The following is a 135,191-nucleotide window of genomic DNA, read 5'->3' as shown; positions in this document are numbered from 1 at the left end:
TTATAGTTTTCAGACGCTCCAGGATCAGTTGTTCAGAAGGTTTTCTCTGCTGACTGAGCCTCTCACCAGAAAACCTACAAGGCAATTGATCTTGAAGCTTTGTAGAGACCAGTGAGAGTAAAGGCCATACTGACCACTCATACAGCCGCTGGGTCACTACCAGGTCAATAATGCACCTATAAACCAACTGAATGTGAAGCTACTCATTTAGAGCAGTGTGATGTTTACTGCTGAGACAGTAAGTGATGCAGTTTGTAAAGAGAGTTAGTCGTTTAGGAAGAGTTCCTCTGGGATTTGAAAACAGAAATGGATAAACCACTGTCTGTTCTTTGTTTTAAATTCCATTGTGACAGAGTATGTGACCGCAGCTTTGATTTATCTCACAATCTGTCCGAGGCTTGGTCTGGGAACGGTGGTTTTGTGGGACTGTTTGGAAAAGGTCCCGGCTTGGAATGACCCGAGGTAAACTCGACGGAAAAATGAGAGTTAAAAAAGGTTGAGAGCTTTGGCACTACGCACACGTTTGTCTAAGAATAGCCACGTCTGTACCGGAAGTTGATGGGATCAGGTGAGGATGAGCCGGCTTGTGGTTGGTTCATCTGGGCGAGCGAAAATGAGAGGGAAAACCAACAGGAACTCCATTTCAAGCTGGAAGTGTCTGGAGCATTGAGCTGCAGAACGGTAAGAATGGAAAGCTTTTTTCCCTCCATACTCTTACGGAGAGTTAAGGCATGGCTAAGATTTGTAGGATTCCAGCTGCATTCTGTAATGATGACCTAATCTAATGCAGAATGCAGGCCGGAGCAGAAACTCAGACAACTGAAACCATATGTCTGACCGGTGATCCAAGAGACTGTTGCGATGTTCGGCTTAACAGAAAAGAAAAAACCTCTAAATGAGGTATAACAAAGCAGGGGAGCCCGGGGTCGGTTGTAACAGCACTAGTTCAACTACTTAAGGCTCGGTTCCACCTACCCTACTCTACTCTACCCTGCTTTACTTGCATTTGAAATGTTTCCACCAGCCCACTTTACAGTTAACTGGTACTTTTTTTAGTACCTGCTTGGCCCTGGTACTAACCAGGCCAAGCAGGTACTGTTTCCAATGGACACAGTCAAAAGCAAAGCCATATCCATGGATACACCCTGGTAACCATGGATACAGTATCAGATTCTACAGAATAGTGGAAACACAACCAGGCCAAGTAGAGTAGGACCAAACCAAGTAGAGTAGAGAAGGGTAGGGCTGGTGGAAACGAGCCATAGAGACCAGATATGTTTCACAGGATCAGTCTGTGGCCCCTCTCTTTCTGATCACACACAGCAAATTTCAAGTCTGAAAGTTTTTGCGAGCCGATTATCTGCAAAAAAAAACGTTTTTGAGGTAAAAAAAAACTTTTTTCCTCACACTTGGCTTTGTGTTTGAGGCTTTTAAACAAGCTCATAAGGTCACCAGACTGATACAATATTAAAACACAGCTTCTCAGACAAAGTGTGGTGCATTTTCCTGTTTCTATTTTCATGCTAGCGCTAATACAGTTCATTTAACAAAATAAACAGGGGTGGGGTCGGTTGTAACACATCAGGTTACATAAAGAACTATGGTTTTTTTTTAAACACATGCTTAATACTTCATTTGAATCATTTATAGCATGTCTAGAGTGCGGAAAAGAATGAAAAAGAAAATAATGTTGTTTTCTTTAATATTCCTTTGTATTTTTCTTTTTTTTTTCTCGTTTTGTTAAAGTTCTTGTTCTAATGTTTTTTCAATGGTAAATTATAACAACTTATGTTGTGCTTTTCCCCCAAAGCATTTTACATCAAATAGCCACTCACCCATTCACTCTTTCCTTTATTCACCAATGTCTGCAGCACTTTTCAAATCTTAAATTTGCCCATTGTTCACATCGAGACACACACAACACATAATGCTATGAATGTACCTGTTTTTTGTTTCTTTGTTGTTCTTCTTTCATAATACAACTGTATTGAGACCATTCTAATGGGTGTCTCTGTTTTTTCTGCCTTTAAAACATGCTGTTTACAACTGACCCCACTACTGGGTCAGTTGTAACAGACATTTTTTGATTTGACTCCATCTCATGGTGTCTGTGTTAATACTTCGGGAATGATATTTTGTTCAGTTCTCATTGGATGAACGCGGAGGAGATGGAAGGTGTGACTGTGGCGTAAAGGTCACAGGAGATGGACCAAGTGTGTCCTGTTTACCACATGATGCAGCTGAATATTGTCCCGTTTGTCAAAATTGAGGAAATGCAAAAAAAAATAAAAATGCACTTTTTCTTTCATGTTCCATGATTTTATTCAGAAAACCTTTTTAGTTTATTTGAATCTATTTAGATGATATTCTCGTTTTCCCTCACTAAAATCAGATATGTTTAATCTATTGATACATACAATTAGCTGAAAAATGATCTGTTACAAAATCACTGTACGAAATTCACATAGTATTCTGAGGCAGAACCTACAGGGGTGCAGATGCAGATGAGCCCCAGGGCCCAGGGGGCAGTAATGGAGGCAGAATGGATGTTTGGCACTGAGTATTGTGGGAAATGATGAAGTGGAGTCTCACCTGCACCCTGCCCCCTAGTGGTCAAGCATTGATTTGAGTAAATCTTGATTCTGCCTGTTCTGTTTGTGCAGGTTTCTATGATTACATGGTGTTTGCCAACCCTCTGACCTGGATACTGCTGATCACACTCATCGGCTCCATAGTGCTCCAGGTGAGATCTCCTCTGGTCCTCAGATGCTCAGGTGGAAGAGCGGGCGTCCAGACCCTCCAGCCGTTTGTTTCCCTTGTGACTCTGTGTGTGTTTGTGGCTCCAGGTGAACTACCTGAACAAGTCTCTGGACATGTTCAACACTCAGATGGTTTACCCCATTTACTACGTGCTGTTCACCTCCGTGGTCCTGTGCACCTCCATCATCCTGTTCCAGAAGTGGAGCTCCATGTCCCCCGTGGACGTGGTCACCACTGTGGGCTCCTTCATGGTCATTGTGGTGGGAGTGGCCATGCTCCACCTGTTCCGAGACCACACGGTACGGCACACACGGCTCCAACACCACTGCACCAACAAACGGCTGAATTCACAATGTTCAGGATAGTGTTGACTTTAGGGATGGAGTTCAGTGATGAGGAAGGAGCCATAACAATATTATTAATATTCCGTAGCGTGGTAGATGGATAACAGAGGGCTGGGGTATTCATGCTTCTTTAGCAGCTTTGGTTACATCTTTTTTCATTTAAACACAGTGAGTGCACTTTTCTCAAAGTCTGCTATATTCAAATCATATAATAATAATAATAATAATAATAATAATAATAATAATAATAATAATAATAATAATAATAATAATAATAACAATAATAAACTCTTGGCTGTGTAGCTTGTAGCCACAGCTGCTGCAGGTGCAGCAATCGTCGATGTTAGCACGGTGTGAATCAGCCATTTTAGTAATTTATCACATAAATGTGATACTACTGTATACTTCACTGACATCCAAGGTCCTGTCATAATATTAGTCCTGTGCAAGTGACGGGTCGTTCTGAAATGATCTGCTGATCTTGCTTAACTGTTTCTTTTGCAGGAGGTCCATATCCACAAGTTTCTTTTAAAAATCCACCAAACTGAAGAAAAGATTCTAATCTACTGTGATCATCCTCAAACTGTGCTCGAGGTCATCACTTCCAAGCCGGAACTTCAGGAGAAAATAAAGAGTGGTGAAGGTAAAGTCACACTTCTGAAGGGTGAAGCTGACCAGGACACCGCCATTGCCACCCACTTCCCCTGCACACTCCTTAGAGATGGAGAGCTGGTCACTTTGATCGAGGAAAAAGAACGGATGGAAGTGGGAGATAAAGGAAGGTTTGACTATTCAGTGTCTAAGGATATGCACTATTATGTTGTGCACATTAAGACAGAAGGAGGGAGGAATACAAAGCTCTGCGTTTACGGGACAGGAGACATGACTCTGAAAGACGCCATTGAACGGGACGGACGCTTTGCAGAGTTCGGTGATTTCAAACTCGAATACGATGACAAGGAAAGAGTCACTGTATTGAGGAGTGATAAAATAAAACATCATGATGGACAAACGTTCAGGATTAGAATTGATAGAAACACTCCAACAAGAGCAAACGAAAGTCCTGCAAAGGAAAATCGTGAGATATTTCCAAAGGAAGCATGTGAAGCAGCTTTTAAAAGCACCGGTGAAAAAGAGGACGGCGGAGCTGAGACACCCCTCAGTATAGAAGAGTTGGCTGCACCCAGGGTGATTCCTGGTGAACCAGCAGGTGGCAGCCAAGAACTCAATAAGGTTGTTAGACATCTATGTGACCAATTTCCAGAATTTGAGGAAGCATCTCTGGGGGACAATTTAAATGAAATACTTGAAAAAGTTGACATGTCAAAGGCGCAACAGACATTCAGTGAAATGTATAGATTGGAAAAGCTGTTTAAGTTGGGCAGGTCTGTTTGCAAAATCAGAGTAGGTAGCACTTACTGTGGAACAGGTTTTGTGCTGTTGAAGCGCTATGTCCTCACAAATGCACATCTGTTTGATCCAGTTCTTTACAACGACAATGTGCTGCCACACATAACCATGACTGCAGTGTTTGAAAGACCAGACCAAGAAAACATAGAATTTAAAGTCTGTAATGTATTCATTGACTACGATAGAGACATGGATTATGCCGTTCTGGAGCTTGTAGTGAGTGAAGAGGATGAAAGCGACGTTCCTCAAGGGCTCATGAAATACAGCTGTGCGATGCCAGAGAGCGGAGAGGCGTGCCTTATTGGACATCCACACGGAGAAGTAATACAGGTTGACCCCACCTGTATGATCGAGAAGAGGAAAAGGGAACATGAGGTCAATGAGCATTTACACCAGTATAAAGATGACACCATGATCGCCTTCAAGTCAATCCGTGATGATATCAAACGCCAAGGCATCGATCGTGTTATTTCCCCATTTGGCTCTGAATATCACAAATGGGGCTCCTACCACACCTACATGGACCGCGGCTCCTCAGGCTCCCCGGTGTTCGATGGAGAGTGCAAAGTGTTTGGTATGCACACTGCAGGGTTCACCTTCACGCTTGGCCAAAAAAAAGGCAGTGTTATAGAAATTGCCCGTCCAATTCTATTGATTTTGAACCGGTTTGTTGCAAATCTTAGAAATAGGGATAATACGGACCTTCTGAGGGCAGTGGAGGAGGAGTTGATGGGGAATAAGTATCGGAAGGAAATTCTGGGCAGTGAAGAGCCCATGGAGGAAAGTTAATGTAACATGTCGTCCGTGGAGCTACACGAGCCGCATTTACGTGTTCAGTGGAAACACGTAATGTCTGTAGTTGAATTAGATCAGATGTTTTACTCAATAACAATCAAAGAAGAGTTGGTCTTCCCATCACTAATTATTAGAACTCAAAAATGGTTTGGTAACCTCAGTGACCTTTGACCTCCATACACAGACGAATCCAGTCCTGAGACAGGGGAATTTAAGGAGGCCAATTGTAAGTGTTTCTCCTCTTTGCATCTTCTCTGAAGAGTGGCAACATGGGAGCCTCAAAACAACTGACCTGAAAACAATGATTGTTCAACATCAGGAAACAGAAAGCTGTGTCAGAGATTTAAGCTCTCAGTTTACACTGTGAGGAACATTGTGAGGAACTGGAAGACCAGAGGCACAGTTCTGGTTCAGGCCTGAAGTGGCAGACCAAGAAAACTCTCAGATAAGCAGAGGAGCAGGATGGACCAGCTCCGAAGACCTACAACATCATCCTGCTGCAGATGATGTCACTGTGCATCGTTCAACTATTCAGCTTTTCACTTTACGCGAGGAGATGCTGCATGGACCAGCCTTTTCTCTGCACACGCCACAAACGGCTATGCTGAAGCACATTTGGACAAGCCTTCATTTTGGAATAAGGTGCTGTGGACTGATGAAACCAAAATAGAGTTATTTGGGCAAAACAAGGGGCATTCCAAGAAAAACACTTGGTTCCATCATGCTGTGGGGCTGAGTGGCCAGTGCAGGGACTGGGAATCTTGTTAAAGTTGAGGGTCACATGGATTCCACTCAATATCAGCAGATTCTGGAGAACAATGTCCAGGAATCAGTTGTTCCGGGGCTGGATCTTTCAACAAGACCGCGACCCTAAACACTGCTCAGAATCTACTAAAGCTCAGGCAGAGGAACAAGGACAACGTTCTGGAACGGCCATCTCAGTCCCCAGACCTGATGATTATTGAACATTTGTGGTGTGATTTAAAGCGGGCCGTCCATGCTCGGAAACAAACCTGACTGAACTGGAGATGTTTTGTAAAGACGAATGGTCCAAAATACCTTCTGTCAGAATCCAGACTGTGATTGGAAGCTACAGAAAGTGTTTAGAGCAGGGGTCACCAACCTTATTTCAGCTCAGGGCTACTTTAAGAGCATTAAGTTGTTGGAGGGCGACCAGTTAAAAACAAATCCTAAAGACTTAAACGTACACTGTTCACTTATAGGATATTGACCCCATATTATATTAAAATAGCTTTATTTTAAACTCATACCGAGTCACAAGAACCGAAATAACTGTAATTTTAAGAATTAGATTCAAGAAAATGAAGTGTTTTACACTTTAGAAAAAGTCCCAAGGGCTACTGGACATGCCCCAAAGGGCCCCTGGGTGCCCGCGGGCACCACGTTGGTGACCCCTGGTTTAGAGGCTGTTCTTTCTGCAAAAGGAGGATGCACAAAATAATGACATCATTTTTTTTCTTTTGTGGTGCTTACATTTATGCACACTTTTTATATAGACTACTGTTACTTAGAGACTACTGTTACTTAGAGACTACTGTTAACCCAATTATCTGGATCATTTTTTGCAACGATCTAAACAAAAAATCTTTGTTGGAGCAAGTGAAAGGGATTCTTTAGGGTCCTCTATGACAGTCCCAAAATCTGAATCCTACTTACAATCTACTGGAAATATATGTTTATATTTATTTATTTCATTTCCTGATTTGATTGATTAGATATCAACTTGAAACTTTTGCTGTAGATTACTGATAAACATGGGAAAAGCGTAATGCAAGGTGTCTCTCATTTGATGTTTTTTATTTGTCTGAATTATGGATTGAGCTAAGTTTAAATGTACAGGTTTATTTTGTGACATATTAAATGACTACTTCAGAGAGAATCTTGTTTATCTGCCATTATGCTGTTGTCTAAAATGAAAGCTTGTACTGTATTGTGCGTAAACTGAAAATTCCAATGCTGAGGTTCGCGGTTGGTTTGTTTTTCTTGTTCCGTTTTATTACTTGTTTTGAATGTCATAGCTATGAAAGTTCAAATGCTGTAAACTGATGTCGGCTGCACTGTCTACTGTTTGGGATTTTGTGAAAGCATAACTTTGATGAAGGCCAGAGAGACCGAAACGTTACTGCAATAAAAGCCACGTAAAAGAGAGAGAGACAGTGTGCGGGAGCTTTTTTTCAAGTGAAGTGAAAGCATAACCAAACATTGAGCGCAAACATACCTGTTCCTCTTCCAATAAATGTCTTTAACTATAGCAAGTTAGCGACCAATGTGTGACGCTTCAATATATCTGCCTTACACTGAGAGTTTGTCACATTATATTACCATTGGTTCATTTCAAATTTAGATCATCCTATTTCATAATTTTAGCCTATGTTAGCCTAGGTTACTAGTAAATATATTTTCTATAAGGTCTTTCTTTTTTTTATCATTACACAATCTCTTACAAAAGAATTATATTTAAAAAAAAGAAACATTTATCGTGTACTTCTAGCTTATTGGCTCATAGTGAAGAAAGTTATTATTTTAGATCCCAAATCCACATTTTCATCCTATCTTTTGAAATAATGGACAGGTCCTCCAGGCCTTATGTTGCATAGGCCTGTCATAGAAGGGCCTAATCTTCTGAATCATTTTTTGCAACTATTTTTTCTTCTTCAGATTGGTAAGGGTCCTCTATATGACAGTCCCAAAATCTGAAACATACTGCCATCTACTGGAAATATGTTGTCAAATTAGAAATTATCCAACCGGTTCCGCTTTTCACTACAAAGACATGCTTTTTGGTTACAATTAGTGAAGAGGTTATGGTATAATTGTCTTCTGTTCTGAACTCCATCATCATGAATCTTTTAAAGTCTCATATTCATTTAAAACGAAAGTGAAAGCCTAAAGGCCATTTTGGATTCGATCTGATACCAAGTAATATCTGGGGCAAAAAAGTCGATATCGATCCCATACCGGAAGTATTTATTTTTTTGTTCATGTTGCATCAACAGCTGAACAAAACAGTCTTCTATATTCTGGCTTACATGAACACCAAAAAGAGCCATTTAACACGACAGGTGCTTTATAGCAAGTCAAAAATAAAAATATAAAATATACGGGTATAACGTATAGAGGTCATGTAAATGCGGGAGTGCGGTGGATCGATCCTGTCCCCACCTCCATTTCTTTTCTTTTTTTTTTTTGACTGGGAACCCACTGGGAAAAACATTAATGCTGATCCGTAAATTCAGTTTATTTGGACATTTTAAAAACTGCACAGTTATCAATGGTGCTAAGAATCATTATCATTAACCGTGAAATGCTTCTGTGTTTTGAAACCAAAAATAACACTTGAAGTCTTTCTCGAACCACGAACCCTTGACATCGCAGTCATGCACGTAACCCGTTAGGCCACGTAATATCTACAATAATTTACAAAATTTCAGTTCATGTCGTCTATAATCGTAATGAGTACAATTAAAAAAAAGATCATTAATGTCGAAAATTTGCGTATTTCAGTTGGTTGGAATGAATATAGAGCAATGTTTGAAACAGATGATGTCGAAAACCATCCGGAAAAAGAATATGATTTTCAAATAAAAAAATCTTCCCAAAACAAATCGTTGGTTTTCCTCAAAATGAATGAGAAATATTGATATAGACCTATTAGGACTCCACTCCTGCCACACATAATACACAGGACCATTAATTCAGCCCAAAGACCTAGAGGGACCTAGAGACCATTTCAGGGACCATCAGGGACCACTCGGACCAGTGCACAGCGCCCCTAGAGGTCATGGTCCGTAATGGTCCGGACCGGTCTTTTAATATTCACGGACCAGACCACACTTTCGGCTACAACCGCTGCTGCCCCATGATCATGATTGTCCACTCCCCATACCTGCCTTCACCAGATGAATGGTCTATTTTCACTTGTTGCAAATGACATGTTTAATCCAGCGAAGTTCCCTACTTACTGCTACAGTAGATGTCTGAATCTGAAAACTTCTGCAAAAAGCAGACTCCCTACTCCTCCGTCAACAACACTTTACATGCACAACACATTTGCCTGTGTCCTTACCCGCTCTGCATCGTGTCTCCTCGCTGTTACGCTAAAATAGCTCCAGTATTTGTTGTCTTTTTTGCCGCGCCGGGCCGGGCCGGGCCGTGCTTGTTCTGTTTACTGTGGACGCGGAGAGCGCGTGGAGCGAGAGCAGATTCAGCACGTGCAGGGGAAAAGGGGGCGGGGCTGACGCCGGTGCTGCTGAAGGAGGAAAATAATAATAATATAGTATTATATTAAAAAATACATAAATATTAATTGAAATGAAAGTATCGATATTTGAGCTTGAGGATCAATGCTTAAAAAAAGAGCCGCCTGGATCGAAATATTGATATTTTGGTATCGATCCGCCCATTCCTACTTTGAACTAATCTTCCCGCTCTCTCTCGCGCGCGCTCAGTTGTGTCGGCCCTAAACGGAGTCAGCTGAACTCACTGTCCTCAGCACAGGCTGCATTATCGTGAGTATAGCCTACATAATCTCTGTTTGTGTGTGTGTGTAAAATCTCTGTTTTTAGAGTCCTGTCTTTTTGGGGGTAATAAATGCAGTTTTTAGTTTACAGAACAAGGCCAGTTCCAAGTCCGAACATGGGGAAGAAACGAGGGAATTCGAACAAGGACATAAGACATTTTTTCAGTCCATCAAAACGCAAAGTAAGTGATTGACCTACTTTGATATAATGTAGCATATTATTGTCATGACTTTGATTTTAATTCATTCATTATTAATTAATGTAGGCTTGTTTGGGTTTTGATTTTTTTTTGTGTGCAACTGTTTAGAACTTGCTAAAAAGCGTTTTATATTAATAGGAAATGGATCCTGAAAAGGGAAGTGGAGACGCCCATGGAGAGGAGTTGAACAACCAGGTAAGATCTACTGGTACTAATAGTTTTAGCAGTTTGTTAGCCAGTTATTGCTACTTTATAAGAGACAAAGAGAAAGAGGAAAAATGATAATATGAGCTTAGTGAGGTTTAGGGATTCTATGGCTACAATTCAACCTTCCCAGGAGAGGGAGACAATGCAGAATAAGTTGATGGACACTGTTTTGGCGGCAGGAAACGGTGAGTCATGATAGTCTGCGCGGGCACCGGAGGAGTGTGTGCTAGCCAGCTAGCCAGCGAGCCAGGGCATGACAGGAGGATGACTGTGTCCCAGGACAGGCGGCAGCGGGGACGACAGAAGTGTTGTATGAAGAGTAGCCCAGGTGTCTTTCTGAGAACGTTTCACTTCTCGCCAGGGGCGTAGCACCTAATTCTGGGCCCTGGGTACAAACGATCTTGGTGGACCCCGCTCATATTTTATGTTCTTTAACCACATAACAGTGACAATTTTACAGTGCAGTTCATTTAATTTCTATTAGAACATAAATGTATATAGCCTAACTAGGTGAAAAAATTGGTCGACCATTTATTTATTTTTTTTATTTTTTTGGGTCACTTTTTGGTTGAGTTTTTGTCACTTTTCGTTGAATTTTTGTTGAATTTTTGTTGAATTTTTGTCACATTTTGGTTGAATTTTTGTTGAATTTTTGTCACATTTTGGTATAGTTTTTTGTCACTTTTTGTTGAATTCTTGTTGAATTTTTGTCATTTTTTCGTTGAGTTTTTGTTGAATTTTTGTCACATTTTTGTTGATTTTTTGTCACTCTTTGTTTGAATTTTTGTCACATTTTTCTTGCGTTTTACATCCTTGTTTTCTTCTCATTTTTTGGGCTGTTTTGGTGCTTTTTCCCCAAGCATCTTTTTGATTAGGGTAAAGCCAAAATGGAGAAAATGGGATCCGTTCAGGTGGGAGTTAAGAGGTTAAAGGGGTGTCAGGGCCTGAAAATTCATCCATCATTATTGTTTGTTTAAAATTCTGTGTAGCAACCGTTGTATTTCAGCCCGGCTGTGTTTGATTCTTATAGCATCCATTATGAGGAAACTTAGAAAGTACAATACAGAACGCTTTTTGCAGCACTTTTAAGGGCCCCCCACCCTGCACTGGGCCCTGGGTACTCAGCACCCTTTACCCCCCCCGTCCGACGAGATTCACTGAAAGCAATTTGCCCTACTGGGTTTACAAAGTAATTCATATTCACATTTATCACATATATTTTAGCCTCTTCACAGTGAGGCCTTTTCCACAAACAATAAAATCATCTCATCGCTGCTATTTTGTTGTCCTTAGTGATGGTGAGTTGAGGCCCCATGAGGCCTTGAAGCGTTTAGCAAAGTGTACTTCAAGATGATTCATTTGCTCTACTGCCCCATCATGTGGACAAACAAGTGTAATACATATAATGTGCATCAGGAACCAAAATGGCAAATGGACTCTTATATAGCGCTTTTCTACCTTTATCCGGCCCAAAGCGCTTCACAGTAAGGAACCAGTCACCCATTAACATACCAATGTACAGACACTGGAGGCAAGGAGGGTGAAGTGTCTTGCGCCAGGACACAATGACAGTGTGCATTTGCGGGAGCCCCGTAGTAATAAACTGGAACACATTAGAAAATAGAAAATAAAACTGGCAATTAATTTGACTCTTTCATTTGCTTGTTTTTTTGTCCAAACAAAGTGAAATTAGTTGTTAGCCTCTTATACCCGCTGTAACCGAGCGCATAGTCTCCAGTTCGGCTTTACCCAAATCTAGAAGCTTCAGGACTGGTGCTTACATCCTATGGGCCAGTGTAACACCTCATTTGAAAACTAAGTCCTACAAAACTGATCTAAACTGATCTTTTTTGTCCCTGTTATCGTCACTTTTTTACTGTACCTTCATGATTTGTTTGTTACTTTTTTGTTGCTCCTTTCTGCCTTTTTTTGACACAGTGATAGAGCCAAGCTGTATCGCTACAAATTTGACGTAATCTTATACACATAGAAGGCAGAAATAGTCAATTGTTTTGTTATGCAGATTCTATTTCTATTTAGATACACATTGATAAAAGGAACCTCAAATGAATGGACAAATCAAATAATAACAAAAGACAGAATGTTAAATTGAGTGCACAGCTAACATCCTAAACATCCTTATCCAAGTAACAAGAGTGTGTTTTTAGGACAGAAACATGACGCCAAGACGATCAATCCTTAAGGTAACACATGCTCAGTTTGCTTTGACAATAATTTCCTCTAAATTTCTTGATAAATACCTTGTAAATTCTGTTTCAGGATTTGAATCCCAAACCAAAGATAAAGACTGAGGAAGCTGCTGGGTCAGAGGTGAGCATAAATGATACTCCCTGAATACACTGAGGGACCAATGGACCAACTTTCTATTTTCGGATACTGAAATGCTCTGTCTGGAGCGTGAATTTAACTAAATTCGAGCACTGGAGTTGCACACCTTGCCATACACAAAGTCACTGGAGATTGACACCTTCCACGGTGACTACAGAGCTAGTAGCAGTCAGGCCACGCATTCACACCAGCTGCCTCTGGGCTGCACCAGACGGCAAAGGTGAAACGACCACTCGTAGAGCCTGGTGTCCCGGAGCCTCATTCTAAAGTGACATTGTACATCCCAGTACGGCGTACCACTGGCAAATCTTTTAACAGAACGCAGTACTGAACAGTACCAGCATACTTTCATCCTGGACCTTAGGCTACCCAAAAGCTTATCTTCATGTTTTCATTTGACTAACCGCTCGTGTGATGTTTCTTTTGCAGGTAGTTCATTCTCACGAATTTCTTTTAAAATTCGACAACTCTGACCCTAAATACACAATCCAGTGTGATCACCCTCAGACCGTGCTACAGGCCATCACTTCCAAGCCGGAAATTCAGGAAAAAATTAAGTGTGAAGAAGACAAAATTGTACTTCAGAAGGGAGAAGCACATATGGGCACTGCCATTGCCACCCACTTCCCCTGCACACTCCTTAAAGCCGGAGAGCTGGTCACTTTGACAGAGAAAAAGGAAGTGGTGGAAACGAGAGATAAAGAGGGAGACTATAGCGTTTATCAGGATAAACACTATTACATTGTGAATATTGACATAGAAGGAGGGACCAAGAGAAAATCTAAACTGTTTAAGAGCAGATGCATGAAGAGCTTCTCACAGGTCTGCGTCTATGGAACAGAAAACATGACTCTGAAAGGGGCCATTGAACGGGATGGACGGTTCATGGATTTTGGTGATTTAAAACTTCAAGATTTTATGAAAGGCAAAGTGTACGTATTCAGTTATGATAAAATATCACAACATGATGGGAAAGCTTTCAGGATTGATCCTAAACACACAAAAAAAGCAAGTGAGGCATCTTCTAAAGACACAGATGAGGCAGTTCCCCAAAAAACAGGCGAGGCAGCTTCTGAGAAAGCAGGTGAAACAAGTGACACAGCGGAGCCAGGCCCCAGTTCAGCAGGTACAGTAGCTATACCCACAACCAAGTGGGTTCTTGTCAGTGATGTTTTGAAAGAAAACCAAGCTTCAGATTGCAGTAAAAAGGTTGAAGATATCTATAAACTTCTGCGAGCTCAGTTTCCTGAACTTAGGAAACAATTATTGAGTCGAAGTTCAGCTAAGACTTTGAAAAAGACACTTCAGAAAGTGGACTTTGGAAAGGCCCAGCAGACTTTCAGTGAAGTTGGCCGAGCTAAAGAGCTGTTTAAAATGGGAGATTCTGTTTGTAAGATCACAGTAGGAAATGTTTGTGAGGGAACAGGCTTTGTGCTGTTTAAACGTTATGTCCTCACAAATTCACATCTGTTTAACAAAGTCATGTACAACAACAGTGTGCGTCCAGACATAGACATAACTGCTATGTTTAATTATGAAAAACAAAATCAGACAAATACCTTCAACTCTAAAGTCAGGAACACATTCATTGACTATAATGGAGAGTTGGATTATGCCGTTCTGGAGCTTGTAGTGAGTGAAGAGGCTGAAAGTCTAGTTCCTCCAGGGCTCATGAAACACTGCTGTCCGATGCCAGAGAGTGGAGAGGCGTGCATTATTGGACATCCAAACGGAGAAGTAAAACAGTTCGACCCCACCTGTATTATTGAGAAAGAGAATAGGATAAACGAGGTCAATAAGCATTTACAGCAATTTGATCAAATCACCCTCATGTCAGTCGAACAGGCGATCAAAGGCCAAGGCATACAGAGAATCCTGTCCCCACCAGATCCCATTTACAAACAAACGGCCTCCTACCACACCTTCATGTTCCACGGCTCCTCTGGCTCCCCAGTGTTTGATGCTCACTGCAAGGTGTTCGGTTTGCACACAGCAGGGTTTGCTTATGGGTTTGGTCCAAAAAAAGAAAGCGTCATAGAATTTGCCCGACCACTTCTATTGATTTTCCAAAAGTTTGTAGCCAGTCTTAAAATGATGAATAATACAGACCTTCTGAGGGCAGTGGAGGAGGAGTTGAAAGACAATGAGTATAAGATGGAGATTCTGACCAGTGAAGAGCCCATGGATGAAAGCTAACTTTGACATAGCAAAACTTAAAATTGTGAATTGTTTCATGTATGAGGAGCAATAAATATACTTTACATACAGTATATGTAAATATACTGTATCCTTTTTATTCAAACTGTATGGACTTTTTTTTTTGCAAGCATTTTAATGTAATTTGTTATGTTATTTTTGGATTGAGTTTTGTTTATTAAAATGATTTGTATAATTTGTTACTGTATCATTGTTGTTTTGTTGTTTTGTTTGTGTGTGTGTGTGTGTGGGGGGGGGGGGTGTCTTCAAGGACAACGGCAGAGGAACAACATGCAATATATAGTCTTAAAGTTTTTGGTTACAGTAGTACTCAGTGAAATTGTATTTAGTTACTGAATACTGAATACTTGCCTTAAAAAGTATTTTGTAATGCATTCCGTTGCTTTGTCTAATCAGACTAATGTATTGTGTATACGTTGAAAACTTATTTGAATATTTTCACATTGATTGTCATATTTACATAAAAATATGGCATATAAATACAAAAATGAAGACTACAATTGCTGGAACTGGAACACCTATATACATTTATATATGTTATAAACTCACTCACCATTAATGAGGAACTCTTTAACTCTTGGCCAGTGGAGCAGCAGATACAGCATCATATGAGCTGACACATGTGTAGTATTTGTGAACTCTGGCATAAGGCGTTTAACATTAAAAGTTCTTATAATGTTGTGCAATATGGAGCTAAAGTGTAATGATTGAATACTGGGATGTATTTCCTTGATATCTGGAAAGTAACTATTCTAAATACTCTCCAATAAAAGTGTCACTTTACCAGAATACAGTTACTCACATTGAGTATTCTAAATACGTGTATTTGTAGGTACTCCCCAACACTTCGTTATTTGGCTTCTCGTTTCTGAATTCTAATCATAAATCAAAGTTTCATATTCATTCAAAACGAAAGTGAAAGACACAACAACAAACTGTTCGCCATCTCTTTCTATTCTCCCTTTAGAGTTTTTTTTTTTTTTGGTGACAGATTTTGTGATTCCTTCTCATGCTAAGCTAACCATCGAGGGAGTATTTGTTGTTTATATTTATTGTACTTAACAGTTGTACCGTAGTGCGCATGTGTCGACCCACGTAGACCCGCGTGACCACCACAGCGCCGGTCACGTTCCCGCTTTGAACATATCTTCCCGCTCTATGTCTCGCGCGCGCTCGGTTCTGTCGGTCCTAAACGCAGACATTACTCACTGTCCGACGGCCTCAGCACACTGTACGCTGCATTATCGTGAGTATACAATAATAACTCTGTTTTTAGCGTCATTTCCCGCTACCTCTATTTAGTTTAGTTTATTGTTATTTATTTGACAGCATTAATCAGCAGATGAAAAGATGCTTTGTAGCTAATTTCCATCTGCCGTCCCCGAGACAGACAATTACAAAACACTACAAAAAGCATAAAAAATACAGTTCATAATATTTACAGACAGTATTTACATTTATATACAATCTTAAAAAAAGTACATTTATTAAAAGGAAAGCCTGTTCCTCTATAGTCTATACCCCGACCCTTCTCAGATGTCACATCTAGTTGTTGCTGTTGTTGTTTTCTTTAATGCTGACATGTTTGATTTCCCAGAAAATGTTGTTTCACAGTCAGGCAAAATCGTTTTAAGTCTTTGCATAATTTTAGTGCAGTTGGAAGTTTGTTCCATTCAGAGATAGTTTTAAAAGAAAATGCAGATTGTCCTAATGCAGTTTTTCGTTTTGGTCCATTGGCCTCTGACTGTTGTTGTTCTGACTCTGATCAGATGTTAATTGGACAAACTTTTTTAGTGGTGGAGGTGCCACATTATTAACAATCTTGAATAGTAATTTTAGATTGGCTGATTTAACTATATATTCAAAATTGAGCATTTTATATTTGGTCAATATTTGACAGTGATGATACTGTGGTGATTTCCTCTAGAATCCTAAGTGCTTGTTTATAAAGAGATTCTAAAGGTTTAATTGTGGATTTGTTGCTTGTGACCAGCCTGATCCACCATAGAGTCAGTGAGGTCATATCATTGCATTGAAGTACGTTTTAGCTCCTTGTATTGTCAATGACATTCTTATAGATTTAAATGTAAACAGATTATATTTTATTGTATGGCAGACCTTTGTGATGTGTTTCTTAAAGCTTAGTTTCGAGTCTAAAATGATGCCAAGGAATCTGAACTCACTTTAGGCCAAGAAATAAGGGCAAGTTGTAACACTTCATATTCACAGTAGGTCTGTCCTAAGTCCAAACATGGCGAAGCGTCGAGGGACTCCGAACAACAGGGACATAAGAAAGTTTATGTGTCCACAAAAATGCAGAGTAAGTGACACAGTATTATTATGTAACTTATAAATGTACAAACGTATAAATAACTTGTAAATTATGTTGGATTCCCTTCCTCTGTGACTCCTTTCGTGTGCCATTATGCTGCCTATTTTTATGTGATGTTTTAATTGTCAATGTTAGCAGAGGTGCGTGGAGTAGCTAAAATATTTACTCAAGTAAGAGTAACTTTACTTAATTATTTGACTGAAGAAGTGAAAAATAGTAAACAAAATAGAGTAAAAACATAAGGCTACTTCAGTACAACGAGTAACCTTTCGAGCGTAAAAGTCTGATTCATAAAACAAAACAAAACGTGAACTGATGTAAAAACACTTATATTTTTTAAAGGAAATGGCAGTAAAATGTATGAAGTATATGAAATGCAAATTACATCTATTTTTGGTGACACATGAATGAGTAACTACAATTTTTTTTTCTCCAGTAAGAGTACAGATACCTAATAATAGCCTATTATTCAAGTTGAAGTAAAACAAACCATATAGTAAAGTCGCTCTAAGAAGTACAATTACTTCAGATGGTAAGTACATGTATATAACTAGGTACTAGGATACTCGTCTCTGAATGTTAGCTCGTTCTGCCTTTCATTGTTATGTGTATTTGGATTTAGAAGTAGTTAAACAAGTGTTTTGTTAGGTAATGGATCCTGAGAAGGGACGTGGAGACGCCCAGTCACAGGGAGAAGAGTTGAACAATCAGGTAAGATTAGGAGATTTTCTACCAAAGGTTTGTTAGCCTATTGTTACTACTTTATAGGTCACAAAGCCAAAGAGGAAACTGGAAATAAGTTGCCAAATGCCTGATATTTCTGGCTACAATTTAACCTGCCCTTGGAGATGGAGACAATGCTTGCAGAAAAAGCTTATGGGAACTTTTTTGGCGGCAGGAAACGATGAGTCAGGATGGCCTGAACAGGCACAGGAGGAGTGTGTGCCAGCCAGCGAGCCGGGGCTGGGCAGGAGGTGGTGCTAGGCTGGGCAGGAGGTGGTGCTAGGCTGGGCAGGGGATGAGGAGTGTGGGGCAGGTGCCGATGCTCTGCCTTGATGAGATAAATCACTGGAATCAATATTTTACATTCACTTGTTTGAAATGAAATACAATTTTACAAAAGATTTATTGCATGATCGAACTGAAATAAATAAATATCAAGTTGTGAACCTGTTCATAACAATGGCCAATAAAACAATTCTGATTCTGATTCTGAAGTGTGAAGAGCAGCCTCTGTGTAAGTATTTTAGTCTTCCCAAACACGATAGCTTCATGAACTTTGCAAGTGCCAATGTGGAGCTTCTTGCAAATTTGCTAAAGATCTTCATGAAGTCTCTTCCTTCACTTTTAATTACTATATATATAATATAATTTGAACCAAATTACAATAGAAGATTAAAAAAATAATCTAACTATAGGCCAAGTGCACTAGCACCATCTACTGGGTGAAAAGTATAATAACCTGTAACACAAAGTCTACAGTGTGCAATAAACCCCGCTGATTTAACTCCTTAAACCCCACCTAAACTGAACAGTTTGGCTTTACCCAAGTCAAAAAGCTTCTTCTTCAAGTGTCAAAATAGTGATGAAAACTAGACGTAAAGGAGAATGAAAACACCACAAAAAAAGAAACAAAATGAAAACAAAAAAGCTACAAAAACGTGATAAGAGTGTCAAAAACGCAACAAACCGTGATAAAATGACAAAAATGTAACAAAAGATACAAATAATCAACAAAACGCAACATAGGAGCTACAAAATCCAGCAGCCGGCAGTAGACCACAGCCATCTGAAAGTGGTTAAACAGGTGTTTAAAGATAAAACAGGCTTGTTACTGCTCAAACATGGTCTGTTTCTCTCATCATTAGAAACCTGTTCTCTGCTGTTTAGGTCCGTTTAGCCAGAGTAAAACTTTCTAACATTGTTGTTTTTCTAAGTGGTCACCAGAATATATTTTTGTGTGATCATCTTTCTATCATCTCTTGCTTTTACAACATCTGTCCATGAAACATTTGACCCGATATTGATCACTGTTTGTAGGAAGGAAAAACGGCTGATGGAGGCTCCGTACTTAAGGTAAAATATATATATTTTCAAAGACGTATATAAATCCCTTACAAAAGACTTCTGTTTCAGGATTTGAATCACAAACCAAAGATAAAGTCTGAGGAAGCCACTGGGTCAGAGGTGAGCATGAATGATGCTTTTGCAGAGATCAACTGACTCCCTGAAATCACTGAAGGAATGGAGCAGATGTTTTCAGGCCCCAAAACGCTCTCTCTGTTGTGTGCATGAAACCAAACTTAGGTTCTTCATGTTTGCATTTGACATAAACGGCTTAATCTTGTGACGCGTTTGTGTTGCAGGAAGTTCATTCACATCAGTTCATTTTAAAATTCAAGAACTCTGAGGACAGATACACAATCCAGTGCGATCACCCTCAGACCGTGCTACAGGCCATCACATCCAGGCGGCAAATTCAGGAGAAAATAAAGTGTGAAGAGGACAAGATCATACTCCAGAAGGGCGAGGCACGTTTGCGCACCGCCATTGCCACACACTTCCCCTGCACACTCCTGAAGGTCAGAGAGCTGGTCACTCTAGACATGAAAAATGAAACGATTGAAGTGAGAGATAAAGAGGGAGACTGTACCAGTGATGCAAACGAACGCTATTATGTTGTGAACATTGAGACTACAGGAGGAATCAATACTAGATCTAAAACACTGTTTAGGAGTAGCCTCATGTTAAAGTTCTCACGGCTCTGTGTTTATGGAACAGAAGACATGACTCTCAAAGAGGCCATCAAACAGGATGGACACTTTGTGGATCTGGGGGATTCTTTTAAACTTGAATATTTAACAAAAGGGAAAATGTATGCATTCAATGAGGATAAAATAAAACAACATGACGGTGAAACTTTCAAGATTAGTCTTGGAAAACACACTTCTAAAAAGGCAGACAGCGCCTCCTCTAAAGATACCGATGAGGCAGGTCCCCCCAAAACAGACGAGGCCGCTTCAGAGAAAGGTGAAACAGGTGACCCCAGCACGGCATGGGATAAAGCTAAAGCTACTCTGAACGACACGGCCCCTCTCAGGTGGATTCCTGTTAGTGATGTTCTGAAAAAAGAACGTGAATACAGTAAAGAGATTTATGAACTTCTGCGATCTCAGTTTCCTGAACTCAAGACACTACTTGAGAGCCGATATCAGGGCACACTGAAGAAGGTGAACTTTGGCAAAGCACAGCAGGCTTTCAGTGATGTTTTCCGACTAGAAAAGTTGCTCGATTTGGGCAGATCGGTTTGCAAAATCACAATCAGTAACACATGTGAAGGAACAGGCTTTGTGCTGTTTCAGCGCTACGTCCTCACAAATGCACATCTGTTCGATGGAGTTATTTACAACAAGAGTCTGCAACCAGATTTACAAACAACTGCCATGTTTAATTATAAAGAACCACATCAGCAAAACACACTGGACTTTAAAGTCAAAAACACATTCATTGACTATGATAGAGAGTTGGATTATGCCGTTCTGGAGCTTGTAGTGAGTGAAGAGGATGAAAGTCTAGTTCCTCCAGGGCTCATGAGACACTGCTGTCCGATGCCAGAGCGCGGAGAGGCGTGTCTTATTGGACATCCAAACGGAGGCATACAAAAATTTGATCCCACATGTATCATCGAGAAAGAGAAAAGGCAGGAGGAGGTCAACAAGCATTTACAGCAGTTTAGGAGTGACATATCGGTGTTCAGTTCAGTCAGGGATTATATCCAAAAGCAAGGCATTGAGAGAATTCTGGGTCCTCCAGACCCCCACTTCCATAAAGCGGCCTCCTACCACACCTTCATGTTCCACGGCTCCTCAGGCTCCCCAGTGTTGGATGCTCACTGCAGGGTGTTCGGTTTGCACACTGGAGGTTTTACCTATGATCTTCCAACAAAAGGCAGTGTCATAGAATATGCCCGTCCACTTCTGTTGATCTTTCATCAGTTTGTGACAAATCTAAAGAGGAATAATCCAGATCTTCTCAGTGCAGTGGAGGAGGAGTCCAAAGACAACCCATACCTGAAGGAAATTGTGAGGTGTGATGAGCCCATGGATGAAAGCTAATGTAACACTTTAATGGTATTTCATATTACTCTTGTTTATTCAGCCCATACCATCCATGTTTTGGCTCAGTTTAGGCTGTAAACACACCTGTAAAACCCGCTGACCTGTCACCTGATATTAGTGTGACAAACATGAGACATTAACCTCCAGTAAATGTCTGCTGTTCATAATTCTATTACATTCATTTACTGTGCGTCTACTTACTGGAATTTTTGTATTCAATTAATGCAACTTTTGAAATTATTTTTGTCATTAATACTGCACATGTATCCGTGTATCCGTCCTTGGATTCCCTGCATTTCATTGTTAATAGACTGAACCTGGGACTGTCCTACATATGTTCAAACTCCATCAATCATCCCTGGACCTGTTTTGAGTCATATTTACAGCACCTTGGATTTGCTAGCACACCATTAGCTAAAGCCTGGTTCACACGGCAAGATAATTAGGACGATTTTAGCCCCGATTATCACCTCCCGACCGGAATGGGAGCATGTATTTTCTATTTACCAATCCCACAACAGCCTGGCCAGCACAGTCATCCTCCCCAAACATCAATGCAAACTGAGAGGTGTGCACAAAAAGTGTTCAGAAGCCAAAGTATGTATGATATGTCCTTTGAAGGTGAAGGTTATTGTGCTTTCCTAACATGAATCATCTGAGGTCAAACGTGTGGCTATCTCTGACCTGCTGTGTTTATTTGTTCTGAATACTCTGTGGGAAAGCTTTATAGGGACGGACATTTTGTGTTGGCTTTGACTAAAATGTCGTTACTGGGTCATAAGTTCATGAAATATACGTATACGCCCTTGTCAAATGGAAATGAATGAATGTCTAATTCGATTTTTGCTGCATCATGTTACAATGTACAATGTTTTCAATTTGGGGCTTTTTTTTAAATTATGAATTTATTCTGTAATTCTGCTTTTCAATAAAGAATCTCAGCACAGAATGTATTACTGATTTTTTGTTTTTAGAACTTTTTTTTAATGTGGATCTTTGTGGGAAATCAAAGCTGGTTCAAACACTTTGAGTGAAGAAACATATGGATTATATTAGTGACAGATATTTTTGAAAATAGGATTCATCTATTTTAATTAGGACAATGCACATTGTTACAAAAGCATCACTGTAAATATGCCACAGATTGTAGCTAAAGCATTAGTAACCGAGCGTCATAGAGGGCAGGAGAATTTGATTTACATGACCTGTTTACTGGCACTGGATTATGATCTATTACCTTTGACATTAAGGTTACAGGTTTGTTTCACTTAGTGAACAAGAGACCACATAGAAAAATAGATAACATTTTATTTTACACTACCCTTGATACATTGTACCTTCTGCCAAATTAAGTACAGTATAATGTGGCATGTAACAATGTGTAATAACTTGTACCTAAAGTCTGTATTAGTATTTTATATAATGTAATAAGACATAAGGTCCTAACTCTAACCATAAACCCTAACCCTAAAGGTCATATGTCATACTACATTATGTACCACCAAAATACTAATACACATTATTCCATTGTGTATGTAACCATGTAAGTTTTACAGCTTGTTACAAAGCACATTACATTGTACTAAAGTTAGTTGGGTACAATGTATTAAGGTAGTGTACAATAAAGTGTAACCGAAAAATATACTGTTTTTATAGTTTGTTTAAATAATTGAGTTAGTCTTTCACACACACATTCTCACATGAATAAAGTTTGCAGTATATCTGGGTCCAAACCAGGAAGTGAATGCATACAAATATTCCAACAACACCCCAGACATCCCAATGTCAGTAGTAGCCAACCACAGGCCAGCGTCCACCATGCAAGGCAGTGACAAGAGGAGGCGTGGCGGACCATCGCAGAGGTACCTATGGGGTTAGTAGAGGAACAAATCATGAAATGAAATGGAGTCAGTATTCATTGAGCAGGACCACGCCTCAACCTATCACACTCCGCCCACCAACCACTCTTGCTTTCACCTAACCCCGCCTCTAATTACTCACGAGCCATTATACACCAAGCCAAGCCTCGTCATCTCAGCTTGTTAGAAACTGTCGACCCCGCCCTCCCTCCCTTCATGTCTGTTCCATTTCAGCAATGATTCTAGGGTGACCTACGCAGATAATTGGTTATGGTGACCAGGATAAAACCACCTCTTATAATCGACCTTTAAATTTCACAAAAATAGCAGCACGGTGGCTTGTCTCAGAGCAAGAAGTCGCTCTGAGTTAAGCGTTCCAGCGCCATTGTCAAATGCAGAGGACAAATTTCCCTACGGGGACAATTAGGTGCACCTTTAAATATCACCAAAGTAAAATCAAACAATTCATGGAAACCTGATGAACCGTCGTCACCTCGAGCCAATGAGGAGAGAGGCAGGCTGTTTGCTACTGGCTGCCTCGTCTTGCTGGGCGGGAGATACACCTGTGAAGAGATGAGTCACACAGAAAGAACAATGGCTCCTTCCGAAACCATCAGATTGCTAAGAGCTCTTACGCCAAACCGGATGTGCGTCAGCGTCCGCCATGGCAAGATGCTTCCGAATTGGTAAGTCAGTTAGGAAGTAGTTAGGAAAAGGAGCCTTGATGCTAACTATCATAGCCACTTTAGCATAGGGACCTCTGATGCTAACTATCATAGCCACTTTAGCATAGGGACCTCTGATGCTAACTATCATAGCCACTTTAGCATAGGGACCTCTGATGCTAACTATCATAGCCACTTTAGCATAGGGACCTCTGATGCTAACTATCATAGCCACTTTAGCATAGGGACCTCTGATGCTAACTAACCGGTGATTAGGAGCTATGTGCCATCCCACAAGCGCCCCCTCTCTCCGCACATACTTTACCGTAATATAAATAAACAGCAATAAGTGAAGTCACTTCACGATGCAGTTATACGGAGTTGACATCTGCAACACAGCTTCATAAATGGCTAACACACATGCTAATATGCTAACACACAAGCTAACCCGCGTTTGGATTGACTCACCCTCTGCTCCATCGCTGTTTACATTATGGGACTCGCGTTGGTTATAAAAGTTAATCCACTTTGATTCTGGCGAAGGTTCACCAAACATCCATCAGAGACAGTCACAGAAAAACACTATTTTGGTGAAAGTCGCTGAATCCCGGAGAAAAAAACAGCTTCTGAGAGAGTGGCCTCTTCTTGAAAAAGGTTGAATAAACTCCTCGTCCTCGTAGCCAAACGCGCTTCTTTTTCTCCGTGACATGATCGTCAGGTAAGAATAAAAAACAGGTGTGTCCAGAATAGATTATAACGAGCTCCATCTTCAGCTGCAGCGCAAACATGACTGATCTGTTCAGACGCTCAGGGATGTGTTTGTTTTGGCCACAGCTGACCTGGAAGCACTTCGGGCACATCCTTTTTTTTTTTTTCTCTTTGTTTCTCTCTTACAACAGAAATAATGAAAACGCTGTTTTACAAATTAAAATCAGGCCGTAAGCATAGAATTAAGACATTACATTACAGACGTCGAGCACGCCCGTTCCGTTGTTACGACACAACTGAACAGGTCAGTCGTTCACCAGGAGAGGGCGGAGCAGCTGCTCAGAGAGCAGGATTCAGGAGGATTACTGAGAGCTGCGTGAATGAAGCCACAAACCACTCTGGGGGTGTTTTTGATTAGGAAATAGCATAACAACATGGCTAAAAGCTCCAAAAAGTCGATTTTGCATGATATAGGACCTTTAAATGAGTGATATGTGATTAATTATGTTTGACTTAACAACAAATATAATTGACTAAAAATGTTTATCAGTTTAAATACATTTTCTGCTGAATACTTTTTACCTCACTATATTTTAGAGCCTGTGTTTGTACACTTTCTACAAAATATTTTTTATACAGTTTCTGACGTGTATCAGCAACAAAATTCTTCCTCAAAATAACTTTTAATCCTTTAAAATTTGTGTTTGGTCAGTTTCCCATAGACTTCCTATTGGATTTCGCCTACATTTGCCCCACTGTATTAACCTTTTATCACTCAGTACTGACTGATAATAACTGGACTGGGTGGTTACTTTTCCACCTAGTCCAAGCCGGTTCTTGTAAAGACATCATTTCCCAGTCAAATTACAGGTACGCCCAAAGGAGCCTCACCCTAACCCAACAGCCTCTCCAAAAAACCAAATCAACAACTCAAACTTCCCTGTCTCTTGTTGTATGTTGTATAAGAGTACAGATACTTGATTATAATATTACTCAAGCAGAAGTAAAAAGTACTGAATGAAAAAAACTACTCGCAAAAGTACAGTTACTTCAAGTACATACATATACGACAGAGGTGCCCAAACTTTTTGTCTCCGAGGGCCAAAATGAAAATGTGTCTGTGGTTCGTAGGCCAAACACGGCGAAGCAGTTGATAATAGTTACTTTATTTTCTTTCTTGGTAAACATTTGCATTTGATTCTGTATGCAAATCACATGCTACATAAAAAAAACACACATGTTAACTCTGGCAAAAGCCAAGTTTTAGTAGAACAAACTCAATTACTGTAGCAATATAGTGCAAAATGTAAACAACAACACCTGTATCTGCAGCACCTACAGTATGGCCTACACAATGGCAATAAAAGTTGGAAAAATGGGAAAGTTGATGTGCTACAATGCTCTGATAATTACCAAGACACTACAACAGTGTTTCCATAACTTTGCGAAAGGGGGGAAACAGCGCCCCCAATTTGACGCTGGTGGCCAAAAAGTGTACTGCATCCATATTTACCATTGAGAATGAATGATAAAGAGTTAGTATTAACCAGATGCGGCGCAAAAGTAGGTCACCCTCTGACGGCCCAACATAGTTGTTCCGGTGGGCCAAATTTGGCCCGCGGGTCCCACTTTGGGCACCCTTGATATACGACATATGAGGTCCCAAAGAAAACCTAATCAATTCGATGTGTGCAAAACAACGTGGTGTTCATGTGAGGAGACCTGGATGCACACACAGGCTTTGTTTTTGCATTTACGTAGATTAACCTTGATCAGACCAACATGACACAGGTCAGTAGTGATTGAAACATAACAAAGCACTTGGCCCACAGTGACGTGATATAAACATGGGAGCCAGCTGTTATGTTTGATGTTTGTGTTAAATCGCAGCATCTTGGGAGCCTGTGGTCTGGGACTGAGATGTTGGGTGGATAGGATTATTGTGGCTGAAGTTAATTCTGGAAATGTATTTAACCCTCGTGCTGTCCTAGGGTCAAACACTATATATATATATATATACTGTATATACTACTTCGTCGCTGCGTACCTCTGTTATCAAATGGTCTGAATTTTCGGATATACGTTAACATCCTTTTTTTTAATGAGTGATAGAAGGACTTCCTTTACATGCACATTTGAATTCACATATTTTTTAATAGTTATCGGGCAGCAGCTCATTCATTTCAATGGCAGTGTCCTCCATATCAGTGAATCCAGCTATATTTTTGTCTTTTTTTGTCATCTACATTTATAACAAGTGGATTCCAGTTCAGCTGTAGAAACATCTCAAGGACGAAAGGCAAGGAGCTGACCTCAGTTTTGAGTGTCATAGGAATACTTATGTACATGAGATAATCTTTTTTTGAATATACTGTATATACATATTAAAAAAAAAAACTCTTCCTCACCCTCCGCGGGCGGTCTCTTTCTCCTCCTGCTCGGGTCCTCTACCAGAGGCCTGGGAGCTTGAGGGTTCTGCGCAGTATCTTTGCTGTTCCTAGAACTGCACTTTTCTGGACCGAGATGTCTGATGTATTTCCTGGGATCTGCTGGAGCCACTCCTCCAGTTTGGGGGTCACTGCCCCGAGTGCCCCAACGACCACAGGCACCACTGATGCCTTCACCCTCCAGGTTTTCTCCAGCTCTTCTCTGAGCCCCTGGTATTTCTCTAGTTTCTCGTGTTCCTTTTTCCTGATGTTGAAGTCGCTTGGTATTGCTATGTCGACCACAATGGCTTTCCTCTGCTCTTTGTCACCACCACAATGTCCGGTTGGTTCATTACCATTTTGTCCGTCTGTATCTGGAAATCCCACAGGATCTTGGCTCGGTCATTCTCGACCACCTTTGGAGGTGTTTCCCACTTTGACCTTGGGGTTTCCAGCTCATACTCTGCACAGATGTTCCTGTACACTATACCAGCCACTTGGTTATGGCGCTCCATGTAAGCTTTCCCTGCCAGCATCTTACACCCTGCAGTTATGTAAAGCTGGATTGTCTCATTGGCCTCTTTGCACAGTCTACACCTGGGGTCTTGTCTGGTGTGGTAGATCTGGGCCTCTATTGCTCTGGTGCTCAAGGCCTGCTCCTGTGCAGCCATGATGAGCCTCTGTGCTGTGCTTTAGTCCGGCTCTGTCTAGCCATTGGTAGGATTTCTGAATATCCGCCACTTCAGTTATGTTTGGGTGGTACATGCCGTGTAGGGGCTTGTCCTCCCATGACGGGACCTCCAGCACCTCATCTTCTGTTCCCCATTGTCTGAGACATTCACTGAGCACGTCATCTGTCGGAGCCTTGTCCTTGATGTACTTATGGATCTTGGATGTTTCGTCCTGGATAGTGGCTCTCACACTCACTAGTCCTCGGCCTCCTTCCTTACGGCTATACAGTCTCAGAGTGCTGGATTTGGGGTGGAACCCTCCGTGCATGGTTAGGAGCTTTCGCATCTTAACATCTGTGGTCTGTATCTCATCCTTTGGCAGCTTATTATTCCTGCAGGGTATCTGATTACTGGTAGGACAAAGAGCAGAGGGAAGCCGTTGTGGTCGACATAGCAATACCAAGACTTCAACATCAGGAAAAAGGAACACGAGAAACTAGAGAAATACCAGGGGCTCAGAGAAGAGCTGGAGAAAACCTGGAGGGTGAAGGCATCAGTGGTGCTCGTGGTCGTTGGAGCACTCGGGGCAGTGACCCCCAAACTGGAGGAGTGGCTCCAGCAGATCCCAGGAAATACATCAGACATCTCGGTCCAGAAAAGTGCAGTTCTAGGAACAGCAAAGATACTGCGCAGAACCCTCAAGCTCCCAGGCCGACGGTAGAGGACCCGAGCAGGAGGAAAAAGAGAGACCGCCCGCGGAGGGCGAGGACTGAGGAGGAGTTTTTTTTATACAGAATTCATTATGATCATGATTAATTACAAATGATCATTCATAAGTTCATAACATTACTTTCTTCCATCCATCCATCCGTCCATTTTCTTCCACTTGTCCGTTTCCGGGTCGTAGGGGCAGCTGTTGGAGTTGCACAAATCACATTGCACCAGCCCCTTGTGGCTCCTCCTGCAGGTGGTGGGTCCACGGAAGGACGGCCTCATGTTTCTAACCTGTTGGTCTCTCATAAGTAGGGCTGGGTACTGTTTTTTTTTCAATACCACTACTTTAACAATACCTGCTTTTCGGTACCGGTGCCTTTGGTACTTTTTTCGATACCTGTGATGGCCCCCCCTGCTGGGCCTGTAACGCTAATGTTTGTTTGTGTCTATGAAGGTAGGCAGCAGGTGGCGACCGGGGTTCCCAGGGGGCCCGGTGTGACTTCCGGGTTGCCCAGGTAAAAGGGCCGGGTTTCCGCCGCTGTCTCTCTCTCTCTCGTCTGCGGCTCCGGGTGGAGGTCGACATCCCCCGGAGAGCTTGGACCGCTCCTCCTCGCCAGGCCACTCACTCTTTCTTTTTTTTTTGGACTCTTTAAATAAATGCCTTAACCACGGCTTAAAAACGTCATGGTGTCGTGTCTCCCCCATTCTTTGTTGCGGCTTCCGAGCCGGGTCGTAACAATACCTGTGTTATTTTAATTGAGTTAAAATAATGTGTATAAAAAGTATTGTTCAGGAGAAAGTCCAAACACGGCACATCAGAAAACAGGAGCAGCAGCGTCACCTGGAACTTCATGTTTTGAGCAGAATTCCCACTAAAGCCGTGATAAAACAGAGAAAGGACATTATTACCTCCTGAGCTGCAGGAACAGACCAGATCCACATCAGGACCGTTTACTGAAGATAAACTTTTCTAAACTCACTGAGCTGTTCCACAGTGAAAGCTCCTCACACGTCACAGATCTGTTACATAGTGAGAGCGCTCACTCTGTCACTGACAACGCACCATAACTGTTCCAAACATGGCTAATGCAGAGTGAGCCTCACCTTTTCCAGAGACAATCTTTGATCCCAAACGCTCTGGTGCAGCTGGAGTTTAAACAACAGCAGGAACTTCAGGAACTTCAGGCTCTGCGGCTAAAGCTAAAGCTAAAGGTAAAGGTAAAGCTAAAGCTAAAGCCCATGTGTTTGTTGTTGTCACTGCTTTTCTCTTTGTCTAAGAGTCTAGTTTCTTATTCAGTCCAGGCCAAAGTACAGTTCATTATAATTTAAGTAAGAATTCATGTTAAAAGGTTAAATAAGATAATTTAGAATTTCATTAAGTTCATATAATAGTTAAAATATTAAAAACATGCTAGAATTCATGTGCTTACAAGATTTAGTACGTATTGATAAAAAGGTGTACTGCCCCTTTAAGATCAGGTGACCTTACGTTGATTCTCTTTTTATTGATTATTCAGAACTTGAGAGCTGTGGAAGCGAACGGTTTTCTTACCTGCAACTATAGCCTGTAGAATCTTTATTTTTGAGCCAATGTTTCTTTTTGTAACACTGTAATAAACAGTGATGTTTTATCTTTTAAACAACGTTTCCGTGGAACTGTTTTTCTGGGATAACAATCTACACTGAACAAACTTTGGCTCACCTGGAGTGCTGTAGTACTATTGTAAGCCATCGCATATCTAAAGATTTCAAACCTCTACACTTACTTCCACCCATCCATCCATTTTCTTCCGCTTTATCCGGGGCCAGGTCGTGGGGCAGAAGTCTGAGCAGAGATGCCCAGACTTTCCGATCCACACACACCTCCTCCAGCTGTTCTGGTGGGTGTCACCCCGAGGCGACACCAGGCCAGCTCGGAGACATAGTCCCAGTGTGTCCTGGGTCTTCCACGAGGCCTTGTCCCACTAGGACATGCCTGGAACACCTCCCGCGGGAGGCGACCAGGAGGCATCCGGAACAGATGCCCGAGCCACCTCAGCTGGCTCCTTTCGACGAGAAGGAGCAGCGACTCTACTCCGAGCTCCTCCCGGGTAATGGCTCGGTTCCACCTACCCTACTCTACTCTACCCTGCTCTACTTTGCCTGCATTTGAAATGTTTCCACCAGCCCACTTTACAGTTAACTGGTACTTTTTTTAGTACCTGCTTGGCCCTGGTACTAACCAGGCCAAGCAGGTACTGTTTCCAATGGATACAGTCAAAAGCAAAGCCATATCCATGGATACACCCTGGTATGGATACAGTATCAGATTCTACAGAATAGTGGAAACACAACCAGGCCAAGTAGAGTAGGACCAAACAAAGTAGAGTAGAGAAGGGTAGGGCTGGTGGAAACGAGCCATAACTGAGCTCCTCATCTCGAAGGGTGCGCCCAGCCCCCCTGCAAAGGAAACTCATTTCGGCCGCTTGTATTCGCGATCTTGTCCTTTCAGTTAAAGGAGACACTTCAGAAAGTGGACTTTGGAAAGGCCCAGCAGACTTTCAGTGAAGTTGGCCGAGCTAAAGAGCTGTTTAAAATGGGAGATTCTGTTTGTAAAATCACAGTAGGAAATGTTTGTGAGGGAACAGGCTTTGTGCTGTTTCAGCGCTACATCCTCACAAAATCTTTTTGAGGATATTATTTACAAGGGGAATCTGCGTCCAGACTTAGACACAACTACCATGTTTAATTATGAAACACCTCATCAGGAAAACATCCTCAACTTTAAAGTCAGGAACACATTCATTGACTATGATGGAGAGTTGGATTATGCCGTTCTGGAGCTTGTAGTGAGTGAAGAGGCTGAAAGTCTAGTTCCTCCAGGGCTCATGAAACACTGCTGTCCGATGCCGGAGAGTGGAGAGGCGTGCATTATTGGAGAAGTAGAAAAATTTGACCCCGCCTGTATTATTGAGAAGGAGAATAGGGAATTCAAGGCCGAGGAGTATTTAGAGCGGTTTAAGGACAATGAGTGGGCCTTTACTTCTGTCCTTGATTGTAAGTGTCGTTGAAAGGACTTGCACTTAGTATTTTTGTTTTATGGGTTAATATTTTTTGTTGAAATTTATTGTGACTCACGTTGTGAATTTATGTTACATTTTATAAATAAGATACGTTAATTTGCCAAAGGAGTATTTTTATTTTTTGTACCGCAACTATCGCGAGATTTGGTTTAGTATAAGAGGCTGCGAGATTTGCATTCGCCCAGACATGCAAAAGACTTTGACCGAGCGATCTGCAGCAGCAAGGCCAATTAGCTAGCTGCACAAGGTATTTTGTTTTATATTTTGTCTAATTATTTGTATATTTGTGAAGTACATTGGGCTAATTATTGTATACTTGTTTAGTATGCACAAGACTGAAATATTTGCTGCCCAAGAACCTCCGAAGTGGCAGGCGGCCACGAGGTAGCCATTTTGTTTAATATATTTTTTTTCCTGTGACTGGACTATGTCTAAAGCATTGTATTTCATGTCCTGTCCAACAGTTTTCACGGCATAAAAGTAAAGCGCCCGTCTTTAAGAAGCCGTGCCTGTGTTGTCATTTCGGAGCCACAGTGAAAACTCGCCCAGCCCAGCGCCGGTGAGAAGCACGTAAAGACGACGGCAGATGCAGTGGGTGACGGTACCGTGGTGCGACACCAGAGGGCGCCATTACCAAAGCTCATCGCCCACAAGCAACGCATCAATAAAGTTATAAGGAATGAGTAAAGTGGAAATTAAGAAAGGACAGTGCTAAAAGAAAAACGAGTGGTTTAAGTCAAGTTCAAAGGTCCACTAAAAGTTTCTAAAGCATATTTGTCAAAGTTACTTGATTTCTTCTGTACCTCAAAGTGATGCATTTTTGTTGAATTAAGTTAGTTTTGTGCATTTTGCTTAAGGTCAAAACTACATTTAAGTTCCTAAAAAGATATTCACAAGTTAAAGTGCAAATAAGCTAATTTGAAGAAGCATTTTGGGAATTCAATTGGTGTGTTAACTAAACGTTAAAGATGAGTGACATAGAAGAGTTACCACTTAACGAAGTTGTAGAACATGAAGAAGTGCAAGCTACAGAACAACAAACTGTTCGTAAAAGCGAAAGAGTCAGAACATTAACCGAAAAGGGTAAAGAGCTTCAAGAGGAAAAACTAAAGAGCCTCCAACACAAGTATGCACTCGTATTTGAAAAATGGAGATATGAAGCAAGACTGAGCAGAGTAATGCTGAGGAAGAATGCTTCAGAAAGTGAATTAAAGGAGTTGATCGATAATGTAAACATCACTTGTAAAGATGTGCAAATCGTTTATGACCAGATACGTCAAATACAATCTCCCGAAGCAGACATAAGGCGTAAAGTTGATGCATGCACGTCACTCTCCGTATTTATTGTCAACAGAGCTGAGAAATGGCTCGAAGGAGACATTGAGGACGATGAAGAACCATGGCCGGATGTCGGATCATGCTTAGGATCTGAAGGTTCTAAATCAAGGTCAAAATCCCGAAGGTCCAAAGGTAGTTCAGGACAATCATGCTCACAAACAATAAAAAGATTGGAAGCTGAGGCTGAAGCAGCTGCATCTCAAGAAATACTAGCAGTAATGGACGTGCAGGAAAAGGAAACAGCTGAACTACAAAAATTGGAACTTGAGAACTTTGCAAGGCAACAAGCAATGGAGGAGCAGCGTAGAAAGATTGACCGCTTGGAAGAAGTTAAGAAATTGAATGCTGCCAAAGCTCGTGTAAAGGTTTATGATGAAGTTGAAAGTACTGCTGGAAGCCGAAGTTTGCTACAAAGTATTAAAGCAGCGAGTGAAACCCAAGCAATCCCTATCATACCAAGCAATCCCTTTCAAGCTACAAACACAACCCAAGTCTTTCATGCTACAAGCCATGCATTTGTTCCACACGTTCAACAGACTCCTATCATACAAGCAAAGACCACAAGTCAAACACTCAAAGCATCAAGTCCACCATTCATCCCTCAAGCCACACAAGTTCATACAGTCGTAACGCAACCACAGCCAAATTCTGATCTAGTTGGCATACTAGCAGAAGCAATAAGTGCAAATCGACTTCCAACTCCAGAACCTGCATTGTTCACTGGAGACCCACTAAAGTTCAAAGACTGGCAGTTGTCATTTGAAACCTTGATCGAAAGAAAGAACATTCCCAAGAATGAGAGACTTTACTATCTCAGGAAGTATCTCGGTGGACCTGCAAAAAGAGCAGTAGAAGGATTTCTCTTAGTAGGCACAGATGAAGCGTACGACTCAGCTTGGAATGTGCTGGAAAAGCGTTTTGGAGATCTGTTCACCATAGGAAAATGCTTCAGAGACAAGCTTCATGGTTGGCCGAAAATAAGCTACAAAGATGGAAGTGAGTTAAGGGAATTTGCTGACTTTCTTGGAAGTTGTGAAGCTGCGATACCACACATAAAGGCATTAGAAGTTCTCAATGATTGTATGGAAATTCAGAGACTCTTGTTGAAACTTCCAGATTGGTTGACTACAAGATGGAACCGCACAGCCATGAAAATAAGACGAACAAATAATGGAGAGTATCCATCCTTCCGCACGTTTGTGGAGTTCGTGTCCATGGAAGCTGACTTGGCGTGCGATCCCATAGCCTCAATGCAAGCCCTTAAAGGTTTGGACACAAGTAAGCCCAAACATCCACGCAGTCAAGTCATTCAAGCAAAAACGCTAACTACAAACTCAAGTCACTCAACAAGCTCAGGTCACACAAATACTGTAACCTGTCTCTTCTGCAAAAAGAATGGCCACACACTTGATAAATGTTTCAAGTTCACGGATAAAACAGTTCAAGATCGTATCAAGTTTGCACAGACAGAAAAGCTGTGTTTCGGATGCTTAAAGACTGGACATCATTCAAAGAAGTGCGATAAAAGAAGCACGTGTGAAAAATGTCAAAGAAGACACCCTACATGTCTACACGACGACAAGTTCATGGAACGTAAAAGGGCAACACCTGTAAAGAGTGAGGATAACTCTCAAGACAAAGTAGACACTAAAGACACAAAGGAAGAAGACAAATCGTCAACTGCAATCTCTAACAGGGTAACTCAAGAAACCTCAAGCACATTGACGTCTTCTATACTACCTGTCTGGGTCTCATCCACAAACCACCCAGAGAAAGAAGTTTTGGTGTATGCACTTCTCGACTCACAGAGTGATACATCCTTCATCTTGGATGAAGTAGCCCAAGATCTTAACACAGATAAAAGCAAAGCCAATCTGCGGCTATCAACTATGTCCGCAAAGTCAACAGTTATACCATGTGAGAAGCTGGTAAACCTTCAAGTCAGAGGATATAAGTGTGAAAAGAAAATCATATTACCACCAGTCTTTACAAGAGAGTTCATACCAGTTAACAGGTCACATATCCCAACTTCTGACACCGCTTTGAAGTGGCCTCATCTGGAAAGGCTAGCAGATAAGTTACCACCAATGCTCGAATGTGAAGTTGGTCTGCTTATCGGCTATAACTGTCAACAAGCTCTTCTACCAAGAGAAGTTCTCGCAGGCAAAGAAAACCAACCCTACGCACAGCTAACCGATCTCGGCTGGAGCATAGTTGGTTGCTCGTCTCAAGTCCACGATCACAATGATGCCATCGGCACAAGTCACAGAATCATTGTGCGTGAAGTAACTCCTGTGTCACAACCAGCAGTTGAACTCAAACAAGAAGTGCGTTTTGTATGCAGAACTCAAGTAAAGGAAGTCAGTCCAATTGATGTGATAAAGGCGTTGGAATCTGATTTCTCAGAGCATGCAACAGACGACAATCCAATCTCTCAGGAAGACATTTTGTTCATGACAAAGGTAACAAAGGGCATAAGACAAAGGGAAGACGGTCACTACGAACTTCCACTACCATTCAAAACAGACAATCCAAATCTTCCAAACAACAAACAATACGCTGAACACAGATTGTCTTCATTGGAACGTAGACTCAAAAAGGATGAGAAATACTACAAGGATTATGTCAAGTTCATGGACGACATCATAACCCGTGGAGACGCAGAAAGAGTCCCAGTACAAGAGCTGGAAAACAAGACGGCGTGGTACATCCCTCATCACGGGGTGTACCACCCCCATAAGCCCGAAAAGATCCGTGTGGTTTTTGATTGTTCTGCCCGTTTCCATGAAACATCTCTTAACGATCACCTTCTGACTGGACCAGACCTCACCAACGCACTGGTCGGAGTGTTATGCCGATTCAGAAAGGGTCCAATCGCCTTCATGTGTGACGTGGAGAGAATGTTCCATCAATTCCATGTTGTCAAGGAACATCAAGACTACCTGAGATTTCTCTGGTGGGACAAAGGCGATTTGAACTCCGAGCCTTCAGTGTACAGGATGAAAGTGCACCTTTTCGGGGCAGCTTCCTCTCCCGGATGCTGTAACTTCGGACTCAAACATCTCGCATCTCAAGGCAAAGACAAGTTCAGCAAGGAGACTGTCAAGTTCATCCAAAGAGGTTTCTACGTTGATGATGGACTTGCCAGCGTAACGTCAACAGCCGAAGCCATAAAGCTGGTCGAAGAGTCAAGAGCACTTTGCAAGACAGGCAAACTCCATTTGCATAAGTTTGTGTCAAACAATAAAGAAGTGCTCGAAGCAATTCCCAAAGAAGAACAAGCTCAAGCCAAAGACCAAGACATGGCTCTTGGAGAACCCCACATCGAACGTGCACTCGGAGTACAATGGTGTATCGAGGCAGATGAATTCCAATTCAGAGTCCAAGTCAAAGACAACCCGTTGACAAGGAGAGGGGTGCTCTCGACAGTTGCGTCAGTCTATGACCCCCTTGGGTTTGTCGCCCCGTTCATACTGATTGGAAAGCAAATACTCCAAACGTTGTGCAAAGACAAAGTTAATTGGGACGACGATCTCCCAGACCACATTCTACCACGATGGGAAGCATGGTTGAGAGACCTGCCCAAACTGGCAGCTCTGAAGATCCCACGAAGCTACTCACAAGACATCAATGTTGTACAGTATGAGTTACATAACTTCTCAGACGCAAGCCTCGAAGGTTATGGCGCATGTTCATACCTCAGAGCAATAAGTAAAGAAGGTCAAATCAGTTGTTCACTCGTCATGGGTAAAGCGAGAGTTACACCCACTAAACAAACGACCATCCCAAGACTCGAACTATCATCAGCCGTGACTTCAGTCCGCAATGCAGATGTAATCAAGCGAGAATTGGAAATTGAAAGTCTCAACGAATATTATTGGTCAGATTCACAAGTCGTATTGGCATACATAGCCAACGATGCAAAGAGATTTCACACATTCGTCGCCAATCGAATCCAACGAATAAGACAAAGTACAAGTCCTGAAAAATGGCAGCACGTCAGCTCAGAAAATAACCCGGCTAATCATGCCTCGAGAGGTTTAAGCGCAACTCAGCTGAAAGAATCAAACTGGTTAAAAGGCCCAGATTTCCTTTGGAAACAAGATCTTCCAGTCAATGAGGAAATGGTGGGAGAGATCGAAGAAACGGATCCTGAACTCCGTAAAGGTCACACGCACACAACACAGTCAAAGGAAGCAAACCCAGTGCTAGAACGTTTAAAGAAGTTTTCCGATTGGTCAAGAGCAGTAAAGGCTATCGCCAGACTCAAAAGATTCATCAAAGAATATAAAGGTATCCAACAAAGAACAAACAAAGTTACAGATCTTGAAGAGAGAAAGGACGTAGAAGTGTTCATCATCAAGTTAGTGCAAAGAGAAGCTTTCCCCGAGGAAATACAGAAAATCAGATCTCAAAGGGAAAATTCTCTACACAAGCACAACAGGCTTAAACAGTTGAACGCTTTCCTGGACAAGTCAGATGTTCTCAGGGTGGGAGGAAGATTATCCCAATCAGCGTTACACCATGATGTCAAACACCCCGCAATTCTTCCCAAAGAATCTCACGTGTCAGCCCTACTCGTAAAACACTATCATGAACGTGTACATCACCAAGGAAGAGGCATGACTACAAATGAATTGCGTGCAAATGGAATATGGATCTTAGGATGTGGAAATATTGTTTCATCGCACATCTACCGCTGCGTTAAGTGCAGAAAATATAGAAAAGCTACAAATGTCCAACAGATGGCAGATTTGCCAGAAGTGAGAACAGAAACAGCACCACCTTTTACCTACTGTGGCATCGACTGTTTCGGCCCATTCATAGTAAAGGATGGAAGAAAAGAAGTGAAAAGATACGGATTACTGTTCACATGCTTATGTTCACGAGCAGTGCACATTGAAACACTCGATGACTTATCAACAGATGCTTTCATGAATGCTCTTCGAACTCTGATCGCCATAAGAGGTCCTGTCCGACAATTAAGGTGCGACCAAGGGACAAACTTTATGGGAGCTAAAAGAGAGTTTTTGGAGTTAATGAAAGACATGGATCAAGAACCACAAAGAGCCATTGGTTGTGAATTTGTGATGAAAGTTCCATCAGCAAGCCACATGGGAGGCATCTGGGAACGCCAAATTCGAACAGTGAGAAGCATACTTACAGCAATGCTTGACAAGTCTTCAAACAGACTCGATACAACTAGTTTAAGAACACTACTTTACGAGACAATGGCAATCATCAACAGTAGACCTTTAAGTGTTGAATATCTAAATGATCCCACGGGTCCAGAACCACTAACTCCTAATCACATATTAACGATGAAATCTTCAGTTATTCTTCCCCCTCCAGGACAATTTTGCAAGGATGATTTGTACTTGAACAAAAGATGGAGGAAGGTTCAATTTCTAGCAAATGAATTTTGGCAAAGATGGAGGCGAGAATATTTGTTGAATCTCCAACAGCGACAGAAATGGCAGAAAGTTTCAAGAAACCTGCAAGTAAATGATATTGTGATAATACAGGATGACAATGCTCCAAGATGTAAATGGAAACTAGCTAAAGTGATAGAGACTTTGGAAAGCCCGGACGGCAAAGTTCGAAAAGTGAAGTTGAAGACCAGTGAAACCACTTTTGACAAAGGGAAACCACTGACGAGACTAATACACCTAGAAAGACCTATTCACAAAGTCGTGACTCTACTCGAGACCGACGTACATAGTAAACAAACTAACCAGGACACGTCTTAGAAAATCACATTAAGAAATAATGAGTGATTTTGGTGGGAGTGTAAGTGTCGTTGAAAGGACTTGCACTTAGTATTTTTGTTTTATGGGTTAATATTTTTTGTTGAAATTTATTGTGACTCACGTTGTGAATTTATGTTACATTTTATAAATAAGATACGTTAATTTGCCAAAGGAGTATTTTTATTTTTTGTACCGCAACTATCGCGAGATTTGGTTTAGTATAAGAGGCTGCGAGATTTGCATTCGCCCAGACATGCAAAAGACTTTGACCGAGCGATCTGCAGCAGCAAGGCCAATTAGCTAGCTGCACAAGGTATTTTGTTTTATATTTTGTCTAATTATTTGTATATTTGTGAAGTACATTGGGCTAATTATTGTATACTTGTTTAGTATGCACAAGACTGAAATATTTGCTGCCCAAGAACCTCCGAAGTGGCAGGCGGCCACGAGGTAGCCATTTTGTTTAATATATTTTTTTTCCTGTGACTGGACTATGTCTAAAGCATTGTATTTCATGTCCTGTCCAACAGTTTTCACGGCATAAAAGTAAAGCGCCCGTCTTTAAGAAGCCGTGCCTGTGTTGTCATTTCGGAGCCACATTGATCATATTCAGAAACAAGGAATTAAGAGAATCATGTCCCCATCAGACCCTCTGTACATCACGGCCTCCTACCACACCTTCATGTTCCACGGCTCCTCAGGCTCCCCAGTGTTCGATGCTCACTGCAGGGTGTTCGGTTTGCACACTGGGGGTTTCACCTACGATGTTCCAACAAAAGGCAGTGTCATAGAATATGCCCGTTCAGTTCTGTAAATTTTTCATCAGTTTGTGACAAATCCTAGAAGTAAGAATAAACCAGAGTGCCACTGAGTGCAGTGGAGAGGGAGTTGAAATATTGGAAGCAAAGTCTGACCAGTGATGAGCCCATGGATGAAAGCTAACTTTATACTTAAAGGGACCAGTTGGAAGTTGACATTTTTTTTACCCGCTACTGCCACCTCGAGTCTCATGCGTAACTGCACCTTCCAAATCGACCCGAAGTAACACCTTTTTGAGTGACAGTGCAGGATTTCAGAGTCAGTTGTGGTGAACAGGTCTGAGCTCATTCTACACATTAGGACATTACTGGAACATGTAGGGGGAGGGAAATACATTATTTTAACATTTTTTTAATTCCATCCTGTCCCTTTAATGTTGTAATATTGCTGATGGAGTTGGGATTTCATTGTAAAAAACAATCGATTTGTTTTCAATCAATCGTTCAGTCCCCATCATTGGCCCCAATAGTGTTGCCACTGATGCCCAAAACTGGTTTATTCCACTGATACTCTTGTGTCAGATACCCTCCCATCCTCCTCCTGTGTTTAAATGTTTATTGTTAATCTGCAGATTTTGCAATCAACGATAAGGTTGTTTTTTAATGAAAATACACGCTCCAACTCCAGAATGAGGAACACAAAGGGATCTGATAAAACTCTGAGCGGTCATGACCCATGAGAGCAAATGGGGCAGCCAACTTGTGACAATGAATCATCCGTGTGTAATGTATTGACTTCTGATCATGTGACATGAGTTCAAACAAATGATTACATGTAGTAGTCAATCTCTAATTCGATGGGGTGCATTGTATATTATAATATGAATTTATATTGTTTCTTGTTACACTGCTTTTTCAATAAAGTATTTCTGCATGGACTTTCTGAATAACATCTGGGTTGTAACACATATTTTGTATGCGTAGAACCATTAAAGTTTGGGGATTCACACCCTTCCAGCTGACTTTTACAGAAGTCGGTATCAAGTGACAGTCTTGCTAATTTAGATCAGAAAAACACACATAATTGACATGTCAGCAAAAATGTCAATGTAAATATGAGTTAGTGTAATAGCAACATTTTATTTGTTCGTTTGTCCCAAAATGGCAACAGAAGAAGTACATTTTAAAAATCACCTACCTCCACACTTTCTTATAGCTATTTGTGCTTTTAAAATATGTCTAAACACTGTTCATATAGTTCTTTATTGTTTAAAAATAGCACACTAACGACATCTGATGTTAGGTTTCCGATAAGACACATGAGCACGTTCTCTATGTCTGCACAGGCCACTCCTCATTAGAAAGCAGGAAACCTCACCTGGATGGGAGAGAAGAGCAGGTGAGAGTGTGCATGACTGTGATTGAGGTCCTTTGGTGCAGATGTGTGCGGCCATAATGGGCTCTGCGCACAGACTGTTGCATAGCAGTGTGATGCTAACGTCCCATAGGTCTATTTGGTTTATTGCCACAAATAACTGTATGTTTGGTCAGTTTTTGGTATTTTAGGTAAATGGTTATTTTGGCCAAATTGACTTTTCTTCAAAGTATTTGCTTTAGTAATACATAATCATAATGTTGGTATTTGTTCTGGTCATATTTGGTTTGGTAATGGCTATGACTCTGGACACTGTGGTGCATCATGGGGGGCGCAGCTCACAGATTAGAGCCAACAGTTCTTTGACTTTATTTGTAAAGTCTGTCTTTTTGTCATGTGATTTTTACTCACAAAAGGTTAAACTGCACCTTTGGTCTCCTTGGATATTATTATTATCATTGACATGGAATTGGATCATTATTTTGGACATGCTAAAGGCTGGCTTCATCTCACTTTAGAACCTACAGAAAACTAACTGTGAAATACATCAATATTTTCACAGTATGTGTCAGAAAACAAGCAGCTGTTGGATAATTACATACATGTTAAAAACATTACACAGGATGTAAATACTTGGAGATGTCGGCCGTGTTTATACCTGTAACTTGTAACCATGAAAACTTTAGAAATTCCTTTAGCTATCTGAAATTTTTCTACAAATGCACACATTTTATTAGCCATGACTGAATATGATATAGCACATACGTGTCAAACTCTGGCCCGAGGTGTTGTGGATTTTCTTACTTAATAAAGCTTAAGAGAAGTTTGTCTAGTCAACATGTGAATTTATTACGCATGCGGAGATTGTGCGCACAGGAGGATCTGTGTGCAAATCTGCCGAGCAAGGTTTCGTAACAGATTTATATACAATTACATCGAAAGGCGGTACAGCAAAACAAAGACATGGTGATACATTTGGAGATGTAAATGCAAGCGGCCAAGGAGCGCTTTGCGTGGGAATGAAATCAGGCTGGCAGAGGAGACCTTTGTCATGTTGGTGAGATGGGCCATGTGGGCCTATTGTCTTGTAGGTGCGAAACGACCCTGCCCAGGATCTTGACCAGGCCCAGAATCTGGATCTTTTGTGAGATGGAGGTGGCCCATCTTGGCCTATTGTCTGTCTGGGATACAGGAAGAAAAACCGGTCTGACCACACAGCAGGGAGCCAGGCCGAATGGCGCCGGTTTGGTTACTAGCTTAACTCTAACTAAACTTCCCACAACACTCCTCCCTCTTGATGATTACAAAACCCAGTTTTGAAGAAATCACATTCAGTTAAGCATCGGAGACATTGAAATCACACCACCTTCAAACTTGTGTTCGGGAGAAACATTGCTGTCATTAGAGTCGAATGCGTCACCGTAAACCTTCAGCCAAAGGCAAAATTAGCAAGGAAGCTGTAGAATGTTTGACCTGCAACCAGGCGGTATTATGTTCAGCCAAGCTGCGTTTAACGCAAGCTACGTCGTGAGTCACAGAGTTTTGAATAAAGCGATGAATCCGGACAGCAGGAGTCAATGCCAGCCTTTTCCGTCCTAGGCATATGCGGGAGTTCAGCAGTCTTTCCTGTGCAAGGCAAATGTTCACGGCTTGTTCTCAGGGGCGCCGCTCTCTCTGAGCGTGTGCAGAGCATCGGTGGTCCTGGCGAGGTCTGGTTTTTTGGGGCGACGAGACTCTCTTTGGGGCCTTCCCCACACTCGTTTGGGCCGAGTCTCGGGGGTCAGATATATGGCCTTGGGCAGGAGAGTGGGACACGTGGGAGTCGGGGCGTTGTGTTCTTCTCGGGGGTGTCTCTTGTTGTTGTTGTTGGCCGGTTCCAGCGTCGGAGGTCGCACAACAGCCCACCCCTTCAGCGTCGGGAGCCGCGGTTGTGCCTGCTCCGTCCCCACCATCGGTGTCAGCGTTCTGGGGTCGTCTGTGGCAGCATCCCCTAGCAGTGGTTGGCGTGGATCCATGTCGTCCCCTCGGCGCTTCCCTCCTGCGAGGTTCTCCGTGGTCACTTTGTGCCCATGGGCCTTGGCCATGGGCCTCCATTCATTCTGTGAGGCAGATCTTGTGACACAACAATTTACTTTCTGACAGCATTAAAATATCTTCTTATTCAACCAACACCCAATATCCCCCCTTTTGACACGTATTATGTGTCAAAGCGTTTGTCTGCAGCCGGTCTCCACCTGTACATGTCTGCTACAGAACAACGAGGTGTTAGTTTCAGGTTTGTTAGTGGTTAGTGGTTATTATATACGAGGCTAAGCCTGTTGGAAGAATTTTGTTATCGTGTTCATATTACAGGTCGCATCTACGCCTGTAATCAGTGCCAGAGATGCATGACAACAAACAGACACACGCACGCACACAGCAAACGACAAAGACACAAAACACAACACAGAAGTCGCCTGCGCAGAAAGTCGTCAGGTTAGGTAATAAAAAATAAAAAATAAAAAATCAAGTTTTGTGTGATGAGGCCTTCATCGTGTTTTTTCAACCCACGGAATCTGTTGAAAAATTTCTATTTCCTTTGGGCTGGATTTTCACATTGTTTGCACAGAATTTGGTGAGCGCTCTTATTTTGAAAGCCTGATTGTCTTTCTTGTAGGGATGCATCCATGTACTTCATCATGGGGGACTTAAAAAATAAAGAGAAAACAACCCCAAAGTACACAAAAAGGTAAACTCAAAAGCATCAGAAGCTAGCTGATATCATTATAAAGAACCACCATAGTAAACATACTCAATATGTAGCCTCTCTTCACTACACTGAAGCCATGCGTGTCCAAGTTCTAAGCTAGTCTGGGAGAAACCGGGCAGAGCAGCGTAAGTCTTCCCCCGTGGGTGGCTTCTAATTCTTGTACGGGCTTTACTCTATCCACTGTCGTGGCTAACAAATTAGCAATCATGGGATTTGGTGTCAATTTCCAGTGGAAGTCAAATGTTGGGACCGGTGCCTCCGTGTGCATCCCGTTAAAAACATGGGTCGTTTATCAGATCATTAGCGTGCATTACCCGTAGGCCGGTCGGTGTCGAGATCAGATTTAGACTCAGTCCGCACATAAGATCTCAGCTTCATAAGTTGATTGGGCACAATGGGGAATAGAGAAACAAATGTTTGACCGAGTTGCCCTGAGAGTCAAAACACGTTAGTGGCGACGTAAATAGCTCTTTGGTTGTTTCACCCGACGCTGCGAGTGAGAATGTAAAGCGCTCACTCATTTTAGGAGAGACAGAAAGGCTGTCATTTTAAGCACAGAATTAGTTGCACCAGAATCAACTATAAATGTAACTTTTTCACCGCTGATTGTTAGCGTGTATTCCGGAGTTTTAGCATGAATTTTCTTCCAAAAACGTGTATGTGCCAATTGCAATTGGTTCAAACTTACGTGGCAGATGAGGGATCGCTTCTGTGACGAGTGTGAATGTGTTACCGGGTGATGAGCCGCTCGTACGGTTTCCTCCGTGTGTCCCCCGGGTGTGCCGCTGCCTTGCCATGTCTCCCCTTCTAGTCAGCCTCATAGCGCTCTCGGTGATTAAATGTGTGGGACCCATCCTGTGGGCCTCCATAGCGGGGTTGTTGTTGTTGCCACTGTGGCGTATCATACTGCTGCTGGTGTGGCTCACGGGTCTGATTTTGCTGCCACTGGGGCTGGTTGTACTGCTCGCGGCTGTTTTGGGTCTGTTGGCTTTTCGGCGGGTTGAGGCAGTTTCTTGCTCTGTGTCCGCGTCTTCCACAGTTCCAGCATTCTATCGCCCTCGTCCCGTTGTTGTTCTCCCAAATCTTTTCGTCCTTGTTGGAATTATCGTTGGGGTTTTGGGGTGTGCGGGCCTGAGCCGATAGCATTGTGGCCTGACTTTTAGCTGCCTCCAGACAAAAAAACTGCATGTTTAGCGTGCATTAGTAGATCCTTTATCTGGGGTACGTCGGCAAACGCAATGTAAGAGTCGCGCACCTTTACCGCTACCTCCGGGAGCAGTCCTTCGATAAATCTGGAGCACAAATATCCGTTGTACACAGGATTGTCTTTCTCCTCTCCTGCTGTAGTGATCTTCGGGGGTACGCCAGAGTTCTCATTAAACACAGCGAGCAAGCGGCTATAATACTCCTCAACTTTTTCGCCTGTCTCCTGCTTACATTTGGCCAGGATACTGAGGTCGTATTTACGGGGAAAAACGACCGCTAGCCCGTCACACATTTTCTTCACAGCGGTCATGTACGGTCCAGATTCTGACTCAGTGATGTCCTTGGCCCGTAGTGATGGATCGGGCAAATAAGGCTTAAATTTCTGAAAGTCCGCAGGTGATATCTTATAAACAAGAACCCGGGCGCACTCCGCTCCTGAGGGCTTGTATTCGCGGCAAAAGGCGAGGAGATCTTCGCTGAATTTGGAACAGTTTGTCTCTGGCCTCGTAGACAGCAGTTGTGAGGCGGATAAGAACTCGCTCGGCCCCCAAGGTCTGAAAACCAACTCCGGTCCTTCGCGTCCCACCATCTCTATCATTGGAAAAGTGGCAACGAAATGTTTTCTCGGCTCCGGGTCGTGCCTTAGCTGCGTTTTTCTGCTCCATTGTGCTTCCGCCACGTCTTCTTCTGCTGGCGATGCGGTACCCACTTCCTGCGGGGTTACAGCTGGCACCGTTGGGGCTGGAGGGTGCTGCCGCTGTGAGGGCTGGAGAGGCTGGTGCTGCTCGGGTTGATGGCGCTGCGGCAACGGCGGGGGTAAAAGGCAGGGGGCAGCTTCACACGGCGGTGGCACGAAGGAAAGCGATGACAAATCTGGGTACAAAGAGGCAGAAGGGACAACAGTAGTGTGTTCGTGGTTTAACCCAACGCTTTGTTTGGGCGCGTATTTAGCATGGAGCTCAGCTCCCTCCGCAAAAGGGTTAGTAGGGGAAAAGGAACGATAGGGTTTAGGTTTCCCACGGGGTTTCGTGTCTGTGAGCGCCTGGATGTTCTCTACCTCTGCAGAAGGTAGAGGAGCTATCATTTTAGTGGTTTTCTTGCGGTCTCGTTCTGTAGCCAAATCTTCCCACATAGCAAGTCTGATGTTTAAGCATGGCTCTGACATCTTCTGCTGTGATTTTCTTACACCCCAGTATTCTTTCTCTCTCTTCTTCTAATTTTCACGCAACACGCGTAATTGATTTAACGACATAGAGCCACCTTCCGGAAAACCAAACGACGCCGACCACATTGGCAAGCATTCCAGAGCTTTAACTCCAAAGCGTTTTTCCATTGCCATTGTTATAGGCGACGGTTGGGTTCCCTTCGATGTAGCATCTTTAGATTGACTTTCCCCCATTTTCTCTCTTACAAACAAATAGGATTTCTAGCCCGCTTAGCCTTTTTACCTGCTCTTCCCCACTTTCGGGCGTTCGGATCCCCCCCTGTTAGTTTACGACCATAACAGGCGCGCGTTTTTGGATCGGAACGAGCCGGCTGAGACGCAAAGAGATCAGGCTGCTTTTCAAAGCAATCACTAACGCGCAGCCGCCAGATAAGTCTTACACACTCTACGCCAAAAAAGTAAATAAAATAAAAACAAAAAAAGAACAAAAACACCTTAAAATACGTAAATAAATCAAGAAAACGTGTACACTTAAGCGCTGCCCTGGGCTTACACATTTGAAAAGACAACAAAACTCACCACAAGCAGGTTCTTTTAAGGTCCTGTGTTAGCCATAAAGTTGTCCTGCGGGAGACGAGCGCGTGCCCTCCTTCGTCTCAAAAGCGAGCTGAGGTACTGAGGCTGGTCTTCTTCCCAGGTCGGCCAAAACGCACCGTCGTCTCCACGCTGAAAACAAATTATAGCTAAAGACTTACCGACAACGCCAAAATTGTTGTGGATTTTCTTGCTTAATAAAGCTTAAGCTTAAGTTTGTCTAGTCAACATGTGAATTTATTACGCATGCGGAGATTGTGCGCACAGGAGGATCTGTGTGCAAATCTGCCGAGCAAGGTTTCGTAACAGATTTATATACAATTACATCGAAAGGCGGTACAGCAAAACAAAGACATGGTGATACATTTGGAGATGTAAATGCAAGCGGCCAAGGAGCGCTTTGCGTGGGAATGAAATCAGGCTGGCAGAGGAGACCTTTGTCATGTTGGTGAGATGGGCCATGTGGGCCTATTGTCTTGTAGGTGCGAAACGACCCTGCCCAGGATCTTGACCAGGCCCAGGATCTGGATCTTTTGTGAGATGGAGGTGGCCCATCTTGGCCTATTGTCTGTCTGGGATACAGGAAGAAAAACCGGTCTGACCACACAGCAGGGAGCCAGGCCGAATGGCGCCGGTTTGGTTACTAGCTTAACTCTAACTAAACTTCCCACAACAGAGGTTATACCAAATGACTACTCGAGGAGGTTCAACTCGGAGAAACGCCACCTGCAACATACTGACGTTTCCGCCACGAGGACTCATGTTGCAGCTGTAGTTGGTCTGGTCATATTTGCTGTTGATCATGTTTAATGTAATGATCAGTGTGCGCCAGGGCTACGTGAATACCATATGAAAAATATGTATTTAATAGTAAATGTGCCCCCCGTGGATTTCATATGCCCCCCTTAAGACTGACGTCTGGCGACGGGACTGAATATAAATATATTTCTCACTGCATCATTTATCATTTTAACCTTAGCTTTTCATTCATGAACTGTTTAACCTCTTAACCCCCGCCTTAATCGAGCGCATTTCCTCCAGTTCGGCTTTATCCAAATCTAAAAGCTTCTTGATGCCTATAGGCCAGTGTGACGCCTCAATCTGAAAGCTAAGGCCTACACAGCTGATTGTAACTTTTTTGTCACATATCTGAAGTGTTTTTCTCTGCTTTTGTGTTTTTTTTTTTTTAACATTGTTTTCTCGGCTTCAGTTGCTTTGTCATCACCTTTTTTTTTGCTGTATTGTCGCCACAGTTTTGTCACAGTTTTGTGGTGTTGTTGTTGCTTTTCTGGCATGTTTTGGTTGCTCTTTTGTTGTTGTTTTTTTATCACATATTTGTTGTGTTTTTGTCCCTTTTTTTATTTGTTCTCGTTGCTTTTCCGGCATGTTTTTAATCACTCTTTTGTCCCGTTTTTGTTCAAGAAGCTTTTAGATTTGGGTAAAGCCATAATGGAGAAAATGCGCTCGGTTCAGGTGAGGTTAACTTCTGAACCAAAATGTATTTGTATTTGTATGGAAATGTTTGTTTAAACTTCTACTAATACAAAACATTCAAACATACTATACTTCAAATACTACATCACCAATGATTCACCAATCACCAAACGTCAGTCTGCATTAAGCAATGTCCATCTCCCCGGCTGTGTGAGGACTCCTGTTTAACCTCTTAACCCCCACCTGAACCGAGCACGTTTTCTCCAGGCTTTACCCAAATCTAGACGCTTCTTGAAACAGCGACAAAAATGACACAAAAACAAGACGAAAACACAAAAAAGTGTCAAAGAAGCAGCAAAAGACCAACAAAAAAGAGACGAAAACACAACGAAAACATGACAAAAGCTCCAGTCGAGAAGCTTTAGAAAGATGAGGAGAGGCAGGCGGTTTCCTATTGGCTCTCTCGTCTTGATGGGCGGGAGCTACACCTGAGGAGTTAAAGTTACAGAGAATGATCTGAACTCTCAAGGTGGTGGACATGTCCGGGAGCTCCAAGGTAAGGGCATTTTAAACAAGATTGAAGATTCTGTCTTACTCTAGTGACTCACACATCGTGACCCATTCACCACAAGTTGGTGTTATTGGTGCTTTGTTAGACGCAGATGTAAAGGCTACTGCTGTGTTGTTAATAAATGAACACTAACCAATGTCACTTTGGAGTATTGTGGACTCTATGGGGGACTAACTTCACAATAAAAGTTCAGGATTCTTCTGAACTTTTATTATTGTGTAATTGAGAGTGTCCTGACCAGTTGTATTACTGTGTGGTTTGGTCTCACTCTGAAAGAGAAGAAGGCTTTGAACAAAGTGGTTCGCTCAGCCTCAGGACCATTGGCTGCACTTTGCCGCTCCTGGAGGCCACATATAAAGCTCGACTAGTGACTCGAGCTTTAAAACTAGCAAATGATGCCTCAGGCCACCCTGCTAAAGCTTTTTTTGAGATGCTTCCTTCAGGGCGAAGGTATCGCTCCATCATATGTTCTACTGATCGACATATGAACAGTTTCTTTCCTCAAGCTGTGATCACTTTAAACAAGGCACTTTAAACAGGCACTTCTACTATATTTATCGGTGTGGACTTTTATTGTACAATGTTTTGCCCTTAGGCTTTTAATGTGGCAGTGTTTGTTTGTTCTGTTTTTTATATTGTGTCTTTTTACTTGTTTTACATATCGCACTTTGAGCTCTTTGCACATTTTTTTCCAATGTGGTTTTTCTAACTGCAAATGGCCAATAAATGAATCTGAATCTGAATCTGAACAGGTGCTAAACATCGATATACATACAAACATACAGTACTTGTCCATCTTTTGTTTCAGAACTAAATTCCTGTAATTTTTTCGGTTTGTTGAAAAATGGTGAGTTATTAAGCTAACACGCTTTCACATTTCCTTTTCTTTCAGCTGCTGCTGTAATCTGATCTGATCACCGAATTTGCTGAGTCACGGTGCAAAACAGGTTCATCCTGACCACCAATGACAGGTACAAACAAAAATCTAGTACTTTGCACACCTGATAGGCTGTGGCTTCTAATTTTGACATGCTATTTAGTTTGATGTGTACGTGTCTATTCTGTTTTACTCATGAATTACATGTAGGCCGATGGAGCCCCGCCCTCATTGAAACAAGAGGCGTATGCACATACCTGTGTAATCTGATTATGTTGCAGTTTAGCCTTGGCAAAATCAAACTCATCATTTGTATTAGTTAGGCGAGGATTAAACTTGCCAAGATAATTAAATTACAAATGGACTTTTAACATTCTAACATGAAGTCTGTCTCAGAATCATGGTCTAGCTGTGGGTGAGGGTGAGTGAGTGTGGTCTGTGAGGAATGGTGAGGATCAACACAGAAAGTCCCCCTGTAGTTTTGGCACTAGCTTCTTTACTGAGCGATAATGCTCATGACACGCTCACCAAATGCAGTTCAGACGGGTTTCTGAACGCTCACATGTGCTCCTCCTACAGTAGTACTCATACCAGTTAAAACACAAAAGTGCAAATTACATAAAAATGGAAAAACTGTATTGGAAACGGAATGTTTATCAGCAGAGAAAATGGTTTGGTATAGGTATTCTTTAAATAAGTGGCAGCAAAGTTTGTCAAAAAGTTTTGTTCAGTCATTACTGAACACAAGGTTGTGAATAAAAAATAGTTTCCTCATTCTTTCGTTCTGGTGAATGTGGAGTTTTTCTACCTTGCTCTGACACATTACGCAAACCTTGCCAAGCTTTCAACTCTCCTGCCTCTCACGGAGACTTGGAGATGCCCTCCCCAAGACAGCCCTCCAGACTCTCCAGACTTTTTCCCCAGGATGGGAAAGGTGATAAAAGCCACAATTGCATATCACTTCCTGATTGGTCAGATTCATGCACACGCCTGACAGACACCTTTTGTTAACTTCACTCTCCTTATGTTAGGGCTAAGTTAAGGTTAGGGTTAGTTTGTAACACTCCACTATTCTTTAAGGGTTACGGTCAGGTATACGGTCAGTACTGATCAGTTTAAATAGCGCGTAATGTCGGAGACTGGCCAATCAGTAAATTTTGTTTCTCCATCTTGGGGGGAAAAAAAATCCCCTGGAGTTGTGCTGTGCTGACGTGGCGTCTTCCACTCTGTGCCGTTCTACTGCACTGTCTGCACTGACTGACAAAGCTCTTTTATGTTTCAGATCCAGTTTGATCACTGACTTTGATGAGTCACTCAACGGTGTAAAACAGGTTACACTTCATCGAGACACACCTGTTCCTGTAAAGACAGCACCTCTCTGTGGAATTACAGGTAGGCCGCCCCAACAGCACATGAATTAGTCCTTCATAGGTGATGATCATACAGCGCCTCTCGAAAGTACTAATACACCTTGAACTTTTGCACATTTTGTCATGTTTACAACCATAAATATAAAGATTTTATTTATTATTATTATTTTTATTATTATTACTTTTTTTTAAACTTTTTTTTTTATTCAATTTTTCATTTAAAAAGATATAAAACACAAACACTGCCAGTGCCGTACAGCAAATATTTCTCATCAGTCCATACCACTGGATGAAATAATTATAAAGTAAAGGCAACTGTCCTTCAGTTCTTTGAGTGCGCAGGTTGAGTCCTCTTCTGTTTGATATGTTCAATAAAGGATCCCCATATTTTTGTAAATTTATCATGTTTGCCACAAATTATATCGAATCTCCTCGAGGTACTGACAAGACATCATATCATTCAACCATATGTAATAACTAGGTGGCGTGGTGGCCTTCCACTCCTTCAAAATGACCGTCTTTGCAATGATCATGCCAAACATGACAGCTTGTTGTAGGGACTTAATAATACTAATACTAATACTTAATAGGGAATATAACAAAGTTCGATTTGAACAACCAAGTATCACTATTAAAATGCTAGGTGTGACCAAAGGTGGGACAGAGAAAAAATAAATGTCCTAGCGTACCATCACTTGCTTTACATTTGTCACACAATGATGAAATCGAAGGGAACAGTCTATGTAGCCTAGTTTTAGAATAATGTAAACGATGTATGACTTTAAACTGTATTAGCTGGAGTCTGGCAGTTATTGAACATAATTTAATCCCATTTAAAGCTCTATTCCATAAATCAACTGATCTCGGCACTTGCATCTGTAACCCAAGCTTCTTTCATATGGTTCGATGATGTTGGTTTAGAGAAAAGATCGACAAAGTGAGAAATCAGATGCTTGGATGTTGGAGGTGTTCTCAAAAATGCCAAAGTGCCAATGTGTTCACTCAGCCGGTTAGCCAGGACTTTAGCTATAATCTTTTGATCGCTATTCAACAGACTAAGAGGACGATAAGAAGAAACATTTTTTTCATTTCTTGCTTTCTTCAATAAAAGCCAAATCCAGGCTGCTCTCATCCATGTGCTGTTAAGTCATACACAGATAATACAAGAAATCAAGAAATTTGTCCTATCTGTCATGACATCAACCTGCCATGGGACTACGGATGAAAATTAGCCTATATGGCTAACTCCGGTACATTTACATGTTGAAGAAACACATGTTGATTAATGTGCACTGTCCCAATTCAAATAAAGATATAAAAAAACAAAAACAAAAATCATGATGCCCCACGTACACAAAGAGGAAATATGTTTTGTAGTTTGTAGTACTGTCCAGTGTCAAAACAGAAAGGTTTACTGTAAGAGGTTTGATAAGATAGACATAAAGTTAAACAGACGAACACAGATCCACAGAAAAATATGTGAAATGTCATATTGTATGTTTGTCTCTGTTTAGGAGGAAAACATGGCTGACATAGACATTCCATTCAAGGTAAAATATAAAAATGACCAATGGGCTCTGTGCACAGTAAGGCTTGGCCTGGTCTGACCCTAAATCATGAGCTATGGTTTCTGCCATGATGACCTTTGTCTATCAGTCCCTGATGGTGGACGTGGTGCCATTACAACTGCCCCGTGTTCCAAACCTCCTGGTCTGAGCTTTTACTAGTGGTCATTATGTGGTACTGCAGTATAAATGTATCCAACTGAGCATCATTCAAGACCAGGCTGTAACAAACCACAGGTGTTCATTTGACAAGGAGCTATGAAATAAAAAGTTACACTGAACTAGATTTTAGTTCTAAACCTATATTCTAGATTGCAGACGCACCTGATTTTTCCTGATCGAAATGTGATTTTTGTGGTTTTGGCCCAAAGTCAATTCAAGCTCTCACTATCCCTCCTGTGCATCTGAATTGTTCAAGCAAATTGATGAAATGCAAGTTTCACGTCCGTGTACAGCTTTGAGCGGTGACAAAGTGAAGCAGACACAGTATATTTTGTGGGTGGTCCACCCACAAAAAGTCAGTAACATAATCACATATGCTAACTGAAGCACACGCTCCAATGGTTGAAACAAGGAGTTATGTGGCTTGTTCCGTGCACTACAAAGGAGGAGAAGAAAAACTCGACAACATGTACCACAGACAATAACCCATATATGTTAGTTATGTATTTGTTTTTTAATCAGGGGAGGATTGGCTTTGAACAGATTTAAGTTTGAGTTTTCTCTATCTTTAAGTGAGTTAAGTTAAAAAGAGACTAATGCTGTATTTTTGCAAAGGGCCTATTGTTTAGTATTTCACAGTTTTCAAGAAAATAATAAGCTACATTTTTGGGGGGCTTTTCAGAAGATGAATATCAAGTCAGAGGACGGCTCCAATTCAAAGGTCAGTATACATGTCTTCATTGTATATCAGTTTATACCTGTTTAAAGATCAGGCAAATCCAGATCGCACTGTCAAGGAAACAATAACATAAATAAATAATATTTGTCAGTTTAATTGTCAGTTGTGAAATGTCTTGTTGATCTGATGGGTTTGTTTTACAGGAAGAAGATCATTCACACAAATTCATTTTAAAATTAAACCAAGAAAAAATTTTCATCCACTGTGATCATCCTCAAACTGTGCTCGAGGCCATCACTTCCAAACTTCAGGGGAAAAAAGAGAGCAGCGAGCATGTCATACTTCAGAAGGGGGAAGCACACCAGGGCACTGCCATTGCCACACACTTTCCCTGTGTGTGCCTTGAAGACGGAGAGCTGGTCACTTTAGAAATGACAAATAAACAGGTAGAATCAAGAGGTGAAGAGAGAGACCATATCATTTATTTAAAGAAATGTCCTTTTATTTACATTGAGACAAAAGGAGGGAAAAACACAACATCTAAAAAACTATTCAATAGCACCGCCATAGAGAAGTACACACAGGTCTGTGTCTACGGAGCAGACAGCATGACCCTGAAACATGTCATCAAACAGGATGGCCGCTTCAAGGAGCTCGGTGATTTCACACTCGAAGGCGTTGACGAGGAAAAATTGACTGTGTTAACGAGTGATGAAATAAGACGTCATGATGGTAAAAAATTCAGGATTTCTCTTCCAAGAGGCTTTCCAAAAAAAGCAGATAAGAGTGCTGCAAAAGAGAGAGGTGAAACAGTTCTCCAAAAAACGGACAAGGCGGCTTCACGGGCCAGAGGAGCCGTCGACACAGGTGTGGCAACTGAGGCTGGTTCTAGTTCAACGCCCAAAACTGAGTGGGTTTCTGTTTGTGTAGAACTGGAAAAAGCAAAAACAAAACAAGATGCAGGTAGTAGTGAACAGGTTGAAAAGATCTATGAACTTCTGAGAGCTCAGTTTCCTGAATTTAAGAATATATTAGAGAGAAGATTTCCTGATGGCACTTTAGAGGAGACACTTCAGAAAGTGGACTTTGGAAAGGCCCAGCAGACTTTCAGTGATGTTGGCCGAGTTAGAGAGCTGTTTAAAATGGGAGTTTCTGTTTGTAAAATCACAGTAGGAAATGTTTGTGAGGGAACAGGCTTTGTGCTGTTTAAACGTTATGTCCTCACAAATGCACATCTGTTTAACAAAGACATGTACAACAACAGTGTGCGTCCACACATAACTGCTATGTTTAATTATGAACCACCACATCATAAAAAGACCCTAAACTTTAAAGTCAGTAACACATTCATTGACTATGATGGAGAGTTGGATTATGCCGTTCTGGAGCTTGTAGTGAGTGAAGAGGATGAAAGTCTAGTTCCTCCAGGGCTCATGAAACACTGCTGTCCGACACCGGAGAGTGGAGAGGCGTGCATTATTGGACATCCAAACGGAGAAGTAAAACGGTTCGACCCCGCCTGTATTATTGAGAAGGAGAATAGGGAATTCAAGGCCGAGGAGTATTTAGAGCGGTTTAAGGACAATGAGTGGGCCTTTACTTCTGTCCTTGATCATATTCAGAAACAAGGAATTAAGAGAATCCTGTCCCCACCAGATCCCATTGACAAACAAGCGGCCTCCTACCACACCTTCATGTTCCACGGCTCCTCAGGCTCCCCAGTGTTGGATGCTCACTGCAGGGTGTTCGGTTTGCACTCTAGAGGTTTTACCTATGATGTTCCAACAAAAGGCAGTGTCATAGAATATGCCCGTTCAGTTCTGTTTATTTGTCATATGTTTGTTAAAAAACTCAAAACTAGTGAGAAGACTAGTGACCAGACACTTCTGAAGGCCGTGGAGAAGGAGTTGAAAGATAATGAGTACCGGGAGTTAATTCTGAATCAGAATTAGAATAGGTTTTATTGCCATTGTTTGAGAACAGGTTCACAAACTAGGAATTTTTCTCAGTTGCAAACGTGCAACATGAAACATATAACACAGAATTAAGATAAAAATAAGCTAAAAAACGTCCAACTATAAGGCTATGGGGCATGCATAAGGAATATTAAATAAATAAGATAAATAAGACAAAATGAAAAGTGACACATGGCAAGACGACAACAATTTGACATAAAGTAACAGCGGGGTTATATTTACAGATGTGTAGGTGTATGAAGTGATAGTAGCGGATCTAAGTGTGGACACACCACACAGAACAACTGAGCAGAATACATCCATGAGTCTGCCGGATCTCGTTCATGAGTCTGATGGTGGTGGGGAAAAAACTGTTCAAGTGGCAGGATTTATGGGTCTGGATGGACTGTAGCCTCCTGCTTGAGGGGAGAGAGGTTAATAGTCCGTGTCCAGGGTGAGAAGGGTCAGCAGTGATCCGACCCACACGCCTCCGGGTCCTGGAGGTGAACACGTCCTGGAGAGATGTAAATAACTTGACATTTATACTTTACTTGTGTATGGGGAGTAAAATGTGGAAATGTGGTAAATTGTATTTTTTAATCCCTTAACTCCCACCTGAACGAAGCACCTTTTCTCCAGTTTGGCTTTGCCCTAATCTAAAAGTTTCTTGAGAAAGGTGTCAAAATAGAGATGAGACAAAAACAAGGATGAAAACGTACAAAAAGAGCAACGAAAGAGCAACAAAAAGTAAAAACAAAACACACGAAAAAGTTCAATTTAGATTAACTTTCTAGGTCTTAGCTTTCAAATGAGGTGTTACACTGGCCTATAGGCTGCATGTAACCTTATGGATTTGGGTAAAGCTGAACTGGAGAAAATGCACTTAAGTCAGGGGTTAAGAGGTAAAACCATTTGTGATGTCATTGTTAAAATTATTGTAATCTGTTTTGCTTTTTTTCCGTTTCCAAATGAAGATTGTTAATTGTGAACATTCAGGACTTGACAGGGATGAATTTAAAAGAGCGATTCACAACTTTTGTGGAGCAATACTGTCATGGTGACGCACACAAAATGTGCAGTCACATTTTTATGTAATCAGAGTATTTTTTATGTCGCAGCACTTCAATTAAAAAGAGTCCTTTTAATTCAATGTGTTAATGTCTTTCTTTGATTCTGAGGTGATTGCAATATTGGGGCACGCCACAAGGGGGCAATGTATAGTGAGAAAGCAGCGGATCCGCCAGGCCTTCCCTCATACATGAAGGGAGGCTGCTTCGAAGCAAAGGCTCCGTCTGAAACCATCAGATTGTCGCCTCTAAGCTCTAACACTGGCAACTAGCTCCTTAACCTTTCATGGTCGACTGTTAGATCTGTGCAGTTCGGGAACTAGAGCTTCAGCTGCATTTTGAACAATCCGTCCGTCCTTAAACAGGGGAAAGGGAAGTGACATCACCAACAGCTGTTTTTCTTCTTCTTTAAAGTTATTGGTGGAGTGCAGGCCAAACAAAAGTGCATGTCGCCCCCTAGTGTCCAACAACAACATAGTGTCCAAACAAAGACATTTAAGGAGACAAATAAATCCAAATGATCCAAACATTTCCCTTTAGTGTTTTTTTTTTATCTCAGCAGCTGTTTCTTAAAGCTACAGCAGCAAATGATCCATGTGGCTTAAGTTTCTACTAAATGAAAACAAAAGCATTTAATCTGTTTCCTGAGTTTCCTCTTTAACACTGACATGTGACTGAGCTGTGGGGACGACAACATGGATTTATCACTTTATAAAGTTTGGCTTGTGCAGAATCTTATTTTTTAATATATATATTTTTTATTATTATTAAATGTGCTCCTGTCAATCAACAGTGGTTACACATGAATCACTGAGGGTGGGGGCGAGGGGGGGTTTGGCACAGTGGCTTATGGGATGGCACATAGCTCCTTATCACTGGTTAGTTAGCACCAGAGGTTTTTTTTTTTTCTTCTTTTTTTTATATTATTATTATTATAATTGTATACATACAACTTATTTTTCTTTTTTATAAGGAAAGAAAAGAAAAAAAGAAAAAGAACATAGCCAGGGGTTTAAAGGACAAAACAAAATATGGCGCTGAAAGAACAACATAAAAAAACATTTTTTTCTTTTTCTTTTGAACACACATCTAGAGCAGCAGCAGTACTATTTACTTAATGTCAAACTTTTCACACACATTTTTAGTTTTGATCGCCTTCAACTGTTCTATAGGGGCCAGAGAATGTAAGTCTGTGTCAGATTCTCTTGATACACAGTAAATACAGGTTTACTGCCAGAAAATGTGGATTTGTGAATATGAAATTTTGCAAGCAGTAATAAAAGATTTACTAGAAATTCTTTGTCTTTATCTTGTGTTCTATTGAAGCATCCAAAGATGATATGTTCATACAATAAATTTAGGTTAAGATGTAGTTTGTTATATATGAATTTTGATACATCTTTCCAAAAGGTTTTGGTGTAGTGACAAAGCCAAAAGAGATGGGTGACTGTTTCAGGCAGCGCAGAGCAAAAGGAGCAGGACGTCTCAATGTCAAATTTGGGGATGAAGTTCCATAATGAGGAGTCATTTTTAAGGAAATACTTTAACCAATTAATCTTAAATACATTGTTTAAGGAAGAGAAGTCCAAAAAGTCAAGCCCTCCGTTCTTACAGGTGTTCATTACCACAGATTTTCTAATATAATGAGTTTTTTTTCTCCATAAAAAACTGAACAGCAATCGGTCATTTTTTTTAATTGTGAGACCATCCAGAGCCAGGGATGAGGCAGCATAAATAAGCCTGGAGATCCCTCTGCTTTGGACAGTAGCACACGTCCCCTCAATGACAGGTCTCTCTGTAACCACTGGTTGAATCTGTTCTCTGCCTTTTTTATTCTGGGGTCAAGATTCAGAGAGCATCTCTCTTGCTGATCTTTAGAGATGGTAATACCCAAGTAATTTACACTACTCTTGACAGTGGAAGTGAAGTGAAGTTACATCACTATACTTTAAAGCCAATAATTCACATTTACAAAGATTTAAGAATAAACCAGATGCTTTGGAGAAAACAGAAATGGCACAAATGGCAGGTTTCACTTGAAGAGCATTTTTAAGGTGAGACACTACAGGCAAAACTCAATTTTCAATTCTGAACATACACTGCTCACAAAAACTTAGGGCACACTCAAAAAACACATCCTAGATGTCAATCAATTCGATTTTTGGGATGAAAATCTTTATTCATAGTGTAGGGCAATGTGTTGAGAACAAAATAACATAAGAATGATAAATGGAAATCAGATTCTCAGCCCCTGGAGGTCTGGATCCAAAATTATAGTCAAAATCAAAGTGACAAATCAGGTCACTGGTTGATCCAAATTCTGTAGAAATTCCTCCAGGACTAGTTCCGATTGTTCCGCAGTCCAACAAGACATATGGATTAATGTTATGAACCGGAACGGAGTGGTGGCTTTACAAGTTCTTGAATCATTTTATTATTGTTATATGTTATTAGCGCAAATTGGCCTGAGCTTCGCTGAGCAGAGCAGCACCCACGTGATCCACGTGATCAGCAGCACCATGTCAGGGACCGGTCCCTGACTGATCCGGACCACTCGGACCAGTGATGCCTGTATGAAGCAGAAACCAGTCATAAGTAACATGTAGGCTACCATTCTACCATTGATTCAGACCAAGGACCATCTCAGGGACCGGTCCCTGACTGGTCCGGACCACTTGGACCAGTGGTCCCTGATGCCTGTATGAAGCAGAAACCAGTCACAGGCCACAGGTACCATTGACTCAGACCAAGGACCATCTCAGGGACCGGTCCCTGACTGGTCCGGACCACTCGGACCAGTGGTCCCTTATGCTTGTATGAAGCAGAAACCAGTCATAAGTAACAGGTACCATTGACTCAGACCAAGGACCACCTCAGGGACCGGTCCCTGACTGGTCCGGACCACTCGGACCAGTGGTCCCTGATTCTTGCATGGGCCCAAGGACCACTTCAAGGACCACGGTCTGTTACAAACCACTGGCGGACTAGTGAACAGCATCCCCAAAGGTGACTCCTGTAATTCTCTAGTGCAGAGTCCAGTCCAATGTCCAGAGGTAAGAGAACAGTGAATTAACCTGTTTAATATGATAACTACTGATCTATTAGTAGGGACTTATAAAATGGGAGCAAATACTATTCAGTGTATTAACTCTATATGAGTTTAGGCTAATTACCAAACAGCAAAAAATCATCCAAAGATCACATTAATTGTCACAATAAACAATTAAATTCATAGAGCTACACAGGAAATCAAACCATCGACCATCTGCACTATGTAATTCCAGAAATGTAAAGCAAGATGAAAGGGGAAGTGTATAAAAAGGGGAGTGTATCATTATTTCAATAAATAAATAATGCATTGGTTTTATACAGCGCTTTTCTGGACACTCAAAGACGCTTTACATTGCACTATTCGTTCACTCCATACTCGGTGGTGGCAATCTACTATTGTAGCCACAGCTGCCCTGTAGACTGACAGAAGCAAGGCAACCAGCCTGCCCCTCCGACCACCCACCCACCCACCCACCCAAAGCTGGTTGGAATGAATATAGAGCAATGTTTGAAACAGATGATGTTGAAAACCATGCGGAAAAAGAATATGATTTTCAAATAAAAAATCTTCCCTAAACAAATCGTTGGTTTTCCTCAAAATGAATGAGAAATATTGATATAGACCTATTAGGACTCTACTCCTGCCACACATAATACACAGGACCATTCATTCAGCCCAAAGACCATTCGAGGGACCTAGAGACCATCTCAGGGACCATCAGGGACCACTCGGACCAGTGCACAGCGCCCCTAGAGGTCATGGTCCGTAATGGTCCGGACCGGTCTTTTAATATTCACGGACCAGACCACACTTTCGGCTACAACCGCTGCTGCTCAGTAGTGTGTGTGGCCTCCACGTGCCTGAATGCACTCCCTACGACGCCTGGGCATGCTCCTGATGAGACCACGGATGTCCTCCTGAGGGATCTCCTCCCAGACCTGGATTAGAGCATCAGTCAGCTCCTGGACAGTCTGTGGTGCGACGTGACGTTGATGGATGGACCGAGACATGATGTCCCAGATGTATCTATTGGATTTAAGTCTGGGGAACGAGCAGGCCAGTCCAGAACATCAATACCTTCATCATGCAGGACCTGCTGACACACTCTTGCCACATGTGGCCTGGCATTATCAGGCATCAGAAGGAACCCAGGGCCCACAGCACCAGCATATGGTCTTACAATAGGTCTGAGGATCTCATCCCGGTCCCCAATGCCAGTCAGGGAACCTCTGGCTCGCACATGGAGGGCTGTGCGGCCCTCCAATGAAATGCCTCCCCAGACCATCACTGACCCACCACCAAACCGGTCATGCTGGATGATGTTGCAGCAGCAGAACGTTCTCCAGGGCGTCTCCAGACTCTGTCACGTCTGTCACATGTGCTCAGGGTGAACCTGCTCTCATCCGTGAAGAGCACAGGGCACCATTGGCCAATCTGCCAATCGCTGTGTTCTCGGGCAAATGCCAATCGGGCTGCACAGTGTTGGACAGTAAGCACCGGCCCAACGCCGTCATAGCCCCATCATACCCCCCTCATACCACCCTCATACCCCCCTCATACCCCCCTCATGGAGTCGGTTTCTGACCGTTTGACGACCAACATGCACATTTGTGGCCCTCTGGAGGTCATTTTGTAGGGCTCGGGCAGTGCTTCTCCTGTTTCTCCGAGCACAAATGAGCAGATAGCGGTCCTGTGCTGGGTTGTTGACCTCGGTCGCCCCCCCCAGGTCTCCTGGTGTACTGGCCTGTCTCCTGGTATCTCCTCCATGCTCTGGACACTGCGCTGGGAGACACAGCAAACCTTCTTGCCACAGCACGAATGGACGTGTCATTTTGGATGAGCATCACTCCCTGAGCAGCTTCTGTGGGCTGTAGATGCTCCTCATGATGCCTTTAGTGGTGAGAACACTGGACAAATGCAAAAGTGTTCCAAAAATACGGTCCAAAGGATGAAGACAGGGAAATGGTCTGTGGTCACCACCTGCAAAACCATTCCTCTTTTGGAGTGATCTTGCTAATTGCCGCTCATTTCCACCTGTGTCTGTTTAATTTCCACAACACCAAGTGAAACTGATTCACAATAAGCGTGGCTTCCTAACTGGACAGTCTGATATCCCAGAAATTTGACTGACTTGGAGTTACATTGTGTTTTTTGAGTGTGCCCTAAGTTTTTGTGAGCAGTGTATAAGCTTTCACCCGGAAACGAAAAATATGCCTAATCTTCACAATAACATGTTTAAATATTGCGCTGATTCAATGTTCCCCCATAGACTTATATGGGACAATGCAATTTCAAGGGCCTTTTTCTCAAAACACATTTTCCTGTCATTGTGGCGACACTATGTCCACGTCAGTCGGACCTAAAGACTTCACATTTTACAGCCTTGGACTGAACAATATTTGGAAGATTTTTTCAGAGGGATTTTTTATTATTTAATCCCTAAGCCCCATTTATTGAGTTTTGAATGTCAAAAAATAAGGCGAAAATTATTATTTTTTTTACAATTTTTTACACTAAAAAACAGCTTATTTTAAAACTAAACAAGAAATCCAAAATCCCCTCTGAGAAAGTCTTGGTAACTCATTTATCAATAAAATGAAGCCATAAATTTGAATGTAGCTCTGTCCATTATTCAGATTTCGTCGCCGAAAAGATGGGAAATTTGGGGCATTTTTAGGCATAAAACACCTTGTTCTTATATGAAAAGATAAAATAACAGAAAACTTGCCATGTATTTTTTTCTCACATTTATGCCAGTGATCGACAGCAACAGTTTCAAATTGATATCTGTAAATATACATTTTTCCCTATTCTCGCCTTAAGAAATAGTGCAGTATCATCTGCTAACTGACTAATTAATATATTTTGACCAGCAATAGAGATACCCTCCAGGTCACATGATTTCATATACAGACAAAAGACCTGAGCCACTACTAAAAATAGGGAAACTGACACAGGACATCCCTGCCTTATACCTCTCTCCTGGTAGAATCTCTGAGTGGCACCATCGCTCAGCTTAATCCAGCCGTTACCATTTGTGTAAAGAGTTTTTATAGCATTGCAAAAGTAGTCCCCAAAACCAAATTGTTCAAGACAATAAAAAAGAAACGGGTGCTCTACTGTGTCGAAGGCCTTTTGAAAATCGAGGAACAGAATGAAGCTGTCTTCTTCAATCAGATGTGAATAGTCTATGAGATCCAACACAAGTCTTATATTATTGAAAATACGCCTTTTACTCATAAAACCTGATTGGTTCTCATCAATTATAGTGTCCAAGACCCTTTTAAATCGCTTTGCAAAAATTAAAGCCAACAGTTTATAGTCATTGTTAAGGAGCGTTATGGGCCTCCAGTTATCAATAGAAAGTGGATCTTTTTTCGGCTTCGGTGTGAGGTTGATGAGCCGCTGTGACGTGGTAGCAGGGAGTTCTTCATCTGCAATGCTTTCTGTAAAAACCCTGAACAGAAATGGCTCTAACTGTTGAGAGAATTCTTCATCAGTTATGCTATCATTCCTTGGTGATCTGTTATTTTTTAGCCGTGTTGTTGCCTCTTCCACCTCCCGCCTGCACCTGTCACTGCCTTTGCCCAAATTACCCACCTCCTGCTGGGTACCCACCTCCTGCTGGGTAATTGGAGAATCACACAGCAGCATATCAGCCTGACTAATTGTTTTAATAGAATCAATGTAGCTGAAAAAGGACAGCATAGCATTATGATTAAATTTTGATTTGTATAGAGTAGAAAAAGTCAGATATGTTTTTCTTATCATTGGTAACGGCTCCATCAACGTTGACCTGACGTAGGCAGCCTCAGCTTTACGTTTATAGATATCATCAGGTTTATTTTGAAGGTCCATCACCTGTGCCTGATCATCAACAGACATTAGGTGTGTTTGAGATGAGCCAGACGGACGCAGTTTTGACAGCCGACTGCAGACTCTCGGTGCCGGTTAGATTTCTGTCCGACTTGCTCCAGACGGGCTCTGACGTCACGGGCACGTGGGGCACGGAAAGATCGTGAGACCCCAACGAGAGCAGCCGACTGGATCAGCCGCTGCATCTCTCCAGAGGAACTGCAGCGGCTCCACGGCCCCGTGCATGATGGGAAAACGTCCACCTGTCCTCACGCTCAGGTGATTGGATACGAGTCTGTGTGATCACAAACGTGCTCTTCGCCCAGTGGTGTAGTCTTCTATTTTCTAGTGGGTATACTGTATTTTTTAGCAGGCGTGGGGGATAGTCAATTATATGCGCTGAAAAGAATAGCCCGTCACATAGGCTACTATTACTAATATTAAATGTATCAGAGAATTAAATAGATTATAAACCAAACTGTGAATATACCTAAATGTTATTGAAATAACAAGCAATAGACCTATAGGAATGTTCTAGAAATTCAAAGGCTGTAGCTATAGGCTATAAGGCTGTGGGACTGAAGCCAAAATGAAAACTTCAATGAATAAAGCCCAGTCTGCTTTTACCAACCCCTCCACCGGTCAACCACCGGGCTCTCGCACCTGCAAACTCCCCCACACACAAAACCATGCGCGCTGCTTCTGGAGAACGACTCTTCAAGGACATTTTTTTTTTTATGAACAGGAGCGGGTGTGGCTCCATCAGCGCTGTGGGGGGCGTGACTCGGTCAGCGCTGTGGGCGGGCGTGGCTCGGTCAGCGCTGTGGGCGGGCGTGGCTCGGTCAGTGCTGTGGGCGGGCGTGGCTCGGTCAGCGCTGTGGGCGGGCGTGGCTCGGTCAGCACTGTGGGCGGGGCACATCCACTTTTTAGTCTCTGTCAAGCGACAGCTTCAGTGTCTGAGAGTAAAACGCACACTTGGAACAGTCTGCGCGGTCTTTCCCGTGGACTTCAGCGCTTTGTAATACAGATTGTTTCCCGCCTGCACCTGTCACTGCCTTTGCCCAAAACCGCTCTCACGCTTCTGCAGGGGAGGGAGAAATGCAGTTAAGGGTCCGGCATTGTGGACTCCCAGAGCGGGAATGAACAGGGAAAGTGTCTATGACAGGGAGACGTACGCGACTCCTCCTGATTAATACGCCTCTATCATTATGAGCTATTCTCAGGCCGGGTTTTATTTTGTGCTCATGTACACTGGAGCTGTGCGCAACTGCGCACGAGCACAGCTGAGAGGGAACAGTCGTCTGTCGGTGGGACAGAGAAAAAGAGAGAGAGGGATGAGCCTGTGATCTCTTGTTTTCAGGGGAGAAAATAGTTTTTGGTGGAGTTTGTGCTGGTCTCCAAACGGACAGAAAACGCAAATATAACACTGCGCAAATGAGTGATACGTATCTTTTCCCACTTTGTAGATGTTATACGGTAATTCTGCAGGCCTTCTCGTGGTTATACGGCGTATACCTGCGTATCACGTAGACTACACCACTGTCTTCGCCCCCTCCCCTCTCCTCTTTAGATCTGAACAAATAAACTATGACTGAAACTATTAAAGTTATGTATCGCCCCCTAAAATAGAGCTCATGTTTGATGCTCTTACAGAACAAACTAATGATTTAAAAGGACGTGTTTTATCTCACAAACTTGAACAAACAAACAAAAGGGAAAGTTTCCTCTGATGAAGAATGATGTCTCTGGAGTAAAGGAAACAGAGCAGGAGGTGAATGACTTTTATTTAGGATAAACTTTAAATGAACGCGATATCTGAACGAGACGCTGCGTGATCTGAGGCCGCTCTCGCTCTTCTCTGCATGTGGAGCGGTCGGATTGAATTCAGACTTTTTTTCTCCGCCCCCGTTGCGCCGGCTACTCTCGCCGATCACGCCGGGCTCAGACCAAGCGGCAAAACACGCTTTCCGTCGCTCAGCTTTCTCTACTTCCTTCGCCAGCCCCCCCGTGTGCAGGAGCACGTGGAGGTGGGTTTGAGACGCAGCTTTTGCGCATGAGCCTATTACGCACAGGTGTCTGTCAGCGCTTGTTCTGTGGTTGGTGGAGCCGCCGCCGGAAATGGCTCTGTATTTGCATAGCGTTGACATTTTTTTACGCCGGGCTCAGACCTAGAGCGGCGGAAGAGAGGAGAGCGGCGAGCTTCCATTCATTCCCTATGCTGCCTGACGACCGGAAAGAAGCCTCCGGAAATCCACAGGAGAGCGGCGAGATACGGGCGGCCGGAGCGGACACTAGCGTTAAAAAAATTTCAACGCTATGCAAATACAGAGCCATTTCCGGCGGCGGCACCAACCACAGAGCTAGATCTGACAGACGCCTGTGCGTAATTGGCTCATGCGCAAAAGCTGCGTCTCAAACCCACCTCCACGCGCTCCTGCACACGGGGGGCTGGCGAAGGAAGTAGAGCAAGCTGAGCGACGGAAAGCGTTTTTTTTGCCGCTTGGTCTGAGCCCGGCGTTAACGCTAGTCTCCGCTCCGGCCGCCCGTATCTCGCCGCTCTCCTGTGGATTTCCGGAGGCTTCTTTCCGGTCGCCAGGCAGCATAGGGAATGAATGGAAGCTCGCCCCCCTCCTCTCTTCTGCCGCTCTAGGTCTGAGCCCGGCGTTAAGATGAGCGAGGCGCTGCAGGCGGCTGCAGGCGAGCGGTGCAGGCCGGTCAGAATCGCTCTGACGCCACCTGTGCGACCGTGCCCGTATTCTCGTGAGACCGAGGCGGCTGGAGCGCCTTGGGGAGGCGAGCGAAGTTGCTTTTCTCCGCCTCGCTCGGCTGGCTGAACTACAAAGGCCAAAGGGATTGTGGGAAATGAAGTGCTGTAAACACGTACACTGACAGAGGACTGACAGATGATGGATATGAGTTGTGTTTAGATCGGAGACGCGTTGCCCTGACGCTCCGCAGCTCCTGCCTTATCTTTTCTCAGCACAGATCTAGCTACTTAAATCTGCAGAAATGCTTCATATTTGACAGAAAGTGCCAGTGTGTTCAACGTATGGCCTACATAAGCACAATTTTATTATTCTAATCCTAAACTGTAAGAGGAGAGTGTGTTATTGTAGTTGTAGTGATGGGGCGTCTGTCTGGTGTGTGGGAGAAGCAGAAATGTGTTCACAAACTTTTAAAATAGTTTTATTCCCAAACTCTTTCTAACAAATGTGAGACGCTGCGTGACCTGAGGCTCCTCCCTGTTCTCGGGGCTGAGATGTGTCTGAGGCGCCTTTCTCCGCCCTCGGACGCCACCGCCTGGTCTCGTCTGGAATCGAGGCGAGGCCACTTCATCTTAAATTATTGTTATTATCTTATTGACTCAGGTGAGGAAAGAGACAGAAGGGAAATCTCAGAAATAATATTTTCTTCTTCTTTACGCCTAGACTTGGCTAATTCACTTCCATATTTTCTAATATATATTTTCCAGTTTCATATTTCAAAAGTTCCCAGTTTTTTACGTACATGTTCTCACTCTGCTCTGTCCCAATGAGCTATATGCACAGTGACCCCACGTGATTTCCGCCTGGACAGTCAGCCAGAGGCTGTCCTTCCTGTCTGTCATCTCTTCCCATTAAAAATGAGCAGGTCCCACAGAAATGAAGCAATAGCTTAAGATTTGGTAAAGGACAGCGAGTAAAAGTTCGGATGTGGCTGGAGCAGGTTAAAAAATATTACGTGAGACGCAACGACTTCACTGGAGGAAACCTCCGTGTTCATAACGGTGGATGTTTTTGTCTTGAAGCTAACGCGGCTAACAAAATAAAAAATAAAACTAGCGCAAAGTTTAGAACGAGCCTGCGCAAAAAAGAATCTTCCTGTTAGTAGTTTAAATAATATTTACTTGTTTACATGTTATATTATCATTTTTCAACACTAGCCTTTAGCTCTAAGATAAAAGCTCCGCCCCTTACGACCGCTGGCGTTTCCTTTGGGGCTGGATTCACAGTGAACATGATGTTTGTAATACGTTGCTGTGACTCCATCAGTAACTCGTTGTCCATAACCAGATCCTGAGCTATCGCTATTTTTGTGTGGGAACCTGCTAATTGTGAAAGTAAACGACCAGCGACAGGAAGTGCTGCGTCTGGCTGACTGTCCAGGAAGACGTCACGTGGGGAAACTGTGCATATAGCCCATAACTCTTAATTAGCCTGGTTAATTCCAAATTGACACATTTGTGGTTTAACAATGAACTATTTAACTTCCAGTAGATGAAGTTTTGGGAAATCGCATTATCTGGGCAAAGATTAATTTTTATAAAACCGGCCTGGATGCATCAGCTGTTGCCGACCATTCACCAAAACATCCGGCCAAAATCGCGGAAGTAAACAATAACAGCGATCGCTCGTATAGAGTTTGTTTACTTTACTAAGGCTGTTTCCCAATTGCCAGGATCCTCGGCGTCTCGACCACTTCGGACGTCATTCGCGTCATCACGGCGCCGACAAGTGGTGTTCCATTTCACCTGGACCACTCGCCCCCTCGCAGCTCGACTCCTCCGTTTGGCTCATTTACGAAGGATACAGCAGTGGATCCTCCGCTACCTCGGAGAGCTGAAATTACCCATGATGCACTGCAGCATAGTTTCTTTTTTCTTTTCTCGCAAAACTTTATTAGTTTGAACTCACTTTAAAAAAAGTTGTGTTCCACATAAACAGTTTCCTGGCCTCTGTTATTTATAAAACAGTTGTTTTAATGAGCATAGATTGACACGTGACCTGACGCAGCCGCTCGCTCCGGAGGCCGTTCCATTTGAGCTCAAAGGCGGCGGGGAGAGGACACTCCGCTCCGTTTTGGAGGAGCCGCCACCGAGGACGTCAACGAAGTGGCCAAACGGAGGACGCATCCTCGCAATTGAGAAACAGCCTAAGTTACATGTGAGGATCTGCCCATGATGCAGTTCTGCTGAGAGACCGTGGGAGGCAGCAATACGCTTGGCGGCGTCTGGCCTGCCGGAAAAGAAGAAGAAGAAGAAGAAGTAACACATACGAATAATGCCGCGCGGTCCTGTCAGTCCTAAACAGTAGAGAAGTGACAGCTGAGCTCACGGAAGACAACCTGCCTCAACATAACCTCATTCCACCGGAGGCTACATTACCGTGAGTAACGGAAACTCTCTTTTCTGATGTCCTGCTCCGCTACTTCTCTTTAGGGGCAATAAATACGGCTAAGTTGTAACGCTTCGTGTTCACATTAGGCTCGTACGAAGTCCCAAAATGGCGAAGCGACGACAGAATCTGAAGACGGACATTAGATCGTTTTTGACTCCAAAAAGAAGAGTAAGTGATAAATCCCTTTGGCATGAATGTAGTGTAGTCTGAGTTGGTTCTGTCTCTCTTTGGCACTTCTTACCTTGTGATGCTAAGCCTACTTTGCTACTGTACTTTATGTTGCCTTTTTTTTTTTTTTTTTTTTTTTTTTACAGTATTTGATGTTTTGATTTGGAGACGTTTCAAAGTTTAAAGGTTTACAAGATGGTGTGAATTAAAATTCCAAGTCATTATCAAACTCATTCACATCTTAATATAAGCTCTTTGCATGAGTTGCTAATAGGTTTTATGGTGTTCTGTCCCTTTTCGAGATGCATGTGAGAGAGAAGTGCTCCCTTTTCACACTCAAAATCCACGAGCAGTAACTTATTTCAGCAGCCTTTTGTCATGTTTTGTTAATAGCCTCCATATGTTCTAGCCTATTTCATATTTCATAGCTGAGAAATGTAAGCACCAGCAGTAAATGTATGTTCCTGAAGCCTGTGATCTCTGTTGTACACATTCAGCCTACAAGCTTTCAGCCAAGTATCAAATCTCTACGATAGTAAAACAACCCACATAATGGCACATACATTTACATTTCATCCATGCATGCATTTCCCTTTTATAAGTAATGAAAAGTGTGCAGGTTTTACATTAGTGAATAAGCAGGGATTATATAACAAGAAAAGGGAGCACTTGGCTCTAGCATGTCTCAAAGCTGTTTTTGCGATAAGGGTGCACATTTAGGCAGGACAGCGGGTCACAGTGGTGCGTTCATGTGCACTGGGGAGCTCGTTTTCCCCAGATGTGACGTCATTGTCTCCAGTTGGTTTGTGTTCATGTGGTTTTTATGTGGGAAAGTGGGGATTTTGACGTCATCAAATAAAAACAGTCTTTTATCATTGATTAGCTTAACTGAGCTACTTTTTATCAGGTGACGCATCCGGAAAGGGGAAGTGCAGATGCACAGTTACCGGGAGAAGACGTGCTCAATAAGGTAGAGTATGTGCGTCAGTGCTTTAAAGTTAGTTAGCCTATATACTACGCTGTAAGCAGTGTTGGGGAGTAACTAAATACATGTATTTTGAATACATATTTTGAATACTGATTTTAAGTAACTGTATTCTGGTTGTGGTTCACTGCTTGTGAGTGTTTAGAATACAGTTACTCTCCTAAAATCAAAGGAATTAATCTCCGTACTCAATCATTACATTTTAGCTTCATATTGCACAACCCGATTACGAAAGAACTTTAAATGATGACCTTTTTCCTCCTAAATGAAATGATGATTTTAAACGCCTTATGCCACAGTTCATACACACAATGCACATGTGCGAGCATTGGCCAAGAGCGCTTTTGAGTTGATATTTATTGGTAAATACATTTGTATCAGGCGTTCCAACAGGTATAGTTTATATTTTTACAATTATACACCGGATTTATACATAGATATAATGCAAATCAACGTGAAAAAAGATAAGTCTCTATTGATCTCACAATGGAGAAATTCACTTGTTTCTCCATTCAGCTCTCAGAAACACGCAGACAGTTAGATCACAAAGTGTTCTCCCCAACACTGGCTATAAGACACAAAGCCAAAGAAGACCTGGAATCTTGTAGTGAACCAGGTAAAGGACTGGTAAAGTCATTAGTAAGAGCACATGGTTAATCCCTAATAAACAATACACAGCACTGTCTAACAAGCATATGTTTTTAGGACAGAAACATGTCGACACCAAGACGCCCCGTACTTAAGGTACCGCATGCTCAGTTTGTTCTTGAAAAGGATTTATTCTAAATTCCTTGCTAAAGACCGTGTAACTTCTGTTTCAGGATTTGAATCACACACCAAAGATAAAGACTGCGGAAGCCACTGGGTCAGAGGTGAGCCTACTCCCTGAATACACTGAGGGACCAAAGGACCACTTTTCAGTTTTTATGATCCCAAAATATTCCAGGTGGAGTGTAAATAAACTGAAACCAACAAACATTTTTAATTCTGCCTGTTGTGGGGGATTGAAGTTGCCACACTTGCAGAGAAATCCATGATGCTACATGTGTTAAGCATGTACAGTGCCTCTTGAAAGTACTAATACACCTTGAACTTTCCACAGGAATGCGTGAGGTTCTGGGGGCGTGTCACTAGTGTACTACCATCATGGCCGACCGGCTCAGAGCCCCCCCCAAATCAACCCAATTTGGCACTTAACTCCTCACTCTCAATACTCTTTCCATTTCTGAATGATGGATTGAACAGTTGCTCCGTGAGATGTTCAAATCTTGGGAAATCTTTGTAGAACTTAACGCTGCTTTAAACTCCTCCACAGCTTTATCCCTGACCTCTGGTGCTCCTTGACCTTCATGATTTAGTGACCACAGCTCTGAGGCCCTCACAGAACAGCTGTAATTATACTGAGAGTAGATTACACACAGGTGGCCTCTATTTAATGGCCAAGGTGTGAACATTCTGCAGTCATTAGGAATGTTATAAAGTCGTATTAATACTTTCGAGAGGCACTGTATTTCAGAAAATGTTGATTTTACGAAGTACATAGTATTTCTGTATGTTGTAAATGTTGAATTACCACCAGCACACCGCCCTCCTAAGTACTTACTTATCACTGGGCAGTGTGCCGTCCCTTTACGCTGAGCGCATACAGTCATGTCATTGACCGTAGATTTGGTTGATTTTACCTGGAAAAGCTGGGCGAGCCTGCGGTTGTGCAGCTGACGGCGAGCCTGCGGTTGTGCAGCTGACTGTTTGGTGCAGAAGTGTTCAGTACGATGCCTGCGCGCTTCATTGCAGTGTGTGTAGCTCTGAGACCAGTGTTATTGGTGGTAATATTCAAACTGGGTTTTGAATCACAGAAGTCGCCTCCTGTGTTTCTGGTCATTACTCTGACTAGATAAAAAACTCATGGCTCTCACATGCGTCATCTGTAGATTGTTATGGAGGGGGGGCTGCCACGTCTCAAGTGATGCTGCTCGTTCACAACTGATGACTACTTAACAAATTGATTACGTGGGTCAGATTGAGCTCTGATCAAGCAGTGAACGAGAGCAGTGTGCACAGACTGATCTGATCAGAAGATTAGATGAGGATCAAGTCCTCCTTGCAAGAAATCTGGGCCCCAGTAAAAACTAGTTTGAGACCACCTGATCTGGGTGCAGATGACAGAACACTGTCCTGTAGAGATGCACCGATACCACTTTTTCTAAAACCCACAGGAGTAAAAGTACTTTGATTTAAGTACTTTCCGATACCGAATACCGATGCGAGTACAAGGCAGTTTCTTCAACATTCTTACTGTTTTCACAGCAGATTGGTTTGTAATAAGTTAATTTACTCATTTACATTTCCTTAAGTAAAGTAGGCGACACATTAAGAGCAGTTATATTAGAATTGTGCTGATGCCATTTATTTATTTATTTTTAATTTCATTCAATATAATTTTACATTTTTATTGCACTTTATTACACATTATGTATTTTTATTTAACAATAGTATTGAGATGATTCTTAAATGGTCTCTTTTCTCCTTTACTTCAGCTCCTGTAGATTTTCTCGTGTGTTTGTAGTAACTTAGCGAGTAGCTACAGCGTTTTCATTGTTCTGCTGCAGCTCATTTTCCCTCAATATAAACATGCTGTATGTCTTTCATTTGGATTTTCTGAGGACTTTTTAGTCGCTGGGTTAGTTTTTCAGATGAATAAATCCCTGGGTTTAAAACGGCGTCAGAATGGCCAAAACTGTTAGCCGCGAGTTAGCAACGTTAGCCTGTATGTTGTAAACACTGTAGACGCTGCAGCACGAACAACATTTAGCTCTGGTTAAATCCAGCTCAGACTCTGGTTTACAGAGCGCAGTCTGTAATAAAGTCAGCTCTATGTGGAATATTGGGTTTACACTAAAGAATTCTCCAGTTTGTTGCTTCCTCTCTCCTCAGCTGAGAGCTGCGCCTCGTAGGGGGCGCCTCGTAGCGTAGCGTAGCGTAGTAGCCTCGTAGCGTAGTAGCCTCGTAGCGTAGCGTAGTAGCCTCGTAGCCTCGTAGCGTAGTAGCCTCGTAGCGTAGCGTAGTAGCCTCGTAGCGTAGCGTAGTAGCCTCGTAGCGTAGCGTAGTAGCCTCGTAGCGTAGTAGCCTCGTAGCGTAGCCTACACTGGTATCGGTATCAGTGCATCCCTACTGTCCTGTCCTCTTATAACGCCCCACTCTTCACTCTTGAAGTTTGAATGGCTTTTATCATTGAGAAACACAGAGTTGGTGTTGTACAGTGAGGTAACACAGACTCACTTAGACAATGTGTTTGGGCCTTAGATTAGCCAAAAGCTCATCTTCATTTTCTCATTTGACAGTAACCGCTCGTGTGATGTGTTTCTTTTGCAGGGACTTCATCCTCATGAATTTCTTTTAAAATTCAACAACTTAGAAACTAAATACACCATCCAGTGCGATCACCCTCAGACCGTGCTACAGGCCATCATTTCCAAGCCGGAAATTCGGGAGAAGATTAAGTGTGATGAAGACAAGATAGTACTTCAGAAGGGAGAAGCACACATGGGCACTGCCATTGCCACCCACTTCCCCTGTGCATGCCTTGTAGACGGAGAGCTGGTCATTTTGACGGAGAAAAGGTTTGAACTGGTGGAAGTGAGAGATAAAGAGGGAGACTATCGAGTTTATCAGGATAAATGCTATTATGTTGTGAATATTGATACAGAAGGAGGGACCAATGCAAAAACCAAAAAACTGTTCAGGAGCAGAACCATTAAGAGCTTCTCACAGGTCTGCGTCTACGGAACAGAAAACATGACTCTGAGAGATGCCATCGAACGAGATGGACGCTTTGTGGAGCTTGGGGATTTTAAACTCGAACATTTTACAAAAGGCAAAGTGCAGGTGTTCAGTTATGACAAAATACAACAGTATGATGGTTTAACTTTAAAGATTTGTTTTGAAAAAAGAAATTCAAAAAAAGGCGAGGCGTCTTCTAAATACCCAGATGAGGCAGTTCCTCAAACAACTTGCAATGAAGCTTCAGAGAAAGCAGGTGAATCCTTTGACACAGTTGAGGCCGGCCCCAGTTCAGGAAGTCCAGTAGCTGCACTGAACGCTGCACCCACAACCATCACTGTTCTGGTCAGTGATGTTTTGAAAAAAAAACAAGCTGAAGGTGACGAGAATAAAGTTAATGACATTTATAAACTTCTGCGAGCTCAGTTTCCTGAACTTAGGAAACAATTATTGAGTCGAAATTCAGCTGAGACTTTGAAAAAGACACTTCAGAAAGTGGACTTTGGAAAGGCCCAGCAGACTTTCAGTGAAGTTGGCCGAGCTAGAGAGCTGTTTAAAATGGGAGATTCTGTTTGTAAAATCACAGTAGGAAACGTTTGTGAGGGAACAGGCTTTGTGCTGTTTAAACGTTATGTCCTCACAAATTCACATCTGTTTAACAAAGTCATGTACAACAACAGTGTGCGTCCAGACATAGACATAACTGCTATGTTTAATTATGAAGAACAAAATCAGACAAATACCTTCAACTTTAAAGTCAGGAACACATTCATTGACTATAATGGAGAGTTGGATTATGCCGTTCTGGAGCTTGTAGTGAGTGAAGAGGATGAAAGTCTAGTTCCTCCAGGGCTCATGAAACACTGCTGTCCGATGCCGGAGAGTGGAGAGGCGTGCATTATTGGACATCCAAACGGAGAAGTAAAACAGTTCGACCCCACCTGTATTATTGAGGAAGAGAACAGGATAAACGAGGTCAATAAGCATTTACAGCAGTTTGATCAAATCACCCTCGTGTCAGTCGAACAGGCGATCAAAGACCAAAGCATCCAGAGAATCCTGTCCCCACGAGATCCCATTTACAAACAAGCGGCCTCCTACCACACCTTCATGTTCCACGGCTCCTCTGGCTCCCCAGTGTTTGATGCTCACTGCAAGGTGTTCGGTTTGCACACAGCAGGGTTCATCTATGGGTTGGTTCCAAAAATAAAAAGCGTCATAGAATTTGCCCAACCACTTCTGTTGGTTTTCCAAAAGTTTGTAACCAGTCTTAAAATGATGAATAATACAGACCTTCTGAGGGCAGTGGAGGAGGAGTTGAAAGACAATGAGTATAAGATGGAGATTCTGACCGGTGAAGAGCCCATGGATGAAAGCTAACTTTGAAATAGCAAAACTCGAAACCATTCAAGCCATTCATAATGTTATATATAAGGAGCAATAAATATACTTTACATACAGTATATGTAAATATGCAGACATGGTGACAGGAATAATTCATGGAGTGAACTGATAAGAGAAATAAGAGTCAGGAACTGTCACGACATTTAAAGGAATAGGCCACCGTTTTTACATACTGAGATATGTTCTTACCTAACCTTAGCCGAGTTAATATATCCCCGTCTGGTCTTTGTCCGTGCGCTCACACATACGCAGCCTCTCCCACATGTCACATAGCTCCAAAAAAGCTCACGATAGAAGCTACCAAGCTCTTCCACGTGTTCCCTATTTAAAAGTCTCGTATTTCTGGGGATTGACCATAAGACGGATACATTTTTTGATTGGGATAAGAATTGACAATACATGTTTTGAACTGAATTGAATTAAAAAAGGCCATAGACGTAGTCATTTATAAAAGTAGTAGACAAACCCCAAATTTACCAGGTAAGACAATTGGAAAATAACAAAGTTAGACATGGGGTGAGGGAGAGTAGGGTAACTTCCCCCCTTTTTCCCCCTCATTCTGTTACAGATATTGGTGAGATGGAGATCATGAGGCTGGAATCCTTGGACGTGAAAGTCTAGGGTCGACATTACTGATACACAATGTTGCTAAAGTTAATCACACATGATAACGCTGTGCTTTGCTAGAAATAGTTGCAGGTTTGCTTAATTAGATTATTGGGAGGTACACGATGTTTAGTAATAAAAATAATACACTATGTGCTTTGCAAAAAAAAACAAAAAAAACACGCTACATGCTGGCATTGACTGGAACTGAAAGGGTGGCAGAGCTGATTTGGGGGTGGTCAGCATCACGTTAAAGCCACGCCTAGCTATGGAGGTGAAGGTGGAATGTCACTATACATAGGATCACACACAACACAAGCTGAAATTCAGTTAGTTTAGAGTTAATTAAAGGCTAATTTAGACTGTTTAGTTTTAGAACTTAATATTATGCTTACTCTTAGGGAGTAAGTAACAGGGGGATTGTAAGGATTATAACGAAATCTGAACAGGCCTCTGACTTATGCTTTGCTCACACGCTACACAACATGAAGACCATGTCAGTGAGATGAGCTGATAGACAATGGTCCACACCATAATCATTCTGAACATAACGCAAAGTAACAGATAATATACAAACACATAGACACAAACAACTGACTCACTGATAGGCCGTCACCCTCTCTGCGTAGAGGAGTGCAAGACTAGGATAAAAGGAGAGGTCTGGACTTCACTTCTTCTCTTTCTCTGAAGTCACCAGCTGGTTATACAACTTTGTAACTGGAACAACGGCAATAAAAGCCTTATCTTTGAGACGACTTCTATCTCCAGTGTCTGCTTTGGCTATATTCAAAAACTGTTCTCGCGTGATACAAAAGAACCAGATCCTAACACATTGTTTTATTATCAATGTTTAACTTGGAGACAAAAAATAGAGATTGTTTTCACATTCACTTATTTTGCATGTCATTTTCTATTTGAATGTTCTATTGCGAGATTATCTTAATAAATATCCTTGTTGCTGTATACAACTTACATTTTTTTGAAGGTGATTTGATCTTAATAGTGAACACACTGCCCAGAATCAAGACTTTAGAGGTTGTGATTTTGGACCGCGGATCAGTGAATGTAATTCTCAAACCTGGCTGAGTTTACAGAGTTTACCAGCTCTACACTCTGGAGAGTCTGTGGTGTAGCTCGGCTCGCGCTAGTTTTTGAACTACAAGCTCCTAAAACAATCTTATTCACATGATTCATTTACCAAATGAATATTTTTAGCTTCATTTTCCAAATAGCAAATATAATACAGAACCATAGATGTAATATAACAAGCGAGAAGAATGTTCTAAAACAGGGGGGCCCAAACTTTTTGTCTCCGAGGGCCAAAATTAAAAAGTGCCTGTGAGTCGCGGGCCAAACACAGCGATGTCAAGCACGAAAAACACATATAACTGCAAATAACATGCTATATTAAAACAAATGGTAGCTATGCCAATTGTAGCATTTAGTGCCAAAAAAAAAGCACCTGTATCTGCAGCACCTACAGTAACTTTACCTCATTCGTTAACCCCTTAACTCCCACCTGAACCGAGCACATTTGCTCCAGTTTGGCTTTACCCCAATCCAAAAGCTTCTGGAAAAAAGGGGTGAAAATAGCGACAAAACTGAGACGAAAACAATGATGGAAATGTGAGAAAAAAGTGACGAAAAAAATTACAAAAATGTGACAAAAAAAATACAAAAATGTGATAAAAAATTGACAAAAAAATGACAAGAAAATGACAAAAATGTGACAAAAATGTGACAAAAAAAATTACAAAAACGTGACAAAAAATGACAAAAAATTGACAAAAAATTGACAAAAAAAGGACAAAAATGTTAAAAAATATGAGTTAAACACCCAACAAAAAAATGATGGAAAAAAAATCTGATGACGTGAGGAAAAAGATCCCCTCGGTTCAGGCGGGAGTTAAAGGAATAGGCCACCGTTTTTACATACTAAGATATGTTCTTACCTCACTTTAGCCGAGTTAATATATCCCCGTCTGGTCTTTGTCCGTGCGCTCTGTCACGCAAACGGAGCACATACGCAGCCTCTCCCACATGTCACATAGCTCCGAAAAAGCTCACGATAGAAGCTACCAAGCTCTTCCACGTGTTCCCTATTTAAATAAAGTTACGTGAAGTGTTTTCATGCGAAGTATATTTACCCAGAAATGTAGCATGTCGATTTTATAAGCAAATAAAAAGGGGGACTATATTGTGAGGCGTAATGATACGAGGAGTAAAACGTCCGCGCAGTAACTCCTAAAGGTTATTGACGGAAGTGAGCGGGGAAGTCTTTAGGAGTTACTACGCGGACGTTTTGCTCCTCGTATCATTACGCCTCACAATATAGTCCCCCTTTTTATTTGCTTATAAAATCGACATGTTACATTTCTGTGTAAATATACTTCGCATGAAAACACGTCACGTAACTTTATTTAAATAGGGAACACGTGGAAGAGCTTGGTAGCTTCTATCGTGAGCTTTTTCGGAGCTATGTGACATGTGGGAGAGGCTGCGTATGTGCTCCGTTTGCCTGGCAGAGCGCACGGACAAAGACCAGACGGGGATATATTAACTCGACTAAAGTGAGGTAAGAACATATCTTAGTATGTAAAAACGGTGGCCTATTCCTTTAAGAGGTTCACTCAAAGAAAATGCCACAGATTATTTTGAAAGTGTCAGTTCAGCATCAATTCTTTTATAAGTCAATTTTTAACATATGCTGTTGTCGATGTAACAACCTTTGCAATAAAAGTTGGAAAACTGAAAGTTGATGCTACAAAGCTCTGTAATTGATACACAACAGTGTTTCCTTAACTTTGTGAAAGGAGTGAAACAGCGCCCCCAATTTGACGCTGGTGGTCAAAAAGTGAACTGCATCCATATTTACCATTGAGAATGACTGGAAGAGAGTTAGTTTTAACCACACGCAGCGCAAAAGTAGGTCACTCTTTGGCGGGCCAACAGAACTGTTTCGGCGGGCCAAATTTGGCCCACGGGCCCCACTTTGGGCACCCCTGTTCTAAAATGTCTGTTGGATTTTGAGGCTTCCACTTGGACCAAATTCAAACTATGCGCTTTGCCGTGCATGTACAGAGCGCTCTCATTGGGCTTTTGAATTCCAGCATGGAGACCGTTATACCGCTCATGCTGGCTGCTCCATCAGAACCCTGGCCACACATGTTCTTTAGCCCCATAATACCTTGCACCGGCCCACAATTAGCGCCAAAAGCTATTGGAATTTCTCTCATTACATAGATGCAATTACATAATTCCTCCACTAGAGGGATGTGACGTATTTTATACCCTTCTGGTGGCGCTTTCTTTTATTTTTATTTAATTTTTTATGGTTATGGTTCCCAGATAATCTCGTTTAATGGCAATGGGCCTCTGGAACATAACACTCATGCCCCTCACATTGCGAATATAAGAGGAAATCGTTTGTTGTAACCTCATTAACGCAACGCACATTTTAAAATCAAGTAATTTTACAAAAGTTACATCAAGTTGTAAACGACAAGGTTAAAGTGTTGAGTGCTATGAGGGTTTAGATTGAATTCAGCAGAAACATGCAGCGATTGTCCTCGATTCGTAGTTCATACTGTTTTAGTTCTCATCACGTCAACTATTGCTTTAACATGACTTTTTTTTTTTGAGGGCCGGTCTTGACCCACAAGTCCCGGGCTGATTTAATCTCCCAGTCCAGCCCTGTTTGTAGACTGAGGGGCAGCTGCCACACCAACCACCACAGACCACTCACCCAGTTCAATGCCTTTATATTCTGCATATTGTGGTCACTTCTAACATCCCAGAACTTGACAGGATGATATAAGAGCGTCTCACAACTTTTGGGGAGCAACACTATCATGGCAATGTAAACGCTAGGTGCTACTTCAATACAAAAGGGCCTAATTTGACAAAAACAGACGCGCAAAGATTTAATTTCACACAGTGAGAATTAATCTTGTCAATACACCGTTTCGAAACATTGGTCCACACTTTCAAACATGTTGACCAGTATATTGACGTTATTCTGTAGGTCTTCAGGGTCTGGACGATCGTTATGAAGGATTGGAGATAAACCACAGGAAATAATCGCAGGCTAAATCCGGCATGTACGCAGGCCAGTTTACGTCCCCTCAGGGAGATCAGCCATCTTCCCTCAAAAAAAAAAAAAGGAAAAAACCATGCACAAGGCAAATAATGGCCCTATCCTTGTTTGAGAAAGGAGCACACTCTGCTTAAGGTTTATTAACACTTTATTTATATCTTTATTAATAATTTCACATGTTGCGGCCGGTGCCCGTCCACATCGAGCGCCGCAAAATGACAAACACAAAAGTCACATAAAAACTAAACTTGACAGATATGTCCCTCCTAAAGCGGAGAGCGGTGCGACAGTAGCCTGTATAAAGGCTGTAGTGAATCCATTATACAATACAAAAACCACACGTGACATCCACAACGCAACAGCGCCTCCTAGTGTTAACGCTCCGACAAACAAAGGTGCTCTGAGACAAAGTGACAGAAAGAGGCCCGTTGGATTTGATGATTTCATGGTAAAACGAGATGAGGTCGCTTCAGAGACCGGAGAAGTTTAAAAATGCGATAGCAGTTTTTGCCCTTCGAGGCGGCTGGTGTTCTGCTGAGGTTCCTGGGGTGTAGTTCTGAAGGCGGGTGTTGGTCGGGTGTTAGTATGGGTTCCACAGATACTGGTCTGGCACAAGCGGCACCTGCTGGTCGTCTGTGCCCAGCTCTGGAAAAGATACAAATGTTACAACAGGTTTAAAACGCAGCAAAAACACCAACAAGCACAAGGGCTCATCCTCCAGCTCCAGACGGGCATCTGACCCTTTAACCCCGTCACAAATGCAGAGAGCACCGTTTACAGAACAATCACAGCGGAGAAGATTAGGCCCTTTTGTTTATCGAGACATGAAGCATATCTGGCTTTTATGTTTCCTGGGAGCTTCATAGCCGTTTCATAAACGCTCATGAAGAGAGTGCTTCCATGATACTTGTCCTGGAAATAGGAAGTGTCAGAGCCGTGAGCATGGTTTGTTATTTTGTATTAGTTTTACAAATATTAGCTGCAAAGTGGCGAGCGCCCCGCTCAGAGCAAGGGGGCGCCATCGCGCCACTAGTCTCCAAACTAGGATAAAACAACTTTTGATTCCACATCAGCTCATTTTCACCAGGTTTTGCTCATTCAGACAAACGCAGAATTCACCACCTTTGTCAAACATTTTCCATTACAATAAAATGAGACATTCTGGTCATCACCACGGCAACACGGGAAATATGGCATGTTGTGATCGACTTTTTTTCATCGGAACGACCAAATCGCATTTTCAGCCAAATTTAATTGATTTTCTAAACATTTTTACTGTCCAATGTACTCAATCCTGTAGGACACAAATAATAATGCTCTCATTCCAATAGCTGAACATTCCAAAATTGGAAATAGTTTTTTGTTTCACACATTTTTGGATCACTCTTTCAGGGATGTGCACGTGGAGAGGAATGTGTGGGTGAGTTTACTTGGGAGGGGAGCACTTCACACTCCATTTGTTAGACTACATTTTATAAAACACTGAATAGCATCGAGTTTAGTAAACATTTTATGGGCAAATAGAAAAAAATAAAAAAAATGTGCCCATTGGAAAATGTTTATCTTATGGCAAACGGGTCTTGCTGAAAGTATTCCCGTCATATCTGGTGTGCGAGTGTCCCTGCTCTGATGGACTCCTGAGCAGATGCAAACTTCAGCGATACAGTGGGAGGAAAATGTGTCAACACTTCGGAATTTTGCACATTTTTGCTTAAAGTGGTCATAAAGTATGGTCTGAGCTTCAAAATCATAAATAAACAGTGTCTGCTTAAACTAATACGACATTTAAACATTTAATTATACTTTTATTGGCCATGAATGTAAACATTCACAGGACAGTGTGGAATAAGTACACCCTCTGAATCTCACTGAACTGCAGCAGTTTGTGAAGAGCAATGGGCTAAGATTCATCCTGATCGCTGTGAGCGTCTGATCTGCAACTACAGGAAATCAGGTATTGCTGCAAAAGGAGGATCAGCAGATATTTCATACAGGGGTTCACTTACTTATTCCACGCTGTTGTGAATGTCTCAGGTTTATCATGATAAACTCTTGAATTTATTTTTCTATTGATGATAACATGTCCAGGCCCTGAGGCAACAGAACAGCCCCACACCCTGATGCTCCTGCTCCAGACTTCACAGGGAGGAGAGGGGGCTGATGTTGTTCTATTTGTCCTCCACACATGACGTCGTGTGTTCCTCCCAAACTGTTCCACTTTGGTTTGTGAAAGAGCTCTTAAATGCTCAACAGCACTACTGGAAAAATATACTGTGGACTGAATAACAGTTTATTTTTTTTGGAGGAACACACAACATCATGTGTGGAGGACAAATGGAGCATTATCAAAGCCCTCCCCTCACTGTGAAGTCTGGAGCATCAGGGTGTGGGGCTGTTTTGTTGCCTCAGGGCCTGGACAACATGATCAATAGAAAAATTCACAAGTTTATCACGATATTTTGCAGAAAAACCTGACATATTCACAGCATGCATGGAATAAGTGACCCCTGTGTTAAATATCTGCTGATCCTTCGTTGTGAACTACAGAAAAGCAGTTATTGCTAAAGATCCGGGTGAATGTCAGACCATTCCTCAATTACAAAACTGCTGCAGGTCAGTGAGATTCATGGGTTCACTTACTTTTTCCTCGCTGTCCTGTGAATGTTTACACGTTAAACGTTCCGTGGTGCGTTCACTGACCTCGGGCGCGGTTAGCCTCGAGCAGCAGCTGCAGCCAGTCGGTCATGTGATCGGCAGAGGTCATGAGGGAGGGGCCAAGACCTGGTGGAGAGCGAGAGGGCGGGCAGTACTCCTGTAAACAAGAACATGATGAACGTTTCCAATCAGGGCAGACACATGTGGGACAGGAGTGCGCCTCAGGGGGGGGGTGACGTGTTACCTGTGGGCTGATTGGCACACAGACAGAGGAGCTGTGGGCTGGAGCCTCAGTCAGAGCCTCTCTCTGTCTCTCTCCACAGAGATCCGACGTCATCCTCGCCAACTGCATCTGCCTGAAAACCACAGACTTACACGACTGAGGGACAAGAGCTGCTCAAGAGGGAGGAACTCCACACCATACTCCTCACATTTCTGCAGTGGGTTATACTTGTAGAGGACTTAAATGTAGCGCCTTAAATAACGCCGTTTGTGCTGACTAGGATGTTGACTTTGCAGAGGTTAATATCTTTATCCAGTAATTACAGTGTTCGGTCTCAAATACATTTCGGATCAGTTCAAAACGTTTGAAGAACTGTCGTATATTTTCTTATAAAAATAGGGTGTTTTATGCAACGATTGCTGATATTTGACGACCAAATGAAACTGAAAGGGTGGTGGGTGAAGGTGGGAGCACAGGGAAGGCAGGGCGGGATAGAGTCACTTTAAATGTATGATGTTATCTCTTGACATATTGGACACAATAATTTGCTTAGTGGGGATTTTATTTACTGTATTAACTCTGTACAGTAACTTATTATAATACCATTTATAAGATAAGATTAGATAAGATACTTTATTGATCTCACAGATGATCGTACCACTCAACATTTCCCAGTGTCCTTTGTGAATGACAGTATTTTACTGTAATTATAATTGACCGTATACTACTGTTGAAATTGCGGTGCAGCTTTTGAATGATGAAGGTGGCACAGTGGTTAGTGCTTTTGCCCCACACCTAAAAAGTCCCAGGTTTGATATGTATATTTTTTTTTTTATATTTCTCAAGAAATCCTAAGAAATTCTTGTATTCTATTCAGTAAAATGTTAGTGTGCCTGTAAGGATATTGTACCATAATGAGTTCTCACTTGCAAAGTAGACAAATGGAATGAGTATTTATGCACTTAAAATAAGATGATTTAACTCATTTTACTCAAAAGATCTTTTCTTAAGAGCAAGAAGATCTTCTCGTTTGGGTCCTAAAATACTTGTTCCATTGGCAGATAATTTTACTTAAAGGGGCTAGATTCAAGTTCACCATTTTATACTCACCACTGCCACCTCAGGTCACATGTGTAACTGCACCTTCTATATTAAGCTCGTGCATGACGGCAAGTCGAACCCGAATCAACACCATTTTGACTGTGCAGGATTTTAGAGGCAGTTGTGGTGAATAAGTCTGGGCTGATTCTACACCTTAGGACATTGTTGGAACATGTAGGGGGAGAAAATATATAATTTTGACATTTTAAAAATCCGTATAGTCTCTTTAACATAACTGAAGGGAAAATATACTTAAGCAAAACAACTTTAAATCTAAAAGATGTGAGCTTCGAACCCTCTGAGCAAACATCCAATGTTAAATCCATGACTGGAAAGTGCTGGAGCGACTAAAGTGGAGATGATGGGTATATATCCCTTCGGCGTCTTCAAAATGAAATGACCATATTTGGACTACAGAGTTGTCGGGGGGATTCTGTGCATCACATGAATACCAAACATGTCAGTATTTGTGAATGGATAAGTGCACAGGTCGACAAAACAGCAAATACTCACAGTGAAGAAGAGCCTGGTCTATGTTTTTCATCGATACTACATCCTTAAAGGTCGGTTTTAAAATCTACTGTGTATCTATGACATGACTCACAGCTGTTCCACCGGGTCGTGCTCCTCAGAGGGCGGGTCCCACAGGTGTAAGGCCCGCCTCCACAGCCGCACCTGCATGTCCCAGGACCGGCGGCTGTACTTCCGGTGCTTATTGGGCGTGGAGGGGTGGAGCTTGGGGTCCCGCAAGTGCCTGGACGAGGACAAAACATCAGCTTTCAGCACATCCACAAACCTCCTCTGCTCTCTTACCTGGGGACTTGCTGGAGGAAGCTCTGGTAGCCCGAGGTGTTCTTCCCGTACTGGATTTGCTTCTGTCTGCGTTTTAAAACAGCCGCGTTGGTCTCGACGTTGGCGGGGTCAGGCATACGGGGGTAAGCACGTCCCCCTGGAGGCCTGCGGGGGCATCGCAGAGTCAACAACTGCTCTGGAGCTGATTTCATTCAATCATACAGTAGTACAATAGATACTACTGTACTATACATTAGTATCCTGTATATCCACTCTCCTTCACAAGCTCACAACCCTGAGGTCAGAAAGTGGCTCTTTTAACCCCTTACCCCCCGCCTTAACCAGGGCATTTTCTCCAGTTCAGTTTTACCTAAATCTACAAAGTTTCTCGACTGGAACTTACAGCCTATAGGCCAGAGTAACACCTCAATTGAAAGCTAAGACCTTCAGAACTGATCTGAAACAGATCTTTTCCCTTATGTTGTCACTTTTTTCCCCCATGTTTATCTAATTGTGTCACCTTTATCGCTCATCATGTTGTGTTTGTCACTTTTTGGTTGTGTCTTTATCCTTGTTTGTCGCTATTGACGCTTTTTCCAAGAAGCTTTTAGATTTGGGCCAGACCAAACTGGAGATAACGTGCTCAGCTTAAGGAGTTAAGACAGACATTCCTAAAGTCAGGAACATCACGGCCCCCTGTATTGATCAGGGCCCCCCACAAATACTGGACTTTTCAAAGGGTTAAAGAAAAGCTTAAATCATATAAACAGTAAGTTAAATACTGTTTTTTTTTTTGGGGGGGGGGGCCTTCCTGTATTAACTCTGAGGCGACTCAGGGGCCCCAGACCTCACTTTAGGAACCACTGTTTTAAGATGTTTTAACACAGGACTCGAGGTTTGTGTCAGTTTTTCTTTACTGGAGGTTTTCACATTAGTAGCAAATAGAAAATAAGTTAATATTTCTGCATGCTGTATGTTTAATGAAATACCCTAACCTTTAACTTTATGTAGGGTAGAGGAGACAGAATATTATTCAAGAGTAATGTTACTTTGAAATCAAGTAAATCAAAGTAAAAGTGAAAAAGTATTGAGAAAATGTTACTCGAGTACTGCGAGTAACCATTTGAGCAAAAAATAAAAGATTTACGTTCAGTGGCATCGTAGATATTGAGAAAACAAAATGTGAAACTATTGGAATTTTCAGCTCAAACAACTCATAGCCTTTAGCTGTGAGATAAAAGCTCCGCCCCTCACGAGCGCTGGCGTTTCCTTTGGATTCACAGTGAACATGTTTGTAACACGTTGCTGTGACTCCATCAGTAACTCGCTGTCCTTAACCAGATCCTGAGCTCTTTATATTTGTGTGGGACCTGCAAGTTGTGAAAGTAACCGATCGCCAACAGGAAGTACAGCGTCTGGCTTCCTTTTTACCATTTAACTATTTTCACAGTTCCTGTCTTATGCACACCCTGAGTGGTTTTAAGTGCGAATGTAACAAGTGAACTTCTCCATGTGAAATCAATAAAGGATTATCTTATCTTGATTGAAGTACTTTTCTCCTCGCTTCACATCTGTGATCCTCACTGTATTTAACCACGAGGTAGAGGAGAGACCACCACGTAACATCGGGAAGTGTGCACGTACGTGCGCGCATCAGTGCTTTGACTTGTTGATGCCGTTGTCATGGGAATAGGATTTTTAAACAGCTGATTATTGTTACGTGGCTGATAGTGTGATGTTTGGTCACGGACTGAACTAACTTTGGAGTAAAAACAGTTGGAACTAGGGCGGCTTCAGCCAATGTGTGGACGAGCTGCACTTCTATAATATTGGGTTCATCTCCAATGTATCCAAAATATTCCTGTTATTATTCAGTAAAACTTTAGTCTAACGTGTACCACAGGCCGGGACGTAGCGTTGAGATTGCCCGTATGGCTCCCATTGTTTGAGAGGCTGCGTTCACTGACCTCTTGTCCAGGTCGTCCGTCCCGACGCCCACGCTGCTGGTCGTCACTTTGAGGATGCACCGCTCCAGAATTGACGGCCTGAGAGGGGAACATGGCGGACTTAGATATCGATCTGGACAGCCCTACTTTGATTCAAACGTCCACTGTTACACTTTGATAAAACTTTGAAAATAAAGGAGATGGAAATCCAGTTACCGTCGTGGTTTCCCGGAGCGCTGGGTTCGCAGCCCGCCAGCCGGAGGAGACGGGATCGGAGACACGTTACTGCAATAACAGATCACGTCAGGCTCTGCACTCCTGGGGCCTTTCTGAAACAGTCCCCTCCTCCCCTCAGGCCTCAGTGAGGGCACCTTCAGAGGGTCACTCAGAGAAGCTCCAGCTGTGACTGAACTGCCCAGCCCATAATGTGGCAAAAATCACAAGTTCGACTCATCATACTTTAATGTAAAAAATGTTCCCTGATGAGTTTGCAAAGTGATTTAGATAGATCGTATTTACCTTTGTTTTAGCTTCTTTAAACTCACAAGTGAACGTTTCCTCTCACAATAAAATCATTTTAAGTCTCACTGTTGCTTTCTTTATCTATTCCTTAAGCGTCTGTATGACGATAAAGTTGTTCAAATGAACACTTAGATGCTCCTAAATAAACGCAGAGCTGAGGTTTGGTGTGTTGCTCGTGGCACGGCTCTGTGTCTGTAACACACACACGTTAAGTCTGCATGGATGCAGACTCGCTGAGAAAGAGCTTTTCTCCCACTCCCCCTCACTGAGGGGTCCGTTTCAGACAGAACTCTCCGCGGGCACGAGCAGACTGAGTGTGGGGGGGGTGAGGGAGCGGTTTCAGAAAGGCCCTTAGAGGCTAACCACTCTGCCACTCTCACCTGACCAGGCTGTCGTAGACCGAGGAGCATCCGGGGAGGAGCCAGGGCTCGGGGGCGGGGCCACAGGGCCCATTCCAAACCGCAGACGACCAGGTTTTAGCACAGACGCACGAGCCAGGACTCAGGCATAAACTACAGAGAGAAAAGAAGATTTAGACACAAACGTCAGGGGTTATACAGTCAAATGTAATGATTTTTAATGTCATTTAAAGCAGAGCCAAGTCACTCCTGCCCCTAGAGGCCATGAGCGTCACTGCAGGTGTCGCAGTATGTTGTGATTTTTTATTCATTAATTGTCCGTGAAAGTAAATCAAGTAAAGGGAGAGGGTCATTGGGCACCCACTCACACAATGCACTCAAACCTGGCTGTAAATACGGTTTCAGTGGCGCTAGCCCACAAGCTGCTTCTTCTTCTTTGTGATTCCATTAGTGTGTACTATTGCGCCTCCGGGTCAGAGCAGGGAAAATTGCAAGTGAGACACCAGGGGGAGATGAAAGACCCCCCAATCATCCCATTAACACTTGTATTACCCCCAGAGGGATACGGAAAGGATTTATTAAGGTAAACAACTTACTTAGTGCCCCTTTAATGCCAAAGAACTAGACATGAATTCTAGCCTGGGAACACCCATGCTGTTGTGTGTCCCGCTTGGGGACCATGGCTGAAATTTTCACATGGATTTGGGACCAATCACAGGACGAGGAGGGACGGCAAGACGATGACTATTCGACAGACGGAAGCTTGAAGTTTATTTACAGATCCAACATGACAGCAGCGACTCAGACCGTGTTCAATAGTTCAGCTCGAAGGTTTACAGCGGGTCCGTCATAGGAAACGATGATACGATGGGCTATGGTACGATGGGCTATGGCCACTGCAGACACATACGAGAGACATTCAGCCCAAAAAGAAAAGATGTTTTTTAATTGTTGGGATAGCCAGGCTATGTAAATGCCACAAACACAGAAAACAAAAGTGTCACTTACATTTTTTTTTGAGATTTGTAAACATTTCAAACAAAAAGATGATTTGGACAGAACGTAAAACCTTTGAGCGAAGATACTGTGGTGAATGTCAGTCAAAAGTGCAGCTGAACATGTTCTAGAGCAGTGGTTCTCATGGGACCCACAATCCCCAGGTGATGACGAGCCATGAACCAAATCCAACTTAGACTTGAATAATACAATGGAAAATTATCATCGTCTTTTCCTCTAAATATGTTTTGAATAAGCATGAAAAGAAGCTCAAATAATGATCAAACAAGTAATGATTCTACACTTTTTGTACATTAATATTAAAGACATGTTTACTCAGCAGTTCTAGACAATCATTTTGGCATTTGTTTAATTAACACAGTAAAAAAAATAAAAATAAATGTTGAATAAGGTTATGCTTTTCCCAAGAAATGCAGATTTATCACCAGCATCGAATCCAATTCATTTTAATGCTTTTTAATGCCCCCGGGGAAACGCTGGGAAAGTGAAGGTCACACAATTTTAGGCACTACACCTGATTATTTTCTAGTAGTGTAACAAACTTTGTTTTGTTCTATTTTAGTATATTCTAACTCACACATGTGGGAAAAACACATTTGTATCGATTTCATGAACGCTCAGGCGAGTGATCCAGCATTTATGTGGAAACTACCCAGAAAACTCACCCTGCAAGTTGTGAAATGTGCAGAGAAATGTGTCTCTGTGAAGAATTGATATAAAAATATGATCAGGGAAATGAAAGTTAGGAATGAGTTTGGACCACAAATAACATGGTCCTCTTTCAATTATATCACAGGGCCTTTAAAATCCAGCTTTTTACTAAAAGGCAAAATGGAAAAAAAGAAAGCCTCCGTCTGCTTCACCAAACTGAGTGATACTTGTAACCAAACACAGAATAAAACAAACAAAGGGATGTGCATGTTTTACTGCAGCCGACTCAGAAAAAGGGTCAAAAACACTACAGTTGTGAAAAGGTCAGCCAGAGTCCGGAGCTGTGGTTACCTGGAGGAGAGCAGCGGGCTGTGGGCCGCAGTCTGGCCGCTCTGGGACACTCTCGGGCGGCTGTGGGACATTGTGGAGCCGTGACTTCGCTCTGGTTCTCTCGGACAGTCGCCATCGTTCACACCTGCTCACTTTTAAATGAGTCACAGGTGCGCAGGGGGCGGGGCCACGGACGAACACGTTTTCTTTTCCTGATCATTTGTTTGCCCCTCGTCCCCCCATTGTTTTTTTTACCCCTGTTGTAGCGGCATTATTATTGTATCTGTTTTGTGCAAACTATTTAATATGAGCTTATTTGTTAATCAATTAGCCGCTGCCTTATTATTGTGCATAAGGAAAAAAACAAAAAAAAACGATATATTTTTTATTGTCCTTTTTTCCCCAACTCCCCAATCGATAATATCAAAGACATCAAACCTCATAACTGATTTTATACTACGATATTTTACTGAATTTTTCCCGTTTCCCCCCCTGTTTTTAATACAAGTACTTCTTTGTTCCACTTCCGCTGTTCTCTTCTAGAAAGCGGAAGCGGTGTTTTGCGACAGCCGTATTCCGGTACGTAGTAAACAAAGCACGATGGCGTCAGGCAGCGGGGTAATTACCTTTTTATCTTCTTCATTTGGTCTCTTACACTATATTTTTGTATAATAAACGACTGTACTTCCATGAAAGACACGTCATCCGCGTTAAACGAGTGGATAGTGGCTCAGTTTGAATAAAGAGGAACTGTTTAGAATGGCCTTGATTCAGAGCTAGCACTGTTAGCTGCTAGTGTTAGCAGTTTGTTCCGTTTGAGCACAGGGCTGTGAAATACACCCAAAGGAAACTTTATTTATAGCTGTAGGTCTCCTCGAGTGATGCTGTATGTAGAGCTTTATGCAGTTCGATCTAAAGTGCAAAGTGTGGTCTAGGATCATCGTTTGTGCAACGTTTGTCCACATTAAAGGTTCGCATTTTAAGGGAATAGGGTTTAGAACTAAACTCTGATCGAGTGCTCTTGAGCCTTGACTTTAGTTTTTAATTTGAGGGGAAAATGATACAAATTGTGGTAATTTGGCCCGTGATTTTGAAACGTGGTAATCTTTCCTGGGAGCACAGATTACGCCATTATAGCAAAAACAATCTTGATTTGTTGCTAGAGGTCCACTGATATAGGGATTTCTCAGGCCGATGACGATTTCTGTGTGTTTTTCCTAATGTCTCTAATCCTGTGTATGAAGCTTCTAAACTGTAAAATGTGTCAGTGGTGAACAGTGACAGCAGGGGGCGCTTTATTAGGGAGGGCTAGAGGGCTGATCTATTAACCTCTTAACTCTCACCTGAACGGATCCATTTTCTCCAGTTTGGCTTTACCCTAATCAAAAAGCTTCTTGGGGAAAAAAGCACCAAAACAGCCACAAAAAATGAGAAGAAAACAAGGATGTAAACGCAACAAAAACTAAACAAAAATGTGACAAAAACTAAACAAAAATGTGACAAAAACTAAACAAAAATGTGACAAAAACTAAACAAAAATGTGACAAAAATTCAACAAAAATGTGACAAAAATTCAACAAAAATGTGACAAAAACTAAACAAAAATGTGACAAAAACTAAACAAAAATGTGACAAAAACTAAACAAAAATGTGACAACAATTCAACAAAAATTCAACAAAAATTCAACAAAAATGTGATAAAAATTCAACAAAAATTCAACAAAAATGTGACAAAAACTAAACAAAAATGTGACAAAAACTCAACCAAAAAGTGACAAAAATTAAACAAAAAAGTGACACAAATTCAGCAAAAATGTCACAAAAATGAAATAAATAAATAAAAATAACAACATACAAAAGATGACACAACAATAACGTGAGGAAAAAGATCCGTTTTGTGGGTCTTAGCTTTCAAATGAGGTATTACACAGGCCTATATAATAGCCAAAGAGGACAGAATGTATTTGGTTTAGGCGGGTGGTAAGAGGTTAAAAGGGGGCTGATTGATTCAAAACATTCATGTTGGGTTGGTGCCTCAGAGGGAGCTTGTTTAAAGACAAAATTCAGCAGATTCTTAAACAAAAAACTACAATTCTAAGCATCTGAGGTGAACAAACTTGTGGCTTAGTGTTGTAGTTGTTGTAATATTCACGATTCATTGTAAAGTGGGCCAAGAAAGATGAGGTAAAGAAATAGAACTTTATTTTCGGGCTGGAAACATTAAAAAGCACCAGCGCGTGTCGGCTTCGTCAGGGTGTGTGAATCGAGACGAAGAATTGTAAAGTATGTTTGGATACATAATGAAAGTTTTGTCTTGTTTTGATCTAATGTGAGCCTGTGTTTTATGTGCGTGTTCATTTCAATGTGTCCCCTCTGTGTCAGTCCAAGGGGAACGACTTCAGGAGAAAATGGGACAAAGACGAGTACGAGAATCTGGCCCAGAAACGCCTGAACGAGGAGCGCGAGCGAGAGAGGAACCGAGATGGTCAGAACGTCATTTTGTATTATATTCAAAGTTTATCTAGACCCTGGAGGTCGCCTTACATCGGGGTTTTCAAAGTGATTGTGCTAAAACCAGGCCGTAACACGATCAAGCCAGAATATTGCCATCTTTTTCTTCTGTTCTTCTTCTGTTTGTGAAAGAAAGGCTCTAACTGGCATCTGTTCTGTTTGGTTCATCAGTGTTGGGGAGAAGACTTTGTATTTAGTCCAGAATACTAAATACTTTATTTAGTAACGTATTCCTCTACTTTGTCCAGTCAGAGTATTGTGTTCTGAATACTCACAGTACATTCACGTTTTTCTTCATTATATTTATGTACATTCGGCGTATGTTAAAAAAACATGTAGCTGTATACGCTTCTTGGAACACCGGTTCTGGACTTTCAGTGAATGCACTGGCCATCAGATCACAGCAGGTCACATGACACCCATTGTTTCCATCAACCTATAAGACTTTTTAAATCTTTATTTTAGTTTAGGAGGAAAAACGGCTCATCATTAAATAATGTGATAATATGAAGCTGATATTTAATGACTGAGTACTGCAATGTATTCCTTTGATTCGAAGAAAGTAAATGTATTCTAAATACTCTAGGGCTGAAACAACTAATCGATTAATCGACAACTAATCGATTATTGAAATAGTTGTCAACTATTTTAGTAATCAATTAATCGTTTTCTAGTAAACACAGACTTAAAAAGAGCAAAAATTACATGAACATTTTTTATTTTTGATGGAAACCTACTTTTTCAAGTTAGGGTCTGTAGAGTTTTGTACATTGAAAATGTCATAGACATCTGTCTGTGTCTCATCCAATTAATAAAGCAGAACTGGCACTACAGAAACACTTTACAACACAGTTTCAGTTTACTCCATCAACACGTCCTCAAGAGATGCCACTTTAGCTTTGTGTGATCAAAAATAAATGAAAAAAATACAATTTTCATACACCATCAACAGCCAAGCGATTAATCGATTAATCGTAAAAATAATTGGTAGATTAATCGATTACCAAAATAATCGTTAGTTGCAGCCCTAAAATACTCTGCTATGAAAAACAAGAATACAGTTTCAAAATGAGTATTCTAAATATAGGAAATGCACTCAGTTAAGGCAGGGGGTAAAAGGAGTATTTTTATATGGAAAGAAAGTATATATTTGTGCGTGTTTGACCTTGTAGTGACCAGTGTTAATTTTGACAACATATTTTAATTTAGTTTTAGTCTTAGTCTTTTGACTAAAATGTAATGTAATTTTAGTCGAGATTTAGTTTAAAAAATCTTTTCAATTTTAGTCTAGTTTTAGTCGACTAAAATTGCATGTCAATTTAGTCGACTAAATTTAAGACGAATTTAGTCGACTTTGCATTGATAATATTCATTCTAATCATATTTAATGTTGTTCCTCTGCTTCATGGAGCTGCTCCACATGAACAAAGCTCAGAGCTGATCCTTTAACAGAGAATTTACATGATCTGAGGCTCTTTCAGACGCTCAAGAGAAGTTTGGATGATTTTAGTCTCTCCTTTTCATTTTTATTTAGTCTCATTTTAGTCGACTAACATGTCTGGACATTTTAGTCACAGTTTTAGTCTCATGAGAAACTTTTAATTTAGTTTTAGTCCAATTTGACTAAAATTAAGACTAAATATTTTAGTCAACAAAATTAACACTAGTAGTGACCCGGTGGCTGTATGAGTGGTCAGCATGGCACCTGTGATGTGATCTCAGTGGGCTTTTGGACGCTCCAGGATCAATTGTTTGAAAGGTTTTCTCCCCCATAAAAAGCTGCATAATGCACCTTTAAACCCTACTGCACACCACTCTACACTGCCCCCTTGTGGTGTTGCTACACAAAAGCTAGATTCAGGAAGCTCCAAGTATCATCCAAGGTTGCTCTCAGGATTCCTTTGGAAGTCCGTCTGCTGTTTGAGCAGAATAATGTGACATCACTTCATGACCAGGTTAAAGGAGTCACAGGAAGATACTGTAAATGTTTGAATCATAGCAACAGCCAACTATAGGAGCTAAAGCATGTCCTCCTCTTTGTGAGTTTCATCTGTTTTTATGCTGTGTCCAAAATAAATCGATCCGAATGATTGAAGTTTAAAAAATACATTTATTTTGCGCATCCAAAGATCGATGATGCGATTTCTGCTACTGGCCCCTTTGTTCTCATTGTGTCCTTGTGAAGAGTAAGATCCTACATGACTGAGAGTGTCTGTCTTTCCCACTGTTGTGTGTTGTGTGTAATGTCTCTTTTGGTTTTGGGTTTGCAGCCAAAGCTTTGGCGCCGCCGGTCAAACGCGACCTCCTCAAACACCGGGACTACAAAGTGGACCTGGAGTCCAAGCTCGGCAAAACCATCGTCATCACCAAAACCACGCCGCAGGCCGAGATGGGCGGGTAAACACGGACTCCTTTATTCAATCATTACTTCACGTGTACAAGTCTGACTCGCATCTTTGCACTTGTGAAATCATAAAAACCTGTATCAATCAAGACAAACCAGAGGATTCACCTTCAACCCCCTGCTGGTGTTTTGCGTCACTACATTTAGAAATATATAGATTTCGAGGTCTTTTCTAGACACGTACATTTTAGAAGTTCTCAAGGGCCCGGCGTCCGGAAGTTCTGGCGGGACGACTAAATAATATATACATTATTCTTGTAAAGTCCCTCCTTCCTGGATCTGCGCGACTAATCAGAGTCCAGCATCCTCCTGCGTCGACCAATGAGACGAGCTTTTCCTGTGAACCAGCCTGTCAGGTCCAATCAGGAGTGAGGGGGAGGAGCTTGATGAGTTCTCTTGCTGTAGCATGTGCCCTCCTGTTTGTTTGTCCGAGTGCAGCAATTTTTTCCCAGAATGCAACAGGGCTGGCCAATTCTCACTTTGATTAAAACGCACCAAGCAATTATTGAGATCGACCTTTATTGAAATCACGATTAGATAAAAATGTGATGAGCATGACTGGTCGGAGTGTGACAATATATCGATTTTTCTATATATCACAATGTTTTGCGGGACGATACCGATACCTTTTTATTCCGATATCGATACTTTTGATGAGGCAGCAGTGCTCCACTGTTCTCGCAGTCAATAGAGTCCAACAATGATCAAGAATTGAGTCAGGACAGCAGGGGGCAGCACTACAGTTTGAAGCACTTGGACCAAACCCTGTCACACGAATAAATTACTTTTCAAGATTAATTTGGGGTTGATTTATTCCCTTTTAAAGAGGACTGTGGTCTCTTGTTTATTGTGAAAATACTGAAATGACCAGGCCACCGTTTTTCCATACTGAGATATGTTCTTACCTGAGCTTTGACGAGTTCTTTAGGACCTGTCTGATCTTCACCCGTGCCTTCAGTCACGTAAACACAGCGCAGACGGCGTTAGCATTTAGCCTCTCCCTCTCTCCTCTATAGCTCCAAAACAGGTCAAGGTAGAAGCTACCAAGCTCTTCCACGTTTTCCCTATTTAAATATGGTTACGTGAAGTGTTCCACTACAAAGTATAATTACACTAAATTAAACAATGGATTTTCTAAGCGGATAAAAATGGGGAACTATATTGTAAGGCGTAGTAATACCAGGAGTAGTTTGGCATCCGCACAGTAAAGTGAAGATTACTGCGCGGATTTCGAACTACATTGTTTAATTGTGTGTAATTATACTTTGTAGTGGAACACTTCACGTAACCATATTTAAATAGGGAAAACGTGGAAGAGCTTGGTAGCTTCTATCTTCACCTGTTTTGGAGCTATAGAGGAGAGAGGGAGAGGCTAAATGCTAACGCCGTCTGCGCTGTGTTTACGTGACTGAAGGCACGGGGGAAGATCAGACAGATCCTAAAGAACTCGTCACAGCTCAGGTAAGAACATATCTCAGTATGTAAAAACGGTGGCCTATTCCTTGAACATAGATCCATTTTCAGTGTGTAAGTCAGGTATGATTTATAGACACAGGTCCAAAGAACATGAAAAGAAATGTAGAAGATGAATAATATGTAGTATGTTAAAATAAAGTTTAAAAGTAGCATGTTTTAATCGTGATGTATCGTAGGTTATTTTTGTGCAATACATCGATTATCGCAGCAGCGGCGTTTCGGGAGATGATCGTTATCGTAAGCCGTGTATCGCGTATCGTATCGTGAGGTTCCCACACTTCCCCACCCCTAATAACCGGAGTGTTCCCAGATCTTCACTGTGGCCAGAGGTTTGACAAACCTTCGTTTTTAGGGCCAGACCTCGGCAGGTTGGTGTGGATGACAGGCCTCGTCCACACGTAGCAAGGTTCCTCACAAAACTATAGACATTAGCCTAAGAGTAGCAGCTGTTACAATGTCATATTTTCAAACCTGCGTCAGTCAGCCGACAAAGACACGCCAGAGCAGTCAACCTGAACCCCCGGACTCCACTGCAGGAGTACAGGCCGCATTGCACCCCCGCTGACGTTTTTTTTTCTTTTTAGAGCTACATTTTTGAAATATCAGAAGTTCTAGAGCTCTTTACCAAAATGTGACCAAAACTCACAAAAGCAACAACGTGATGAATACACAAACAAAGTGAACGAAACCGTGACGATCATAATGAAGAAGAAGCAGGTCTTAGCTTTCAAATGAGGCGTTACACTGTGAAGCTCAAGAGGTTAAAGTGAATCCGTGCTCCTCTCGTCCTGCAGGTATTACTGTAACGTGTGCGACTGTGTGGTGAAGGACTCCATTAACTTCCTGGATCACATCAACGGGAAGAAACGTGAGTGTGACGTGCACAGATCTCAGAGCAGCTGAAGGTCTACAGTGGTTTGATAATCATGCTTTGGCCTCCAGACCAGAGGAACCTGGGCATGTCCATGCGTGTGGAGCGCTCGTCTCTGGACCAGGTCAAGAAGCGCTTCGAGGTCAACAAGAAGAAGCTGGAGGAGAAGCAGAAGGAGTACGACTTTGAGGAGCGCATGAAGGAGCTGCGGGAGGAGGTGAGGCGTCACTCTGCTGTGACTGTCACACTGTGCCCGAATCAGGGGAACCGGGCCACTAAAACATGTACTATAGGGACCCCCGACAAAGAAATGATGAGTGTGGGATTCTGCTTTCAATCACAGAGGCCTGTAGAACGCTCAAGGATCACTGGTTTTAGGGTTTCTGGAAGGTTTTTCTGAAGGGAATGACATCGTAACCAAGGAAACGGTTCCATCAGCGCGGTAAACCTACCAGAAACCCTCAAAACGACTGATCCTGGAGTGTTGTGGCGGTGATGGAAAGCAAAGGTGTCATGTAGAGCTGGGCGATTTGTTCCCTCCCTTCCATTTTCCAAACTCCATTTATGATGCTGACTGCAGACTGTAAATATGTTTTAAATATATTTATTGTTTTTAGTTAAAGTGCATCAACAAACCCCCCCACAAAAAGGCAATGGCTGTAAAAAAAAAACAAAAAAAAGCACTGTGCTGTTTGTAATAAAGATTTGTAAACATCCACATTATTAATACAAAAAAGGAGTTTTTGCCCAGCCCTAGCACTGTGCTCTACATCAGGGGTGTCAAACACACGACCCGCGGGGCTGATCCGGCTCCTGCCTTGTAGAAAAATGAGAAATTTGATGCTACAACGCTCTGTGATTGATAAACACCAAGGCACCAGAACAGTGTTTCCTTAACGTTGCGAAAGGAGAGAAACAGCGCCCCCAATTTGACGCTGGTGGCCAAAAAGTGTACTGCATCCATATTCACCATTAGAATGAATGGGAGAGAGTTGGTATTAACCAGATGGCACAAAAAGTAGGTCACTCTCTGGCGGGCCAAATTTGGCAAAGAGTTCCACGCGTGTCCAGCAGAGGGCACTGATGTAATAAAAGCTCAGGATATGAACAACACATTATATGGCCACGAGGTAAATACGAGCCATCGCTGTTATTGTTTACTTCCAATTTTTGCCGGATGTTTTGGTGAATGGTCGGCAACAGCGGATGCATCCGGGTCTCGAACTCGGTTTTATAAAATGATAGATCTTTTACAGCGTGTTCATGGACATTGTTTTTGCCGATCATAGAATTTTGATCAAATATGAGAACGTAAAATACCTACCACGGCCAACGGATGGGACGACATCGCGGTCGCTCGTATGGACAGTGTGGAGTGAATGAACAATGACTATGTAGTACTTTGAGGAACTTGTGACACAGGCTTGTAAAGTGCAATACAAGTGTAAGCCGTTGTTATTGATGAAGCTTCAGTTAAGTTGGGGCTTTGACCAAATCACAGCTCATTATTATTCAGTTATTGGAAAAAATGTCTGTATTATACGCGGTCCGCGACCTGCGACCCGCCGTGGGAGCTGAATTTCGGCCCAAGACCCAAAATGAGTTTGACACCCCTGGTTTACATGCGCTAATGTCAGTATTTTAATTCCACGTAAAAAGTTCCAATATATAGTCCAGTCCAAAAATTCACATTACTCATGGTTGAATCTTAACACGGTTCCAAGTAGAACTTTGATCTGCAACAAGAAGAAAAGGGAAACAATAAACTGAAATAGTCTGTTTTTGCAGCTAATCAATTATTTAAGACCAGATGGCAAACGTTGGAACCATTTTTATGAATAAAACACCTTCTTTTATATGAAAACTTCACATTTTTCTCATATTTATGTCAGTAATGTTCAGCAAAAGTCTCAAATTGATATCTCTAGATTATGACTTTTCCCCCTATTCACCTGCAGCCTTTACCCCTTTTTGAAACCATAAAAGTTCGAGGAATCTGAGTCAAATCTGCGACCTGCTTTGGAGTGGAGCATGGTGGAAAAACCAAGCTACTGCACTGCATGTGAAGCATCTGCTCTGTGTGACGCTGTGTGTGTTTCAGGAGGAAAAAGCCAAAGCGTACAAGAAGGAGAAGCTGAAGGAGAGGAAGCGGCGTGCGGAGGACGACCTGGACCTGGAGGAGGACGACGAGATGGCCGCCATCATGGGCTTCTCCGGCTTCGGCTCCGCCAAGAAGACCCACTGAGGGGCGTGCAATAGGGGACTCGAACAGACTGGACACTCTTTGATTTAGACCGGCCGAAGGAGCCAGGATCATCCTCAGCAGAAAAACCTCCACATGGACAAATCCACTCATGTTGACCCCGATCATCACGACACCGCCTGACCTTCCCCACCGCGCATTCCAGACGCAGATGTCAGCAGCTGCTTTAGGCCCAATGTGTAATCGTGACATGAACGTTAGATCTGTTTTGTAGGTCTTAGCTTTCAAATGAGGCGTTACCGTGGTCTGTGTCTGTGAGCTTTACATCGGGTAAAGCCGACCTGGAGAAAAAGTGCTCGTTTAATCATCATAGAATCGGAAAAAAGTTTAGTTTCTACTGACATCAAAAAAATGAAGTATCAGTATTAGCTCAAATTTCCCCATTTTGAACAAATATTTATTTTTTTTCCCCATTTGCAGCAATATGCCCATTTTATATACAATTTTGTCTTATTTTTGCTTATTTTTTTTAAATGTATTTTTTTCCCCATTATTAATTTTTAACCACATTTTCTCTCGGTTTCCCTCATGTTTCCCTCATTTGACATTATATGATGTTGTGTCACATGGAGATGAACCAGATCTTCATCTTTCTTGTTTTGTGCTTCTAGACGACACATGTGGTTCAGTGTTGTAAGTCCTGGTATCTCGGACACATGACTGGATTCTCCGTCTTGGATCTTTGTAAATCTCTCTGTGGGACCACACGTCAGACTCGCTCATGTGTCACAGACCTTTGTTTTAGTTTGAATGTGTCACACTCGTCAGCGTCAGACTCGCTCATGTGTCACACACCTTTAATTTAGTTTGAATGTGTCACACTCGTCAGCGTCAGACTCGCTCATGTGTCACACACCTTTAATTTAGTTTGAATGTGTCACACTCGGCTGCACTGAAGCCTTTTACAGTAAGTCACTTTAATACTGTGTGATGATGGTAAATGTAAATAAACCTGCTCCTGGTTTAGAAAACACGCCTACACTCGTCCTTTCACCACTAAGTCACATTAGAGAGAGAGAGTTAGTCAATGTGACTAACACTGGTTTAGTCCTAAATAAGTCCTGCTTTAGTTCTATTGTGGTCCTCGTTTAGTCCTATTGTAGTCTTGGTTTAGTCCTATGTAAGTCCTGGTTTAGTCCTATTGTAGTCTTGGTTTAGTCCTAGTTAAAGGAATAGGCCACCGTTTTTCCATACTGAGATATGTTCTTACCTGAGCTTTGACGAGTTCATTAGGACCTGTCTGATCTTCACCCGTGCCTTCAGTCACGTAAACACAGCGCAGACGGCGTTAGCATTTAGCCTCTCCCTCTCTCCTCTATAGCTCCAAAACAGGTCAAGATAGAAGCTACCAAGCTCTTCCACGTTTTCCCTATTTAAATATGGTTACGTGAAGTGTTCCACTACAAAGTATAATTACACAAAATTAAACAATGTGGATTTTCTAAGCGGATGAAAGGGGGAACTATATTGTAAGGCGTAATAATACCAGGAGTAATTTGGCATCCGCACAGTAAAGTGAAGATTACTGCGCGGATTTCGAACTACTCCTGGTATTATTACGCCTTACAATATAGTTCCCCCTTTTAGCTATAGAGGAGAGAGGGAGAGGCTAAATGCTAACACCGTCTGCGCTGTGTTTACGTGACTGAAGGCACGGGTGAAGATCAGACAGGTCCTAAAGAACTCGTCACAGCTCAGGTAAGAACATATCTCAGTTTGGAAAAACAGTGGCCTATTCCTTTAAGTCCTGGTTTAGTCCTATTGTAGTCTTGGTTTAGTCCTGGTTAAGTCCTGGTTTACTCCTATTGTAGTCTTGGTTTAGTCCTGGTTAAGTCCTGGTTTAGTCCTATTGTAGTCTTGGTTTAGTCCTGGTTAAGTCCTGGTTTACTCCTATTGTAGTCTTGGTTTAGTCCTGGTTAAGTCCTGGTTTAGTCCTATTGTAGTCTTGGTTTAGTCCTGGTTAAGTCCTGGTTTAGTCCTATTGTAGTCTTGGTTTAGTCCTGGTTTAGTCCTGGTTAAGTCCTGGTTAAGTCCTGGTTAAGTCCTAGTTAAGTCCTAGTTTACTCCTATTGTAGTCTTGGTTTAGTCCTGGTTAAGTCCTGGTTTAGTCCTGGTTTAGTCTTGGTTTAGTCCTGGTTAAGTCCTGGTTAAGTCCTGGTGTAGTCCTATTGTAGTCTTGGTTTAGTCCTGGTTTAGTCCTGGTTAAGTCCTGGTTAAGTCCTAGTTAAGTCCTAGTTTACTCCTATTGTAGTCTTGGTTTAGTCCTGGTTAAGTCCTGGTTAAGTCCTGGTTAAGTCCTGGTTTAGTCCTGGTTTAGTCCTGGTTTAGTCCTGGTTAAGTCCTGGTTTAGTCCTGGTTTAGTCCTGGTTTAGTCCTGGTTTAGTCCTGGTTAAGTCCTGGTTTAGTCCTGGTTAAGCCCTGGTTTAGTCCTGGTTAAGTCCTGGTTTAGTCCTGGTTAAGTCCTGGTTTAGTCTTGGTTTAGTCCTGGTTAAGTCCTGGTTAAGTCCTAGTTAAGTCCTAGTTTACTCCTATTGTAGTCTTGGTTTAGTCCTGGTTAAGTCCTGGTTAAGTCCTGGTTAAGTCCTGGTTTAGTCCTGGTTAAGTCCTGGTTAAGTCCTAGTTAAGTCCTAGTTTACTCCTATTGTAGTCTTGGTTTAGTCCTGGTTAAGTCCTGGTTTAGTCCTGGTTAAGTCCTGGTTAAGTCCTAGTTAAGTCCTAGTTTACTCCTATTGTAGTCTTGGTTTAGACCTGGTTTAGTCCAGGGTTAGTCCTGGTTTAGTCCTGGTTAAGTCCTGGTTTAGTCCTGGTTTAGTCCTGGTTAAGTCCTGGTTTAGTCTTGGTTTAGTCCTGGTTAAGTCCTGGTTAAGTCCTAGTTAAGTCCTAGTTTACTCCTATTGTAGTCTTGGTTTAGTCCTGGTTAAGTCCTGGTTAAGTCCTGGTTTAGTCCTGGTTTAGTCCTGGTTTAGTCCTGGTTTAGTCCTGGTTAAGTCCTGGTTTAGTCCTGGTTTAGTCCTGGTTTAGTCCTGGTTTAGTCCTGGTTTAGTCCTGGTTAAGTCCTGGTTTAGTCCTGGTTTAGTCCTGGTTAAGCCCTGGTTTAGTCCTGGTTAAGTCCTGGTTTAGTCCTGGTTTAGTCCTGGTTTAGTCCTGGTTAAGTCCTGGTTTAGTCCTGGTTAAGTCCTGGTTTAGTCCTGGTTAAGTCCTGGTTAAGTCCTGGTTAAGTCCTGGTTTAGTCCTAGTTTAGTCCTAGTTTAGTCCTGGTTAAGTCCTGGTTTAGTCCTGGTTTAGTCCTGGTTTAGTCCTGGTTTAGTCCTGGTTTAGTCCTGGTTAAGTCCTGGTTTAGTCCTGGTTTAGTCCTATTGTAGTCCTGGTTTAGTCCTGGTTTAGTCCTGGTTAAGCCCTGGTTTAGTCCTGGTTAAGTCCTGGTTTAGTCCTAGTTTAGCCTGGGTGAAGATCAGCTCAGTGTCATGTGACGTTCTTCTCGGGGAAGTTTGTTTTAAAATAAATCATTTCTCAAAAGCCAAAATCCTCTGAATTCACGACTTCCCCAAAGCCTCTGCTCTGTCTCTGTGGTCTGAGGGTTGAGTACAAGTGTCTTGCTCAAGGACGCAGCCGCAGCAGTGGGCTGTGGATGTGTCTCTGGTGTGGCAGTAGTAGTACTTGGTAGTACTTGTCGCAGTAGTAGTAGTCTCTCGTTGCAGAGCTGCTGCAGAGTTCCTGTTTGTGGTCTGTCTCTCCATCTGCAGAACACTTCCTCAAAGCTGCTCTTCGCCATTTTGTCTGCGCTCACAGGAGAGTCCACAGCCGAGACCGGACCAGGGTGAGTCCAGGGTTTGGCTCAGCTTATACGGGGGATAGACCTGCTCTGGGCCGGAGCTGGGGCTGCTTTAGACCGGATTGAGGCCTGGTTTAGACCCGGGGGGGACCTGATTTAAGACTCTTTGTCTTTTCCCATGTGAGGTTCTGATCAGCCTCGGTTTGGTTTGGTTTGGTTTGGTTTGGTTTGGTTTAGTTTGGTTGGTTCAGAAATGGGTTAAATGTGTTCCATACTGATGTAAACTGATGGACATGAAAGTAGAAGTAGAAAAACTTCTTGCCGTAGCAGTAGTAATAGTAGCAGTAAGTAGTAGCAGACTTTCTAATAGGGTAGAGTGTGGTAAGTGGAGCCAGTTGAACCACCCATTATATTTTGAAAATAAAACATTTGTATTTTTATGTGAGATTCAAGATTTGATCTTTACATGATTTCAATTTGCCAAACAAAAATAAAAATGCTGTAAAAGCTGTAAAATAACCCACTTATTATGAAAAAGTTTGAATGAAAGTAAATGTTTGGCCTGATACAAAAAACAAACACATGTCGGTTCTTTTTTTCCTCTGATACTGGTCATTTTGTTTGGTGTAAAACCAGATGAACACTTATGCAGATTTGTTCTTAGATAAACAACTCTCTTGGTGTTTTCAAAGAAGAGAAAATGGAGTCATTCTCCCCGAGGGTCGGGGGACGAGCAAATTAGAATCAAATATTACATTCAATAATTTGTCATAATGTCATTATAATCTGCAGATGAAATGAGATTCCGTGGGGCATTAGAAGTTATTAAATCAATTGTCCCAAATCAAGGCCGTAAATGTCAATAAATTGATTGTATTTTTTACTAAAGACTGAAATGATGGTCTAACAAACTGTCATGTCTGGTGTCAGTAATAAATACTTTTGGGAGATCGTCCTTGTGTTCTACTTTGATCCTGCTCACTAGTTCAGGCTGGATGTTTTCTAACAAACTCACCATATATTTTGCTTTGCTAAAAAGTTTCCCGTTTTGTCCAGTTCTCTTTTCTCTGACAAAATGTTTGCAAATCATAAGAAATGAAACATGTGCAGAGTTTTGTCCCTGTGTTTGTGACATTAAAGACTTTGACGTCTTTAAAACCATCTTTTTTCAGACCGTTTGCATTTGCAACATTAAAAACATCCCATAATGTGTGTAAAGAGGAAAATCTTGTCTTTATATGACTCTGTTTCTGTGCAATAACCAGTAAAGCGGAAAGCGGCTCGTTTGATCCCACTCCCCGTCTGCGCTGTGGAAAGTTTTCATGAAGTGACTTTAACCAGGGAATTACTGAGGAAGTGTCTTTCTTTGAAGACATTTTCTAACTCGTTTGGTAATCCTGTGTCTCTGACCTCAGACTGAAGCAGCTCCTGGGACTGAACCAGAACTATATGAACAAAGGTTTGAACCTCCGAATTGGACCAAACTGAAGGCATTTCAAAGCTCTGGCATTAAATCTATTCTTTTATCCACTATTTTTACTACATAAGTTAGTCAAAAATAAAAATGAGTGATGTTCTAAAACAAACTGAGCTGCAGTTATGGCTGAAATTGTTCTGAAACGTTTCCCTCATTGCTCGGTTTGATGGCATGTCCGCAGATGTTAAAAAAGCATGAAGTTAGATTTGCTGCTGCATAAACCCGGGTCTTGGCCTGAGGTCGACTGCTTTAAAGATAACACTTGAAAAGAGAAACACAATGTATTTTTAGAGGCGTCTGTTCTCGAAGTGTCGACACTTTATAATAACCGGACACCGTTATGCATTTATAAAGTGCAGGTGCCTGTGTTTAATCATTTCTAAAACATGAACTGACCATCGCTCAGGCCACGTGCACACAGTCCTGATCAAAAGTCTCAGACCAGCTGAAAAATAACTAAAACTCACATGTTCTCCTGGTTGGATCTTCACAAGAAGAAACGGGAGTGAGACACACATTTATTTGAGTAAATCTTTTATTGAAAACAACAAACTGAAATAGTCTGTTTTCAAATCTGTGGATCCAGTGACGGCTTCATTTGGCTCAGAGCTGGGGACATTTCTTTTTAAATGACTTTTTGTTTCCAAACCCTCAGGATCTTTTCATAAATTCTCCTGAGTTACTGAGTCCCGCCTCAGCAGCGATGGTGAGAGGTTCTGCTCAGGCAACAACCCAAACGCCTTCAGAACCTTTGCCTCAGGACAAAGTCATGACAGAGAGAAAACCCATATTTTTGCACAGATCTGTCCTTTTAAAGGTCCTAAACTTTTGATCAGCTGCAGAAACAGACTATTTCACTTTGTTGTTTTCATTAAAAGCTTTGCTACATTTTCTTTTGTCTCACTCCCTTTTCTTCTTGTTGCATTGAAGTTCTATATGTAAAATTGTGAATTTTGGTCATTTTTCAGCTTCTGATGGAGACTACACATGAGCGTGTATTGATAATGACTGCTTGTGCTTGATCAGGTGTTGGTTGTAAAAAGGTCGAGTAGCTGAAGTGGTGAGCCGCTGACTCTCCTGGAGGTATTAAGAAACACAAACATATTTAGAGCCTGTAGTCTCGGGGTCACGAATAGGACTGGGTAATATTGACCTCAATGAAAAGCTCACGATGATAAAGCGTGAGCTTTTTTGAGAGGCCACACATCAAGTATTCTATTTGTGTTTTAGGAGTTTTTGCAAGGTTTCAGATGGTTTCTTGTCGTGTCTTCTTATTGGGCAAACAGAATGTGGATCTTTTCCTGCAGAGGGGGGTTTCCAAAGTGAGGAGGAGGGATTATTCCCTGACAATATTTGATTAAAATCAATAACAGAATTTGATGTATTGTTTTATTGAGCTGAAGCTAACACATAGTGCCCAAACCTACATTAATAAGCCTGGTCTTGTTAAAGTGATAGTAAAGGTTGGTACTGCAGTTGTTGGTCTGATGTTTTGGAGGGTACTGCAGTTGTTGGTCTGATGTTTTGGAGGGTACTGCAGTTGTTGGTCTGATGTTTTGGAGGGTACTGCAGTTGTTGGTCTGATGTTTTGGAGGGTACTGCAGTTGTTGGTCTGATGTTTTAGAGGGTACTGCAGTTGTTGGTCTGATGTTTTGGAGGGTACTGCAGTTGTTGGTCTGATGTTTTGGAGGGTACTGCAGGACCCCCAGTGTAAAGGGTGCTAGACGAGATGTGTTCCGATACTGTGGAGCTAATATAACAGACTGTTGAGTTTCTGAAATGTGCAGTTAACCCCCCCGAGCTTTGGGGCCCCAGACCTCATGTTGGGAACCTGAGAACCAGCACACCCCTCAGAGCAGACTGTATTTGTAGTAGCAGCGATGGTGGTGGTAATGTTTTCTCTGATCCGTCTTGACCTTGTTTTCAAGGCTTGAAGATGATTCCCTCCAGGTCAGAGGTCAGCGGCTGGACCCCGGAGAAACTCGCCGACTTCCTCAGAAAGGTGAGTCCTGCTTTAGTCCTGGTCAGGCCTGGATGCCGTTAAAGGAACTACTGGTATCTGAAAAAAAATATATCGAAAGCAGGAAAAAAAATAACAATCTTAATATCTTTAGATCCAAGTTTTGATTCTGTTACCCCTTGAACAGTTTCAGCTAAAATAAAGGATTTTTCGCCCAATGTTTGCCCCATTTCCCTATTTTTTACACCTTTTTTTTTGCCAATTTGTTTCTCTAATTAAAAAAAAAATGTATTACTAATATTTCCCCCCATTTATTCCTCCACTTTATTGATATATTATGATATTGGAATGCCGATCCTCCAAACATTATTATTCTGTTTTCTGGTTCTAAACGACAAATATTTTAGTATTGGTGTCGGTAAAAGTATCGCTAGGTATCGGTGTGGAAAACCAAGTATCGTTAAGTACCGGTATCGGTATCGGAAAAGAATGTAACAGTACCCAGCCCTAGACCTGGTTTAGTCCTGCTTTAGGCTTGGGCTGTGTCCGAATGTCCCTCTCGCCCCTGTCTCATTTACTACATAGTGCTGGACGACATCATAGAGCACAGTAACGTCACTCTGTCTGTTAGCGATTCAGACACGCAGCTCACTATTAGCCATGTGACCTGCGGCGTGGAGAAACTAGCGAGCAGCGTGTCCGAATCGCCAACAGATTAAGAGCACTTTTTCGACGAGAAGTCCTCTGAACTTCAGTAGTAATAAGTAGTTTTATTTCACATGGATTATTTCCTTTTTGCCTGAGGTGGAGGCGCTCTCGACACCTCAGGTTAAAGGTCAGAGCTAACGTTAGCGGCTTTTCCCTTTAACGGCTTCACGCAATGGAAGCAGCTGATTCCACTGTTGTGTTTAGTTCAAAGACCTGTCGCTGCCTGTTCTCTCCCGACTCTTCCTCGCAATGCATTGTGGTCTGTAGATACGGGCGGCCCATATATGGTCACATTCGAAGCAGCCAGAGGGGAAACAAAGAAGAGAAAAGACTGAGCTTTTTCAATGCAATTATGAACATATTTTTCTACTAAATAAAGATACAGAGACATGGAGAGGAGCAAAGTGGTTCAACAGCTCATAAATAAACAGACAATCCTAACCAGGAAGTTAATGTTAGCTTCATGCTACTTATGCTAACGTTGGCGAGGCGATGCTAATGAGTGCTGTTTTCCTCTTCTACTGTTTGCTATAGAAGTTTGCCATCCACATGGACCTGATTTTGGCATGACTTTATTTGCTTATGATCAATATATATAATAATATAATATAATATAATAATATAATAATAAGTGTGATCCCCTCTGAGTAGGCCACGCGCCCCTTAGTATGCGCTGCGACCCGTCCGGAAAAGGAGAACCTGTATTTGATCATTACGTATGCGGACAGTTAGCAAGTAGGCTACTCCGGGAGACTTTTCAGCGTCTGTTTGTGTAGTAGATGGGAGTGTTATATCACCAATGATCAGTAGAGGGCATTACAGGTCAGAAGCCACAGTTTCACGAGGCTATAGTGAGAGCAGTAGCATGTATGATGTGCCTGAGCACTGCCTAATGTTCATTCAAAAGGTATCCTCCACCTGTCGTCTGCGAATCCTTCAATGCCGAGAATATTACAGTTAGCCTGCTCAATGTGTTTTTCTCTTCATCTTATTCCACCCCGCCACACTTTTGCCTCTTTTTGTCAAGGATCGGCACTTAGAGGCGGGTGCCTAATCTTAATTAATAGTAGTGGGGGAACATAGGTACCGGGTAACATAGGTACCGGGGAACATATAGGGCTGACCCCCACTATAGCTGTTAGCATTAGTCTGCTCAATGTATTTTTCCTTTCGCTGTTAGCATTAGTCTGCTCAATGTAGTTTTCCTATAGCCGTTAGCATTAGTCTGCTCAATGTAATTTTCCTATAGCCGTTAGCATTAGTCTGCTCAATGTAATTTTCCTATACCCGTTAGCAGTAGTCTGCTCAATGTAATTTTCCTATAGCCCTTAGCATTAGCCTGCTCAATGTATTTTTCCTATACCCGTTAGCATTAGTCTGCTCAATGTATTTTTCCTATAGCCGTTAGCAGTAGTCTGCTCAATGTATTTTTCCTATAGCCGTTAGCATTAGCCTGCCCAATGTATTTTTCCTATAGCCCTTAGCCTGCTCAATGTATTTTTCCTATAGCCGTTAGCATTAGTCTGCTCAATGTATTTTTCCTATAGCCGTTAGCATTAGTCTGCTCAATGTAATTTTCCTATACCCGTTAGCATTTTCCTATAGCCCTTAGCATTAGCCTGCTCAATGTATTTTTCCTATACCCGTTAGCATTAGTCTGCTCAATGTATTTTTCCTATAGCCGTTAGCAGTAGTCTGCTCAGTGTATTTTTCCTATAGCCGTTAGCAATAGTCTGCTCAATGTATTTTTCCTATAGCCGCTAGCAATAGTCTGCTCAATGTATTTTTCCTACAGCTGTTAGCATTAGCCTGCTCAATGTATTTTTCCTATAAACGTTAATAGCATTAGCCACCAAACATTGCAAATTATGAATGATCCAGATGTTTTCAGCTGTTGTCAACCATCGACCACATTCAGGTCCAAGCCTAGTTACAAATGTGCAGATCTTTAGTGAGTTTATTTTAGATATAAATGAGCGTATACAAAGGCTAAATGGGCTAAGTGCTAACTCATATTCTGGTTTCTGCTTTTTGTCAGTCACATCCAATGGCCACAAAGCATAATGTTAACGATAAAGAAAGCACAAAAATGATATAAATACCATGAAACGGACAACACATACCTCGCCATACTTCATTATTGAACAAAATGTGTGCATTTGGAACAGGCTCAGAACTAAAGGCGATGATTCATATGCTTCAAGTGACCATCGCCGCTCACTACTTTTCAGATTGCATTGTGGGAAATTTTAAGCACACTACTTTTTTCTCCCTGAACATTCGGACGCCACGACAAAATGTGTTGTGACCCCGATCTAGTGCGCTATGTAGGGAATAGTGTGGACATTCGGTTCAGGAGGAAGTCGGCCATCTTGATGCAGACAGGAAGTGAGCGTGTCTGTTTCCTGTGCGATGTGTTTCAGTCCAGACTTCACGGCTGCGACCGAGTGGTTCTCCAGCACCGCATCAACGGAGACAGATTCATGGTCAGACAAATATTATATAATACTATATATCTGTCTGTCTGTCTGTCTGTCTGTCTGTCTGTCTGTCTGTCTGTCTGTCTGTCTTCCTTTCCTTTTACTAACATATTTGAGTAAGGACAGTAAGTACTTTCAATCATTTTTCTTAACCTCGTAACCCCTGCCTTTACCAATTACATTTTCTCCAGTTCAGCTTTACCCAAATCTAAAAGCTACTTGACTGGAGCTTACAGCCTATAGGCCAGAGTAACTCCTCATTTGAAAGCTAAGACTGGCAAAACTGATCTAAGATTTTTCCTTTCGCTTTCGTCACATTGTCACTTTTTTGTCAGTTTTTTTTTTTGTCGACATTTTTTAATGCGTTTTCATCCTCATTTACATTTCGTTTTTGATGCTATTTTGACGCTTTCTCCAAGATGCTTTTAGATTGGGTACGGTCTAACTGGGGAAATGTGCTCAGGTATGACGTTTAGGAAAAGCAAAAAGTGAAAGAAGAAATGCAACCAACCATATTTTTTAAAATTTCGTATCTTTTTTTTTTTTTTTCAGAATTTGAGTGAAAATGACCTCCTAAAATTCCCCACTACTTCGTGTCCGTAAGTTCCACTCTCCTTTAGTCCTGGTTCAGTCCTGGTTCAGTCCTGATTCAGCCCTGGTTCAGTCCTGGTTCAGTCCTGGTTCAGCCCTGATTCAGTCCTGATTCAGTCCTGGTTCAGTCCTGGTTCAGTCCTGGTTCAGTCCTGATTCAGTCCTGATTCAGTCCTGGTTCAGTCCTGGTTCAGTCCTGGTTCAGTCCTGTTTCCGTCCTGGTTCAGTCCTGATTCAGTCCTGTTGCAGTCCTGATTCAGTCCTGGTTCAGTCCTGGTTCAGTCCTTGTTCAGTCCTGATTCAGTCCTGGTTCAGTCCTGGTTCAGTCCTGATTCAGTCCTGGTTCAGTCCTGATTCAGTCCTGGTTCAGTCCTGGTTCAGTCCTGGTTCAGTCCTGATTCAGTCCTGATTCAGTCCTGGTTCAGTTCTGGTTCAGCCCTGATTCAGTCCTGATTCAGTCCTGGTTCAGCCCTGATTCAGCCCTGATTCAGTCCTGATTCAGTCCTGGTTCAGCCCTGATTCAGTCCTGATTCAGTCCTGGTTCAGTCCTGGTTCAGTCCTGGTTCAGCCCTGATTCAGTCCTGATTCAGTCCTGGTTCAGCCCTGATTCAGTCCTGGTTCAGTCCTGGTTCAGTCCTGATTCAGCCCTGATTCAGCCCTGATTCAGCCCTGATTCAGCCCTGATTCAGTCCTGATTCAGCCCTGATTCAGCCCTGATTCAGCCCTGATTCAGTCCTGTTTCAGTCCTGATTCAGTCCTGGTTCAGTCCTGATTCAGTCCTGGTTAAGCCCTGATTCAGTCCTGGCTCAGTCCTGGTTTGTGTTTGGTTCCAGAATGATCTCCAAGCTGAGTGCTGACATCCGGAAGCAGAGCGGAAAGCGCAGTTTCTTCAGGTGAGTCGTGTCAGCAGGCTGTGGATGCGCTGGTGGTCGGGTAACTACCACTAAAAACATGTACAATTTTAAACTATAGGTTCTTTAGAATGTTGTGATGTCACGTGAACGCTACATATTGTTTGTAGGACTTCTGGTAGGTTCTGCTGCTTGAACCATCTTCATGGTTACATATACATTCCATCCAGAAAACCTACCAGAACCTAAAAACGATTGCTTCTGGAGCGTCCTAGAGGCACCAGGATGGAAAATAAAGGTGCAAAGCCTAACCAAGGTCAAATATGCACTAATATCAACTTGAAACATTTGAATCCTTTTGTAGTTATGCCTGAGTTAGACGGATAACATCTGTAAGCAATAATCATAGTTTTATTTCAGTGAAGCAGCGATTTTAGAGAAGCTACATAACATGGTTGGCACGACGACAGTTTCAAAATGTTTACCTCTACGTATGTCACTTCCTGTCAGTGTCCAACAAGGAAGTGAAACTAATCGCCTTATTGCGCCCCGCCCACTTTTGTTTCTGTTTGCCTTGTCTCGGCACTTCCATTAGAGCACGAAGCCCGTTTATTTAAATGGAGAACAAGGGAAAATATTCTCCGCTCAAATCTGATGTTTAGTCGATTGATTTGTGTAAAATGTCCAATGTTCATTTGCACCGACTTGGTGAATAAGGTGAATAAACATCACAAATTCTAAACAAAACAAAAACTGGGTCAAATTGATGCGTAAGTCCCGGGTTGGATTCCCATCTGGACGGGGCGTTTCTGTGTGGAGTTTGGGTGCTCCGGTTCCCCTACCACTAAAAACATGTACAATATGCCAGAAAGAGTGAGTGATGAGTAGAGGCCCATATGTTCATTAACATGCACTGCCCCGATCTAAATTTCACCTAAATTCACCTCGTTCTCAGAGGCACCAAGTGAATGATATATTTATTGGTTTGTATTAATAATTTGGATGTTTCATATTCTTTGTTACAAACTGCAGAGGGACTTTTCAGATTTTGCCTTTGCTGTTTTTGGGTTTGTTGATGCACTTTAACTAAAACTGAACATATATATTGAATTGAATTGAATAGTAAATCGTGCTTTTTACGAGAAAATGTAAGACTTTTTACGGAGGAAAAATTGCCCAGTTCTACCGTCTAGTTGGGAATTGAACCTGGGACCTTCTTGCTGTGAAGTTGAGTGCTAACCACTAACAGTGCCGGACAGTTGGCTTTGACTGAAGTCAGAGTTTGCAGAGTTGACCATCAAACAGGGTTTCTGCAGGGAGAGAAAAGTCCTAAAATAAATGACATAAATTTTGTCAAAAGGCCTGAAATATGATCAACTGTCAAACTGGCATTAAATCTAAACTTCTGAAACTTCTAAAGTTCTAAAACACATTCTGCTGCAGTTTCGGCTGAAATGACTATTTCTATATTTCTATTCCTCAAAAGTTTCCTGTGTGACGTTTGTTGGAGAACATCATTTCCCCTCGTTCCACTGTTTGATGAACTGTCTGTGATTGTGATGTGAGCCACTGCATATACCAGAACAGTTTGACCAGCAGGACTGACATAAAGCTCAATGTTTGTTTCAGTTTTGGACAGTCCAAACAGCAGCAACATCATCAACAACCAGGTAACGCCATCACTCCGTTATAGCTCCATGTTTAGGCTTAAAGCTGCACAAATTGGTCAAATACAAAAATGAAAAACTCTTTCAGCTCCAGTTTTGGCTGAAATTGTTGCAATTTATGACTGATTTGCTTTTAAGGAATAATACTGTTATAAATAAAATGTGCACAGATGTTTAAGCCAACAGCAGCTCCTTCACACAGCACTGGGACTGACTCATGTCTCACTGTCATATATGACTCGAAATGGAAGTGCATAATCTCACTCTTTTTTATCATTTCTCCTCAGTGGAAACGGCGACTAATCAAGGCGGCTGGGGAGAAGACGAGTTTGTGAGTATTACTTTAGTCCTTAATCTACCAAGGAGTTTTTGTCCTTTCCTTGCTCAGACTTCTCTGAGAATGTTCTGGAATCACTCCTAAGCTAAGACTCCTTACGAGGAAGGTTTAGCTTGTGCTTGGAGCTCTCTGAGAGGATTCTTTAGGAATACGGCCCCTGATCCTGACAGAGATGCGAGACTTAGAATGAATAAACCAATCACAAACAATGATTCTGCAATGGGGTTAGCCTCGTTGGTCAGTCATAAGATGGCCGCCATGTTTGCTGCGACGAGTGTCACGTCCGATCTAGAGTTTTATTAAAGAGCTTCGCGTGGGAACCTCTACATCACAGTTTGATACAATACACGACACATGGCTCACGACACGGATAACCTCACCATTATACAGTGCCTCTCGAAAGTATTCATACACCTTGAACTTTTGCACATTTTGTCACGTTTACAACCATAAACATAAAGATATTATTTCGATTTTTTTTACTGAACGTTCACACACAAGTAACAGACAACTGTGAAGTGAAAGCAAAATGATACATGATTCTGTTATTTTACAAAAAATAGAAAAGTGAAAAGTGGGGCGTGCATAAGTATTCATACCTTGTGGGACCCCCTTTTGCTGCAATAACAGCAGCAACTCTTTTGGGTTTGACTCTACAAGATTTGCACATGTAGAGAGTGACATTTTAGCCCATTCCTCTTTACAAAACAACCCAAGCTCTGTCAAATAAGAAGGAGAGCGTTTGTGAACAGCAGTTTTCACATTATTCCCCGGATTTTCAATAGGATTTGGGTCAGGACTTTGACTGGGCCATTCTAACACATTAATATGTTTTTATTGAACCATTCCATTGTAGATTTAGCTTTGTGCTTCGGGTCATTGTCCTGCTGAAGGTGAATTTCCGTCCCAACCTCAGTTCTCTTGTGACTCCAGCAGGTTTTCCTCCAAAATGTCCCTGTATTTGGCTCCATCCATCTTCACAACTATTCTTACAGTCTCCCCAGTCCCCGCTGAGGAAAAGCAGCCCCACAGCATGATGCTCCCCCCCGTATATTTGACATTGGGGATGGTGCATTCAGGACGATGAGCAGTGTCAGGTTTGCTCCATACATAACGTTTTGCATTTGGGCCAAAAAGTTACATTTTTCTCTCATCTGACCAAAGCTCCTTCTTCCACATGGAGCTGTGTCCTCCATATGACTTCTACAAACTTCAAACGGGATTTCTTAAGGCCTCCTTTCAATAATGGCTTTCTTCTTCCACTCGTCCATGAAGGCCAGATTTGTGTAGATACGACTTATAGTTGTCTCATGTACAGATTCCCCCAGCTCAGCGGCAGGACTTCACAGCTCCTCCAGAGTTATCTTGGGGCACTTGGTTGCATTTCTGACCAGTGCTCTCCTTGTTTGATCTAATATTATAGATGGACGACCGTGTCTTGGTAAGTCTGCAGTGGTGCTTTACTCTTTCCATTTCTGAATGATGGATTGAACAGTTGCTCTGGGAGATGTTTCAATCTTGGGAAATCTTTGTATAACTTAATGCTGCTTTAAACTTCTCCACAGCTTCATCCCTGACCTCTCTGGTGCTCCTTGACCTTCATGATGTTGTTTAGTGACCAAAACACTCCAACCACAGCTCTGAGGGCCTCACAGAACAGCTGTAATTATGCTGAGAGTAGATTACACACAGGTGGCCTCTATTTAATGGTTAGGCCAAGGTGTGAACATTCTGGAGTCATTAGGAATGTTATAAAGGCAATTTAATGCACTCAGAAAATGCTGTATGAATACTTATGCACGCCCCACTTTTCACCTTTCTATTTTTTGAAAAATAACAGAATCATGTATCATTTTGCTTTCACTTCACAGTTGTCTGTTACTTGTGTGTGAACGTTCAGCAAAAAAATCAAAATAAAATCTTTATGTTTAGAGTTGTAAACATGACAAAATGTGCAAAAGTTCAAGGTGTATGAATACTTTCGAGAGGCACTGTATATATATATATATATATATATATATATATATATATATATATATATATATATAATGGTATGTATATATATATGTATATACATATATATGTATGTATATACATATATATATATATGTATGTATATATATATATATATATATATATATATACATACCATTATATATATATATATATATATATATATATATATATATAATGGTATGTATATATATATGTATATACATATATATGTATGTATATACATATATATATATATATATATATATATATGTATAAACATATATATATATATATATGTATATACATATATACTATGGCACATACGTATGATCAGAACTTCTGCACTTTTTACTTTACTTTATCCACGCTGACAGAGAAGACACTGGACATTGTGACTGTTTTTGTTTCATTTGCATTGCCCCGTTAATACCAGAGATATTAGTCAAACACTAAGACATAAAATCTATAGTTTATCATGGAATTCTCATCTACCCTTCACCTCAATTTAGACTCGAGGCTTTAGAACAGTGGTTCTTATGTGGGGGGGCCTCCATCGCCCCCGGATGACAAGCCACTGCCCAAATACGCATTTAGTTTGTAATTTATGAAGTAAAGTAAGTAGAATAATCTTTAATCAAGCTTTAAAAGCTGAAGTCATGATTAAAAAAGACAACCTGGTCGTTTCAACAGATCCTGCAGTTTTTTAGTAGAAAAATGTTGAAAGAAATATTTCAACATTTCTTTCAACAAAGAAATGTTGAAATTTCAGAAGGCGAAACCTGAGCTTGTCGTCAACTATCGCCCAGACCAAAGCCTCCTTAGAAACATTCACCAGTGATAAGCTGAGACACTGTCACACCCCGAGCACAAGTTCAGTCCTGGTTAAGGCCTGGTTAAAGCCTGGTTCAGTACTGGATAAAGCCTGGTTCAGTACTGGATAAAGCCTGGTTCAGTCCTGGTTAAAGCCTGGTTCAGTCCTGGTTAAAGCCTGGTTCAGTACTGGATGAAGCCTGGTTCAGTCCTGGTTAAAGCCTGGTTCAGTCCTGGTTAAAGCCTGGTTCAGTCCTGGTTAAAGCCTGGTTCAGTCCTGGTTAAAGCCTGGTTCAGTCCTGGTTAAAGTCTGGATTTCCTCGTTTCAGGATGACGATTTTGACCAGGAGGATTTCGATGATTACGAGGAGCCGGGCAGCGAGGGCGAAGAGAGCGACAACTATGAAGACCCAGACGACGACCAGGGACCCGCCCCACACCCGATGGAGCGGGTCCCAGACCAGGACCTGGCGCAGCAGGAGGAACTGGAGTCGGACTACGAGCCCCCGCCCTCCGAGCCCCAGGAGGACTTCAGCCACAAACTGCCCCTTGTGGCCCTGGGAGAAGGCGACTACATCGGTGAGGGGACATACAGATGCAGCCACATGTTTACATACACTTTATAATTGTCGTTGCACTAAGATTACTATATCTTTAAAAACAATCTGATAAAGCCCAGGGACGATGTCATGATCTTGGAAGCTCAAGTCTGGTTCATCCTTTGGTGAAATTTCAAGACACTTGAAGGTCCAGGTTCATTGGTTAAAACAATGATGGAAACGTCCAGTCATCACACAGATCAGAAAGAAGGCGGGTTCTGTGTCCCAGAGATGAACGTGCTGTGTCTGAAATGTGAAGATCAACCCAAGAACAAAAGCAAAAGACCTGGTGAAGATGCTGAACCTGGAAAGAGTTTGTCATTATCCAGAGTGAAACAAGTCCTGAACCGACATGGGCTGAGAGGGAACTCTGCAGGAAGAAGCTCTGACTCCAAAAGAAACATCAGTTTGGAGTTTGCAAATAAAAAAGGAAAAAGACTTTACTTTTTTGGAGACATATTCTGTGGTCTGACTGAGGAAATAATGGCCATAATGACCTTCGTCACATTTGGAGGAAAAAGCCTGAGAACACCATCCTGACTCTGAAATAAAGGGGGGCAGCATCATGCTGTGGGGTTGTTTTGCAGCGGGACGGACTGGTGCACTTCACAAAATAGATGACATCATGAAGAAAGAACTCTGTGTGGAAATATTGGAGCAACATCTCAGACATCAGCAGGAAGTTAAAGCTTGGGCACAGATGCGTCCAAATGGACAAATGGACAATGACCCAAAGCAAACTGACAAACTGGTCACAAAGTGGCTTAAGGAAAACAAAGTCAAGGGACACGGTAGTGCAGCAGTTAGCGCTCATGCTGCACAGCTAGAAGGTCCCGGGTTCGATTCCCACCAGGGCCTTCTGCGTTCCTCCGGCTTCCCCTACCACAAAACATTTTTTACGATCAGAGAATCCTCCAGCCAGGTGTTTCTGGCCACCAGCCTGGCTCCACATCTGGAGATGGGTCCCCGGGCGCAGCACTGATGCTGCCCACTGCTCCCTATGGGTCGTCCAGTGGCGTCGAGGGATGGGTCAAATGCAGAGGACAAATTTCATTGTACAGTTCATGTATGATGACAAATAAAGCAGCAAACAAACAAAGTCAATGTTTTGAAGTGGTCATCACAGTCCTGATCTCAATCCAGCTGAAATGTTTGGGCAGAGCTGAAAAGGGTTAGGCCAGCAAGGTGACCCACAGATGTGTCTCAGTTACACCAGTTCTGTTTGGATAAATGACCCAAAACTCCTCCAACTAAAGTGAGAAGCTTGTGGAAGGAAATCCAAAACATTTGACCCAAGTTATACAGTTTAAATGTATGTAAAACGTAATATAAAACTGTGTACAAAATTCTATCTCTCATTCTTCTGGCATTTAGCAAACAGAAATTATTTTTAAAATTCTAATTGCCCTAAATAAAACTAGTAATAGGCATTTCTGGTTTCATAACAGACAGTGAGAAAAAATGTCTTTTTATAAAGTTTATCTAAACATCTGGTTCTCTCTGTACCTGCTTTTTACATGAGCTCCACGGTCCCAAATCGGATCCATTTTGCTGCCAAAGGAAGAGTCCCAAAAGAACCATGTGCTGCTGTGTTTGTGATGTTGCAGTAAATAAACAAATATTGAAATGTGCGAGTGCCTGGAAATCAGCTGAACGGTTTGTTTGTTTGTTTGTTTGTTTGTTTGTTTGTTTGTTTGTTTGTTTGTTTGTTTGTTTGTTTGTTTGTTTGTTTGTTTGTTTGTTTGTTTGTTTGTTTGTCCTGAGACACAGATCAGAGGAAGAGCTTATAGAATGTCTCACCAGTTTCCTTCCTTTACATATGGATAATAATAATATGTTATTGCTTAAAATCTTTATAATAGTTCTTGTCTACATAAGGGTAAAAGCCTGAAGATAATATTACGGAAGGTTTTCTGTGTTATTAGAATGTGCATTTTAAATGTCTTTTGAATGTTATGCTTTGAAGCTTTTAAAATTGAAATAACATGTTAGATTGTTTTTTAGTCCGTTAATTCCCGTCACAGAAGTTTCACTACACATTTGTGCAATGTGTTTTAAATTCAAAAACAAAATACCCTTTTAAAATCACTAAAAACATGTGCAATAGACCAGGATTAATGAGAGTGTGTCTAGGAGTGTGGGACAATGGATGGATATAAGCCTAAGGCTACAATCTCTCATGTATGTTCATAAACATGCACTGTCCTGACCAAATAAATAAATATTCACTGTATTATTTTTCAACACATCCAATTCAATAAATTTAGTGTAAAATTTGTAATAAAAAAAATTCAAGGCCGTAAATTCAGAGTGAAAATCACAATGAAAAAATTCACACAGAACATCCTGGACAAAGACCTGAATAATCGATCCTGGATGACTGAGAGCTGAGACACAGGGTGTTTCCTATTGGTTTGTGTCTTTTGTGGGCGGGACTTACAGATGAGAAAACAGGAGTCGACCAGTCAAATCTAAGAGTTTTGATTGGTTCCTTGCACGGTTTGCTGATGCACCAGAGTTTGGCTGGACTGTGGATCGACTGCTCAGTCCTCGAGGTCCAGGATGTTCTGTGTGACTTTGTCTCAGAGAATTTCACTCTGATTTCAAATTGTTTCCAGACCGGAATGGCTGCATTCCCACATGGCATCGCTAGATGCGCCACTTTCAATACAGCGAGCGAAACATGTTATTTCACTGTTCAAATAATGCAAAGCATACATTTCAATTAACACACAAAACTCTTCCATATTAAAAAGTAACACAGGCTGAAAGTTCAATGGTTTTCTATTAAAATGACCCTTCAATAAAAGTAGAAATGTTTGTTTAGTGAACGTTCAGACTGCACAGGGCTGTGAGGGACTGGACATTCTGACTGTCCATAATCGTGATATTTGTAAAATCACAATAATCATGACCCGCCCTTTGACTGTGCTCTTCCTCTGACCCGCAGACAGCCACGGGAGCTCCCGAGGCCCGCCCCCTGTTGTGTGTCCCCGCCCCCCAGTGTCCGGCCCCAACAGAACGGTCAGTCAGATGCCCTTCCACGCTCCTGTAGTTTATCCCTTTGGTCCCTTTGGTCCCTGGTGATGTGAACTGTGTTTGCAGCCGACAGAGTCCAGACGAGACGCCTCCCCCCATCCCCCCAGCGGCCCCAAGCCCACGGCCAAATGTGAGTCTGAACCAGGACCAAACTGGGACTGAACCGGGACTCCACCAGGGCTATACTAGGACTGAACCAGGACTGAACCAGGACTGAACCAGGACTGAACCAGGACTGAACCAGGACTGAACCAGGACTGAACCGGGACTGGACCAGGGCTAAACTGGGTCTAAACCAGGATTAAGCCAGGACTGAACCAGGACTGAACCGGGACTAAACCAGGACTAAACTAGGACTGAACCAGGACTGAACCAGGACTAAACCAGGACTGAACCAGCACTAAACCAGGACTAAACCAGGACTAAACCAGGACTAAACCAGGACTAAACCAGGACCAAACTGGGACTGAACCGGGACTCCACCAGGGCTATACTAGGACTGAACCAGGACTGAACCAGGATTAAGCCAGGACTAAACCAGGATTAAGCCAGGACTGAACCAGGACTGAACCAGGACTGAACCAGGACTGAACCAGGACTGAACCAGGACTAAACCAGGACTAAACCAGGACTAAACCAGGACTAAACCAGGACTAAACCAGGACTAAACCAGGACCAAACTGGGACTGAACCGGGACTCCACCAGGGCTATACTAGGACTGAACCAGGACTGAACCAGGATTAAGCCAGGACTGAACCAGGACTGAACCAGGACTGAACCAAGACTAAACCAAGACTGAACCAGGACTGAACCGGGACTAAACCAGGACTGAACCAGGACTAAACCAGGACTGAACCGGGACTAAACCAGGACTAAACCAGGACTGAACCAGGACTAAACCAGGACTAAACCAGGACTGAACCGGGACTAAACCAGGACTAAACCAGGACTGAACCAGGACTAAACCAGGACTAAACTAGGACTGAACCAGGACTGAACCAGGACTAAACCAGGACTGAACCAGGACCAAACTGGGTCTGAACCGGGACTCCACCAGGGCTGAACCAGGACTGAACCAGGACTAAACCAGGACTAAACCAGGACTAAACCAGGACTAAACTAGGACTGAACCAGGACTGAACCAGGACTGAACCAAGACTAAACCAAGACTGAACCAGGACTGAACCGGGACTAAACCAGGACTGAACCAGGACTAAACCGGGACTGAACCGGGACTAAACCAGGACTAAACCAGGACTGAACCAGGACTAAACCAGGACTGAACCGGGACTAAACCAGGACTAAACCAGGACTGAACCAGGACTAAACCAGGACTAAACTAGGACTGAACCAGGACTGAACCGGGACTGAACCGGGACTAAACCAGGACTAAACCAGGACTGAACCAGGACTAAACCAGGACTAAACTAGGACTGAACCAGGACTGAACCAGGACTGAACCAGGACTGAACCAGGACTGAACCGGGACTAAACCAGGACTAAACCAGGACTGAACCAGGACTGAACCAGGACTGAACCGGGACTCCACCAGGGCTGAACCAGGACTGAACCAGGACTGAACCAGGACTAAACCAGGACTAAACCAGGACTAAACCAGGACTAAACTAGGACTGAACCAGGACTGAACCAGGACTGAACCAAGACTAAACCAAGACTGAACCAGGACTGAACCGGGACTAAACCAGGACTGAACCAGGACTAAACCAGGACTGAACCGGGACTAAACCAGGACTAAACCAGGACTGAACCAGGACTAAACCAGGACTGAACCGGGACTAAACCAGGACTAAACCAGGACTGAACCAGGACTAAACCAGGACTAAACTAGGACTGAACCAGGACTGAACCAGGACTGAACCAGGACTAAACCAGGACTGAACCAGGACCAAACTGGGTCTGAACCGGGACTCCACCAGGGCTGAACCAGGACTGAACCAGGACTGAACCAGGACTAAACCAGGACTAAACCAGGACTAAACCAGGACTAAACTAGGACTGAACCAGGACTGAACCAGGACTGAACCAGGACTGAACCAGGACTAAACCAGGACTAAACCAGGTCTAAACCAGGACTAAACCAGGACTAAACCAGGACTAAACCAGGACTAAACCAGGACTAAACCAGGACTAAACCAGGACTGAACCAGGACTAAACCAGGACTAAACCAGGACTAAACCAGGACTGAACCAGGACTAAACCAGGACTAAACCAGGTCTAAACCAGGACTGAACCAGGACTAAACCAGGTCTAAACCAGGACTGAACCAGGACTAAACCAGGTCTAAACCAGGACTGAACCAGCACTAAACCAGGTCTAAACCAGGTCTAAACCAGGTCTAAACCAGGACTGAACCAGGACTGAACCAGCACTAAACCAGGTCTAAACCAGGTCTAAACCAGGACTAAACCAGGACTAAACCAGGTCTAAACCAGGACTAAACCAGGACTAAACCAGGACTAAACCAGGACTAAACCAGGACTAAACCAGGACTAAACCAGGACTGAACCAGGACTAAACCAGGACTAAACCAGGACTAAACCAGGACTGAACCAGGACTAAACCAGGACTAAACCAGGTCTAAACCAGGACTAAACCAGGTCTAAACCAGGACTGAACCAGGACTAAACCAGGTCTAAACCAGGACTGAACCAGCACTAAACCAGGTCTAAACCAGGTCTAAACCAGGTCTAAACCAGGACTAAACCAGGTCTAAACCAGGACTGAACCAGCACTAAACCAGGTCTAAACCAGGTCTAAACCAGGTCTAAACCAGGACTAAACCAGGTCTAAACCAGGACTGAACCAGCACTAAACCAGGACTAAACCAGGTCTAAACCAGGACTGAACCAGGACTAAACCAGGTCTAAACCAGGACTGAACCAGCACTAAACCAGGTCTAAACCAGGTCTAAACCAGGTCTAAACCAGGTCTAAACCAGGACTGAACCAGGACTGAACCAGGTCTAAACCAGGTCTAAACCAGGTCTAAACCAGGTCTAAACCAGGACTGAACCAGGACTGAACCAGGTCTAAACCAGGTCTAAACCAGGTCTAAACCACGTCTCTGGTTGCAGTCCCTCCTCAGATGCCACCACAGGTTTGTCGAGCGAGCAAACCTGGACGAGATGCCGGGCCGAGCCGGTCTCCAGTCCGAGGTGAGCAGAGGTTTGGTTGTTATCATGAAACCCTCTGACACTGGAGGTCTTCTTCTGCGCTGGTTTTGATGTTGTTCTTTTTGCAGGACCTCAGAGGAACACAGTGGGAAAGGTAAGGACACAGAGCACATATCGGACTGGAACACGGGCCTGGTCTAACCCTCACCCTCTGACTCTAATGTTGTCAACCTTTGTGTTTCCAGCCGCTGCCTCAGTCCTGGAGGTACAGTTTTTTTACATTCTTGCAGTGCTTGAACTTGTACATGTTTTTGTTTGTTTGTATTTTTGTCCTGAATATGGAAAGCACTTTGGGGCAGTGCTCAGTTTTTAAAATGTGACATATAAATAAACCTTGGCCTTGTGTCAAACACGTAAACCAGAGGGAGTCTGCGCTGGTCTAAAGTGTGCTCTGTGGTTCTCAGTCGGCCGCAGCAGGACCCTCCAGAGACCAGGGCCAAACCTGCCCTGCTGCCCCCGACACCAGCCACTGTGAGCAGGAGCAACTCTGGAGCCAGCAGACCCCCCCCACACAGGTACTGCCCAGACCGGCTTTAGTTTAGTCCTGGTTTAGTCCTGGTTTAATCCTAACTTTGTTTTGTTTGATTGATTTTCAGGTTTGAAAGTCGACGAGAGGTAACTTTCCTATAACATAACATTATAGCATTTTGTTTTTGCCGCAAAAGTTAAACTCAAATCCTTCGGCTCTGTTCCACAGCCGCAGCCGGTCCCAGACGAAGGTGATCCAGTTTGTTAATTGTTCACCGTAAATAAACATTGTCATTGTTTTCTTATCATTTTGGGATATATTTTGTGCAGATCCGAAGCGAAACACTTTCCCCCTTCACAATCAAAGCGTCCGGCCTGGACTCCCTCCGGTCCGACAAGCAGACAGGTACAGCGGAGATGTACATAAAAACAAAATCACCTTTTTGATTTAGCCTGAAAGGTCAACGCATAAACCTGGCTCTATTCATAAAAAATCTGTTCCTCAAAACATTCCTATAGAGTTTCCCTTATTTTTCTGCAACTTTCAAATTATTATCTGTTTTTTCTATTGAATTTGTAGTCCAGAGTAAGTGCTCTACACTATTCTAGCCACCAGAGGGCGACAGAATCAAATTGGGCTTTAATGGGGTGAATAAATGTCCCATTGTGTCTCTTTCAGTCTTCCTCCCGGAGTCCCGTCAGCGCCGCACAAACTCTTCTCTGGTCAGAAAAACTCTTCACTTTTACTCATTTATCAGAGATTTATTTAGTCAGTTCTGCTCATGTCTTTGTCTAAATGTTCAGGAGGACCCCCAGCTCCAGAGAGACCCTCGTTCAGACCCCCTCCTCAGGCATTCAGCTCTACCCAGGTCAGTCTCACACCGCTATAGGTGTTTATGAAGAGTTCAAGCTAAGGTCCTGGGTTAGATTTTAGTTTCGCCCTGATTTAGCCCTGGTTTAGCCTTGGTTTAGCCTTGATCTAACCCTGATCTATCCCTTTCTCTGTCAGGACTTGGACCCGCTGTGGTACGTGGGTAAAGTGACCAGAAATGAGGCTGAGGCCACGCTGCGACGACTGGGGAAGGTACGGACCCTCACAAACACCTGGGTGTAAAATGAGTGTCAGTTCAGCGGCTCATATTTCAGGCTCCTCTCAGATGCTTTAAGGCGAGACGCTGCAGGTGAATAGGGGAAAAAATGTATATTTACAGATATCAATTTGAAACTGTTGCTGTCGATCACTGGCATAAATGTGAGAAAAAAATACGTTGCAAGTTTTCTGTCATTTTATCTTTTCATATAGAACAAGGTGTTTTATGCCTAAAAATGCCCCAAATTTCCCATCTTTTTGGCGACGAAATGTGAATAATGGACAGAGCTACATTCAAATTTATGGCTTCTTTTTATTGATGAATGAGTTGCCAAGACTTTTTCAGATGGGATTTAGGAAATTTTGTTTAGTTTTAAAATAAGCTGTTTTTTTAGTGGAAAAATTTGTAAAAATGTAATTTTCGCCTTATTTTTTGACATTCAAAACTCAATAAATGGGGCTTAGGGAGTAGATAATAAAAAATCCCTCTGAAAAAATCTTCCAAATATTGTTCAGTCCAAGGCTGGAAAATGTGAAGTCTTTAGGTCCGACTGACGTGGACATAGCGTCGCCACAATGACAGAAAAATGTGTTTTGAGAAAAAGGCCCTTGAAATTGCATTCTCCCATATAAGTCTATGGGGGAACATTGAATCAGCGCAATATTTAAACATGTTGTTGTGAAGATTAGGCATATTTTCTGTTTCCAGGTGAAAGCTTGTATGTTCAGAGACCAATTTGGCCCAAAACTTGAAAACTGAAAAAATTGAGTTTTGCCTGCAATGTCTCGCCTTTAAAGAGTACATAATAAAAGTGTGAGTGAGCTCCTCTGTGCTGGTTCCAGGACGGGTCGTACCTGGTCCGGGACAGCACTAAACAGTCGTCAGTCCAGCCCTACACTCTGATGGTCCTGTTCCAACACAAGGTCTACAACATCCAGATCCAGATCCAGGAGCACAAGTACCTGCTCGGGACCGGACTCAAAGTGCAGGAGGTCTGAAACAAGACTATTCATTCTTTCATTCATGCACTTTTTTGAGATCTTCATTTATTACTCCCATTACCAAAATCACTCATGCACAGTATAAATAATATTGGCCCAAGTATCGAGCCTTGAGGTACCCCCCAGTTGATATCACTAAGGTTTGATTCTGTATTGTTTATCAACACATATTTCTTTCTATTCTCTAAATAACCTGCGATCCCTTTTTGAGCAGTAGGTTTAGTTCCCTGTGGAGAGACTGACCCCGTTTTGTGGTTGCAGTCGTTCCCGTCGGTGCGTGGGATCATGGAGCACTTCTCACAGTCTCCTCTGCTCCTCATCGACGCCAAGAACCGCAGCTCGGACCGACAGAACCAGTGCCTGCTGTCCAACCCGGCCGGACCCTACCTGGACCGGGTCTGACCCAAACCAAGCCAGGACCCTACCTGGACCGGGTCTGACCCAAACCAAACTAGGACCCTATACGAACCGGGTTTGAACCAGGACTGAACCAGACCAGAGGAGGGTCCTGCTCACTGGTCCCACATTCTCTAAACTGACTTTTCAATCTCAATTCTTTTTTTTAATCTTGAGTTGGAGCAGATTAGGCCCATTTTTGACCAAACGGTTCATTTTGTTAGACAAGAATCTCGGACCTTAAGAAAAGCCTGTTATCAGTCCACAATATTCAATACATAACATGCGCCCTTTTGCAGAGATGTTTCCTGCACCAGTCAAGCATCGAACCCCTGATAACGCTATTATTTTTCTATTTGAAACGATGGTTTATAGGATTGAACTCTTTTATTCCAACTTAGCTTAGTTTTTATATTGTTTTAATATTCGAACCCGTAGGTAAACTTGTCTCACAATTTTGAGAAAACTTGACAAAGATCTCAATACAGCCTCACTGTAAACAAAGAATACAATAAACATCACATATGTTAAAAAAAATTACATAAATAACGTGTAATTATAGGATGAGCCTTTGAAAAATGTAAAACCAATGAACCAAAATAAAATAATATATTAAAGAAGATTAAATGCCAGCTCGTTCATCAGGGAAATGGCAGCAGGAACAAAGATTTTGTGTTTTTAAATGCAGAGTAGTGTGACTTTTTGCACTTAGTGGGAGCACACTTTCAGATGTTGCTACTCCAGACTTAGCGCTTTTAAAGCAGTACAAAGCAACTCATGCCCCTAGTGGCCATAAGCGCAACTGCAGGTGTCTTGGCGTGTTGCGATTTTTTTACTCATCAATTGTCCGTCAGAGTAAATACTACGCTGACAGAAAAGACAAAGGAATATTGTACATCCAATTAAAACAAAATGTAACAAGAAAAATGGCTTTAAATACTGTTTAAGTGGCGCTAGCCCGCAGTTAGCTTTGCCCGTTAGCCTGTTAGCTTCTTCTTCGTGATTCTATTAGTGTGTACACCAGGGGGAGATGAAAGACCCCCCGATCATCCCATTAACACTTGTATTACCCCCAGAGGGACTACGGGGAGGATTTATTAAGGTAAACAAGTTACTAAGTACTGCTTTAAGTGGGAAGTACATGGTCATTGGAGATGTTATGTAGAACAGCCTCTTCCTCCAACCAGACTCAGCAACTAGCATACTGTCATAGGGGGTTGTGGAGGAGGGGGGGGTGAACATGTGCTTTTGTTTTGGTCTCCTCGCCGATCCACGCCAAAGCAGGACCGGCTGCACTTCCCTTTCTCTCGGGACACAAACATTGTTTACCTCACCGTAGGGTTAATAAAGTTCATAAAAATAAAGTAAATATTGCTTGAGGAAGAACACACGGCTAACACACAGCTAGCAGCTGCGCCACAAGATTTTTCAGCCCTGGGTAGATGAATATTGTGGATTTTTCATTTCATTTTACCGCTGCATCCAAAATGTTCATTGCAGACAGTTTAAAGAAAAGGAATATTTAGCTAGTTACCCACCAGTGTTACCCATGTTCACACATAATATATTGGTTTGTACTTTTAAGTAGATCTTCATCACAGTTAAACTATTCAGCAAAAGGAACTATTTCATTATTTATTATTACAAATTAGGTCAAAGTCGTGTCTCGCCTCGTGGATTTCGTGTCACATTTTAGACTAAAGTAAATGTAGGTTTGCAGTCTAAGACTCAAACTGCTTCAGCCAAATCACAGAATGAACCATTTCTCGTCCGCTCTAATGGTTTCCTGATGAAAATGTGACTGGAGTGATGTTTTGTGTCAGTTATTCACGTTTGAGTGTCGTGAGTGAGCTCGGAGCACCCTGTTCCACCCGATGATGTCACGAGGTGATGCTCCTGGTTGTTGTAAAGTTCAGCTTCACGTTTCCTGTGCCCAGCTGGTTCACGTTTTTAAAAATATGTAAATTATGAATAAAATAAGATTGGAAAACTGTGTCAAAATCGTGAGTAAAACTGAAGAAAATCGGTTTTCAAAAATGTGAAAACGAAACAAACAAGATTTTTGACATTTTGGTGAAACACAAAATGACTTGAAGTTATAAATACGAAAAAGGCTTAACAATGGTACATTTTGTTAAAAACAAATAAGTGCACAAAGCCTGGTAAAGCTGCTCATGCACATAAAGACCCCAAACATAAACAGTAACAACAAGGCAAATACAGATACAAACAACATGTCACACAGGTTTACTGTCGGACGATCGGCGTGTTTTACAGATGAAAATAAAGTCAAGTCCAAATCAGGTCCAAAGGAATGTTTGGTCACACTATAATGTCCAATAGAGGTGAAAAAAAACACACTCAAAGTTTTGCAAAGTTTAAGCAGTTAGATTAGATAAGATGGGAGAAATTCACTTGCATGAAGCTAGTGTTAGCATTATGGTTAGCATTATGGTTAGCATTATGGTTAGCTTTACCTGTTAGGAACAAACAGGAAATTGTTCCTAACAGCAAATTGGACTCTGAACCCATGTGAGAAGCAGCGTTTTATCCTAGCGTACGTAGACAGTTAGCAAGTAGGCTAATCAATGTATTTTTCCTATAGCCGTTAGCACTAGCAACCAAACATTGCGAACTATGAACGATCCAGATGTTTTCAGGTGTTTTCAACCACAGGTCAAAGCCATAGAAATCATTAATGAATCTGCAGACCTTTGGAGAGTTGACTTTACTTTTATTACATTCATTGTGTCTTCTTGAGTAATAAACTTTTTTCTGGTTTCTTTTTAAAAGACACTAGGTTGGAACAAACAAAAGCTGTTCAATTACCTTACGCGTTTCGACGGACAAGGAACCACTTCCGTCTTCGTCAGAGGCGTCTCCCGACGTGCATGGTGCGTCTCTTATTGGGAAAGTTGTAGTTCCCAGGCGTGGCCACACTGACATAAGCAATAAACCTGTCAGTGTGGCCACGCCTGGGAACAACAACATCCCAATAAGAGACGCATCATGCACGTCGGGAGACGCCTCTGACGAAGACGGAAGTGGTTCCTTGTCCGTTGAAACGCGTAAGGTAATTGAACAGCTTTTGTTTGTTCCAACCTAGTGTCTTTTAAAAAGAAACCAGAAAAAAGTTTAAAAGAGTTGACTTTAGCCACAAGTTATCACTTTAGCTACACGTTATCACTTTAGGTAAAAGTGATCACTTTAGGTCATGTCTCACTCTGGCTCCACGAGTGCTGAACATCCTGGGACATGGAACATGGGACAATGGTAGCCTGGCTAGCTCCAGACTAAATATCACAGGTGATGTTTAGTCTGGGGACCACCAATTCATTTTCTGGTAGGAGAGGTGTGGTTTACGATCATCCAGAGCCGTTTTTTTGGGCTGAATGTCTCTCATATGTGTCTGCAGTAGCCATAATCACGTCATTGTATCAGATGACATTTGACAAACCCGCTGTAAACTTTCGAGCTAAACTATTGAGAACACGATCTAAAGCTTGATCGAAAGATGGAGTCGCTGCTGTCATGTTGGATTTGTAAATAAACTTTTAAACAAATGTTTTGTCGGTAAAACATATACAAGCTTCCGTATATCGAATAGCTCGTCATCGTCTTGCCGTCCCTCCTCGTTCTGTGATTGGTCCAAAATCCATGTGAAGATTTCAGCCATGGTCCCCAGGCTGATGTGCAGTTCCAAATGATTGGAGCGCACACAGCAGCATGGGTGCTCCCAGGCGAGGACAATGGGTGAATGCAAGGGATATCACACATTGCTCGATGATGAACTGTTTGCAAACTTCCCTTTTAAATAGGGGTTGTTGTTTTGTCTTTTTCTTATATTTTCTTCTTTCCAACGGCCTTATGACCACAGATTTGAACTTATCTTAAAATTAATCTTGTTTCTAGCGTTGGCTTCTTGTCTACAGTAAAGTTCTTTATGAAAAATAAAAGATGTTAGAATACAATAGAAAACTGTCCTAAAAACTGGGCTAAATGCTACAAAGAAACCACAGATACTATATCAAAAAGGACAACACATACCTCACCATAGTTTAGTATTGAGCTGTTTTTCCTATTTATTTGTATGGAGGAAGAAGGTTCCATTTTTTCTTTACTTAAAACGCTTCCATCCGTCTCGTGGACAATAGCGTCAGATGCATCGTCAGCCCGACGTTAGCATGACGTTAGCATGTGTTTGGCTGCCACACTCCTGTGTTTGTCAGTAAACACCGGGGCGGGGGCAGACGCGGCACACTCCTGCAGCAGAGAGGGTCCATAAACACATCGTCTCCAAACAAAGCCTCAGGTCATTAAAGGCATCACAGGTTTGACTGGGCTCTGATAGATCCATCATAGACCGGGGGGGGGGGGGGGGGGTCAGCTGCAGTGACAGGCCGAAAAGGCCATTCATGCTTTTGTCAGTTCCCCCATCGACAACTGCAACGTTCTCTATTTCTATATCAAGCGTTCCTCACTGCCTTCAGGTGGTGCAAAACGCAGCTGCCGCCTTTTGACAAACACATCCAGACCCTCCACACCACCCCGATCCACACATGATCCACACATGATCCACACATGATCCACACATGATCCACACATGATCCACTCCCGATCCGCTCCCGATCCGTTGAACCTGTATTGAATTTAAAATGTTGTCTTTGTTTTCAAAGCTCTTTATGGACATCCCGTCCCCCGTACAGCCCTGCGCTCCTCCTCCAGGTGGTTTAGGAGGTGCACAGGTCCGGGTCGAGGCCGTGGGGCCCAAACTGTCACTGACCTGCCACTGTTAGAGTCCAGACTAAAGACTCACTGATTTAGAAAGGCCTTAATGTCTAATGCTGTACTTTGTCATTTAATGTTATTTTTAGTGTTTTTATGGAAAGCACTTAGGTCTAAGGCAGGGATGCCCAAAGTGGGGCCCGCCGAAACAATTCTGTTGGCCCGCCAGAGGGTGACCTACTTTTGAGCTGCATCTGGTCAATACTAACTCTCTCCCATTCATTCTAATGGTAAATATGGATGCAGTACACCTTTTAGCCACCAGCGTCAAATTGGGGGCGCTGTTTCACTCCTTTCGTTAAGGAAACACTGTCGTGGTGTCTTGGTGTTTATCACAGAGCGTTGTAGCATCAACTCTACCATTTTTCCAACTGTTATTGCAAAGGTTGTTGACATCAACAAAGGTACATGTTAAAAAGTGACTTATAAAAGAATTTGTGCTGAACTGACACTTTCAAAATGATCTGATATGAAGTAGAGTTAACAGTTAAATATAGTTAACAAATGAATGAGGTAAAGTCACTGTAGGTGCTGCAGATACAGGTGTTGTTGTTTATATTTTGCACTTTATTGCTACAGTAATTGAGTTTGTTCTACTAAAACTTGGCTTTTTCCAGAGTTAACATGTGTTTTAATGTAGCATGTTTTTGTATAGATAGAATGAAGTAACTATTATTATTTGCAGTTATATGTGTTTCATGCTTGATATCGCTGTGTTTGGCCGAACCACAGGCTCTTTTTTATTTGGGCCCTCTGAGATGAAAAGTTTGGGCCCCCTGGTCTAAGGTGTAGTTGTAAAGTGCCATAGAAATACGAATTTGATTAGATCGTGAGTTAAAGCTTTAACGTGAACAGCCCTTATTGTATTATATTCTCCTATATCGTTGGAGCATAAAATGTAAATATTGAACAGAGCCAGGTTTAATGTATGACTTTATTTTGTGACGTATTAATTACAACGATTTGTTCAGATGGATTTTGGATCTTTTGCTTTGTTTTTTTGTAACCAGGAGACAACGTGGGTGAAGAGCCCAAGGACACAAGGACAGAGTTCAGCTGCAGGAGCCAGGACTGGATGGATGAGTCCGAGCCCAGTGAAGCCTGTGACGCCTTTAATGACCCGAGGCTTTGTTTGGAGACGATGCGTTTATGGACCCTCTGTTTTATCTGATGCCTCTGCAGGAGTGTGCCGCGTCTGCCTCCCCTTTCTTTAGTCCTGCTTCTGATGAGGTGTGATTAAAGCGAGCGGCGTTTACAGGCAAACAGAGGAGTGTGCCGCTTTTTCACATGCTAACGCCATGCTAATGTCGGGCTAATGCTACGTCTGGGCGCTAACAGAGTCCCAGCGATGTTTTAGTCTGAGATGATCAATCCTGCCTAATAATGAACATTTAGGCTTTTTCATTTCAAAGCCGCTTTATGAAAGGGTTTGTCAGTTGTACGTGTGACATTTTAGTATCGTGACAACAGTGTTTAGAGGTGAATTTAATATGCTTCTTTTTTTCATTCCAAAAACATTAAAAATTCAATACTTCTTAAAAACGTGGGCAGTTTGGCTCCGAGACCAATGACAGTTGATTTGTTTAAGTGCGTTAACGTGGCAACACAACTCCCCTTAACCTGTTGTGTGAAGCTGACGACTGTGATTTTAGTCAATTTAGATACAAAACAGGTAAGAAAATGATTCATTTGTTTGATGGTGTTTTCTAAGTAAGTGGCCGTATAATAAGCGGGATAATGTATAGAACGCTGGTCATTATACTTTCAGGCCAGTTCGCCCTGTCGGTGATTATTTTACCGATAATGACCAGCGTTCTAAAGATTATCCCGCCATTTTCCAACTGAACACACACAACATAAACTTCGTACACTTTTATGAAGGTCGAAAGGTTTATTTAATGAGTTCCGTGACAAATAGTTCCCAAAAGTTTGCGCGTTGCTCAGCAACGTTTGGCTAGGCTAGAAGCAGCAAGGCTAGCAGCTAGCCTAGCTACTTAGTTGAAGGCGCAGTTGGAGGAATGGTGGTGAATCTCTGGGTAAGTTGAAAGTCAGACTCACGCTAACTTCACGAGCGATTCCCCGACTTCTCTCTCAGTGACGGGACAGATAGTGTCGCTACTACGTACGTGCGGAGTGATATGAAAGCACCAACTCCGTTGCCATTGGCAGCGTCATTATTTTTTTCAGAGCTCCTTTATCAGAAAATAATGACCGGGAGAACGTTGGGGAATCCCATTCAAATCAACGGAGCTTCTAAGGATCTAAGGATTTGTTTATTATTGTTGGCTTTAATCATGATGAAGTTAAAGTTATAATCTCTGAAGAGCTAATGCTAATCGTCAGTTAGCTCGACAGAGAAACTTAACTGTTTCTGTAGCAGCGGAAATATGTGAAAGAAGCATGTATCACAAATATAATAAATATATATAAACAAATATATTTCAAAAGACGTATCAGAATGAAAGTTATCATTGTGTTTTGGTGACAGTTTAAATGTCAGCTTTAGCTCTTTGACAATTTAAATACATGTAACAGCATTTGTCAGGTCTGTGTCTTGGAGCGCTGTGATTGGCTGAGTGTCACTGGCTGGATATTAGAAGAGCTTTTCTACTGTGTTTTTGAGTTTCTTAAACGCTCTACATATGGCTTTATCCCTCATGCGGATTTTGCCATATTTGTGCCATATTTTGCTTATAATAGAATTAGAATACAATTAGAATACAATACGTTTGTTAAGGGGGACGTCATTTTTAAAATTTAGATCTATGTATATGATTTTTGCCCATTAGTATAAATAAATTCACAATAAGTAAGTCGTTATATCGCCATATACAATGACTTACCTTAAAGGGACTATAAGGAGTTTAAAAATGTTAAAATTAAGTATTTTCCTCCCCCTACATGTTCCAGCCATGTCCTAATGTGTAGAATGAGCCCAGACCTGTTCACCACAACTGCCTCTAAAATCCTGTACGTCACTCAAAAATGTGTCACTTCGGCCCGAATTGCCGTCATGCACGAGCTTAATATAGAAGGTGCAGTTAGTATAAAATGGCGAACTTGCTTCCAGCCCCTTTAAGTCATTAAAGTAAGTCAAAGTGTTTTTCTGATGTATCAGTAACTCGAGCTCAATCCACATTTTGTTTGTGAATGTACATTTGAAAAAAAAAAGATGACCTAAGGATTCCTCGTCTTGGTTATAGAAGGAGCTAAAGCTCTGTTGGACCAGGAAGTGGAGAGATGACATCATCACTTAACAAACGTATTCATCATATTCCGGGCGAAGCCGAGGGAAAATATTCTCCGCTCAAATCTGATGTTTAGAAGATTGATTTGTGTAAAATGTCCAATGTTCATTTGCACCAACATGTCAACAATTTTATGTGGAATTCTCCAGTCCCATGTTAACTGATAGCCCTCCATTTGACAACACAGATGATTAAGGGCACATTTCATGGCGGCGCCCACGCGAGCTCCCGGAATAAGGTGAAGAGAGTTTGGGAAAATCCACTTTTACCACGGAGATCTGCCATGTTTGTGACTGTTAGACATTTTCCATAGACTAACATTGGTAAAAACAGTGTAGAAACAAACACTGAGTCACTGCTGGTAAATCCATCTTACTCACTGTAGTCTCCAAGTGTTTTAATGTGAACAATAACTCCAATATTTACCTTTTAAAATCTCCTTAGTTTATTATTGAGCAGGTGAGACGGGGCAGACAAAGAGTCGCTCTGCCTCCAAACATCCACAGTGCGTCCTGTTGGCTGAAATGTCATTGTTTTCTCTGGTGTCTCTGTTTAGGACTGAAGCGGGTCGGCCCGTCTGTAAGAATGTTCAGAGAACCAGAGGAGGCGGCGGCTCCTGGACCAGATACTGAGCCCGAGGGTCGTACTGGTCAGAGCGAGGGTCCAGACGAGGCTCAAAGAGGAGCCAGAGGAGGACGAGCAGCTGCTGTAGGCACGTCTAACGCTGAGCACACACTACAACATTTGATTTGCACAATTTTGCAGTAAATTTCAGTTGCGGTGAGTCTTCCCAAGTCTGGACGAGTCGCAGAGAGTGGTGTCTCGTAGTGTGCACATTAAGGCCCAATCTCAATTCTCTTCTCCACCCCTTCCCCTCGCACTTTCCCTACACCTGGAAACCAAGGGCTAAGGGCGCGGGTTGAAAAGACCGCCCTAAGAAATGGGACAGCCCTCCATTTGACAACACAGATGATTAAGGTTTTGTGAGTTTGGAATGGATTTTTTTTTTTTAATCAATTAGAACACATTTATTTGAAACAAAATGTAAAAAAGCCTCCACTTGTCTCTATAGCATGTTTCTACTGAACCAGTTCATCAGTAACGGACTGATGCTGTTTCTAAACCACAGAACCCTACAGATTTTCCTGTATTTCTGCTTCTTCTGGAGCTACATTCTCCTTCCCCTGTCCGTGTGTTGCTGCTTCTACCGCGGGTCGCTGTGGCTGCAGCCCATTGGCCAGAGAGATCCGCTCATATAGCGCACTCAGACAGCCTCGGACCCGGGCTCAGAGCACAGCAGCACGGGGAGACAGCGAGGCACTGAACCCTGCGTGTCATGTCAATAGCGACGTATCGAAAATTTGGAAAAAAACTCCAAACTCAGCCAATACAGCGCAAATACACAGAGCTTTCACAGCAGCAAAGTGAAACTGACACGTTTAAGGCAATGGACTGTTTTACTTGTTGAACAAAGCGAATAAAGTCATGAACGAAGAGTTCTGCAACTTCATAAATGTGGTAAGAGTGCTTAGTGACGATAATCGTGAATTCATTTAGCAGCTTATTTGCACGGCTCTTTTCCCTCACGACACACAGAAGAACACACACAGGGGAGAAACCCTATGAATGTCAGGTGGGTGAGATGAAACTTATACTGCTCTCTACCCTCAAGAGTCATAGAAGAACACACACAGGGGAGAAACCCTATGAATGTCAGGTGTGTGAGATGAAACTTATACTGCTCTCTACCCTCAAGAGTCATAGAAGAACACACACGGGGGAGAAACCCTATGAATGTCAGGTGTGTGAGATGAAATTTGCACAGCTCTCTACCCTCAAGAGTCATAGAAGAACACACACAGGGTGGAAACCCTATGAATGTCAGGTGTGTGAGATGAAACTTATACTGCTCTCTACCCTCAAGAGGCATAGAAGAACACACACAGGGGAGAAACCCTATGAATGTCAGGTGTGTGAGATGAAATTTGCACAGCTCTCTACCCTCAAGAGTCATAGAAGAACACACACAGGGTGGAAACCCTACAGCTGCGCAATCTGAAATAAAACCTTTACCAACAAGCGTAATCTAGATTTACGTAGAAGAAAACACACAGGGAGACACCCTACAGTTGTTCCGTTTAAGAGAAAATATTTGCCAGAAAATACCACCTCACAAAACACATGAGCACTCACTGAATTTGAAGTACAGCATCGACCATTTTCATTAACATGACTATTTCTATACGTTTTTAATCGTCCTTTGATCAGTTTTTACGGTTTTATGTTATTCAGATTTGACTTTTATTGTTGTTTCTCATTTTTGTTTGCAAAATTTACATGAGCAAGGTCCCTTTTATTTTCATTGCCTTGTGACACAGTGATTTCTATTGTTGAAATCGACTTGATGCTGAAAATATATTTAAAATTCTGCTTCTGATTTGTTTTCCTCTTTAAAAAAAACCCATTTGTTGCTTTTGAAGTGACTGTAAATATGTTTAAGAAGTTA

The 135,191-nt window shown here is 42.2% G+C and overlaps 6 protein-coding genes across 6 annotated transcripts; 5 read left to right on the top strand and 1 right to left on the bottom strand.

Moving 5' to 3' along the window:
- Window positions 1-9,947: 9,947 nt before the first annotated feature.
- On the top strand, window positions 9,948-39,279 carry LOC306970051 (uncharacterized protein; the record flags this gene model as incomplete). Its single annotated transcript, XM_079565877.1, has 8 exons — window positions 9,948-10,031; window positions 10,188-10,244; window positions 19,195-19,230; window positions 19,291-19,341; window positions 19,521-21,264; window positions 28,770-28,830; window positions 35,306-36,169; window positions 39,060-39,279. The coding sequence occupies exons 1-8, from the start codon at window positions 9,966-9,968 to the stop codon at window positions 39,277-39,279; spliced, it is 3,099 nt and encodes a 1,032-aa protein (XP_079422003.1). The 5' UTR covers window positions 9,948-9,965.
- LOC306970706 (serine protease FAM111A-like) lies at window positions 12,434-14,831 on the top strand (the record flags this gene model as incomplete). Its single annotated transcript, XM_079566734.1, has 3 exons — window positions 12,434-12,460; window positions 12,537-12,587; window positions 13,035-14,831. The coding sequence occupies 3 exons, from the start codon at window positions 12,434-12,436 to the stop codon at window positions 14,799-14,801; spliced, it is 1,845 nt and encodes a 614-aa protein (XP_079422860.1). The 3' UTR covers window positions 14,802-14,831.
- A 14,603-nt stretch (window positions 39,280-53,882) lies between the features above and the next one.
- On the top strand, window positions 53,883-54,922 carry LOC306970803 (serine protease FAM111A-like; the record flags this gene model as incomplete). Its single annotated transcript, XM_079566835.1, has 1 exon — window positions 53,883-54,922. Exon 1 carries the CDS (start codon window positions 54,113-54,115, stop codon window positions 54,920-54,922), a length of 810 nt encoding a protein of 269 aa, XP_079422961.1. The 5' UTR covers window positions 53,883-54,112.
- A 24,683-nt stretch (window positions 54,923-79,605) lies between these two features.
- On the bottom strand, window positions 79,606-88,829 carry slbp2 (stem-loop binding protein 2). The gene is made up of 9 exons (XM_079566834.1): window positions 88,712-88,829; window positions 86,714-86,845; window positions 86,028-86,096; window positions 85,833-85,910; window positions 83,887-84,030; window positions 83,678-83,827; window positions 81,994-82,105; window positions 81,795-81,906; window positions 79,606-79,739 (listed from the first exon to the last, which is right to left on the bottom strand). The coding sequence occupies exons 1-9, from the start codon at window positions 88,780-88,782 to the stop codon at window positions 79,675-79,677; spliced, it is 933 nt and encodes a 310-aa protein (XP_079422960.1). The 5' UTR covers window positions 88,783-88,829; the 3' UTR covers window positions 79,606-79,674.
- A 419-nt stretch (window positions 88,830-89,248) lies between these two features.
- Window positions 89,249-98,322, top strand: zmat2 (zinc finger, matrin-type 2). The gene is made up of 6 exons (XM_079567038.1): window positions 89,249-89,308; window positions 91,073-91,175; window positions 93,472-93,598; window positions 95,876-95,949; window positions 96,024-96,169; window positions 98,054-98,322. The coding sequence occupies exons 1-6, from the start codon at window positions 89,291-89,293 to the stop codon at window positions 98,195-98,197; spliced, it is 612 nt and encodes a 203-aa protein (XP_079423164.1). The 5' UTR covers window positions 89,249-89,290; the 3' UTR covers window positions 98,198-98,322.
- A 3,533-nt stretch (window positions 98,323-101,855) lies between these two features.
- On the top strand, window positions 101,856-124,674 carry lcp2a (lymphocyte cytosolic protein 2a). Its single transcript, XM_079566407.1, has 22 exons — window positions 101,856-102,032; window positions 105,393-105,466; window positions 108,556-108,618; window positions 109,165-109,211; window positions 110,037-110,096; window positions 111,684-111,724; window positions 112,009-112,052; window positions 115,193-115,442; window positions 118,413-118,486; window positions 118,568-118,631; window positions 121,598-121,678; window positions 121,765-121,790; window positions 121,882-121,901; window positions 122,101-122,211; window positions 122,293-122,311; window positions 122,394-122,415; window positions 122,495-122,570; window positions 122,844-122,887; window positions 122,969-123,033; window positions 123,174-123,248; window positions 124,098-124,247; window positions 124,518-124,674. The coding sequence occupies exons 2-22, from the start codon at window positions 105,401-105,403 to the stop codon at window positions 124,656-124,658; spliced, it is 1,539 nt and encodes a 512-aa protein (XP_079422533.1). The 5' UTR covers window positions 101,856-102,032; window positions 105,393-105,400; the 3' UTR covers window positions 124,659-124,674.
- Window positions 124,675-135,191: the final 10,517 nt, after the last annotated feature.

Source organism: Gobius niger (genome assembly GCF_951799975.1).
Source record: "Gobius niger genome assembly, chromosome: 11".
NCBI classification, from domain to species: Eukaryota; Metazoa; Chordata; class Actinopteri; order Gobiiformes; family Gobiidae; genus Gobius; species Gobius niger.
The sequence above is the reverse complement of the archived record's forward strand: the minus strand, read 5'-3'. Positions and strand labels throughout refer to the sequence as shown.

Coding starts and splice junctions, on each gene's coding strand:
- slbp2 (XM_079566834.1), bottom strand. CDS start 88,782: ATGTCCCACAGCCGCCCGAGAGTGTCCCAGAGCGGCCAGACTGCGGCC. Junction 86,097..86,713: donor GTCTACGACAGCCTGGTCAG/GTGAGAGTGGCA, acceptor CTGTTATTGCAG/TAACGTGTCTCCGATCCCGT. Junction 84,031..85,832: donor ACGGACGACCTGGACAAGAG/GTCAGTGAACGC, acceptor ATGCCCCCGCAG/GCCTCCAGGGGGACGTGCTT.
- zmat2 (XM_079567038.1), top strand. Junction 91,176..93,471: donor GCGAGAGAGGAACCGAGATG/GTCAGAACGTCA, acceptor TTGGGTTTGCAG/CCAAAGCTTTGGCGCCGCCG. Junction 96,170..98,053: donor TGAAGGAGCTGCGGGAGGAG/GTGAGGCGTCAC, acceptor TGTGTGTTTCAG/GAGGAAAAAGCCAAAGCGTA.
- lcp2a (XM_079566407.1), top strand. CDS start 105,401: ATGATTCCCTCCAGGTCAGAGGTCAGCGGCTGGACCCCGGAGAAACTC. Junction 122,571..122,843: donor CCGGTCCGACAAGCAGACAG/GTACAGCGGAGA, acceptor TGTCTCTTTCAG/TCTTCCTCCCGGAGTCCCGT. Junction 123,034..123,173: donor AGGCATTCAGCTCTACCCAG/GTCAGTCTCACA, acceptor TTTCTCTGTCAG/GACTTGGACCCGCTGTGGTA.